The 120,062-nt window shown below is 46.2% G+C and overlaps 2 protein-coding genes and 1 non-coding gene across 6 annotated transcripts; all 3 read right to left on the reverse strand.

The window, feature by feature from the left end:
• Positions 1 to 9,996: 9,996 nt before the first annotated feature.
• On the reverse strand, positions 9,997 to 10,069 carry Trnav-cac (transfer RNA valine (anticodon CAC)). Its single transcript has one exon. It is a non-coding gene; the product is annotated as a tRNA-Val (tRNA).
• A 1,517-nt stretch (positions 10,070 to 11,586) lies between these two features.
• LOC119455674 (histone acetyltransferase KAT7-like) lies at positions 11,587 to 93,366 on the reverse strand. Of its 4 annotated transcripts, none has more exons than XM_049668942.1 (20): positions 93,066 to 93,366; positions 91,784 to 91,844; positions 90,502 to 90,745; positions 85,204 to 85,347; positions 82,310 to 82,425; positions 80,023 to 80,107; positions 72,074 to 72,237; positions 69,425 to 69,575; positions 64,114 to 64,326; positions 57,436 to 57,518; positions 50,452 to 50,529; positions 48,736 to 48,827; positions 45,461 to 45,554; positions 42,188 to 42,442; positions 41,696 to 41,785; positions 35,372 to 35,512; positions 29,127 to 29,220; positions 26,334 to 26,480; positions 18,652 to 18,767; positions 11,587 to 16,584 (listed from the first exon to the last, which is right to left on the reverse strand). In XM_049668942.1, the coding sequence occupies exons 2-20, from the start codon at positions 91,796 to 91,798 to the stop codon at positions 16,480 to 16,482; spliced, it is 2,427 nt and encodes an 808-aa protein (XP_049524899.1). In that variant the 5' UTR covers positions 91,799 to 91,844; positions 93,066 to 93,366; the 3' UTR covers positions 11,587 to 16,479. The 4 variants fall into 4 exon arrangements, with proteins under 4 accessions (XP_049524899.1, XP_049524898.1, XP_037573024.1 ...); XM_049668941.1 differs by having other exon boundaries at positions 85,204 to 85,350; XM_037717096.2 differs by having other exon boundaries at positions 11,587 to 16,581; positions 85,204 to 85,350; positions 93,066 to 93,365.
• A 5,080-nt stretch (positions 93,367 to 98,446) lies between these two features.
• LOC119455676 (major facilitator superfamily domain-containing protein 6-like) lies at positions 98,447 to 111,757 on the reverse strand. Its single transcript, XM_037717101.2, has 4 exons — positions 110,884 to 111,757; positions 107,433 to 108,782; positions 102,485 to 102,663; positions 98,447 to 99,793 (listed from the first exon to the last, which is right to left on the reverse strand). Exons 1-4 carry the CDS (start codon positions 110,942 to 110,944, stop codon positions 99,671 to 99,673), a joined length of 1,713 nt encoding a protein of 570 aa, XP_037573029.1. The 5' UTR covers positions 110,945 to 111,757; the 3' UTR covers positions 98,447 to 99,670.
• Positions 111,758 to 120,062: the final 8,305 nt, after the last annotated feature.

Here is a 120,062-nt window from a genome sequence, read left to right on the forward strand (position 1 = left end):
GTTTGGGTCCCCTATTTTTAAATCTCCTTAGTGACGGTAGCGCCTGGTATAAAACAGTATTCGGATACATGAGTATATCTCATCAGTGTACAGTGGTGGCGCAAAATTAAAACTATGCAAAACGCCTCCCCACCTCCGTCCCCCTCCCAACATGTTCTTTTTTTTTTTATTGTCCTGTTTCAGCTTCGAACGGATACTCGACGACGGCAGTAGATGAAGGCAATGAGACGGCAAGCGACGAGCTCGAGATGAAGGTGCCCACGATTGTCCGGAAGATGTTCACGACGCCACCCTAGGAGTTAGACGGGACACTCGCTAGCGTGCCTTTGTGCAGCAACACCCACGAGCGTCGACGCGCTGACACACTAATTTCTTTCGTTATTCTTTCTTCTTATGCTCTGATTTCACTTGAAATGTCTCACCGTGTCCTTGTAGTCCTTTGTTTGCCGTGCAGTCATCTGGTCTCGATTTCTTGTAACCTACTTGCAAGACCCGCGAGCGTCAATACATGCCCGAGCTAGTTTCTCTCGCTTTATTATTGCGATACCAATTATATGGACATTCCAGGCACATTTCTGCGTCGGCGTCGCTGCGAGGTTCCGCCGCATGTTCTATATGCTAGTGAACACTTGCGAGGGTGAGCCGGGGATCGCGGCTGTCTCCCGCACGCAAGCCAACGAAGCGGGAAGCAAGCGTGCCGTCTTCCATGTCGCGTGCTGCGAAAGAAGAAAGGGGGGGGTTCCCGCGCGCCGCCCGAGCTCCTCGGTGCCTAGGGACATAACCGCTTAGGGACTTTTGAGGTACATGTCTGCGCGGCAGCGCGTCGGCTGCTAGTTGCTGAGCGTTGCTTTCTTATCTCCGGGACGCGTATTTCCATTTGCTATAGTCGGGTACAACTTATAGTAGGTACAGCGTTTGACCGCTGGCGCCACACTGCGCCGCTCGCGCGTACCATGTTTCGAGCCGCCGCCGTTGGAACGGAGGAGGCGTTGACGGAGAAAACGCTGGGCTGGTGGTGACTTAGCCTGCTGTTGGGATCGGTGGTATTATAAACGCATCACTGTTTTGATGATCCAAATATAATCTCACTATCAGGGAGGGAGCAGTCTACCTGACTGGAGCAGTATTTTTTTATTTGGGGTGTTGCTACGCTGCGCTCCGCAACACCCCAACGACCGCCGCTTCGCGTCGGCGCCCGGCACCACGGCTGCCGCCGTGGCGCCGGGGTTCAAGCGACCGCGCTGGCAAACAGTGAGAGAAAAAAAAGGGAAAAGCGTAATATTAAAAAAAAGTTGCCAGAGCGGGTTCGAACCCATGTACGCAAGATCCCGAGGCGATCGCCATAACCACTCAGCCATACAGCCACACTTCCAAGGGTTGCATTCGTGCAAACCATATCATTGCGTTCGAGCGCTCTCGGTGAACGGAACCACCTAGAAACGCGGTACGTGCGAGCGGCGCAGCGTGGCGCCAGCGGTCAAACGCTGTACCTACTAGCAAATGTAGTGTTGCCTCCGGGGGACCGGGCGCAGCGACCTTCCCAAGCGCAACTCCTACGTGCGTAGGGAGCGGTGCATTCACACGACCGGACGGAGGAGGAATTTTCGCAGCGGATGGCGTATCACGTGACGCGCGCGTCATCAAAACGTGCCGCCCTCGCCTAGTCCGGCCTCCTACGCTCGCGGTCGCGATTGGAAATGCTCGCCGGTATTTCCATCCGTCCGTTTGGTGGTCGTCTGACGTTAATTTAGCGTATGTCAGCGTCAAATCTGTCAACATTGGACAGATTGGCGTGGGTAGGATGGCGTGTTGTCGGCTTGAAGTCACGTGTGCTGTTGTGCAGCAGTGACCGCACGTGCTTTCACTTTGGTGCAGCGAGAAAGGCGAGTCATGGTTGCGCGCGCATTTCTATTTACTCAGACCGCGCAGCCTGCGTGACCTCAACATGAGTGAGGTGCGCAAGAAAGCGCTAAGTGACGAGGCAACCGTCACTTTTTTGGCGCTTGTTGAGGGATTCACAGCGCTATGGAATATAGAGCACGCCGAGTATGCAAACGCGCAGCTGCTAATAAGCATTGGAGTCGAGAGTAAGCACGCGGATTCCGCAAACGGCGCTCCGGCTGTGGGAATGCGACCTAACTCGGCTGCGCCGTATTCAAGTGATCACGTGACTGTTTGGCCCGCGGAGCAGGCGGGATTTTGCCCTCGCGTGTGTATCCACCTTTAGGGCGCGTTGAATGTCTGGCGGTGTCTGGCCCACGCCGGCCGCGCTTTATTATTGTAGCGTTTGTTCTACTGGCGGAAATCCTTGCAGTAGTGGTGGTGTGGTATGACGGCTTTTGATCTCGGTGAACTGTGGTGGTGCAAACAAGTGGATACTGCTCGCATTTGTGCCCCGGCACCGCGGCTTCCGCCGCGGTGTCGGGCGTCGACGCGAAGCGGCGGTCGTTGGAGTGTTGCGGAGCCCAGCGTAGCAGCACCCCAAATAAAAAAATACTGCTCTAGTCAGGTAGACTGCTCCCTCCCTGATGGTGATATTATATTTGGATCATCAAAACTTCTTCTTTCTGGGTTTTTACGTGCCAAAACCAGTTCTGATTATGAGGCACGCCGTAGTGGAGGGCTCCGGATTAATTTTGACCACCTGGGGTTCTTTAATGTGCACTACAACGCAAGCACACGGGCGTTTTTGCATTTCACCTCTATCGAAATGCGGCCGCCGGGGCCGGGATTCGATCCCGCGAATCAAAACAAATTTGGATCATCAAAACAGTGATGCGTTGATTAAGGAACACCATCGTTTCTCTCTCGCACCCGTTTGTCCTCGCAGAGAGAAACGATGGTATTCCTAAATAAACGCATCATTGTTTTGATGATCCAAATATAATCTCACTATCACGGAGGGAGCAGTCAACCTGACTGGAGCAGTATATTTTTTGGGGGGTGCTGCTACGATGCGCTCCGCAACACCCAAACGACCGCCGCTTCGCGTCGGGGCCCGGCACCGCGGCTTCCGCCGCGGCACCGGGATACAAACGCGAGCAGTATCCGCTTGCGCAAGAGCGGACGCAATTTTCTCTAGCACCCGCTTATCTTCGCACCTGGCGGTCCCTCCAACGACTGGCGGTCCCTCCAAAGACCGTCTCATGCCAGACCAGTGCCTCAAAAGTCTCTAAACGATTATGTCCCTAGACACCTAGAAGCTCCACGATTGCCATGACAACGCGTGTTAAGCGGAAGTCACGTGACCCGCAATGCCACGCCCCCGCTGTACCGTCGCCGCCGGGAAGCAAGACTCCGGGGAGAGGGTAAGGAGGGGCGCGGCCACGTGCTACGCCGCGCGCTCGAAGGCCATCCGCGGCAGGGGCTGAGCTTATCTTGCCCCAGAACACTCTAAATAAGTTTACACCCTATGGGTCGTATCTTGTCCTCAAACACTAATCGCCATCTGTCTTGTCCGCATTTCCTTTCTTTAACACTGCGAGCCCGGTACTTCCTAGTCACGAAATTAAGGCTTGCGCGTTATCAGCGTCACACAGCATCCTCGGCAGGAAAGTAGCGAGCGCTCAGTTTTCAAGGAAGAAAACGCAAGCAAGGCATATGTCGATTATTGTTTGGGGACAAGATACGACCCAAAGGGTGTAAACTTTTTTTAGAGTATCTGCCTTTCTTGCGCTTCCTTTCTTTAACGCTGCGAGCCCGCTACTTCCAGGTCACGAACGGCACGCGCGTTATGAGCGTGACATAGCATTCTCGACGGGAAAGTAGCGAGCGCAGATTTTTCAAGAAAGGAAACGCAAGCCAGGCAGATGACGATAATTGTTTGGGGACAAGATACGACCCAAAGAGTGTAAACTTTTTTTAGAGTATCTGCCTTGCTTGCGCTTCCTTTCTTTAACGCTGCGAGCCCGCTACTTCCAGGTCACGAACGGCACGCGCGTTATCAGCGTGACATAGCATTCTCGACGGGTAAGTACTGAGCGCAGATTTTTCAAGAAAGGAAACGCAAGCCAGGCAGATGACGATTATTGTTTGGGGACAAGATACGACCCAAAGGGTGTAAACTTTTTTTTAGAGTATCTGCCTTTCTTGCGCTTCCTTTCTTTAACGCTGCGAGCCCGCTACTTCCAGGTCACGAACGGCACGCGCGTTATGAGCGTGACATAGCATTCTCGACGGGAAAGTAGCGAGCGCAGATTTTTCAAGAAAGGAAACGCAAGCCAGGCAGATGACGATAATTGTTTGGGGACAAGATACGACCCAAAGAGTGTAAACTTTTTTTTAGAGTATCTGCCTTGCTTGCGCTTCCTTTCTTTAACGCTGCGAGCCCGCTACTTCCAGGTCACGAACGGCACGCGCGTTATCAGCGTGACATAGCATTCTCGACGGGTAAGTACTGAGCGCAGATTTTTCAAGAAAGGAAACGCAAGCCAGGCAGATGACGATTATTGTTTGGGGACAAGATACGACCCAAAGGGTGTAAACTTTTTTTTAGAGTATCTGCCTTTCTTGCGCTTCCTTTCTTTAACGCTGCGAGCCCGCTACTTCCAGGTCACGAACGGCACGCGCGTTATGAGCGTGACATAGCATTCTCGACGGGAAAGTAGCGAGCGCAGATTTTTCAAGAAAGGAAACGCAAGCCAGGCAGATGACGATAATTGTTTGGGGACAAGATACGACCCAAAGAGTGTAAACTTTTTTTAGAGTATCTGCCTTGCTTGCGCTTCCTTTCTTTAACGCTGCGAGCCCGCTACTTCCAGGTCACGAACGGCACGCGCGTTATCAGCGTGACATAGCATTCTCGACGGGTAAGTACTGAGCGCAGATTTTTCAAGAAAGGAAACGCAAGCCAGGCAGATGACGATTATTGTTTGGGGACAAGATACGACCCAAAGGGTGTAAACTTTTTTTTAGAGTATCTGCCTTGCTTGCGCTTCCTTACTTTAACGCTGCGAGCCCGCTACTTCCAGGTCACGAACGGCACGCGCGTTATCAGCGTGACATAGCATTCTCGACGGGAAAGTAGCGAGCGCAGATTTTTCAAGAAAGGAAACGCAAGCCAGGCAGATGACGAATATCGTTGTGCGACAAGGTAAGAAAATGTGCAAATAACTTTTTCAAGAGTCAACAGTGAAAGTACAGCTGCGCAACATTGAGTAGGACACAGGAGTAGGTTGGCTAACCGGGTAATTGATATGGAAACTCCTCTCCCCTCGAATTTTTTCTCAAGCACACAGTGGCCTATCAATTATTTCATGATCGGGGAAGGGGGGGGGGGAGGGCAAAGCACAAACGATCTGACTCTCTCTCTCTTTCTTTCTCTCTCTACACACACACACACACACACACACACACACACACACACACACACACACACACACATATATATATATATATATATATATATATATATATAATGCGTCTGTCATTTACTTTCTCTCAATCAATCCCACATGGTCCAGGGCGACCTAACCATGGGGGCCCTAAAAATTATTTGAGTTTGCATTTATTTATTTCAACTGTATAAAATATCATGATGATGCAGGGACAAAAGGCAATGCGTGCCTGACAGAGGTCCCTGATCCCGCCCAGTAGCACCAGTACAGCACGCATAAAAAATGCATGTCTGCTAGCTACCAACTAGTGCGAGGCATATCTATCAAATAAACACACCTTGTGGAAGTGCCCTGCCAACTCCATCTTCAGAAAGAGAATAATTTCTAAACTAGTACACAGCCAGCGTCCCAGCAGCTGGGAGGAGTGCGCCACTCCCCCATGAAAATGTGAATAACTACACTTCTAGTGCAGCACGTTGTTGTGTCTGGCGGTCCTTCGGGACAAAGGAGGCCGGCGCCGACTCAGATGCGCCAATGTGGCGCCCCTTTCTCGCGGCCGAGAATTGTCACCTGGGACTGAGGGATTAGCGATTGGTCTCCAGGCTATCTCATGCGTCGCTAAACGGCAGCGTCGCCCCTAAGGTGCGGTTCCGTGAATTACCAGCGCCGCCCGAACCACGAAGAGGTCCGGCGCCGATTGCGACGCGCCAAACTGGCGCCCTTTCGAGACAGCCACCGCCCTCCCTGGTTCCGCGAACTGACCGCTATGGAGAGGCGAATCTTGAAAGGGGCCAGTGTCTGGCAATCCCGGGGGAACAATATCAACGTTCGGTTCCCAAGGTGTCAACCGCTGCCTGTGTTCGGGGGCGACCTAGCAAGATTGGAGGCGGAGCCCGGCGGGAAACGACGACACATCACGTGCGGGATATGGCCACCTGATCAAAGACTGTCATTGGCTAAGAAGAAAAAGTGCATTCCCTCGTAGTGTGAAAGAGGGAAACAAAAGGGATAAAAGAGCGGGACTTGAGTGTTTGGGGGACGCTTGAGGCTTGACCATGTAGAGACGCTCGACCATGAAGAACGCTCGGAGATGTAAACGCTACTACTTGCAAAGATGTTAGAGCGTAGACGGCTCCAACCACATGGAGCCTTTCTTGTAAAATACCACCATGTACAGTGTATATAAAACAGTTTTCTAATCTCCCTGGATATCTCCTCCTCTCGGCACCTGTCACGGCACCATACATGGAACCTTCATGACCGCTCGGACATCGACATTCGCAACAGTGGATGGACCCTCGGACTTCGAGCTTTCGCAACAACGTCAAATTTCACGCGCTATAGAGGCACGAGCCTACCAGGAGGCCTGGACTAGGGCCTTAGTTCCTTTCAGGGGCAGATTCAGGGCAGGCTCCATGGGGGGAAGCGCTCATCAAAACATCCAGGAAAAAATGAGGGGGGGGGGGGGGGGGGCTAGGGCCCCCTCTCTGGATCCGCCAGTGGTTCCTTGGGGACTGTTATATGTCATTTCTCTCTCTATCTCTATTTCAATAATTAAAAAAATAATTGTACTTGCTGTATAAGTGTACAGCACATCGCTATATGGTTTAGGTTGTCGAGGTTATAGGTTTAGTATTGTCGTGGTTATACGCAACTAAGTAAAATCAACATAAATTACTAGCAATATTAACAAGAAGAAAAGACAGCAGATGTACGTGTGCGATCTTGGAGAATTAAAACCCAATTTCCAGCGAAGCTGTTTCTTTCGAACAGTTGCAATAAAAGTTTCAGTTTCCTGTAATTATATCGCATAATTTAAGAAGTTGCCCGTATATGACTGTACCTTTTGAAACCTTACCCGCGTGTAATGCTTTGGAGCATTTCTTGTTGGGAATTTTTTAAACGCCAGTAATTCATCAACACACATGTTACTTAGCCATAATATTTACCATGGTGTAAGGCTGCAAACAAAGCTGCATTTACAAAGCTGCGTTTGATCAACATGCATTTACCATGCATTCCATATAAAGTATGCGTGTAGTTCCCCCTTTGTTCGCAAAATTCGACCTCAGTTGTAGTTGTTATTATGCTAGCACAGCCGTCTAAGTTTTACACCGCTCGTAAAACAGGCTAATAACGCTATGGACCACTTGCGTACGTACTCTACTGAAAAAGGCGCATTTCACCCACCCATTTGGAACATTGCCTACACAGTACCCCTATCATGATCTTTATATTCCCCAGATATAAACAATATGCCTTGTTTAGTTCACCAAGGACACCGAAGAAACCAACTACGAATCTCGTAAGATGCAGGAAAACACGTGGGAAAACGAGGGTTTAGTAATTATCCGCGACACTTGCAATTAAAGCAGGAAAATGAAAGTTTTGCAATGACATTGCGCGTAAAACTTCTCCCGTTTTCACGGAATTCCAAAATCCCGCGCGTCGTCAGTTACGAGGAGGCACAAAAGACAATTCTCGCTGCCGAAGCAGGGGATACGTAGTGAAGATCTGTATTACTTACGTGGCCACTCTATTAAGAAAGTCCAGCTTCAGCTCTAGTTTTGTTGGACTTTTCAGCGTGCAGCTGAAAGTGCCCGCTTTCAACAATGTGTGTGTGTGTGTGTGGGGGGGGGGGGGGGGGGGGGGGGGAGTAGAATATGCCATTTGCCACACACACACACCTGATTGGGGGGGGGGGGGGGGCAGTTCTCTTACGTTACTGTTTTTATAAATTGCATACAGCTAGGCCCGCGCTAGGCATCGATCACGGTGGAAGTGGCATTGATACGTTGGATCAACAGTGTGGGTACCTGTTAGACCGCATCCCTCCCCGAGTAATTATTAAATGCGAAGCATTTCTGACTCTCTCATGGCCACTCCCTCATCCCGGGCATGGAATAATATCCTCGCCGGGACCAGCCTGGAGGATCAGCTCCGGGCCGTGGACAGAGCCGGGGAGGTGGCTGTCAGGCATGACCTGACAGACTACCTCCCCCCTTGAACGACACTTATTGTCGAATAAAGTTTTACCTACCTACCTTGGCGAACATTTGCTACTTTGACAGTATCTATCTATCTATCTATCTATCTATCTATCTATCTATCTATCTATCTATCTATCTATCTATCTATCTATCTATCTATCTATCTATCTATCTATCTATCTATCTATCTAGCCGCCTACGTATTTATGCTCTCATGGTCGTTTCGTTGACTTAGTATGTACCAAAATTGGCATACTATGACAAGAGTATATGACGAACATAAATGATATGTCATGACATGAATATCATGACATGCGTGTCATGTAGGTCATGAAACAGCCGTCTACGTCTTGGAGCTCTCATGGTCGTTTCGTTAACTTTGTAGGTACCAAAACTGGCATAGTATGACAGGAGTGTATAACGATCATAAGTGATAGGTCATGACATGTGTGTCATGTAGGTCATGATAATGACCCAGCGAAAAAGATTAATACTCAAAAACCACTGAAATGGTTTCGGACGTGGGTACTAAGTGAAGGAAATGCTGGTAGAAGTCATAGTAATGAGCATGACTCAGCAAAAATTACAATGACTTTGCGAAAGAAAATCAACACTCATAAACCACTGAAATCGGTTACTAAGTGAAGGAAACACTAAAGGATGGTGGTAGAAGTCATGGTCAGGAGCATGACTCAGCAAAAACGTCAATGACTCAGAAAAAAAGTTTAACACTCAAAAGCCACTGAAATGGGTTACTAAGTGAAGGAAACACTAAATGATGATGGTAGAAGTCATAGTCATGAGCATGACTGAAAAAAGTGACAATGACTCTACGAAAAAAAATAGCACTTAAAAATCAGTGAAACTGGTTCGGACGTGGCTACTAAGTGAAGGAAACACTAAAGAATGATGGTAGAAGTCACAATCATGACCATATGACTCAGCAAAAAATGAGAATGAATCGGCGAAAAAAGATTGACACTCATAAACCAATGGAATGGGTTCGGATGTGGTACTAAGTGAAGGAAAAAGCTAAAGGTTGATGGTCGAAGTCATAGTCATGAGCATGACTAAGGCTTTCGCCTTAAGGTCTCTTAGGTGTAGGTAGCTAAAGGGGCTCCTGAGGACGCATGACATGAATGTCATGACATGCGTGTCATGTAGGTCATGAAAGAGCCGCCTACGTCTTGGTGCTCTTATGGTCGTTTCGTTAACCTAGTATAGCTCTTCCCACACTGCTTCGCATAACATCGATTCCCAAAGGGCATGGGATCTGCCGGCTTTTGTGTGTGTTTCCCTTTGGCACAGCTTTTAACAGCTGTGCTGGCTGTAAAAAGACGATCACAGCCAGTCGATCATTTTTACCCATTTCATGTTCCCAATGCAGCGCACACGCTACGTTCGTTAATTCTGTCTAGATTTTTGTTTTTGCTCTTACTACCTGAATTGTGCAAACATTTGACAGCAGGTGCTTACTTCTCAGAGTCGAAACGGTGTGGCAACGCGCGTGTCATAGAAAAAAGGAAGTGCTTGATTTTTTTAGGTGCGCAAAAAGGGCTTCACTGATTACGTTCCGCAAGCGTGCACGCGGAGAAGTTAACTAAATATGTAAACAGTGTATGAGAACTGCGAAAAAAAAGGGCAAAAAAAAAAAAAGAAAAAAAATATCCTGTTTCCGCCCGGGATCGAACCGGGGACCTTGCGCGTGTGAGGCGCACGTGATAACCACTACACCACGGAAACCGGGTTGTCATGGCGGTTGTCCAAGCTTATTTAAAGGATCTTCAAAACGGTAGCGTTAACATTTTCTTGTTAATCACTGTATCCTGAGGTCGTTTGCGCCGGACTGGCGTTATTTGGCTTTCGGAGTACTCAAGCTGCGGGGTAGAACTGCGGCTAGAGAATAATAGATACTGCGGTGCCGCCAAAACGGTCCCGCGCCAGCAGAACTAGCCGGAACGCCGGAACCACAACCTGCCCTGAGATAGGCTTCGACTCCGATATTTGCCGAGTCTGGAAACCCACAAGCTGGCAAGCTGGTTAGCACCTGCAGATATAACTTTGGCGAAAGGTTATCGACCGGTTTCTGCCGTTTTGCAGGAAACATCGTTGTTAATGCTCGTTTTGTTCGGTTCTCGTGGCCCGCGCGTTCGTCTGGTATGTCGGTATAGCAGAGAAATTACGGATTCTTTGGCCTATGCTTCAGCCAATGCACCTAAAAAAACTATGCCTGGGACGCGAGCCGGAGAACCGCTCGCTGCCCTACTACAGAAGACACCCCACCATTTCCGTTTTCATACTCTCCACTTGGTACAATCACTAGAGCCTCTCGCGGCGAACGCTTGCAACACACCTGCGGCGGCGGCGGCGACGCGTCACCGCACCATGGTAACTCGAGCAGACGACGCACGCCCGCCCTTGCCTGCCGTGACCTTTGCTTCACCACGCGACATTCATGCTACATATTTTCGCGTTGAAGTGACGATCTTTGTCAGCAGGCAAAGAGAGGAGGTGACTTGGGAAAACAGTAGCCTTTATTTGGACGAACTTGTGCCCATGAGCGAGCTTCTGAACTATTCGGCAGCGGCGAACACACCATGCGCGGTTGATCGTCGGCATGCAGGAAGAATGCCAGCGTTCTTCAAACGCATCTCCAACGCACTAGCGACGCGACGATGTACACGAGTTAAAGACGAGTTAAATTTTGAGCGTAGCTCTCTTCGCCATGCATTTTTTTTTTTTTTACCACAAGCTAATCCTAACAAAATTTTAACTCTTCTTCAAAAATCCGCCAAGCGACTGTAATGCTCAAAACTTCAAAACTCGTTACACGGCATTGTCGAAAGACGGTCGAACGCGTATAAAAAAGCTAGTACTTGAACTCGGGTGGCATCTTCGGCCGAACGGCCCAGAGCTTCTTCCTTCGAAGAAAAACTTTGTCATGCAGCAGGCGCGCGCTCTACGCCGAACCTCCAATGCATGCCACGAGCGCGCAAGCAACCGCCTGCACAACGCGTAGTTACAGTAGGCACTGTAGCGTAGTCAGCTGCGTCGACACAGCGTTGCCGACAGCGTCACTCCGGCCGTCGGGCGAGGACGAAAGAGCGCGCGACGAGACTTTCCTCCTTTCTGGCTCGCACAAGCCAGAAAGGAGGAAAGGCTCGTCGAATAGGGGCCCCAAACTTTTGGGGGCCCTATTCTAAAACTGTCTATTAATCTGCAGGTTTTTACCATTTAAGAGCTGGACATACAATTAAGAGTCTGACTTAAAAACTTTCTTTATTCCGATACATAAATCTCATTAAAACATTTCATCTCTAAAACAACACATTCAGGAATGAATAAAACCTTCCTCTTCTTAGGTGGCCACCTCATCAATTTCTTTAAAACAGCCTTGGCACACGAACACAAGAGCGACTAAACTCATCAAACCAGTGATGATACAACAAGGTACTGTTTTGCAGTCAGTCAACAATCACACAAACACAAACAATACCCAAGAAAAGGTATCTGCTACAAACAAAGAAATAGGAGGGCGGGAATGAATTGCACTGGGCTACTTGAACAATGGTCATCTTCCCGAACAGCACTGCTATGTCCATATTCAGTTCGTTCATCTTTCTAAGCAGTACTGCTACGTCCATGTTCAGTTCATTCAGGCCAGTAGGTTGCATGTCGTAACTGCTGCTTCGGGTGGTCGACTCCACATGGTTCCATGTCAGGAATTGAGTGAACCAAGGTAGTTCAACATTTGCGTTACTGTAACCACAAATACTCAGCAAAAACCTTCAATTATACCACCAAAGGGTGCCTGCCTAGCGTTTCATTTGCAGTATTCAAACTTGCACTTTTATGAAGAGCTCCAAAACTACAGCATCTGGGCACAGTTAAAGGCCAACTGCAACAAAATTTTGGACCACATTTTTTAAAAAGCCTAGTTTAAGGTAATGTAGATGTAGAGGAGCATCGGTACAAAATTTCATGTTCGAAATACGTGCGAAAGTGTCACGAAAGGTTGCAAAAATAGCCGTTTTCATTGATGAAACTGAAGAAAAAACACCACCATTACTGCTTGTCGGAAGTGAAAAATGACTTAACGCACAGTTCCTCAGCACCGCCTCTGAGATTGCAACCCGTGCAATCTCGGAGGCCACGCTGCTGCACAGCGTAGATACTGCGGCTGCCGCGGGGTGCCGCGATGAGCATTCTCGCTGTGACGACACTCTGACTAGCACGTGATTCGAGTGGACACCGTGGTTCTTGAGGTATCGCGACGCATGCCAGCTCAAGCGTCCGGCGCCCGCGGCACGCTGAAGTATCTAGGACGTGGTGTCCTGGGATTTATGTCGTAGTGACACCACCAGGTGCATGCATCATCTGCTTAGGTGCTGTTTAAAGGCTGCTAAGAAAAAACTATAAAATTACCAGCTCTGTGACTTTGCCGACATTGGTTCAGTGGTACATACTACTAATTTATAACAAATTTAGCCAAGGCAAAATTCCGTTGCAGGTGCCCTTTAAACCTTCACAATATGTATGCTCCAGTCCACACATAGTCATCAATTTAAAGCACACACCTCAGCCACGCAGAGATACCATATAAAAGAGGAGGAAGCTATGGCAGTGTGTGAACAAAAGAAAGGTAAACAGATTAGCAGCGATGCCAAGTGAATCTAACAGGATGAATTCTGAATAACACCTGAGGCCCACTAAAGGCATATCTCGCATACAAAGACAGGGCAATAGTAAGCACTGAAATCAGCTGGGTTCTGCAAGGTGTGCTTATAGTCAAATATATGCAGAGGCCTCTGTAGCGCATTCAATATGCAATTCTCATTGCAAATGCACCAAAGAAAACATGACCATTGCTCTTGCAAGCAACTAGATCAACGATACTAAAATGGACCTTGCAAGTAGTACATCTGAGCGAAAAATACAACATAGACTTCACATTCAACTCGTGGAACTTTGCCACAGAACCCAAGTAAGACACAAACGCATAAAGAGAACTGCCCCTTTGCAGACTTGCTGATATGAGAGTTAAAAAAAAAAAAAAAAGTCATGAAAGCAGTATTTGATCACATGAAGAAGAGCTGCAAGAGGACTACAGACAATCACTGTGCACCAGTTTGGCCACTACTAAAATCATACCATTACAAATGCCATGAGAAATGCCTATTAATTTTGTGGGCTTAAAAACCATTTGATATGTGCAGCTGGTTTCATGTGCTGAATTCCGCATCGCCAGATCAATCAAGGCATGCCATCCATGCTGCTATTCACGCACACTTTTTTCTGTCCTTATATACACAAATTCACCAGGAATGCCTTAGTTTTGCTGTTAATGCTGACACTTCAGATTGGCATGAGAATGAGAAGACGTAGTTGGCAAATGAACACAAAATCAGCACGGCTAGCAACTTAACAGGTACATTTTCTTAGAAAGTGCTAGGCACCAACTAAGTGGAGCATTCTCCCTTTCTTTTATGTGCCAAACTTGCATTGAATCACATAGCAATGCACTAGCCAGTCTGAACTGGCAACTGCAATGAGATGGAGCACACAAACGTTTGCCGTTTATCAAGTGACGGTGATACGGGAGGACCAACCACAAAAAGGATTAGCAATCAGCTGTGTGGAAAAGCTGAGAGATATGATGCCAGGTTGAATGAAGTGCTCCACAAAGTTGGACCTCAGCATGCATATAAAAATTAATAAAGATAGGCTTGCTTCACGTCTTAGAATTGCAAAACAAACACTGGCTAGGACTGAATGGTAGGCGCACACCTGAGATAAAGTCCTCAACAGCACAACACAAACAAGCGAGTCTACAGTAAAGCAGCTGTTTCACACTCTTTCGTGGCTGCCAGAGAAGTTTACTTTTGTGGCATGTGAAAAGATATCTTAATATACCTTTACTGCCCTTCTGCCATCAGAACCTCTGGTAGGTGTGAAATGCACATGAAAATCAGATTGGCTACTAGTGTGCCACAAAGGTGGGTATCTTGCATAGGCAGCCGCAGTAGGTGGTAAAACATATTTAACATGGTAACATGTTAAAACATGTACTTATTTTACAAGATGCTGGAGAACTACACCCACTCTTGTGCTCAGGAACTTCGTTAGGGCATTCAGTCAGAAGACACATTCACAAGGGAACATTTTTCACAAAGCAACACATACGCAAATGCAGTGAACCCCCTTACAAGGTAGCTTTCTTACAGCACAGATGACATATGGACAGGAATACCGAAATAGATAACACTTATTATCTGTTTCTTTTCCTTGCCTGTGTGTCATGTTCAGTGTAGAAACCAGTTACGAATTACAAGAAACCTGTTTTCACAACGGAGACCACCTTTAGTGCCGAACTTTGTAAAGTTAAATTTCCTGATAAGATGAACAGTCTGCGGACAATTTTGCGCTTCGTTAGGTGCTACTGCAGTTCTGTTCAGCTGAATTTCACAGGATGATGAACATTTTCCCTTTAAGGTCTCTTAAAGGGCCCTGAAACACTTTTCTAACTAATCATAGAATGGCCTCACTATTAAAGTATGTTGTCTCACAAATCTCATGGCGCAAACATTTTGTGAACCCTTCAAGTATAAGTGGAGTTATCGCACCGATACTGGGCTTTCTCTCTCTTTTCATCTCCACTAGCGTGCTGGAAGCTACACAATGGAGAAGCCAAGAGGGCAAAGCTCCGGCCAAAAGTTGAGTGTTGTGGCGGTGTAAGGGCTTGTTACGGCAGTGGCGGCCACGGTAGACTATGCTACGCTGCATGCTGCTCCCCTCTCAGAGGCCACACGAAGCAGACGCTGCTAGGCGCAGTTCAAAGACGAAAGTATCTGTCTTTTTTAGATCGCAAACATATATATTTTTCATTTATTTAACCCAAAATTCGCAATTATGTATCATTGAGAATGTTCTCGCGATCACGAAGTCAGCCAATAAAGTTGGTCAGCCAACTGCTTTCGATCAGCTTTCGATGACGACATTGCGGATGCGAGAGCAAGAGTCTGTACATTGCTTTTGAAAAGAGACAGTAAATTCACTGCTCCATGCAGTGTAATAATATTTCGCTCACATGTTCAACGAAGACTCATTAACAGATCGGCAACATTTTTTTAAAAATTATGTTAAAAAAGTGTTTCTGGGCCCCTTTAATGTTCATCTAAAAGAGAGTCCACCGCAAAATTTTATTTTCGATACTTTTCTTTCCACTCCCTAAGCACATAAATCTGCACTTCGTTGAGGAAAATGACTAATTTCTTCAAACACGTTCATATACACACACACACACATACTGGCACATATATCTGTGAAACAAAAAAATCTGCAGGTAGCACTGTCCACTGTGCTGCAAGCAGCTGATGGTATTGGTAAACTAACAACAAATAACAAGCAGTAGCACAGCCCAGCTAGCGCTCAGTGACTGTTAAACAGAAAAGAGCATCAACTGACTAATACTTAGTTACCCACTGATACCTGGCCACCTATGGTCCTCCATCGATAATTTGCTCTCCGAATGATAACAACTAGCCTTGGGCACCATAGCTCTTAGTAACTTTAACTTCAAGACTCCTCACTTGTGTGCAGCAAACTGCACGTAACTGCTACTGTGTATGCCTGCGGAACACAAGCATGGGCATTTGACTTTCTTGAAGATGTGCTGAACTTATGCTAGTGCTTGCAATACCAGCCCAAACCAGCAGTTTGCGCAGCGCACTACTTACTGGCTTTACCTGTGCATTTCAACATCCACAGCTGAATCCCCTGCTTGGTCTTGGGCACCACATTGGTTGGTTTTAGCCTCAGACATTCTCATTCTTTGCAACACTATGCACATTTTGAGGTGTGCTTTGTGGGATACTTGCTGTGAATTGCATGCAACTACCACATGTCGGTGCAGAGCACAGGCACGAGAACCCGAATGTCCCAAAGACACAGTTACACATGAAACAGTGACGATCGCAGCCTGAGCAGGCAGGCAACTTGTGTGGTGAACTACCACTGCACCCGTCCGATTTTCATTGCCATATCCTCTGCCTTGTGCTGCTTTCCGTCCACACACCAGTGCATGCCATCCAGCTTGGCTGGCTTGCTTTTTTGTTTTTGCTTTTGGCCTATGCTTGGTACCAGTTGGCAAAGCACTATCGATTGGGCATCGTGTATGGCTTCCACCGGAGGCACTCGGGGTCCAAGGTGCGGTCGTGCCGAACCTTTTTGACTTTGGAGGAACTCTCGGGTGTCTCCTGCTTTTGAGAAAGTGCAAGGAAGAAGAAAGAAAGAAAAGCAGCTTCACTTTTGCTGTCTAACAAGTTCCAGCGCATAGCACATTTTATGTCTAACCAGCGATACGAAGATTTCAATTAACTTGGGGATGTTTCTATCAAAGAAGACCCGAAGCGGCTTTTGTTACAGGGACACTAAAGGCAAATATTATGTCAACATGGCCTGTTAAAACACCCTTACAGAAACGCCTCAGCACATGTCTCGTGCTAACAAAACACTTACTTTAAGACAAAATTGTGTCTGAAGGGTCCGCATTCCTCTGGTGCAATTCAAATCGCCCGCCACGAGCGAGGACGTGTGATGCTGCATACATCATCACCACCACCCTTTACTGACATCGGTGAGTAAAACAGCACCAGAAAGCCGGTGCTGCCATTTTTTGCGTAAAACGCAACATGGCCAGAAATCGAGTGAAGACACAGCTGACAGCATCCCAAGACATCACATGGCCGCGGCATTTGTTGTCAATTGCAGCAATTTTGTTTGCCGCCCGGAAGTCCGTGCAGCAGGCCGCCTGTTACAGCATTATTTCGTAACAAGACAGCAACCAGTGCACATGCTTCAATCCGAATTTGCCTTTGCTACTTGCTCTCTTTCGTGACGCAGCAAAAAAATTAATGATAAAATGAACCTTCGCTTCGTCTCATTTCACGCTAATAACAATGTATCCAAGATCAAGCACACACAATCTCAGATGCCATGGAGTCACAAAAGTGCTTTGATATCTAGCTATCAGATGGCGGCCACTGAATTTATTGCTGGCAGCACGGAATGCATCTTAACTGGCAATGACGGCATCTTATATCTAGATCTTGTACCCTCTTGGTTAAAACCTTCGCCTTCTGGCACGCTTGAGACTTTTTTATAGGCGTACAATTGTATTGATCAGACAACAATGAAAGTTTGTTACAACTTTTTTTTTTTTTAGAAGTTGTACCCATGTATATAGTTATCCCACAACGAGACGTGACAGGGACTGGTCAATTGCAGCTGTTGGAGTCAATTGGAGCTGTTGCGTCATTATCACGTGCATGCAGTTAAGTGCCTCTTAGCATGAGCTTTGCGAGCCAGCAACACAAGTGCAGCCCTACGTTATGCAGGAACTACCAAAAGATCAAGGTGCGGGGCTGAGCGAAAGCATAACCTTTTGACCACCCGATGCGTCATTGTCAAGGGCAACGTGAACGAGTTCTTTTTTCGAAGAATCGAATAAAACAGGACAAGCAGCATTTTCTTCCGTCTTTTAACGCAATGATCTTTTTAATATCAACAATTGAGTACTAGTGAAACAATTAAAATGAGGAGTTATGACGTCATCGGGATAGTACTAGAATATCTCAGTTGAGTATCAAATCCTGTCCTACATTTACCTCAATTTCTCGCTTACTGAAGCTCTGTTCCCAATAATATTGACGCTTTAGATGTTTACGAGTGTTAATCTATCCCTTTAGCTTATATTTTCTTTTAGTGTCCCTTTAAAGTTACTGTTGCTTTACCTCAATCATTCTCACTCACTTTGTCACTGCGAGACACCTGAAGGTTTGAGGTGAGCCAATATACAAGAGAATGCTCAATCAGTAATGAGCAGCAATTACAGCTGATGTGCAAGTTGAAGCCTGTTGCTTGATGAGGACTGGCAAGGACTAGAGCAGATTTATATTTAATACCTTCAAAACAGAATAACGTCTTAGAGAACAAGCACTTTTGTTTTTCTATTTCAGAAGATGAAAGGTACAGGAAAAGAGTGTAGTGAGTGACATCCAGTCATTACAAAGGCCATAACCAGAATATGTTGGCTTAACTTTTCGATTTTGCAGGGCTTATGACCACATATTCAACTAGCATTAACTAAGCTTCACCAGAAAAACATTAAAGAATTTTAAGGTAAACATCATAATATTTTAGTTGACTCAAAGTATTAAAAACTAAACTTCGATTTTAGAGGGTTCTGAAGAATTTCAGGGACTGTCACAGACCATGCAATAGAGCAAATAAAAGGAGGAATAAACACAAAGGTCATGGGCACTCACAGTGTTGACGTAATTTCTAAGCACGAGGTGTTTTCCTTTCCAGTACTTTAGCATTCCCAAGGACTGCAATGTGCTGACAATGTCGTATGCGCTTACGGCTGTTTCCTGGCTCAGGTCTGGAACAAAAGGAATGGTGAAGAGAAGTTAGCACGGATAAGTGAAGCAGGCGACATTGCCCCGCTCCGAATGATTAATGAAAAAAGATGACACAGATGCAAAAGCCACAAAGCAAATGAGCATCGCAATACAAAAACCACAACATTTAAAAAAGAATCCTTCCCTGCATATCCCAGCATACCATATTTGCACATAAATAAGGCAACCACGAATATAATGTGAGGGGGGAGTTCCAGTTTCTTAAAAAAATTAAAAAATAAAATATATATCATGCTTATAACACGAAGTGATGTTGCAAAGAAACAGGAAATGACGCATAAAATGGATGCCATTGTTACTGCAAACTGCCATCGCAAAATACAGTGAAAGGATGAGTGCATGCATAATTTATTCGTCACTGCTGGTGAGAACCACGTTGTCCTCCACGCCAACAAGGTTATTGGACAGGCCTCACTTCAGAAGTGCCCGTGGAACAACCGGACACGGCAAAGTTGTGTTCGATTGAGTGCGTTCAAACTCGGCTCTGTATGCCGTAGTGATCGCGGTGGTGCCTAGCAGTGTAGCTCACTGCAGTTAGAAGCACCAGAGAGGGGTAAAAAAAAAGTGCTTTATTTTTTAGTCACAAACCAGAATATAATGTGAGGCGCGTTTCGAGGCCAGATATTATAAATCTATATAGTAGGTGAGCTCCAAATCATCATTACTTACATGCAGAAGCATGTCTTCCAGAATTCCTGCCTCAATACACTCACCACCGTGTGGAGTGTTTGAGTGAATGTTTACAATAGACTATATACAGTAGGCTCCTCTTAATTCGACCCTGATAAGACTGCCAAAACCGATTTATTTATCCAGCGGGTAAAATTAACCATTTCAGATGCTGTGTACACAATTGTGTACACAAAGATAGTGCATCAACAGCAAAAGCATTGACAAAAGTAATATTTAAAATGTGACGCATATATCTTGAAGCATTATGATTGGAATTGTGCTGCGATTTTGGATCATATCATCATCATCAGCCTATATTTTATGTCCATTGCAGGACGAAGGCCTCTACCTGCGATCTCCAATTAACCCTGTCTTGCGCTGGCGTATTCCAACTTGCGCCTGCAAATTTCCTAACTTCATCGCCCCATCTGGTTTTCTGCCGACCTCGACTGCGCTTCCCTTCTCTTGGTATCCATTCTGTAACCCTAATGGTCCACCGGTTATCCATCCTACGCATTACATGGCCTGCCCAGCTCCATTTTTTTGGCTATCCCCGTTCTCTCATTCACACCGCTCTCATCCTGTCTCTTAACGTTAGTCCTAAGATTTTCCGTTCCATCGCTCTTTGTGCGGTCCTTAACTTGAACTCGAGCTTCTTTGTTAACCTCCAAGTTTCTGCCCCATACGTTAGCACCAGTAGAATGCAATGATTGTGCACTTTTCTTTTCAATGACAGCGGTTTCAACGACAAAGATTTTGGATAATGTATGCAAAATGTTTTAGTAGAATCAGTGGGAAGGTAGACGGTTGGGTGTTTTTGGTTGGTGTCAGTATGTTGTTGTATGAAGCGGGTTCATTTCTTTCACTGTTTTCCATAATGTCATGCACCAGGCGTAATTTTCAAGCGGCTGGGGATAAGTGCTTGTCAAGCTTTTCAATACACGAAATAGTTGGTGTTCTCATGTTTGATGTTCCTGCAGTCAGTTTTCGTGTGGAGTCCACATTCTGTAAACTTGACAGAACTCCTTAAAGAATTGAAAATTCTTAATCTTTTCTGCAGCTATACACTTTTTACGATTCTGAAGACGCAAGAAATGTGGTGAAAGTAGGTTTTCAATCAACAGGATAAAGTGGCGTCTGAAAGGGTTAAGCAAGAGGCAGAAGAACAGCCGGAACACACCACTCATTTGGGTAGTATTTGCCCAATTCTAACATTTGCCTGAACCGAATTTGCACCCACATTTTATAGATTCAGAGTACAAAATTAACACAGAAATGACATAAGAGCTCCTAAACAAAGTATAAATCAAACGTACACCCCATTTTTTAGCAAGAGAAATGCAGCATGCGTCCAATTCTGGCTATTAGCGAAAGATGAAACCAGTGAACTTTACCTTCACAAGATGTCAATTTATTAACACTTAACATCCGTCGTCTTCACTCTGAGACAGTAATTTGTAGTTTTCCATGGATGACAACATGTTGTTTTCTGTACGATCCAATGCATGTTTGATATTCTCCATTTATCAAACGACCTCACAACAATTGCAAATGGTGCGAACTGGGTTTTGGTTTCCCATTATATTGCACTACACACAGGCAATTTTCGAACTAAGTTTCTTGGAAGAAGAAGAAAAAAGAAAGTACATTATAATCGGGTAAGTACTGTTGTAAAGATCGGGAGCTACTGTTCTCGCTTGGAGATGTTCTTAGGGCAGGCCTAAAATAGGAGTTTTCGGCAGGAGATTTTTTTATGTATGTCACTTCTTTACTGCCCCTTAACCCTTTGAGGGTCAATTCTAATTTCAATAAATGCGACCCCCCCCCCCCCCCCCCAGGGTCAAACTTATTTATTGTAGATTTAAAATCCTCAGAGTAACCTATTTCGGGGGGGGGGGACACATTTCTTAGGCACAGCTTATTCTTGAATACGGATGGGCTTGCATAACTACTATTAAGAATTAAAAAGTAGATCCACTAGATATATTCCGATTCAGCGTTGGGGAGTAGTCCACATGGAAGGAATCACCACTCGACTCACTTGCTGAAGAGTAACCGGCATGCACATCCATAGTGCAATCGAAGTGTGTATGTGAGCGCACGCAAGAAAACTGTATGGTTGCGTGCCCATTAGCAAAACCAAACAAGTCAGAAACTTGCAGTAATCCTTTGTCCCATCACGGACGAGAGGCAATCAGTTTTCATGAGTCTCAAGAAAAGAAACGCAGGCATGGCAGCATTGTTCGTATACGGTGACATTGTTTGTATATGCGAGTGCCCACCTGTGAACAAATGTAATCGCACCCCATGTGAGCAATCAACGAGCGAGCACCTAGCACTGTCCCTTTGAGAGATTAGGACCCAGAGTATCAGTTTTTAGGAGCGCAACCAATGCAAACAGCCCGCAAGATGAAACCGAAACTGCCACACGCCTGCGCGAGCGGTTGCTAGAACGCCGGCGTAAAGAAGCTGTGGAACGAGAACCAAGCGACTATGGAGTACAAAAACAAATTCTTTGTATCCACACAGGGTGGCAGCACTTGCTGTGCAACAGAATTGATAAACTAGCACGTTTTTCAAACATACAGATGATGTTGTAAATATACGGCATTGACCATTTGGGACTTGTTCGTGGCACCCCATATTTACATCTTTGACCCTCAAAGAGTAAGCACCACCAAGACAGACACAGCTGCTACTGGGTTCAGTCAGGCATGAGCATGCTGACCAGTCAAGCTCGAATTATACGGCAAAGGCCAATTTTAGGATTGAAATTACAAATGTTTGGAGCTCAGAGAAATGTATGGGTGCCAGCCGGGTCTTCCAATAGGGACTGAATTAACCAAAAAATTCAGTTAACCTGAGTAAAATTAACCCATTAAATGTTTTGGACGAGCTCAGCTCGTTCACGCGATCCTAGTTCATTTTGCTTTGGATGAGCTCAGCTCGTCTACAGCAATAAACATGATTTTCAAACTACCATATATTGCCGGTTTTAAGTTGACGTTTTTTTCATAAAATGACCATCCAAAGTTCGGGGGTCAACCTATAATCAGAGTCGACCTATATGAGGAATCGTAAAGTCGACTTATCTGTGGGGTCGAAAGTAGTTTAAATCCAGTTGCGGGTAGTGTCACACGTCGTGCCCGCATAATTTCGCAACAGCCATCAGACACAGTGCGAAAGAGGGCTGCTTTAAAATGAGGAATGTATCTTACGATACGCCCTAAAGTTTTGTTTTCATACAACAGAAACGATTTGTTGACAAAACTATGGGCGTTCCACGGAAAAGCTGGCAGTGCCGTGTGGGCTGGCAACACTTCGCAGGGAATCATGTGACCAGTCACATGCGCCCACAAGCATCCTTGCGTGTTTTTGCTTTGCTTGCAAACAGTGGTGTGCACAATTTGTGTTGATGCCCGACGGACGCCAAGATGCCGCCACCACCCTGGCAACAATGCAGCGCTGCTTTCAAGCGGCAAGTGATCCTCTATGCAGTCTGTAAACAACGTTGCAGCAGGATGGAAGTTCGATGTTTTGGAAAAGTGCGTGAGGGAATGGAGAAAACAAAGAAGCAAGATCTGTGCGTGCGCTGCACGCTGTTCCTTTCGTGGACCGAAGTCGAGACAATACCTTGCTGTTGAGGATGTGGTTTGAGATTGGGCTCACGACCAGAGAAGCAAGAGCCTGAGTGTTTGCTACACTGATATTGAAGCAAAAGCACGTACTGTCACGGAGGATATGTGCATTTCGTGAACCGAGTTCAAAGTATCCAAGAAATGGGTCACGAACTTCATGAAATGGAATGGCCCAAGTCTAAGATGACGCACGACCATATGGCAAAGGTTGCACGAAGCATCCGAAGAAAAACAGTGTGCGTTTCTTCGCGACGTGAGTGACCTGAGGGCAAAACATTCATTTCTGCTGGGTTAAATCTCAACGCTGACCAGACTCCTGTCTAGTTCGCCATGCTTAGCAAGAGGACCGTGTCTGGAAAAGGGGAGCGCCAGGTTCGCCTGCCGACAACAGGCAACACGCACAACTGTTTCACTGTGATGTTGTGCTGTATGGCCCACGGGCACAAGCTACCACCATTTCTTCGGTCCGAAAGGAAAATGATCCCAACGAAAGAAAAGTTTCGCCGAAAGTTATCGTGCGGGTGAACGACAGGGGGTTTTTTTAATGATGAAACTGTCCTCGAATGGTTTCGTCTCGTGTGGTGCAGGCGTTCGGGTGCACTGCTGAAGCACCGCAGAGTGCTCACCCTGGACTCCTTCCACGGCCACATCAGGGATCGAGTGAAGAAAGCGGTAGCAGACTCTGGATGCGAGCTGGTCATCATTTTGGGTGGACTGATACCTATTCTTCAGCTGCTGGATGTGGGACTGAATAAGCCATTCAACGACTGCATTGGCGAGTTCTACAATGAATGGCTCCAGCAGGAAAACCCGAACACACTGATCGGGCAGCTGAAGCACGCTTCTTTGAACGAAGTGGCGCAATGGGTCAATGATGCCTGGTATGGACTGCCAAATGACACGGTCCATGCGGCGTTTTCCATGTGCGGCATCGTGGTACTGCTGGCACCGCCTCAGACGGCGAGCAGCAGCAATGGTTCACACGATGGCAATGACCGCGATTGCGTCCTTCTCTCAAGTGATGATGATGTGTAGTGTTTAATGGCGCAAGGACCAGCTATGGCCAAAGAGCGCTATGACATATTGTGATGGGTTATTATGGATGGAGTGGACAGTGGGTAGCAAATGGTAGATAAAAGGTGGCTGTAAAGAGGCCTAAAACAAGTCACTGCAAATTGCGTAAAATATATGAGCATTAAAATAATGACGAAAACAAATGATGTGAGCTATGAGCATAAAAGTTCTGTTACGAAGTGGTGACACAATAAAACTTTCTCTCAAGCGCCGACGAGTCATAAGCGATGTCTTATGGACAAATAAATGTTTCTTCGCATGACTCGCTCTTCTGAAAAACTTATTAGTGAGCTAGGGCCGCACCTTGAGGCTGTGTTTGGAGTCATCTTTTTTTTTGCCTAGGAGGGGTTGCATGTTGGGGGTCGACTTATAATGGGCAATATACGGTATTTAGAAGAACTCGGCACGTTCACTTAAGTTTTTCTTCTAGTAGATAGACAGCTGCAGTGCCAGCGTTTGAAATCCGTGGTTATTTAGGTCTTTCTTGTTTTACTACACAGATGCCAGCACATTTTCAGCGCCTCGAAGGCCGCATTGATTCTCCGTGTTGTACAACACAGACGACAGCCATTTCTTCAGCATTGGAGGGGCATGTTGATTGCAGTCTTTGTTTTCTACTTCACTTATGGCAGCATTTTGTCAGCACTCAAAAACAGCATTTTATTGCGATGGCAATTATATGGACACCCTAGGCGAATTTCTGCCGTCGCCTTCGCCATAAGGTTTCGTATCAAATCCATGGGCGATAAAATCATCGCCGTGCGAGTGAAAGCATGCGACAGTGAGCCGGCAATCGTGGCTCGCGCACACAAGGGCGTGAAGGAAGCGCACAGGCTTCCAGTCGCCCACAATGCTCCGGAGGGAGGGTAAGGAAGTGGAGGCCCGCGCTGGCCACACGCTCCCGCCGGGCCGGAAGACTCCCGGGGGGAGGGTGGGCAGATGGAGGGGCCGTTCTTTACTGCGGCCGCGCACTCCCGCAGGGCCGGAAGGCTCGGGTGGGAGGGTGGGGTGGAGGAGGGGCATTCTGCGCCGCGTGCGCCTGCCTGCGCTGTTCTATATTGAAGCCATCTGCGGCAGGGTCACAGACTGCCCTCCCTGTGTTTTCAAGGCCAAGATCGCGTTGATGCGAGCGCTGGCACGAAGCTCAATTCGCTTGCTGCTGCTGCTGCGCTGACACACTCCAGCGGCCTTTTTGACACCGAGTTTCCGCAGTCATCGAGTGAGATGCGTTCATGTTGGCTTGTGTGCAAGTGATACCATGCTTCTTAGTTTAGTTAGCGTGCCTTTGTTTACAAGTTTACACGGCCGATAAAATTACTATCATTACTTTGTATAGCTGTCCACTAATTTGCTATTGGAATCGATGCTTCGCCTTTCGGGTGGAACTGAGACTTCTTGTAATTACTTGCTTTTCAAGCCTTTTGGCAGATTTGAGGCAGCAATGAGGATGATGATAGTCTTCTCATCACTTCTACCGAAAGTGATTATTTGGAAAGCAAACACAATATTGACTTGGCCAGACAGCGGTGCAGCGTGGACGTTGATAGCACCCCCTCCATGTCCGGAGATGGGCTGTCGTGCAAGAATGAACGAAAAACTTTCTTTGGTGAAGCACATTGCTTCGCAGAATAGTTGCTTTTGAAACAGGGTAAAATAAATAATTTTTCCTCGTTTCTAACTGTACCTTTTGTGACAATGACATGCACATATATATTACATAGTGAAGAGGTCAAATGAGGTTTAGAAGCGTAGACTGTTGGGGCAGTTGATGCATCATGTATTCAAATGAAGTCAAATGAAGTTTTCACGCTTAAATCATAAAGCAAATTGGTTGAAAAAGCTTTGTGTTTTCAATGAAGGTTTAAAAAAAAAAGAAATAAAGTAAAAGCAACTAAGGCCACTTTTATTGAAAATAATAAATCACTCCCCGACATTTGCCTTGTGCTAGGCATGAAAATAAGCTTAGTTAACAAAGGCTAGCTACAGATCACCATGAGTCTACTGTACTACAATGAGCACATTCAGGAGGTGGCGTGTGTATTTAGGAGTTTAGTCTTTCCCAAAACACCTAGTATAATGTCTTATAGATCATTGGAAGGTGGTATGCATGCAAATGGAAATAAAGCAGGTCGTCATACTGACCCTTGATGGAAATCTCTTTGCCCTGAAAGCGCCGGAGGTAGTCGAGCACGACACTCTTCCAGTAACTCCGGTATGAGATCAGCCCCAGGTCTGACAGAGGCTTTTCTGGGGAGCCCACCTTGCCTTCCACTTTGCTGAGCAGGTAGCCTGGAGAGGCAGAGAGCGTACAGTTGCTTTTACAAGCAACATTGTGCTAGGGCTTGTGCAAATAATTATAGTGTTGCATAATTTTGAAGCAGCTAGTTTGAATCCTTGGATTTGCATAATACCTTGGCACAACAGCCACAACAACCACAAACAAATATAAAGAACAAGGGGGGATGGTGGGGGAGGGGGGAATTCACTTGCAAAGATGGAAACAGTTCATTTTGAAAGTACTATTATTCAGATATTATCACGCAAAAACATAAGTTCACCATTTTTACATTTTTGCACCACTAGGAGTACAGAAAGTTTGTTTACAGACTATGAATGTGTTGTGTTGTGCCTACCAGAAATCCTGCGATGGTCAAGGTCACACGAGTGCTTCACGTGCGCCCATAGCATGGCCTAAGGTGCACTGCACATTTTCACGATGCTGTAAAGTGCGATGTCACACGCAACCTTGACAGCACAATGCCGGCAGTTTAGGCTGTGTTGTGCAAATTCAGCATGGTGCTTTCTGCCTACATGCATGCTTAAGGGGGGACGCGGCTTTCGGTACCAACTTTCTTGTTTCTTGGTGGATGCCAATGAAAATTGGTACATAGAATAAGAATGGCTCTATGATGCTTTCATAAAAATTTCAAAGCGGTACCATGAAAACTTTTTGCTAGACAAATTATTTCTTTCTTGAACCTCGTGGAGGGACTGGAGGATTTACAAAATCAAGTGAAAAGTTTGTTAAATACTGTATGCACAGCCAAATGTATGCAGAAGGGGATAGCGTTCTCGAAATAATTTTTTTTCAACACTAAAATTTGTAGTTTATGTTTTCTCCAGTCCCACTGCAGTGAGCACGCTTACACTGCAAACAAGGAACCCTACTACGAATTCTTAAAACACTAGGATAAAAAAAGAGCGCTATCCCCTAAAGTACAGTTCAGTGAGTCTGACAAAACAAACGCAATCAAAATGTGTAAAGTAGTTACCAAGATATCTGCTCCACGAGCTGAGCAACATGCCAAAAAAACTGTACTGAGAAAACAAGGTTCAAAGTTGTCAAAATTTAATAGGCACCAGGGTTATAGTCCTTTGTGTCCTTTGTGATGCGGCATCGCTTGACCATCTGACCTGATGGTCTGATGAGCTTTTGCACCTTTCTTTTCCGCATTGCATCTTTTTCGGCTGGGTTCCTGAACAGTTTCGCCAATACGCACGGACGATGTTCCATCCGTGCTTGAGGTGCTCAGCTGCACGTCCGCGTCGCGCTGCATGCCACCGTCATTGATCCGAAGCGCGGTGTGCCGTGTGCAGAGCCTGTGCGTGCCAAGTGCACGGGCGAGATCGCGGCACTCGGAGCAAAATGACGGCGTGTGCGGTGCCTGTGGCGCCTGTTATCGTGCTTTTAGCGAGCCTCCATGATAGACAGCGACAACCTCGACGTCGACAAGACGCCTTTGAGATGACAGACGAGGGATTCCGGCGACAATTCAGATTCTCAAAAGAGACAGCGCTCCGACTGTGCGAGGAACTTGAGTGTGTATTTTGGCTGCAACGCGAAGTTAGCGTACGATGTCCCACCTAGCGGCATAAATGGGTCAACCGAAGTAAACAAAATTCGTTAAGTCACTCACCGCCAGTACAACTCACACACGTTTCATGATGAAAAACGTAAACCTCATCAATACCATGAACAAATTACTTTTATTTACCAAGAAGCGCTCGTAAATTGCTATATTTTTACTCGGTTTGTGACGTTCACTGCCACAAAAAGAAACCTTTGCGCTGATTGGTCTCTGTCCTTTCACTTGTTTTCATTACGTCAACGGACCGCCCCAATGTGACGCCACCGCCAAACCGAATCCTTCGAAAACCGAAGCGTTACAGAATACGGCCCCAGGTGTCAGCGACCAAAGTTATATTTTGGTGTCGAGCTCACACATCTATTTCGCAGTGGCCAATGACTCTCAGGAAGCCAGGAAACCAGCTTGCCAACAAAAGCGACAGTATGAGGGAGGGCCTGAATGGCGCAGACTTTTTCACAGTCGTCATTTCTACGACATCGCACATGTGGATCACATCTGAAAAATCAAGCAAGGCACTGTATGGCATCCGAAACTTTGATCGCAGTTATACATTGGATCAATAGAGAAGGTGGTAGTGCTGTGCGGATGTTCAAATAATTTATCAGGCGAGAAAAATCTGTTGGCAAATATAAACCGATTCTTCGACATTGCCTTGTTTCGGCTGTGAGTCACATCAAACACCAATGCAACTTGTTCACCGAAACTGATGATAATACATGTGTTTGAATTTATATTTGTCCATTCTGATATCTTTGAAAATTCAAATCAGTGAAATTCAAACTATGTGAATACTAATTAGCATAACATTTGATTAAATATTAGAAACTATTTAATATTCATACGACCCAAGAACGGAAGCAGTGCAGACTTCAACTTTTGTATGCTGGAGTGCTCGTGGTAGGCAGTTGCGTGAATACTTAAAATTTCAAATAGATTCAAGATTAATATACACATACATATACATAAAATATATATTGAACACTTCGATATGCGAATTGATTTCAGAAAGCAAGTGTGGGTGCTTCACTGCCGCAACCATGCTGTGAGCAACTTGAGCAGGACTCACTGAAATCAATGAGCATCCTTCCATAACCTTGTCTTTGATATGGTGGCAATGTCAGGATGCAGGACACGTTGTAGTTGAGGAACGAGTTCTTCTCCTGATCCAGGAAAGAGACAGCGAACAAAAGACACAAAAGTTAAGAGTGAAAAACACATGTACAGTTAAACCTCAATATAACGAAACTCTTGATATAACGATCTACGTATTCACCTTTTTATAACATCTTTTCAATAGAACTTCATGTATACTGAAACTCAATGTAATGAAGTGAGTTTAACATGATTTCAATATAACGAAATTTAACTGCTGCTGTGAAGCAATACAGAGGCAATACAGTCGAATACACTTATAACAATATTCAAGAGCCACAAAAACTCCTTTGTTATAACCGGGTTGCATGAAAAAAATCAAAACGAGGGTGGTAGAGCTGTTGTGGGAAAACTACAGTCGAATCTCGTTAATTCGAACACGCTTAATTCGAACTGCCGGTTTATTCGAACTGACGCTGTGGTCCCGTCAAAGTTATGTGTATTTCAATGGGCGAAAACGCTCGGTAATTCGAAAGCAAAAACACTTGCGACGGTTAATTCGAACATACTGACAATGCTCTCAGCAGCGCGCCAAATAACGCGGCGGCGCCTCCGACTGGCATTGCTCCGACACCGCCATAGAGTAAAAGCTTAGGAGAGACCCCTTAATGCAGTGGCGGTGGCCCAGTCGGGTCGAAGAAACTGCCCACGCTGGCAAACGCTGGCTTCCCGATAACGGCAGAAAACGAAACTTCAGGGAGCCCGAAACTCGAAGGGGCCCGAAAATTTGTTTGAATTAAAAGAAGTTCGAATTTAGGAAGAACGTATATTTGAAGTATTCGAGCACCATAGCACGATGCACGAACGGTGCGAGTCGTGAAATATCGTGGCACGCAAGCGCATAGCAAGCGCAACCGCCCACAACAGGCAACGCTGGGTTCCCGATAACGGCAGAAAACGAAACTTCAGGGTGCCGGCGATGGGCAGGCACGCGCGGAGACCGTTGAAGGTGAAGGAGGAGGGCGGCAGGGAAGCGGATTTGGCCTCGGCTACTCCGCCGCTTTGGTGGCACTGGCCTCGGTGGCCTCTCTCCCAACTCCCTCGTAGCTCCCTCACCTACGACTGTATCCGCGTGCGCCTGCCCGTCGCCGGCACCCTGAAGTTTCGTTTTCTGCCGTTATCGGAAACCGAGCGTTGGCCAGCGTGGACGGTTGCGCTCGCTCTGCGCTTACGCGCCGCGATATTTCACGACTTGCACCGTTCGTGCAGCGTGCTATGGTGCTCGAATACTTCAAAAATACGTCCTTCCTTTAATTCGAACAAATTTTCGGGCCCCTTCGAGTTCGAATTATCGAGATTCTACTGTATAATGGCGGGGAGGTCAGTGCCCCTCTCCACCACCTTCCTCCACCCTGGCTGCTGATAGTGTTGACTCATTTAACTCTTTAACTCTGCTTCCTGCGCTCTCCGTCGCGTGTAGCAAGCCGTGGCTGTCGGCATTCAAGAATGGTAGTGCTACAGTAAAACCTCGTTAATTCGGATTTCATGGGACTGAAAAATGACGGAATTAACCGAATGTCAAATTATCGCGGGTATGAAGAAAACAATAAACAAATGCTTTCTACGTCAACACGCTTTTATTTACTGAATATTCGAATCAGCAGAATCCTGTTTCTATTTTGCACAAAGGCAGCGCAGAAGCTGCAATTCTCGTCATCTCGTGACTGTTAGCACTCACAGCGGTGAAGGCCTCGCGACTTCTTTCATAGCCCAGCCGCGGCGCGTCTTCATCTGAGACACGCTTTTCACTATGGCGTGCACAACCAGAATAGTATTTTTTTGCCAGTGTCGCCAGGTCACCACCCATCGCGATGTAGACAGTACTTTTCATCCTCGACAGCTCTGCACTGAGTAAAAACGAAACTACTGTTTGCTGTAACCGTGGCCACTGTTGACGTAATCATAGACAGTGACCTTGCGGTTCTGAAGGCGCGCGGCCGACGTACGTACTGAGTCATAACCAAACTACTGTTTACCGCAACCACTGTGGATGAAATCGTGGCCACTATCGACATGATCATGGATGGCGACTACGCAGTCATGAAGGCACACGGCCAACGCGGTGCTGTGCGGCGGTGAACGCAAGAATAAAGGCTTTAAAGACACAAATAGCCACGAAGTGTAGGCACGGAGCGTTCCGGCGTTGCTGTCATTCCAGTACGATCATAGAGAAAGGATAGTACGATTATCACTTCGTTTTGGTAGACGCTAACGCCGTTTTGGCTAACTTTACTGGTTTTGGCTGCGTCGCATATTTTCTGCGTTTCGCCAGCCCAGCCACAGTGCTATCAGCTATCAGTGCAGTTGGCGCGGCGTACAGCTATGGGCGCAGCCCATTCGTGTTCGAAGGGGCGGAAAGGCGATGGGAGAGAGGAGCGTGAGGCTGGCGAAGCGGAGAAGGATGGAAAACAGCGCGCGACGGCGTGCAACGGCTTGAATTTCTTTCTTGCTTTTTTCTTTTCAAGGAGTTCAAATTCCATTCCCTTGCAAGGTCAACACGTGACTAGAAAGTAGAGGAAGCATAAAGGAGAAAGAAGGGTTCACTGCCATTTTCTAAGCGTGGCTGAGACGTCGGCACATACACGTATGTTCCGGCGCAACGCAGAATCGGCAACCTTGCCGTTTGAGAGAGGGTGAAATTTCCGCCGCGTTTTCTTTTTCTTTCTTTTTTTCTTTTGGTTCGCACGCGACGTCGAGGGGTCTCTCCTAAGCTTTTACTTTATGGCGGTGCCGGAGCAATGCCGGTCGGAGGCACCGCCGCTTGGTTTGGTTCGAATTAACGAGATTCGACTGTAAATTAAATGAAAACGTTCTAGCTGCATTCCTCGACTGTCGCATACGTGTGGCGGCTTGGTGCACATGTTTTGCATATGTGCGGGCCTTGAAAATTGTTGCTTTGGTTATAGTGCGGTACCGCTTATAGTGCGGATATTCGCGACTCCGGGGACATACGTTATAAGCGGTCTACACTGTAATTGATAGCGCAATAATAATAATAAAAATAAAAAAATGAAAGTCTAGATCACATTTTTGCAAAGCAAATGCAATTGGTGATGCCTTTGACAGCCTCCTGTAAATGTTTATCGCCCATCAGCGGCATGCTTGCAGGCACAGGAACAAAAATAAATTGCCCACACCTTGCACTGTCACTCATATGCAACTGTGCTTTGGTGTGATTGCATGGAACTGGAACGATGGCTTGCTGGCTGCGGCCAAGTCAAGGCGCTACCTAAAACCAATCACATCCGCATCCAGAATGTGTAAAGTTGCTTGACAGGCGATTTTACGGACACAAGAGGGGCCCCCGCAGGTGGTCAAGAGCTTGCCACCTATGGCCATCAGTCTAGCCTATAGATATCACTCTAAATCGCTGATGAGGTAAGAACATATTAACAGCAAGCTTCCCATGATGACTTGTCACCAGCCACCTTGCTGGCCGATGGCAAATTTTCATTACAGTTGTACTGCCTAGGACACTAGGCCACATCAACGCGAATGTCTCGTTGGGAAGTGGCAACCGAAGCTGAGGTTTGGTGCCGAGTCTATACGGCAGCAACTTTGTTCACGGTCGCCATGCTTGCAGCATTATGCATGCAGATATTGCAGAAAATGGGCAGCAGGACGCGGGGCATCCAAAATATCAGTTGTCGTTACATGATTGGTTTCAGGGGTAGGTGGCAGCATTTCAGGGAAATCGGCATACAGTTAAACCTGCTTATAACGAACCTCCATATAACGAATTCCTGGATATAACGAAGTTTTTCTATTCCCCGCCGTTACTCCATAGAATCACATGTATTTGATACCTCTACGTAACGAAGTGGCAGCGGGAGACCCCCTCGAAATAATGAATTTTCCCCGCCGACAACCTAGAGATTTCGGCCCAAATTCTGTCATTTTTGCGCGAGCAGCAACCGGAAGCACCTTCTCCGCCGCGACAGAATGCGAAGCGAGCGCACGTGAGCGTGCGTGCAAGCGTGTGCGAGGCGGGCCTGCATCCCTCGACCTGGCGATCTTGCTGCCGCAGGCGTGACCTTTCCCCCTCCCTGCATTCAAACCTGATCCTGTCGCTTGCTGCAGCTGGCCTAGCCCGCCAAGCCGGCACTCTCCTTTTCCAGTTGATGTTGCCGACGCGCAGGCAGACGCTGTGACACATCACACTCGATGAGCGCGGACACGCGCTGTCAAACGCTGGTGGCGTGTGCAAGTGCCGCTGCAGAAGCGAGCAAAGTGACCTTCGTGCTGTTGTCTATCACTTCAACGCAAATTGTGCGCCGAGAACACACAGCACGCACAAAGCTACGAGCACCCGATGCACCTACGCTGCCTAGACTCTGCCCCAACGCAGATCGTTTTCAAGATACGGCCCGCGCGACCGCGCGCCGCTGCGCAGTACGCAGTTGATGCAAGAGTACAGTACAACACCCCCAGCTATCCCTGCCCCCTCACTTCCTCGCCGGTGCCTCGAGCGCAACGGAAGAAGGCGCGCTTCCTCCCTGCTTTTCTTTCTTGCGCGTGCGAGATTTAGACGCGGTCGTTGGCTCCCCTCGCACGTTTTCACTCGCACATACAGCATACGGCGTGCGGCGACTGCATTATCGCCCTTGGACTTTATACAGAACATCTATGAGCCAAAACCAATTTTAGGACGACAACGCGTCATAGACACCATCTTTAGATAGCAAATACAGATCTCAAAGGCCATACTTTTGCTGGCGGAAACCGAAAATACGTCCTAGCTGTTGCCCCCAGCACTTTGGGTGGCCAATGCCATCATTAAGCCACCAAGCCAAGCGACATTAAATGTCAAAATGGCCGCTCGCGCCGGTGCGGGATAGCAGTTCGCAACGTATGATGCGGGAACAGTCCCACAGTTGCGACGCAACAGCGGGGTTATCAATGCATTGGGTTCTATGGAAGCTGTGCCAGGACCGTCCGAAAACGCCGTAATAGCCGGGAAAACGCAGCACCCGGGAACGTAACTACTGCAACACTATACGACGCTATGACGCCATCGTGACGTTCGCTCTTCGTTTCCGATGCCTCGCGCTTGTGCGAAACGACACGCATCCACGCATCCAGTACCTGGTGTGACATTCCAAGGACGAGTGCTTCGACGAAAACGGAAAACAGGTAAGCGTTAGAATCGAGTAAATACGGTAAGCGTTTTTTTCTGTCGAAATTTCATGCCGAACCTGCATATAACGAAACCCTCTTTATAATGAAGTTTTTCGGGAATTTGACAATTTCGTTATATTCAGGCTTAACTGTAATCGCACAGGTCCGAATAATCTGGTGCCTCAAAAACCATCATGACTGTATTAACCACTTTCGCTACCAGAAGATATTCTGAGCCACGTGGAAACAAAATTTTGCTTCGTTATAACTGACATCTTGTTGGATTACGCAGTTTTGGTTTGGCTGATGATGATGACTCTACTGAAATAAAGCACAACCAACTAAACTCTATATTTACTTTGTTATAATGAATAATTCGTTATAACCGTGTTTGTTATACTGTATCAAGGTTTAATTACACAATGAAAGCCCCAACGAAAATGCTTTTTCATTAATTTTTTTCCCCCTTTACTCCACTTGTGTTAATATGTTCTATATACAATTTTGCTTCGTCTGTCGAGAAAATAACAGTGTGCAATTCAGCAAGAACCTTGTTACAATTGTTATTAAGCAACTATACATCTTGTCTAACCATAGGCTCTTCTGCACTGGGTCCTGGTCTTGAAACTCGCATCTGCTCAGGCTACACCTTTGAAGCTTTTAACTCTTCACATTGCTGAGGCTGTATGCACAGTCAATGTGTGCAACAATTCAGGTTCATTAACTAGACAACTGCACTGTATGCTAAATGTCAACAGGCAGCATTACTACAGGCTGTAATTCTTGTGTCAGCCACACTTCACAACAAACAGCGTATCACGCACCTCCCCGAGAAGTCCAGGTTTTCCAGTAACTTTATCATTAAGTCAGCAAGAACACAAGGTTAGCACAATGTGTTTCCAGTAATAACAGTTAAAGAAAAGGAAAGAGAGAAAGACGGCAACAACTTAGCTGTAACAGTGCTAATGCGAAGACAAGAACTGTTTCATATAAAAATGCACATGACGAGAGATACCAATGCAATAATAATGCAATGCTTGCCTTGGAGAAGTATCCAACGACGTGGCATCCTTCAGCGTCAGCATCAGTCATCACATAGAAAAGGAAAGGCTCAACATCAAAGTAGAGGGTCTTGTGGTCGAGAAAGAGCTTTGCAAGCAGGCACAGGTTCTGGCAGTAAGCCTAGATGATGAGAAGCAGGCAGGATATCAGGAAAACACGACAGACAAGACACACCTCACTTGTAGCTATTTAACAATATTTTTAACCGACATTTTTCTAATTAATCATAGAATGGCTTCAATATTAAATGTCGTCCTATGAATCTCATGCCGCACACATTTTTTGAATCATGCAACTATAAGTGCAGTTATCGCTTCGATACCCGGCTTTCTCTTTTTTTTTTGTCTCCGCTAGCATGCTGGAAGCTGCACAGCGGAGAAGACCAGGGGGCAAAGCTCAGGCTAAAAGTTGAGTGTCGTGATGGCTGTGGTAGACTACGCTATGCAGCATGCCGCTTGACCATGTTCAAAAAGTGCCTTAGGGCCCCTTTTATATTTGTCAAAGCAGCCAAGCTGCATGCACCACCAAGCAAAATTACAAGCTTACAATAAACATCAAGCTGGCTGCACTCACCGTCCCTGAAACTACTTCACATGAAATCACAAGAGTGTTTCAATGCAAATTTCTGTATTTCTACCGTGTTTGACAGCCAATGTGCGCTCATCCTGTATCTCTTTCAGACCTGTATTGCACGACATAACTGTATGGGAGGAAACGCTGCATCAGCCTTCGCGTGCGAAGCCTAAAGCGCAAATCATGAGACAATATAGTTGCTTGCAAGAAGATTGTTACAGTAGAACCCCGCTGTTACGTTTTTTACGGGACCGTAAAAAAAAAACGTAAGAGCCGGGAAACGCAAGAGCCAGGAAACAGGAAAAATTGAGAAATGGGAGTAGTGTTGAACTGCACACAATATTATTTTAATTCTTACGTCGACAAAAAGTAGTTTCGCCCGACAGCCGAAGTATCGATTGCGATGAGCTGTACAAAGTAAGAATAGTAGTTTTATAGTCTGTATAAACTTATAAACATTCGGTTATTAACTAATTAACAAACATGGTGTCAGCGCCCACAGGCAAACTTGAACACATCACACTCGATGAGAGCGGACACGCGCATTTAAGCGCCGCTGCAGAAGCGAGCGAAGTGAACTTCGTGCTGTTGTCTATCGCTTCAACCCAAACTGAGCGCCGAGAACACGCAGCACGCACAAAGCCACGAGCCGCAGACGCACCTACACTGCGTAGAATCTGCCCCCACGCAGATCGCTTTCAAGACACGGCCTGCGGGACCGCGCGCCGCCGCGCAGTATGATGCCAGAGCACAACGCTACCCGCTATCCCCCCCCCCCCCCTCGCTGGTGCCTCAAGCGCAACGGAAGGAGGCGCGCTTCCTCCCTGCTTTTCTTTCGCGCGCGAGACGCGGTCGTCGGCTCCCCTCGCACGCTTTCACTCACACATACAGCATACTGACACGTACACATGTTTATCTTTCACCGGTGGCCGCTTTCAACATTGGCTGACAAATGTTAAACGTTATCGCTCGGCGCAGGACGCGCCTGCATTGGAAGCTTCTCGGACGTTATCAATGCTTCTATCCGTCGTCTGTGGTCACCGACGCCCATGTAATCTGATTGTATGAGCGACGCGAATTGTCTAGAACTTTCTGGAAGACACGCGGACATCAGGGATTAATCTGGAACCTTCGATGACTCAGGTATAAAAGCCGACGCGTTTCGCCGCTGATCAGATTTCGACGATCGCCGACTGTGTTCGCCGCTATCGTTGTGCTTCAAGTGTAACTTGCTTTTGTGGGCACAGGTTCGCCCAATAAAGAATCAGTTTCGTCATTCCCAGTTTGACGACTGTTTGCTTCATCGTCACTACTACGTGACATCTGGTGGAGGTGCTTTTATGTCCTTGTACCGGACCCCCCCGTCCAGCCGTGAGCCAAGCCCACACCGTCTAGAAGACGTCGACGCCTACCCCGACCAGCGAGCTAGTCGCAGGCTACTGAACCTGCCACCGGAGTACGAACCCCTACCTGAGAAGACCAAGAGGACAAAAGTCATGACCTCGGCAGCAGCTACCATGACCGCCCCTGTGCCAACATCTGCGGTGGTGATGCAACAATCCAGGGAGCCGCCGACTTTCCGCGGTTCGCCATGTGAAGACGCCGAAAGCTGGCTGGAGGCGTACGACTGGGTCGCTACGTTCAACAAGTGGGACTGCGACGAAAAGCTGCGCCATGTTTACTTCTCTCTTGAAGATGGCGCCAGAACCTGGTTCGAGAATAGGGAACGTTCACTAACAACCTGGGACCTCTTCCGAGCCGCCTTCCTGGACACCTTCACGAGCGTCGTCCGTAAAGAAAGAGCTGCAGCCTTGCTGGAAAACCGTGTACAGCTCCCGAATGAGGGCATCGGTATGTACACTGAAGAAATGACTCGGTTGTTCCGGCACGCCGATCCAGCTATGCCCGATGACAAGAAAGTTCGCTTGCTCATGCGGGGAGTTAAGCAGGAGCTATTCGCCGGACTGGTACGGAATCCACCAACAACAGTCCAAGACTTTCTCTCGGAGGCTACGACGATCGAGAAAGCACTGGAAATGCGCAACCGGCAATACAATCGCCGTTCGACGCCACACTACGCCGAAGTCCAAGGACTTTCCGACGACCTGCGAGACACCATCAGGGCGATAGTACGCGAAGAGCTGCGGAAGTTGCTACCGTCGTCGCAGCCTCAAGTTGCTTCCATCGCCGATATCGTGCGGGAGGAAATCCAGCAATCGCTAGGACTTCCCGAATCGCCGCAACCCCAGCCGGAAGCGATGACATACGCCGCCGTCGCCCGTCGTCAAGGCCCCCCTCCGCGCTCGCGCCAGGGCCTCGTAACGCCGCAATTCCGTCGCCCAGCACCGCCGCCGCAGCCAGCGTACGTCCTTCTTCGTGATCTTGTTGAAGCGACGCCTACAATCGCCGCCCATCCTTGCGCATTTCGACGAAAACGCTGATACCGAAGTCCACACCGACGCAAGCAGCGTAGGACTCGGCGCCGTGCTTGTGCAGAGGACTGACGGACTAGAAAGGGTTGTAAGTTACGCTAGCCGGTCGCTATCGAAAGCGGAATCAAATTATTCCACAACAGAAAAGGAGTGCCTCGCCATCATCTGGGCTACATCAAAGTTTCGCCCCTACCTTTATGGCAGGCCCTTCAAAGTTGTGAGCGACCACCACGCCTTGTGTTGGCTAGCTAACTTGAAGGATCCTTCAGGTCGCCTCGCACGATGGAGTCTGAGACTTCAAGCATTCGACATCACCGTCGTTTACAAGTCCGGGCGAAAGCACTCTGACGCCGACTGCTTGTCTCGCGCCCCCGTCGAACCGCCGCCACAGGATGACCAGGATGACGACACTTTCTTGGGACCCATCAGTGCCGACGAATTCGCCGAACAACAGCGAGCCGACCCGGAACTAAGGAACCTTGTAGATTACCTGGAAGGCAAGACCGTCACTGTACCGAAGGTGTTCAGGCGAGGATTGGCGTCGTTTTTCTTGCAAAACGACATTCTCCTAAAGAAGAACTTCTCGCCTCTCCGAGCCAACTACCTCCTCGTGGTACCCTCAGCATTGCGTCCAGAGGTTCTGCAAGCTCTCCATGACGACCCAACGGCTGGACACCTCGGTTTTTCCCGCACGCTCGCGAGGATACAAGAAAAATACTACTGGCCTCGCCTCTCTGCCGACGTCGCCCATTACGTAAGGACATGCCGAGACTGTCAGCGACGCAAAACACCGCCGACAAGGCCAGCCGGACTTCTACAGCCGATCGAGCCACCTCGCCGACCGTTCCAGCAGATTGGGATGGACTTACTGGGGCCTTTTCCGACGTCGACGTCCGGGAATAAATGGATCGTCGTAGCGACGGACTACCTCACCCGCTACGCCGAAACAAAAGCCTTGCCCAAAAGCAGTGCTGCCGAGGTAGCCCGATTCTTCGTTGAGAACATCCTCCTGCGTCACGGTGCCCCAGAAGTCCTCATCACCGACAGAGGTACTGCCTTTACGGCAGAACTAACTCAAGCCATCCTGCGATACAGCCACACAAGCCATCGCCGGACCACCGCCTACCACCCGCAGACGAATGGCCTCACCGAGCGCCTAAATAAGACCATCGCCGACATGCTGGCAATGTACGTCGACGTCGAACACAAGACGTGGGATGCCATCCTTCCGTACGTGACCTTCGCATACAACACGGCCGTGCAAGAAACGACGCACATGGCGCCGTTCAACCTGGTCTACGGAAGGAACCCGGCAACGACGCTTGACGCCATGCTACCGGACGTCACCGACGAAGAAAATCTCGACGTTGCCACCTATTTGCAGCGTGCCGAAGAAGGTCGACAGCTCGCCCGACTGCGCATCAAGAACCAGCAGAGGACCGACAGCCGACACTACAACCTTCGACGACGCTACGTCGAGTACCAGCCCGGTGACCGTGTTTGGGTCTGGACTCCGATACGCCGACGAGGACTTAGCGAGAAGCTGTTACGTCGCTATTTCGGACCATATAAGATCACCCGACGTATTGGCGCACTGGACTATGAGGTCGTGCCAGACGGCATTTCGCAATCACAGCGGCGCCGGCCACGACCTGAAGTCATCCACGTGGTGCGTCTTAAGCCTTTCTACGCCCGCTGACAAACTTAGGTACTTTGTTACTTTGTTATTGTTTTTTGTTATTTTGTTTATTACGCATGGTTTTGTTTTCGCTTTCGTGTTTGTTTGTAGCATCGGGACGATGCTTTTTAAGGGGAGGGTATTGACACGTACACATGTTTATCTTTCACCGGTGGCCGCTTTCAACATTGGCTGACAAATGTTAAACGTTATCGCTCGGCGCAGGACGCGCCTGCATTGGAAGCTTCTCGGACGTTATCAATGCTTCTATCCGTCGTCTGTGGTCACCGACGCCCATGTAATCTGATTGTATGAGCGACGCGAATTGTCTAGAACTTTCTGGAAGACACGCGGGCATCAGGGATTAATCTGGAACCTTCGATGACTCAGGTATAAAAGCCGACGCGTTTCGCCGCTGATCAGATTTCGACGATCGCCGACTGTGTTCGCCGCTATCGTTGTGCTTCAAGTGTAACTTGCTTTTGTGGGCACAGGTTCGCCCAATAAAGAATCAGTTTCGTCATTCCCAGTTTGACGACTGTTTGCTTCATCGTCACTACTACGTGACAATACGGCGCGCGGCGACGTATGCTGTATGTGCGAGTGAAAGCGTGCGAGGGGAGCCGACGACTGGGTCTCGCGCATGAAAGAAAGCATACGGCGCGCGGCGACGGCGTTATCGCCCTTGGACTTTATACGGAACACATCTATGAGCCAAAACCAATTTTAGGGCCGCAACGCGTCATAGACATCATCTTTAGATAGCAAAAGCGGATATCAAAGGCCATACTTTTGCTGGCGGAAACCGAAAATACGTAATAAATGTCACCCCCAGCACTTTGGGTGGCCAATGCCATCGTCAAGCAACCCAGCCAAGCGACATGAAAAGTCAAAATGGCCGCTCGGGCCGGCGCGGTGTGGCAGTTCGCAACGTATGATGCGGGAACAGTCCCACAGTTGCGACGTAACAGCGGGGTTACCAATGCATTGGGTTCTATGGGAGCTGTGCCGGGACCGGCCGAAAACGACGTAACAGCCGGGAAAACGCAGCACCCGGGAACGTAACAGCGGGGTTCTACTGTACTTGGCACATTACTACAGCAGCGTCTATTGCATTACCACAGACAAAAGCGGCAGTTTCAGTCGGCACTGCGTGGCACACAAGCTAGTGTCAACGGTGGCATGAATCAGTGCAGTGGACAATCTGGCCACTTAACGACCACTTTATGTGGAATTGTCAAGTTTGTTGTACGTATGGGTTTCCAACAACACAAATATTTTGCCTTCAGGTGCAGCATCACAGCTATTCAATCTGTACTGCAGTAAAGCTGCAAAAGAAGGCAGAATTCACACATGAATGTTGCTGCACTTCACTTCAACAGAGAGCAGTAGCAGAAGCAGTGACGTCTAAACACACAAAACAATATTACATTCGGTGCTTTTCTCTGAGCCACCAATGATGCTGCCGTGATTTTATAACGATCTGAACATTGGTGTGTGTGGCCTTATGCTCAGGTAAGTTACACGTGCACATTAAAAAAAAAGTTTCCCCAGGGTCTGATTGTGGATATAGGCTGCATGCAAAACAGGTTATAAGCAGTGTACGAAATGAAAACACACCTTGTTCTTGACACCGTCCACCTCAAAAAAAGAAATGTTGCCCTTGCGGTAGATTTCATCACCTGGTGGGTGCCGCCACACACATTTTGCCTGAAAGAAATCAATAAATAAAAAGAGATGCAACGGAAAAGCAAGCTAAGCCATCATATTTAAAGCAGTCAATAATGCAGACAGGTACATTGCTTAAAAGACAAAAGCAATATGAGCAGCAATTTATGCAGCTCAAAGTGCTGGTAGCAACATAGAGATAACCCCATACTTCACGTGTCACAGTCACATAACACCTAGTGTTTTAATGACACATTTTGGTTTTGAAAATTGACAACTGAAATTTGACACAAGAAGAGACACTTCATTTTTTCTTAGGTGGCACCACAGTTTTTAAGGCAATTGAGATCAGTGCTCAATGTTGCATTTCTTGTAGCCCAGATGCAATCTTTGCTGCTAAAAGGTTGATCAACTTAAGCCCAAAGGGAAAGTGCAGGCACTCACAGTGTGCCGTCGCAGGATGGTGGGGCTGCCCATGTACTTGAGGCAGAACTGGCACAGGTACAGTTTGGGTAGCGCTTGGTACTCCTCCGGGTAAGGGGAGCTGTACCAGACGTCCATCTCATACCGGCCCATCTCCAGCACGCGAATACCCTGCTGCTGGTGGTGGTGGTTGTGGTGCCTATGGTTGCCGCCGTGGCCGCCAGCGGATGAACGCGAGGGAGGGCGTGACACCAGCGATGCCACTCGCTGGTGCTCCTGTGAGTCAAACATACACAGCTGCTGCAGCCCTTTCCAATGTCTAGCTTTCTTTCAACCACAACAAACATACATCCTGTGCATTGAGCTCCTTTTCAAAGGCCATCGACATTCGCGAACTATGCTAGCCATCCTGTGACATTGCATGGCCTGTTGAGTTTAGCAGTACCTAGGAATATTCAGGCTTGCCATAACAGTGCCATACAGAAATTGTGTATGAGACATGCATGCTTATCATATTTAGCCCGTGCAGCAGCAATTTTCTGAGCTTATACAGTTAAACCTCGATATAAAAAAGTTGCTAAAATCAGAAATTTGCTCCGTTATATCGAAATTCAATCTTTTATGCAAGTAAGTACAGTCGACAATAGATTTTTCTGACGCAGAAGGGGCAATAAAATTTTTTTAATTATTGGGCAATCAAAGAAAGCATAATAGAATGAGAAAAATCATTTTGTTGCATTTTAGAGTCGGCGCCTAAAGATGCAGTTTGATTATTTGTCGACAATATCTTGACATCAACGGTACGAAGCGAAGCCAGTCACGATTTCGAGTCCACTCCGCCCCCACGGCTGATTGTGTTGCCCGCAGTGGGATGACATTATCATAAAAAGCACCGGCAGTGGGGAGCAAATGCTTTGTTTGCCTCTCCCTTCAACATGTTGCCGAAATTAGAAATTATGCTACCTCCAGTGCTAAACATGCAGGATGATTGCGCACATGATGCCACACCATCCAGGCATGCCCCCTCTTTGCACATGTAGTAGATTACCTCTAAAACAGGGTGCGCAAGCAGCATATGCACTCAGCTGTGCTGACAGCTACTTGCAGCCACTGCCGCGCTAGAAAAGAATACGCCTGCCGCGGATAAAGAGATGTACTGCTTTACGACCTACCACAAATTATGTGCCGACAATGCTATATTTCCTGGCCTCGCTAAGATCCCTTTTGTGCACATTAGCTGACTTCTCTACTTGGTATTATACCAAAGAAAATTCCAAGGGGAAAGAACAGATGACTGAAGTTGTTGAGAACAGACACAGGCTACAGATGAAGCCTGTTATAATAAAGTCTCATTAGACACGAAAATTTCTTCGTTATATCTGATTTTCATTATAAGTATACACGAAAAAAAAAAAAAAGAGTTATTGGGTCTATGTGAAAGCATGTGTGATGCTTCCGATAAGCAAGCAAAGGGTCTCTTATCAATTTTGACATCACTCTGACAGCTTTTCGTGCCAACATGTGACACATGAACAAAGCTAAGCTAAACTACAAACATCCTTTGCACTATCAATATGCAACCATGTGATTGGTGTTACCACATGAGATTGGCACGTTGGCTAGCTGGCTGCAAGCCAGCCAAACTAAGCCATTGGCCAGCATGCACACGCGCATCCAGAAAGTGCTGTATTAAGCTGCTCTTGTTGAGTGCTTGACATGTTTGCTACTCGAATATACGTACAGTAAAACATTCCTAATTCGACCCTCGTTAATTTGGACAATTTGGACTCGTCCTCCGATCCCGGCAGGCGTATGCATTATTTAGTGTAATCAAACTCTCGTTAATTCAGACCGTATTCAGCTAATTCAGACAACTTTCGGAGCTCGGTGAATGCGGAGCAACATAAATGTGTGAAGCAAAAGAGCAAGAAGGCGCTAGCGTCCAACTTAACTGAAGCGGCAGAGACTGCATCGCTATAGTCATCAGCGGAAATTGTACATGAAAACAGCAATGCTGGAACGCTTTGTCCCTATTTGTGCCTTTAAGGCATTTATTTTTGCGTTTACCACTGTGCATAACAGTACGTTGGCCATGTGTGTTCATAACTGCATAGTCACCATGCATGATTACGTCGATAGCGACCGCGGTGTTGTCTGCAGTTCCAGCAAACAGTAGTTTCGTTTTGACTCGGTGTGTGCATCGGCCGCGTGCCTGCGTGCAAGGTCGCCGTCCACGATCGCGTCAATAGCGGCCACGGTTTTGTCCTCAGCGGTTGCGGCAAACAGTAACTTCATTTTAATTCAGTGCAAAGCTGTCAAGGATGAAGAGGACCGGCTAAATCGTGATGAACGGAAGATCTGCTCTGGAGACCAGTTCACTGGCTAAAATATAATAGAGATGTGCACGCGGTGTGAAAGGCATGTCTCAGATGAAGACGCAAGCCATGGCTGTGCTGCTAAGGAAGTCGCAAGGCCTTCGCCGCTGCAAGCAATAATCAGTCACGAGATGACGAGAACTGCAGCTTCCGCACTTCTTTTGTGCAAAGTAGAAACAGGATTGGCTGATTGATTCAGTAAATAAAAGCGTGTTGATGTAGCAAGCATTTGCTTAGTTTTATTTATACCCTCGATAATTCAACATTCGGTTAATCTGGACATTTTTTGCGGTTCTGTGAAATCGGAATTAACGAGGTTTTCTGTACTTTGAGCTGTCTAACGAACAAATAGATTCGCTTTACAATAACTGATATTGTCTTGAATCTTGCATTTTTGGTTTTCTTATAGCAGTAAAGCACTAAGTGAAATAGAGCATAATAAACCAAATTCTATATTTGCCTCGGTATATCCATGCTCATTCCATTGAGGTTTGACTGCGTTGCCCACACCTTAGGCAGTTGCTCGTTTACGGTATCAATCAACTCCCCAAGATAAAAATGCGGCCAGCGTGCTGTCTATGCAAGAAGATATTTAATAAACTGTCAAACAAGCCTTGACTTAGCCTGTCAAGAAAGAGAACTGTCGTTGTTGTAACTTCTGTGAAAAAGAGGACGCTAGAAACTTTCTCTCGCAACATGATCAAGAAAATCTCTCGCATATTAGAATAATGTACAATGTTTAGCTGTACTCTGCACACGGGGGCCAGATTTGAGTTACTCTGCAAAAGGCAATAATTCGGAGAGGTCGTTTCTGCTAGCTCTGTATAAAGTAAAACATTGAGCACTCTCAAACTGCTGTAGGCTCTGCGCGCACGGCAATCCATGACAATCCATGGAAACCTTTGCTGTATGTGCTCACCATTTCCTCTGCTGCTTTGGCTTGGGCTTCCCGAAACATCTCCAGGTCATACACGGGAGCCAAGCTGCTCAGGTCTGGTTCACGGTCGGAATCGCTAAGCCAATCAAAAAGAGGCACCAACAACTTTTAGGATGGAACAAGAAAAAAATGTTCGATCAGCATTCTAAAATTAAATGGTTACTAAAAGAAAACAGCAACACAAGCTAGGACAACAGCTTTCATTTTTAAAATGTTAAAGAGAGTTGCTTTTTTGACAGTAAAGAGCGAATTTATTAAAGCAAAGCTTTTTGTGCTTCTTCCTTCCTCTTTATGGGCACTGGCTGCTGCATTCTTACCAAGTGGACAACTGGTCATATAATACTATATATGTACCCAATAATCAACTTGGGTCACTGAGCATGTGCCTAACTTGATGTATAGCGCAAAAGGGCACAGTGGATGACAGAGAAGACAAAGACATAGTGCTACTAACAACTGACCTTTTGCACTATTACCTGACATTATGCAGTACCAACTAGCCCACCAGTCTGTCCTTTTGAGTATGTGCCTATCCTTAGCCAATTGCCCACTGTGACACTAAGGGTATAAAGTATACTATAGAAGCCTGAGGTGTATTTAGATATGTCGTACTTTTCTGTGCATACACATTTCAGCACCATTCTTCTATTGACAAGCATTATACATCTCCTCCATTCTCCTGACACAAGCAGATAGCAGCTAGGCGATATGGCTGTCCTTGTGTGATCCGCTACTGCTGTTACCTCGCTAGCTCACACAAGCTTCGCATTATTTAGATTTCAACATTGCGTTGGAGCTGCGTGGTTTTTTCAGCTGTATTCGTAAATGACTTTTCTACAATACTCAAGAAATCACTTATATCATGAGAAGAAGGTTGGTAAGACCGAAAAGATATAAAAAAGAAAAATGAGTGGTGATGCCTTCTTGAAGTTCCTTCAACAGCTTGTCATAACGTCATGGATATTGACGGCAATTGGTTGGGCCTAGTTAATATTTTATCCTTAAATATAGACTAAATTGTGTTCCAAGAGAGCCAAAGACTGAACTTGACAAATATCAAGAACTTTTGCTGCGACACGTCAGGCCAAATCCGAGAAGATACTTTGAAATCCATAACATCACACTGATGTACCCGTGATGGTAGTTTGAGGTGAAATTAAAAAGAAAAAGAAAACGAAGAAGAAAAAAAGAAAGACACCGTGACTTTCATTTTTGCTTCTAATAATCAAATAATTACCATGAAATAAACAAAAATAGAGTTTCGAAAGGATACGTCATTAGTCGAAACTGATTTGGTATTCTTCCTTAACGCCCCTCTTAGGAGCTTGGCATTCCAGATAATGATGGAAATGTGAACGATACTGTACGATGTTGACATGACATCCAAAATTTCCGATGAACAGATTGTGGCAAAGACAAAGCTAGTAAAGTTATGATTATTAGAGGGTGACAAGAACGTGCTAAAAGAGAAAGTTCAACATGGCAGCATTTGTAAGCTTTTGCTGCAGATGAGTAGCCATACTTTTCAACCAGCTTGCAAAATCTGGAAGCTGTGTTGCGCTCTCACATTATCACTACCATGGTTGGGGTATCAGACACACATTGAGAAAGAACATTGCAGCTTTTAAAGTGTGATTTTATTCACTCCTCTAAAATCAAATAAATGCTTACGCGTTTTTCACTGGTCGATCTGGAGCAGGATTTTTTGCTCCATGGCTACGAATCCGAATTTCACTGGTCAAGCTGGAGCGGGTTCGCGCTTTCCACTGGTCGTTTCGGATCAACTCGCTCCGCGCCGGATCACTCTCACTTGCTCCTCTGCCGAGGCGCAGATTCGGGCAGAAATAGCACGAGAAGCATACGTCACTTCCGCTCGCTGGGGGACGGTGATCTTGGTGGCCATGGAAACATGCAGAGCGGAAGTCGATTTTTGTGACGCCTGTGCGCAGACTTCCGGTACGATTTAGCGCGGATCATTTTCGCTCTCCGCTGGCAGATTAGGGTTGGTGAATTGCGAGCACTCGCTCCAGGATTTCTGCGGCCGCTCCAGATCGACCAGTGAAAAACGCCATTAGAGAGATACAAAAGAATAATTGACTACTCCAGACTGATTTAACGTTTCCCTTAAGCGTTCCTTTGAAGATACCAAATGAGGGACTAGAGAAACCTATGAAATTGATTAATCCCACATAGGAAACATGCTCTTCCTACACAGGTGTAAAAATAAGGTGATAAAGCCCTGATACAGGTCTCATAAAAAGTGTAATTTGTTAATGAAAGTAAATAAACAGGTTTTACATCACACATAGCTACACATGGGCATATGAAAGATAATGTAGCAAAATGCCTAAATTAATTTGGTCACCCGAGTTCAAATAAGGTGCACCTTACTCAAGCTACAAGGACATTTCTGCATTATGTCCTTATCAGGATGAGTAATTTGTTCCTATGCTGTCCTCACTCATAAGCTGTTCATATCACCTGTGACGACTGGCCATGTAGACCTCTCCACCTGTTTGTGTTCAAGGAACACTAAAGAGAAGAATTAGTTCAGGTGTGTTAGTAAATTACCCTTCTAACGAATTACAAAAAAAGCCACTCTTACTGCGACTTGGTAGGCCAGAAAAAGATGCAAGAATGAAAGATGGGTGGCAACGCTGCCGCGAAGTTCCCACATCGTCACATCATGAATTTTGACAGCATCTGCTTTTATCGGCAAAGATGGATTACATTGCATACCAAAGAAGCCAAGACTAAACTTGGATGGTTGCAAGAACTTTAACTTAGTCACCAGTGGGCCAAATATGAAAAATACCTTGAAATCCGTGACGTCAGACACACGGGCTTTGGCCCGAAATTTATAAAATTGAAACTTTTACCTTCATTTTCTCTTATAAGACCAACCTATTACCATGACGTTAACGAAAATGGTGTTTTGAACGTACACCTTATCAGTTTAAACTGATTTCATGTTTCTCTTTAGTGTCCCTTTAAACTAAGCCAAAAAGACTATTGTAGGAGTCTTACACCGGTGGTTTTAGCTCCAATGAAATGAAACCTGCACCAAAGTGCACATAAAAATAAAAGCGACATATGGCATTGAAATTTCGATGACAACATTTCGTGTCTAGCGACTGCAAACAAGCATGCAAATAAAATGCAAATGGAGGCTTGACTCTTTTCGTGCTTTGGACAGGACATGCGCATTCAAAACACGCAGAGGGTCAGGTTTCCATTTACACTGATATTTCACTTACAGCATGCCTTTGGACCGCGTTCTTGGGGATAGCTTCTCTCTACGCTGGTCCAACATTTTTTGGTAGCGTTCCTTCTGCTCGGGAGTCTGCACCTGCCAAGCAATTCGCACAGCTAAACGTCTTCTGCTCAGTTGGCAAAAAAAAGGCTACAAATGCTATCATAACCACCAGATTATTGCCGCGTCAGAGGTATGTATAGAGAAAATATAGTTGGCACTTGTTAATTCAAACTCTGGAGGCAGAAAGAACCCGCTGGGTCAGTGGATACAATAGCCAAATATTATAAGTCAAGCTAAAGTGTTAGATTAGCATTTCAAAATGTCTAAAACATTCATTTTACCGAGGACAGAGCTCTCATAAGCAAGGATCATGATGTAAATGTAAGGACACAATGGCTGTTGCCACTGTGAAGATATGGTACCTAATCCTAACACAGTCTATCCACTGGTAATAAAGAATAGTTTATTTTGCACTTGAGAATTAAACAAATTGTAGTTTCTTCACTTTTAATAATTCTTCCAATCGAAGAACTAACTGGTGCTAACTCTTCAGACCACTCTGTCAGTATTATTTATGGGAGTGGGTGCAGCTAAGACATATCTTGGTAAATACCAGGTTCTCCGAGATTTCTAGAAAAGCAATTATAACAGTACATGTTCAATTCAACATTTGCCTTTCGTACTTTTTTAGCCCATTAGGTAATCTTGACGAACCAAGTTTGCAATGAGCAATCATCACTTTTCGGTTTATGACAAGTGCGTGTGCCTCTGGTGGTAGACATTCGATCATCATCAAGTTTTATTAAATTAGACCTTACACACTATTTCCACACATATTTCTGCATCGTTAACATGTTATTAAAGCATCATGTGTCAAAAAGTGAATCATTACGGTAATTTATTCAGGACAAAATGAGCCCCTAAGGGGGCTAAAGTTTGGGAAGCAAGTGCCGCCTGTAATGTTGCACGCTCCCTGGTCACTTTATAGTTTCTAGTTCAGAGCTTCCAATTTGGTGATGCCCGAGAACTTCTATAGTGAAGCTGCTAAGAGGAGTTCCGTAACAGTTCTTGTGCAGCAGCATGCAACAGCATGGTCAATATCAAATGCCTATGCAACGCAAGTCGGAGCCCCAAATTTGCTTTCAAACGTAATCATGAATAATTATAAAATAAAAGTTACTTTGCCTATAGCTCATAAGAATAGACAACAACTTATATGCACAGCTTTCTTAATCAGTAATCTGTAGCTGTTTCTCAAAACCTCGATATAACAACTCCACGTTGGAGGTCAGCTAGGAGTTTACAGTGGAACCTCGCTGATCCGATACTGCATAATACGTTTTTCGGGATAATATGTCCCCCCCCCCATATACAATTTGGTTGGATAATATGTTGGATGATACGATTTCTGGATGACACGCTTTATTTTCCGGTTCCCGTGAAGTTCGTATCAACGATATTCCGCTGTATATGGCTGCAGCAGAGAAAGCTGATGCTGTGGTGCTGCAATGCCACCTGCGCAGCACAGGGGCCATCACAAAGAACAGCCAGCCACAACTGCACTCTAACGCAGCAGCAACTGTAGCTGTGTTCAAGCAATACCATGAGTCAGCAAACAAATGCCTTGAACTTAGGAAGGGTGTGAGAACTCGCTTATACAGCTTATACAGTTAGTCACATTGGCACACATGTGTGAAGGAATTTATTTTATACTTACGGGCTTTTTGAAGCTGATCTGCCGGTTAATCTGCTGCTGCCGTTCCACCTTCTTCTTGGTACGCGCCCTGTACTGCTCCTGCATGAAACAAAAAGCGACACAAACATGTTAGGTACAACTTTTCACTTCTGACGTAACGTATTGTAACGTAACTGTTACAAACATGTTACGTACAACTGCTACATAAAACAAAGAAAGCTCTTAAATACTACAGCTATGAAACAATACAATGAGTGGCCTTGCGAGTTCTTTTGCACAAGATCATCTTAATTAACTGCATGGCATGGACATACCAGACAGAACTTCATCAAACGAAAAAGGACACAGAGCTGTAACAGTGACTGATTGTGTAAGTACGCTTGTCATGGTTCACCATGCCGCTGCTCATCAGAGCATACTTTATTAGTTACTTCCATGCAGTGCAGGTAAAGATTATTACAATGCAAATACAGTAGACTTCAATTATTTAGACTCCTATAATTAGATTTTTTTTGTTAATTCGATCCCGACCCAACGTCCCGGCCAACGCCCATACATTTCTATGGGCTTAAACTTCCATTATTTCGATCTCAATATTGGCCTTCACCGGGTAATTCGAACTTGACTGGTCAACTTTGCCGCAATACAGCCATGTTATGCGGTGAAGCAGATCAAGAATGGAAAGGGGCAATTCTCACGGCACATAGTATTTGTTTCTTAATTATACAGGTGTGTATGCACAACCTCCGTTCACAGTACGAGCACCTACACCCCAATACGCATACTGGCAGTCATTCAGAGCTGTTTCTGACGTAGCTGTGACAGTTTGAGCCCTCGTTTTGCCTGCCATGCATGTCTCATATCAAGAAGTGGAAAAAAAAAAAAAAAAAACATCCGTGTTTTGGGAAAGTTAGTGAAAAGGAAGGCGGTAAGATAAAAAAACTCAAAAAGCCGAGGGGGACCCAGCTGTTACGTTCCCGGGTGCTGCGTTTTCCCGGCTGTTACGTCGTTTTCGGCAGGTCCCGGCATTGGTAACCCTGCTGTTACGTCGCAACTGTGGGACCGTTCCCACATCATACGTGGCGAACTGCCACCCCGCGCCGGACCGAGCAGCCATTTTGACTTTTCATGTCGCTTGGCTTGGTTGCTTGACGATGGCATTGGCCACCCAAAGTGCCGGGGGCGACACTTCTGACGCATTTTCGGTTTCCGCCAGCAAAAGTATGGCCCTTGAGATCTGTATTTGCTATCTAAAATGGTGTCTATGACGCGTTGCGGCACTAAAATTGGTTTTGGCTCATAGATGTTCCGTATAAAGTCCAAGGGCAATAACGCCGTCGCCTGCGAGCAGTATGCTGATGTGCGAGTGAAAGCGTGCGAGGGGAGCCGACGACCGCATCTAAATCTCGTGCGCGAAAGAATAAGCAGGGAGGAAGCGTGCCTTCTTCCACTGCACTCGAGGCACCGGCGAGGGAGCAAGAGGGGAAGGATAGCAGGCAGCGTTGTGCTCTGACATCAACTGCGTACTGCGCGGCGGCGCCGTATCTTGAAAGCGATCTTCGTTGGGGGCAGAGTCTATGTAGTGTAGGTGCGTCAGCGGCTCTTAGCTTTGTGCGTGCTGTGTGTTCTCAGCACTCAGTTTGCGTTGAAGTGATAGACAACAGCACAAAGGTCATTTCGCTCACTTCTGCAGCGGCGCTTAAATTCCTCACGCCAGCGTTTGACAGCACGTCTCCGCGCTCATCGAGTGTGATGTGTTCATGTTTGCCTGTGGGCGCTGATACCATGCTTGTTAATATAGTTAATAAGCGAATGTTTACAAGTTTATACGGACGATATACTATTCTTACTTTGCATAGCTGTCTACCAATTTGCTATCGCAATCGATACTTCGGCTGTCGGGCGAAACTACGACTTTTTTTCACATGTAAGAATTAAAATAATATTGTGTGCAGTTCAACACTACTCCCATTTCTCAATTTTTCCTGTTTCCCGGCTCCTACGTTTTTTTTTTTACGGTCCCGTGAAAAACATATCAGTGCGGTTCTACTGTATCTTTGTGCTCGTACTGTGATTGGAGACGTGCAAGTCTGTGAATAAACTAAGAAACACGTGTTATGTCCCACAACAGCGACACCTTACCCACTTGGTATGCTTCGCCTCATGTCACGGCTGCATGGTGGTGAAGATGACTTTAAAAGCAAATACTATTGCCAAGTGAATAAACGGCATGTTTCATCATTTTTTTTCTGCCTTTTGTTTAATTTGACCTACCAGATAATATGAACAGTTTCATCAGTCCCGTCAGGATTGAATTATCAGATGTCGACTGCACTCACAATGATGTACTGTTTCTTGCCGTCGCAAGTACTCATTAAGCAGTCACATAGAATGTCTACAAATGCGCGTCTTTTTTTTCACTGTATTGAACCAGTGGATTGTAAGCAGAACCTTGCATGATGTGCAACACACCCAAAAGATGGCTGCTCTGGGTGTCACAACCCGATGGAACCTGTTGAGACTTTGTTAGATGTTATGACTGGTCATATGCCGTATTGGGTGCCAAGTCATACCATGTGTCTCCAGCTCAACAACCCAAGGCTACATGTCAGCAATGAGGAATGTCGTAGTGGGAGGCTGCAGATAAATAATTTTGACCTTGTGAGGCTAGCAACAGATGCGAAAACATTTTCTTAACCCAGTTAACACTGCAACCTAACTCCTTATGCTGTCCTAATATTTTCCCCATTACCTTGCTCCACTAGTCAAGGCAGCAACTCAAGGAATGAGAGTAAAGAGTGGATAAAATATTGTGCTTCCAATGACGGCTCTCTTCTCATGTACTACGGACAACCCTTACTGGTGTCTTTTGCAGCAGTGCTGGCATAGTGGAACAAAACATCAAATTGGTCGATGAAATTTGTGGGGATGCGCAGACTCTCACACATCACTTGATGTTGTTTTCCCTGCGTGGGTTTACGGTCGGTGTGGTTGCGGCGTATTGTGGGAGATGGCGCTAGTGTTGCGCGGCTGACACCACCTAACGGCGGGGTTATTTGGGCGCAAAAGGGAGAAGGAGCTTCCTCTTCGGGTGGGGTCGGCGAGCAGCACGCATGGACGCTTCGAGCGTGTGCAGGCCCGCTTCGTGAGACTGTCTCGCGAGGCAAGGGGCAGGACACCGGAATGGACAAACTCGGATCGTTCGAACCCGCTACCGTTCACGTGACCGTACACGTGAACGGATAGGCGTTGGTGTCTAGCATGGGGCGAACATATTCGCTCGCTATCCGGTCACGGTGAGTCGGCGTAGTAATTCGGCTAGCATGCATCAGCGTATGAAAGCTGCAATAAATGCCCTTGTGATTGTTTGCACTACTGTGTTGCCGTTCCTTTGTCCCAAGAGCATGTGCGAGACCCCACAAATTTGAACATGGGTACACACTTCCCTGTCTTATCAACCAAGTCCCAAGTACGTCTTTTCACAGGTTTCTCTATCTCGCGACCAACCCTCTCGCTTCCCTTGTTCCTCAATGGTCACTTGCTGCTAAGGGGTTTTAGGCTATACTGATCAGTGAATGCCCAGAAGACCAGCTCTCAGCTGTCCAGCTGGCGGAGGACGTTTACGGGACTAGCCTCCCGGCCCCTCCGTTGCCCTTTCGAACCCAACAGGGACTTTTCAATAAACATGTATTATCTCTCTCCTTCTCTTACTTGGTAGCTCGAATCCTCTTCTCATTGTTTAAGCATCATAAGCATTCTTTTCCCTACTAACAGACTTGGGGGTAAACAAGCGTCACCTTGCAGATGCCATTTCATCCTGGTATGCGCAAACAGTGCGGTCCTAAGAGCAGAGGTTGGCACCAAATTGCCTATATAGTGCACTGGCCATAAAATCTGCTTGATTTGAAAACATGCAAAGCAATAGCCAGCTTTAAAAAGATCTTCGGCAAAACGCTCCTAAACCATTGAAAGCTTCAGTTTTAAGCACCACACTTACGGCAACATCACGTGGCTTCTAGGAATGCTGAAAGTGCGAAAGGAAAAGGTTATTGTTTCATTAGCTACTTAAGTACTATATTTATGTGATTATAATGCGCATCCAACTTTTGCGGGCTTACAGTGAGAAAAAAGAAAAAAAGTGCACCTGAACGTAACATGCACTTGAATGAACAGTGGAATCTCGTTGATACGATTTTTCCTGATATGTTTTTCGATATGCTGTTGATACGATATGCCTGAATGTAATAAGTTTTGTTTTTTTTCCCGGCTAGTGTCTTATAGGAGCAATGTATTTCGGATAATATGAGTTTCAGATTAACGTTTTATTTTCCGATTCCCGTGAAGATCATATGAACGAGATTTCACTGTATTATAAGCACAATTTATAGAAGGGGACAGGGTCAACCAAGTGTTGACGCTAAAGAAGACAAAGTCGACGTACATTGTTGTTCAACTGATTTGATGACTACCGTATTTATTCGCATAATGAACGCACTTTTTCCCGAAAATTATGCCCAAAGTTGGGGGTTGCGTTTATTACGCGGGGTAAAATTTTGAGCGATTTTTTTTCTGCAGCCACCTCTCAAAAAGTTGCAGTTTCGCCTGAAAGGCAAACCATCGATTCCGATAGCAAATGCGTAGACAGCTATACGAAGTAAGGATAGTAGTTTTATCGGCCGTATAAACTTGCAAAGTAATTTAACCAGCATGGAGCCAGCACCCACAGGCAAACATGAACACATCAGACTCGATGACCGCGGACACTCGCTGTCAAAACGCTGATGTGAGGAAGCGCGGAAGTAACAGCGAGCGAAGTGACCTTCGTGCCGCGTATCGCATCAACGCAAACTGGGCAGCGATAACGGAGCATGCACAAAGGTATAAGCCCCCGTCGCATCTAGGCTCAGCCCACGACGCAGATCGCTTTCAAGATAGGGCACGCGTGGCCGTGCAATGCGCAGTTGCTACGCCGCCTCCCTCCCTCTCCTCCCCCCGGCATTACGCGCGCGACGGAATACAGCGCGTTTTCTCCCCACTTTCCTCCCTCGAACGCGGGGGGCAGAGCCACAATTGTTGGCGCCAGCGGCAAAAATGCGCCTGGAGTGTCCATATGATTGCTATCGCAATAAGTGTAGGAGCCACATAGTACAATTCGGCGTCCGATACCACGTCCGATACAATCGTACCCGCTGGACGCATATTGGATGCTGAATCGTACAGTGTCTGCTACTTTAGGGCAGCAAGTTCAGGGTGCGTTTATTACACGGGAGGAAAAAAATAGAAATTTTGACGACAAAAGTTGGGGGTGCGTTCACTATGCGAGTGAGTTCATTACGCGAGTAAATACAGTAACTGTGATTACATGTCTCTATTCTGTTTCTTTTTCATGTTTATTGTTCTTAATTCATATGTAAATGTATCGCATTTCACATGCAATTATAATGATGCCCATTAGGAGGCTCCTTGGCTGTTCTGCAACGTAGAAGACACTCATAGCACTTTTCAGAAGTTTCAGCAGCCACGCGTCACTGACGAATAATTTGGACATGCTCGATTATTCGGATTCCTTCACAACACTGCCACTAGCCCCACAGGACATAATGAAGAAGGACAACTGAAATTTCAGACACCTTACAGTGTGCTGTACAATAATTCGGACTCCACCTGTGGGACTGCACGTTCATTTGACAATTGAGTCGAGCAAAAATAGCAATGTTTTGGCTCTGATACATCGCCGGCATCGCTACTGGCTACGTTGCTGGTGCCTTCCGAAAACTAAAATTAGTGAAGCCTAGTTGATCCAGCACCGAGCATGGCCAAACCACAAGACAAGCCAAGCCAATCCTGTCAAGTTGCAGTAAAGCTGCATTTTTATGCTATGCATCAGCTGCCTTTTTGTGCAAGGGTACGAGTTCCGCCAGAATTGGTTCTCTGCGTCCAGTGTTAGTGTGAGCCTAAATGGATGGTGACTTGATGAGCACCATCTTCCTACGCGAGCAAGGGGAAAAGGCAGGAAGTGATCGAGCTCGTGGTGACGCGATAAAGTGCTCGCGAGGGGAAGGGGAGAGGAAGTGGGGGAGGGGGCAGGATGGCCTCCCCTTTTTTCTTAAAAGCGCAGCTCTCGCTGTGCATGGCTGTCAGCGCGGCTCAGTGCATACACAGCCTGCGCAGCCTGTTTTAGAGGTAATCTGCCGCGTGTGCAAAGAGTAGGCATGCCGAGATGGTTTGGCATCATATGCGCTGCCTTCCCGTGCGTTTACTACTGGAGGTTGCGTAATCTCAAGTTTTGGAGATGCATTGAAGGAAGAGGCAGACGAAGAAGCATTCACTTCTCGCCACCACTGCTTTTCACGATAGCGTTGTTCCACCGCCGGCGACACTATCAGCCGCGGGCAGATTTTTGTTGCCCGAAATGAATAAATACTGCATGTCTCTTGCCCTTTCATTGCACTATCTCCGAGTCTTCACAGGTAAGTGGGCAATCTCGTACTATTTTGGTTAAGCAGTACTACCGTTTAGTACGTACTTTTTCCGAGCTCCAGCCAACTACAGTTTAAAGAGGTTTCACTGTACTAGCTTTACATCACGCATGTGATACTACTGCATCAAGAGCTGTTGCATCAGTCTTCTCCCCTGACCCAAGTTTTCAAAACAAAGCGAGTTACATGCTAAACCTCTCCTTCTTTGTCCTCTGTTTCTGCTCTTAACAAACATAATCGCTCGTGTTTGTTCACTCGGTTTTATGTCCTTGTTTCGAAGTGCGCTGCCACAGTCCATCATGATTAACCAACTAGCCCACCAGTACGTCTTAAGCGACAAACGACGCTTTCTGCCTGTCATTTAGTGTTGGCCGAAGACATTTAGCAAGAAACTTTAGCAAAAAACTCGGCAAAATAAAAATCTTTACCGTATGTTGCCTGTCGGCAACACTTGTCAATAAAGGGTTAAAAAGCCGGCACAACACTTGTCCTGTGCCAAACAGACATACAAAAAGGGGGTACGTACCTCACAGTCAGCCGCCGTGGTGTTGTGATACAGTGGACAGCACTCAATTGTGGCATGGGATGGAAACCTGCCACTCAGATGGCCTGCAAAAATAAAGGAAGTGATGCACATGCTGAGTGGCACATGTGAGAATGCCAAGCCATAATTGTGGTGCAAAGAAGGGTCACTGTCCCACACAGAGGAGCAGATACCACCAGAATTTTACTTTGTTCTGACAAAACTTTGGTCCTGTGGAAATAAGAACTCCTATTATTTATTCCATAAAGGGTTTTTGGACTGACAAACTGACAGATAAGTGACTGATTGAATGACTGAATTGGCGCCAGTCAAAATTCTGAGGATGCACATGGATTATTTCTGAAATGATTGACAGGAAACTGATTAGGTGATTGAATTGACAGGACTTTACCCTCTCAGTGTTGGCATGTTACAGAGGTGACGAATGCCTTGCGTCGGGCTTTTTCTTGCGGATGTTATAAAATGAACAGAACGGCTTACTTTTGGTTATGCAGAAGGGAGAAAATAACACAGATAATGGCAAATGCTCTCTCGGTATGATCCTCACATTCCTATCTGATAGAAGGAATAAAACACATTGCAGACTCAAAAACACCATCGTTCTCAACACTTTTTCGTGGTGTCAAGGTCAGAATCCGACGTGATGGAACTTGCATCATCCTCGGACGATAAGTCGTCATCTTTGGAGCCCAAACTCGGCTTGTATTGGGAGTCGGAAGAGCTGCCACTCCAATCAACAGTTGAAGGTGGTGCATGAGCAGCCATCTCAAAGCTATCACGCAGCCATGATCAAGGAAGGAGCGCTTTCGTTTATTCGAACTCGACATGACAATGCAGAGATAGCAACAGATGAAAGAGATACGACAGAGGGTAAAGCCATCCTGGAGAAAGCACACCAATGAAAAGAGCACTGTCATTGCTGGAAAGAAGGGGTGCCAAGCACCTAAAAATAATAACAGAAGTCATCAAAAAAAAAAAAAAATAAAACAAGAAAATAAAAACATATGACAGATAACAGAAACACGCAACAGTGGTGACCTTGCGCTACGGCATTAATATTTCAATTAAGAATCGCCGTTGTAGCAGTGTACAAAGTCCGGGAGCCACCCCTCCCGTCGGCAGAAGCACATGCCACAACCACGCTGACGAATGGGTGCGTTCCACAGCTGCTAACAAAAACCCAGACTGAGCAAACATAGAGAGAAGTGAAAACATGCTTCTAGAAGTATACAACAGATGGCAGAACCACCTTAGAGCTTGCCAACTTTGTGTTACGGTGCACATGTGAGTGGAGAAAGTGGAAAACGTACGGGTACGTCAGTGATACTGAAAGGGTTAATGTTCTGAGGCTGCACAAGAACTATGGGAACTGTCACAGCAGAGGGCTTCAGAATATACAGTAGACTCCCTTTAAGACGAACTCGAAGGGACCATGAAAATTTGTTTATCTTAACAGACGAACTTCATCTTACTTCAAACGGTAAATGAAGTAGACTTACGAGAAAAAAATGACATAATAAGCATTTATTTAGCTAAACTTAAGGGGGGACGCGGCTTTCGGGACCAACTTTCTTGTTTCTTGGTGGATGTCAATGAAAATTGGTACATAGAATAAGAATGGCTCTATGATGCTTTCATAAAAATTTCAAAGCGGTACCACGAAAACTTTTTGCTAGACAAATTATTTCTTTCTTGAACCTCGTGGAGGGACTGGAGGATTTACGAAATCAAGTGAAAAGTTTGTTAAATACTGTATGCACAGCCAAATGTATGCAGAAGGGGATAGCGTTCTCGAAATAATTTTTTTTCAACACTAAAATTTGTAGTTTATGTTTTCTCCAGTCCCACTGCAGTGAGCACGCTTACACTGCAAACAAGGAACCCTACTACGAATTCTTAAAACACTAGGATAAAAAAAGAAGAGCGCTATCCCCTAAAGTACAGTTCAATGAGTCTGACAAAACAAACGCAATCAAAATGTGTAAAGTAGTTACCAAGATAACTGCTCCACGAGCTGAGCAACATGCCAAAAAAACTGTACTGAGAAAACAAGGTTCAAAGTTGTCAAAATTTAATAGGCACCAGGGTTATAGTCCTTTGTGTCCTTTGCGATGCGGCATCGCTTGACCATCTGACCTGATGGTCTGATGAGCTTTTGCAGCTTTCTTTTTCCGCATTGCATCTTTTTCGGCTGGGTTCCTGAACAGTTTCGCCAATACACGCGGACGATGTTCCATCCGTGCTTGAGGTGCTCAGCTGCACGTCCGCGTCGCGCTGCATGCCACCGTCATTGTCACTGCTGAAGTCGCCGGAGCAAACTTTGTTTTAGAGATCGGTGGCTTCGACTTACGAGCACCAAATTGATGCGCAGTCTTGTGTTTCTTCTTGAACAATCGCCGGCCCATGATAACAGACGAGAGCCGTTCTCCAAGCTAAGAAGGGCCGAGCTTGACAACGTTTTTCGTTTCTCTAACAAGTGAGCGCCGGTCCGTTATCATGAGTGAGATACGATCTCTAAACCACGCCGCGACGAGTTGAAAAGACGCGAAATCGGCTCCTCAGCGCCGTCAGCGCGGCGAGCAGACGACCTTTCCGCCGGTTGCTAAGGGCAACCGCCCGGGAGACCAATCCGGAGCCGCGTACAGTCACGTGGCGCGCGCTGCCGATCAGAAACCGCCGCGAGACCTTGAAACTTTTGCTTGCTGTGCGCTTGCTCTTACCTGGTGCAGCTGGCCGAGGCGCCAGATTTGAAGACGGAGAATCGCGCTATCCATAGAGACAAAGATGGCGGCGCTAGGTTACGCGGTTGCGGAGATATCGCGGCTTGAAAAATGCCGTTTTTTCGCTATTTTCGAGAAACTCCTCGCCACCTTAGCTTCGATAAACAATTTTTACATCATTTCCGCGCGATTTTCCGTGACGAAATTTTGAAATAAAATAGAAAAGAAGTCATACAAACTGAAAATGTGATTTTCAAAAAATCGTTTTTTTGACCAAATATCGCGATGCGAAAGCCGCGTCCCCCCTTAATAGACAACTGTCTATAAGCGGTACTCTTGCTTGATTTCATCCAGCCTGTGATGGATATTTGTCACTTCTGTGCAAATCAGCGAGCCGCCACAAACGACATCATCTCACCTAATGACGTTAAAAATCATTCTGTGCCTTCCTGCTGTTGGAAAAAGTTCACTAGAGAGTTCAAGCAGGCATCTGCCGCATCACAGATCATCGGTGCAGGCTCCGAGCTGGCATCCTCGTTGGAATTATCCTCTAAAGGCACCTCAAGGGCCTCTTCAATGAAAGTATGTATCGTGTCCTCTCTGCACGTTGGCACATCTTTGTCAACACTGACGTAGGTATGTCTTTTACTGCCCAGCGTAGATAGCAAGCTTGCCTCATCCGCGTCGTCATCGCAGTGATCTTGTGCCGAGCTGTCAGGCATGACAAATCCCGCATGGCGAAACAAATTGATGATCGTTGCTTCAGTTACTTGGTTCCATGCATTAGTCAACAGGTGCAGAGCAGCCAAGGGATCCCCCATGTATCGGTAGCAGTGGTGGTCACTCCGAATGTTCGCATTAAGGGGGGACGTGGCTTTGAAAATCAACTTCCCGATTTCTTCATGGATTTTGATGAAAATTGGCATAAATGTTTAGAATGTCTCCTGATACTTCAATAAAGTTTCAGAGTGATACCTTGAGAAACATTTTATTGAGCAGAATTTTTCCTCTTGAACTTCTGGAGGGCCTGGGGAGCTTAAAACATGATGGAAGGCTCGTTGAGTATTGGAATGCATAGCTCAATGTCGTGCTGGAGGTCGTGACAGTCTTAACTTTTTTTTTTTCGCAACACAAATTTTTTACAAGTCATTTTTGAAGTTACCTTCGCACCAGCACACTTTCGGAGTGAACGAATAGCCACACCATAAATTTATAAAAAGTCAAGATAAAAATGCGAGACTGTCTCGACCTGCACTGTAGTCCAAGGAACGTGACAAAACAAACAGAATCAAAATAGGCCAAACGGTAACGAAGAAATCAGCTCCAGAAACTGAGAGAAAGGCGAAAAAACAGTTTTGAGAAAACGGCTCTCAAAGTTTCCCCCTTCTCTTCAGTCTCTAAAACGCACCAAATTTGTAATCTTTGATGTGTTTTGTGCTGTGGGGCTTCTTGGACATGTGGCCTCTGGTCTGCTGTGCCTTTGTTCTGTGTTTTTCATGTTTGTACGCATTCTTTACTGCTGCTTACAACGAGCATGGTGCCTGGGTTTCAAACCAAGTGCGGTGCAGAACTAGTGGGCATAAATATACAGTATTCTAGTGTTGTACCTGCAGACTGCCTCATTGATAGCAGTCTCTAGTACAGTCAGTGAGGCATTGTTTTCTTTGGTAGAATCGACCATGTTACTGAATTTTTGGATCATCTTCCATTGACAATGGCTATGGATGTTAGGAGAGCCACTGATAGATAGGTAGCAATGCAGCTGCTAGGTGCTTTCCAGCCTGTACTTTTGTATGATGCCTCACTTCTGCAGCCAGGTGTCTGTGCCAGCCCAAGTGGCCTAGTGAACAGAGCTCATGATGAGGTTCTTTTTATGAAAGGGTGGTATGATAGGTATTGGTACGAGATATCGTGGCAATACGATAATAGAGTCGGCGCCCGATGTGCTAAGTCGCGGGTCTGAGGTGCCGATGTGCGAAATGCCTGATCGCGGGTCCAAAGAATAGACGCTCGGTGAGCTCAATCGCGCAGTCCGAGGCGCCGACTCGCGAAATGCCTGGCCGCGGGCTCGAGGAGTCGACGCTCGAGGTGCCGATGCGCTAAGTGCCTAGCCGCGGGTCCGAGGAGTCGACACTCGATGAGCGATGTGCCGACGCGCGAAATGCCTAGCCGCGGGCTCGAGGAGTCGACGCTCGATTAGATTAGCCGCGCAGTCCGAGGTGCCGACACGCGAAATGCCTGGCCGCGGGCTCGGGGAGTCGACGCTCGCGATGCTGACGCGCGAAGTGCCTAGCCGCGGGTCCGAGGTGTCGACTCTCAATGAGCGATGTGCCGACGCGCGAAATGCGTAGCCGCGGGCTCGAGGAGTCGACCCTCGATGTGCTTAGTTGCGCAGTCGGAGGCGCCGATGCACGAAATGCTTAGGCAAGGATCCGAGAAGTCCGCGCGCGATGTGCTTGATCGCCGAGTCGGAGGCGCCTACGCGCGAAAGGCTTAGCATCGTGTCCGAGGATTTCGTGTCCAAGGATTTCGTGCCCGAAGCTTGTTCGCGAAGTCCGCGTCGCCGATGCTCGGAATGCCTAGCCGCGGGTCTGAGACGTCCACAAAAAACGGGATCGGCCACGCTATTGCGATGTCCGCATACCGCCCGCCACTCGTCGAGATTACGGAAACTGTCCGGAGCTCGCGAGGAGACCGCAACAAGCGGAGCAGACGACGCCGTCACGGAGCGAGCACCGGACCAATGGCGAACCGCGCTGGAGTCACGTGGCGGGCGCGGCCAATCGGTGGCTCCGGCAAGACCTTCAATCATTGGCTTTTTGTGTGCTCGTTTCTGTATGGAGGAGATAGCTGAAGCGGCAAATTTGAAGACGGAGAAATGCGCTTTCCACGAGACCAAGATGGCGGCGCTCGGCTGCGCCGTTCCGGAGATATCGTGGCTTGAAAAACGCCGTTCTTTCGCGATTTCCGCGAAATTTTTCGGCACCTTGGCTGATACAACAATTTGTTTAGAGCACTTCTACTTGGTTTTCAGTGATGATATTTCGGAATCAGATAGAATAAGAGTTATAGAAACTGAAAATTTGATTTTCAAAAAATCGATTTTTTAGCCATTTTTCGCGATGCGAAAGCCGCGTCCCCCCTTAACCGAAGAGTACGTCTGAGGTGGTTTGTCTTAAGTGGATTCATCGAGTCTAGGTAAACGAAACGATGTTCCCATGTTGTTCGTTACCGTATAGACTCGTGTAAGGGCCGCACTTTTTTTTTTTACAATTTTGACGAGGTGCGGTTACAAGGGACCAAACCTTTCGGTCAAAATGGTGCCGGCGCAGCCGGCGGCGACTGCATACGCCGGATTTACAGATGTACGATTGCATAAGAGGTCAATGCGCAGCTATCATCATCTAGTAGAGGCATGCAGAAGTACGCAACGCGTGAAAATTCGCCGATGCGCGCGCGCAGCATCGGGGCACCGAGTGTGATTGCTTCTCCATTGGAAACTTTTTCTACAAATTTTGGGCTGCCAAGTTGGGGGTGCAGCCCTTACACGGGTGCGGCCCTTACACGAGTCTATACAGTATATGTGAGAATTCGGCTTAGCCGAGTTTGTCTTAACGAGGGTTTACTGTAGTTGAAACTGACTTTAACATCGCATCCAACACAAAAACACTTTCATTATAAGCATAAATTTATTACATGATGGTATTGGCAAGAAGCATTGTAGACTTACTTTGTTATGTTCATGTTCATTACATCAAGGTTAGGCTGTAATATCAACACTTTCAAGTTCTGTAATGTGCACCTATATTGCAGTGCATGGGTGTTCTTGCATCCTGCCTCAGCTGGAAATTAGGCAGTAGTAATGACAAGGAACTTTAAAAATATGCTGTAGGGTGCAAAACTGTGGCTGCAACTGCTCTCTGCGAAATGCACCACTCACCCTTAGAATCGCAGCCAGCCACAGTACAGTGAGGCTCATCTCCTTCCCGTGGGGACTGGCCGTTAGCAGCAGGCATCTCACGAAGGATGCTGCGCGCACCCCCACGACCATTCTTGGCTGGCAGGCGGCCTTTGGCAGCGCGGCGCCGCGGGCTGCCTTCAGGGCTGGCGACTGGCGACAGCTCGGCAGCGGAGTCCTTGCTGCCTGTTTTGCCTGCAAGAAACAGTCCCATTCACAATGTGAGCTTCTTAACAGCTCTGCATATTTTCCTCCATTAATCGGCCAATGAAAAAGGCACAACATTTTTTTTACATATGATGGCCTTTCAATTATACAGAATACAAAAGAAGCAGACTCTTACAAATACAAATGAAGCAGACGCATTCCCGCCAGCAAGTTACAAAGGTCGCGCTGGCTAAGTTAGCTGCAAATGGTCATTGGTTGAAAAGTGCCCTTTCCTGCTCAGTCACTTGCTGCTGAACCAATCAGCAGTGCAGGAGCAGGATACAGTAAAAGCTTGTTAGTTCGAATTCCGCGGGGATGCTATGAAAATTCGAATTATACAAAATTCGAACTAATGAAAGTCAAGAGAAATAAATGTAGTGCGAACTTAGCTAGTCATTTGGAGTGCACTGTGCGACCGCTTTCGTGCTCCTCTCTGCCACTAATTAATAATTAACTGGAGAATCGTAACATCCTGAAGCTACGCAAGGGTTATGAGATTGAGATGCCTAGCTTATACTGGGTGATTCTGGGTTAATTTTAACCTCCTGAGGGCTGAAGAACGGCACAGGAGCGCATTCGTTTGAAATCCGTCCCTCGTGGGATGCGACTAGCCGTGGTCGGGAATCGACCCCGCGACCCCATGCGCAAGAATCGCAGAACACCGTAGCGCACTGAGCCATTGTGGCGAGTTCTTCGTTCAACACAAACGGCCGTTGTCCGCGGACAGCGCTATCTCTCTGTGTCCTTCAAAGCGAATTTTGCAGCTGTAACCTCCGGCAACCTACCTCGTTGCGTGCTGTCGACAAATGCATTTTGTGCCTATGGTAACGCTGGCCTCGTGAAAAAAAATTGTATTCCGGCTTGATGATGTCTTTTACCATGAAGTATTAGCGAAACCATCATTGTTTTCTTTAACTCCCTCAGCAATTTGGCCATTATGGACGCCTTTCTTAATGTTTTAGTTTTTATTAGTCATTACAGTTAGCACGAGTTAAGACGTAGGCTTGGTTTGAGCGGTGAATTTAAAATTTTATGCGTAAGTGTCAAATGACTCATTGAGCGAAATGCAGCTCCACTAACGTGAAACCTGGGGAGGTGCGAAGCATGTAGTGATGCACCGCTAATGGGCTCATGCTGCCTTAAGCAACGGCTCATAATCCCGTAAACGCAGCCTCCTCATTACGATGACAGAAGACAAATGAAATTCTACGCTGGAATGATGAGTTGCGCAGCCAGCTGTGGAAGACGACGACGACGAACGCGGGAGCAGTGGCACGAGCCACTTGCTTTACCGTGACTACAACGACGACAGGAGATGCCGACAGCCCGAGCACATAAAGTGCTTTGCACCTAAAAATCGCTCGGTGAAAGGGCGTATATAGTTGGACATCGTACGAGCGCAAACGCTACGTCATGTTGGCGAGAACAGCAGCGTCTATAGTTTCTTCTTCTTTCTGGGGTTTTACGTGCCAAAACCAGTCCTCATTATGAGGCACGCCGTAGTGGAGGGCTCCGGATTAATTTTGATCACGCGTCTATAGTTTGACACACTGGCGCAGCCAACGTAACCAGATGCGGCCAACGCGGTCCAACGTGCCCAACATCGAGATGGCTCTTGCTCCATCTGCACGTTCTTCGTGCCAACTGTGCCGACCCACAACGCATTGCATGAAGATTAAAGGTGCCCGCACCACTTCATCGACGGTCGCAGACAGCTGACAGGTGTTCAAAGCGGCGCGAGGGTTGGGGATCGTTCTGCTCATGCTCCTAACCAGCGCCTCCTCTATTTTTTCAATGCCAGCCAGATGCGACTGATCCAACCATTCACCACCCTCTCCGATCGCACTTTCCTACTCTCCCCGTGTTGGCTAGCGTTCCCGCCTATGTTACGGTAGTGAGGGAGAGTACCCTCTGGGCGGCGCCTCACGACGGAAGACGGAGGAAGTGATCCTGATAGACGCGTGAAGCGTCTACCGTATTTCCTCTGGAACAGCAGCGACGCAAGTGTGACGAAAGCAGTCGTACCCTCTGGGTAGCGTCACATCGCAGTCACTCACTGAACTAAGGCGCACCAACGGCTCCCATTGCGGAGCGAGCCATTGCACTGGCATTGAAAAAAGAGGAGGCACTGTCCTAAAAAAGCAGCCAACGGCGCGTGCGTCAAAGTTAAAGAGGGCATGGCATTTCAGCTGGCACAGCACAAGAGGCGTAGCGTGACTGGCCGCAAGCGACGCTCGCCCACGTGCCGAGAACGTCGGACTGTAAACACGCCTTTATAGAGGGAAAGAGCAAAGCTGCACGGCCCGCGCGGCGACACCAGCGTGGCCAACGTGCTCCCGCGCTCTAGCACTCTCGCCATCCACAATGACGCGGAGTTCGAATTATCGGTGGCAGTGCGCATTTCAGTGTGAATTAGTGGGATACGTTACATATTGCTTTCAATACATTGTTGGACGGACTGCGGTGACTATTTCGAATCATCCAAAATTTCGAATAAACGAGTTGTGAATTAACGAGCTTTTACTGCATCAGAATATGCTGACGGCCATTTGACATGCGATGGTTGTGCTAGCGGACGTGAATGGCATGAATTGCGAGACATTTCAGTGCTGTGACGGGCAGTTCGCACTTGCCCATGTGAACATTGGTTCCCAGTTGGTCAGTTGTGTGACATCTGTGAATTGCAGAGGTGAATGTGACCTTATGGTAGGTGGTGGCTTGGTAAAGCAGAAAGAGAACAAAAACAAAAGATGGGTGGCAATGCCACTTTAAAATTCTTGCACCAGCTTCCCATGACATTATGAATTCTGATAGTGTCTGCTCAGGGCTAGTGAAGTGTTTAACGATAAAGAGGAATTTAAATGTATTCAAAATTAAGCCGCAACTTAAAATGGTAACTTCTGTCAGTGTTCCCTACACAGAAAACGGGCAAAATATGTGACAACGTTGTAAAATCTGTGTTGGCACAGACATCACTGGCATTAAAATTTCTGCATGAGAACCAAAAAAGAAAAGTTTAGCCTCCATCTTCTCCACTAGTAATAAACCTTTGTGCACTAAAGAAATGCAAATGGAGATTTGAAGGTGTACTCTTCCTCTCTATGCTGGTTTAGAGGCTCCCGAGCCACTTTTAAAACAAAATTGTGTTTTGACTTCAGATGAACAAGTTACATATATCCGACACGAAAATACTGTTCAGAACACTTATAACTGCTTATAGTGCAGGACCGAATATAATGCAGTTTTTTCTGACTCCTGTTTCCCTTCCCATACAACACAATGTATACCCATACCACGTACTTGTAGAACAGCAGCGTAAGACGAGGTACTGGTTATAATGCAGCTGTCGGAAAATACAGCAGACAACTAAGGCAATGAATACACTCCTCAACAAGGTGCATTAGCCAAAGGGAGAGCGACAAGGACAATGCTTTATTGAAATAATACCGGCAGGTGATACCTGCATTTCGCTGTGAAATGCAGGTTATCATGCGTGTGACCTTGACTTTGTGATGTTGTCTGTTAGGCTGTGTTCCACAAACTTAGTTTGGAGTTTTATTTTATGCTCACACGTGAGCTTTCACCGTTCCTACAAATGCAAATTAGGCATTTGTGGTAGTTGCCAGCCGATTGCCCGCAAGCCCAAACTCTACTTCAAGAGTGCTGCCCTCAGTATAAGCCAATGTGTGTGATCTAATGCCTGATGTTCATTTAATTGTCTACGGGTACAGACATATTAAGAGTGAGCTTCCTGCGACAGGATGCTGCTCGACAATGCCGCTAGCCAGGCCTAACCAATGCGTCCTCGTTGGGAGTTGGGTGACCAAAGTTGCAGGTTGGTGCCAAGTAAATGAAATGCTTCGCAGTGGCTGTGCAGTGGAATCTCGTTGATCGATCTACACGGGAACCGGAAAATAAAGTGTATAATCCAAAAATTGTATCATACAATGTATTATCCAACTAAATCGTATTATTGAAAAAAAAAAAAAGTATCATCCTGAAATACGTATTACGCAGAATTGTATCAACGAGGTTTTGCTGCATACGGCACCTGGTAAGGGGAGGAAACATCAAGAGAGCAAAAGTGAGGGCACTGGTGGCATCGGCAACTAAATGGTAGCAACTTGGTTTGTGGTCACCATGTTTCCGACATAGCGCATGCAGATCTGTCTGAAAAAAATAGATGAAACACTAATCGGCGTCCAAAATTTCACTCACTGTTCTACACTGGCTCTGTACAGTTGGTTGTGGTGATGTGGGGAAGTCCACATAACCGAACAGGTCCGAAAAATCTGTCAGCAATTTGCTTTCCTCTATACCATTTTTTTTTTCCTGTGTTACTTTGTCTGCTTCATGCAAAGACTATGGGACCTGAAACATTAACTCTTTCAACATTAAAAAATTTTAACGAATGTGGTTGCATGCTTCCATTTTCTGATATGCGCGGCTGCTTAGTCAACATGTTTTGTATTCGTCCAGACTATGAAAAAAAAATTTTCTATTACAGTGCAGTACCGCTTTTAGTGCAGATATTTGCGACTTTGGTGGCTTATGTTATGCATGGTACACACTGCACCTTTGTTATATCTGATATTCCTTGTGAGCATATATTTATTACATGCTGATACCAGCAATAAGCTTTTTAGGGTTACTTCGTTATACAGCCAACGCCAGATTTTTTGGACATGCCCATTTCGGATGATTTTGTGGCACCACCATATACCCCTTAGAGCCACTGAATTAGGACGGCAGAAATTTTGGACACTGAAACCTTTCGCCGTCCGATTTTCCCGACTTTTTGTCGTGACCGCAGGTCCGAAACGGCATTAATCGAAGCCACCACCGCCGCCATTTTGATTACCTCGCTGCCTCAAACCAGCACTCTCACACGCTAATCCGCTGCCAGCCGTGGACACTGTGGCAACGCTAGGCCTAGCCAGTTTGACGTTCGCTACCAAGCTTCTTGCTCTTCGGTGCCATGTTTTTCATTAAAAGAATTCACCGTGGTCACCAATGACGCCGACTCCACCTTTGTCATCTTCGCAAGCATCTTCCATCTTTGTCATCTTCCACAAGCAGCCCTTACCCTTTGGTCGGCCACGCTTCGGGGGTGCCACATCACTATCGCTGTTGGCCTCAGGTGCCTTGATGACAGGGCTGCGTGGACTAGAGGTCTTCTGAGGTGTGCACGGAGCCACTACTTCCTCGTGCATTGGTTCATTCTGGCACTGGTTCTGCTGCAAAGGAACATATAAGAAGCAGTTCAATTAGGCTAGCCGTAGTGGTACATTGTGGTTACAGCAGATTTCCAACAATTAAACGTCGTTGGTAACTACAGTGGAACCCTGATTATACAGCTTTCTTAAAACTGCTTGAAACCGTTTAATTCGAGAATTGCTAATCCGACCAACAAGAACTATGTCTAAAATACACCGTTTCACGCGACACGAGTTGTAAAGAGCTTCAATTTAACCTATAGGCTGATACTCTAAAGGACTTAGAAACCTAAACTGCCCAAAAAGTAAAGGCCTGCGCAAATGAATCTCTGAATGTCATTAATGCTGAGTAGTACATCCGTGAACGTAGGCACAGGCACGGTAGCATCTGTGGCATTGTCCTCATCCGAGGCCAGCAGTGTTGGCATGAGGCAATGTCTCCTTGCATGCCCAGTCTCATATTACAACCAGCATGAAACCGGGAACCCAACTACGGATGCGCGAGAAGTTTTGTGTGCTCGCATGTAGACAAAACTCCCTACAAACTGCGTGCATGAATGTGCATATCCAATACAATTTGTGTGCCTTCCAGTGGATAATGGGTTTGAGCTTTGCAAATGCTTTTGTGCTTCTCATACGTGCTTTGGTGGTACAGTCGAACCTACTTGTAATGATACAAGTTTTAACAATACAGTCGCCGACCGATTTTCCGGACTTTGCGGGGACCGAAAAATAGTCCGAAAAATCAAACAGTCCGAAAAACTCGTTCACCTTAAAAAAAGAAAATTTATTAGGCTTAGAGTGGCAAAAAAAAATCTTTAATGCCCTGCCTCATACTACGCGTTGAGGCTATCAGATTTGCTTGCATTTGCGCAAGACTGATGTCGTCTCCCCATACAGTCGACAAGAGTGCCACCGCGTTAACAATCTTCGTTAGCGGAGATCGCCATGGAGATCATATAAACGAGTCCCGTTACTTCGCACGTGGCCTCCACGATCGCTCCAGTCGTCCCATTCGGCGTGTAGCACAGCGGAGAAGTGTAATCTTGCTAACACCGTAACGGCTCAGCAACGGCGCACTGCCGAAGCTGATCGCGGAGACCACGCTTCGCACCCCTTGGCTCTTGCGAAGGGACAGGAGGTGGCGCTGATCACACAAATGCGTCCCCGGAGAGCTTGGAATGTTTGTGAGCAAAAAAAAATAGGACAACTTCTGTGCCTTCGATACAGCCTTTGAGTAGCAAATCGGTAAGTTCCAACTTTTCACAATCTCTGGAAACTGCCCTGAGACGTGCAAGATCCAAGATAAGCTTCAGATAGGCTAACTTTATATTTCGAATTATTGACATATTGAACTATTTCACGATCCCCTTCGAGATCGATATATCCGGGATAGACTGCACTGCTCGAGCACCAATTAGGTGTACCTTTTCATACTGGCAAGTGCACACACAAAGGAACAATTGTATATGCAAAAGGTAGACTTAATGTTACGCGGAGTGCTGTGTGTGCGGCTCATGAGTAATTACGACATTGACTCTCCCGACTGCATGTGTCATGTGGGAAAGCCCAACTGTTGGAAGCCATGAGAGCTGTGCAGTGAAGATGAACATCAGGGGGAATGAGAGAGAGATGCATTTCCACATTGTTGCAGCCATACAGGCAACCATAGGCCATCATGAACAAGTTGTTGCACATTGGATGACATAGTGTTACACCTGCATCAAATATTATCAGCAATGTTGTATGTTTCAAGGCCTAAGCACTAAGGCACCAGTTCTTGGTAGCTTTGACATGACCACGGTAGTTTTCAGTGCTTCCTCTTACAAATCTTTTTACAGCAGAATCTTGTTAATTCGAATAAAACAGAGCTCCTAACTAGGGAGAACCTCTAAATATAACACCTGATTAATTTTGCGGTACAGCACACAAGACCAAAACTGTCACTGGACCTCGCATTAAAAAAGTCATCTTTCCTCCGTGCGCAGCAATGGGATCAAGTGCACTAGGGAGGCTCTTTTTTGCTCCTTTTAAGTCGGGTGGGAAAGGAGGGCACATGTCGCTCTGCTCACTCCAGTTTGGTCTCGGCTCCTCGCGTGTCTTCTTCTTTACGGCCTGTGACAGTACGGTAGCTAGCGACGATTGACAAATTTTCACCTTTGGCTTGGGTTTATCCGAAAAGCCGTCTATGAGAGCGAGAAGTCTTGTTCTAAATAACTGTTGCACCTTGTTGGAACTATAATTCGAGGAGGTTGTTTTCTATTCAAACACATAGAATTTTTTTGCCAGGACCAACAGAGCAGTTTGAATTATCCGTCAATTCCAAATAGATCGGGATTTTACTGTATAAATGCTAGCGTAATGTCTGCTGAATATTACATACGAAGCTTTTCAGCTCCTTGTGGTGTTCCAATGTTGTACAATTATTTAGACTGACATCTTTCATGAACGTGGACACATGCAAACGCGTGCTCACACTCGGCACACACACACAAACACACAGAGTTGCGTTGGCTTACATTTTGGGGGTTGCCACGATATGTGTGCCTTGTCATCCTCGGCCGCTTGGGTGTGGATGGCGGTGAGCTACTGATGCCATTCCTTTCTTCCTCCGAAACCTGTGTCGTTGCACCATTGGTTGCTGGCGCCTCAGTGCTGGTTTCAGTGCAGCGTCCACACTTTTCTGGGAATAAAACACACCAGGCCAAATGTGATGATCATTTGTCTTTTTGCTTTGACCAGTGCAAACAAAGGACTACAAATAGAGCGCAATGCAATGTCTATCACATGAAAAGTGCAATGCTACGAAAAATTTGAGTGACATTGCGCTTCAGCAACCTCACGCTAGGAGCCTGTGGCAGTTTTATGTCTCCAAACGTTACCAGCCATCAATATAAACCTGAAAGATAAGACTTGCTTTTTATTCTTGCATTTTATCTGTATGATTAGTGCTTACAAGGCCACTATCATGTTCCCATTTCAGAGTCTTTATTAAAAATAAAGGTCTCACTCATTTGCTGATGCACTGTGCTGAATTACTGACTGCTGTTTTACAAGATTAAAATACACTATACTTCCGTTAATTCGACTCCGGTTAATAGGATTTTTTGGCTAATTCGATCCCCATCGAAGGTCTGGCCAGTGCCAACACATTTCTATGGGCCAAAACTATCAATACTTCCGATTCCAAAATTGGCCTTCACCAGATCATTCGAACTTCGCCAGTCAGTATGCACATGCGTGACCATTATGATGGCTCCCAACAGCGAACCCTTTAGTGGCAGTGTCTGTCTCGGCAGAGCTTAGGGCACAGCAAATGTATTGAACACGCGTCGTCTAATATTGCCATTAGGTGCATGTATAGTCTCGTCACAGGATCTGGAATGCACCAACACGAACCCACGCACGCATGAGAGGCACGCACGAGGGGCACGGGAATAGGCATCGGCACATCGTCTGCGGGCCTCCGAAGTAAAACTACTTGCGAGGACAAAGGGCAACACTTGGCTTTGCTGTTGCATTATTGCCGATACGGTACGAGATTGCACACGCAGTGACTTATCTGCACCGCGATCTTATCATCAGCTTCACAGACAGCATATGCTTCGGTTTCCGCAGACGCATGTCACTTCTTTCTTTTTAGAGAGGGTCGATTTCCCGCTCATGTTCGCAATGGGATCAAAGAAGAAACAGTCTACCAACAGTTTTCAAAGTAGGCCCACTGGCAAGCATAGCAGACGAGCGCCACGCTGGCAGCGTCAGGGCACTAGTTGCCATAGCAACAGCCAATTGGAAGGCGCCTCTCAGCGTGCCGATGCACTGATCCAATAGGAGGGCCGCGTGCATTGCGAGCTTCGTTAGACCGGCCCCTGACTTTTCCTATGCGACCATCATCGGCAAGGATGTGAAGAACTGAAAGGCGGAACCATAGAGGTTCATACAATAATTAAAAATTATGGGGTTTTACGTGCCAAAACCAGTTCTGATTATGAGGCACGCCGTAGTGGGGGACTCTGGAAATTTGGACCACCTGGGGTTCTTTAACGTGCACCTAAATCTAAGTACACGGGTGTTTTCGCATTTCGCCCCCATCGAAATGCGGCCGCCGTGGCCGGGATTCGATCCCGCGACCTCGTGCTCAGCAGCCCAACACCATAGCCACTGAGCAACCACGGCGGGTGTTCATACAATAATTACTCAAGGGAACTCTGGCGCTAGTGTCTACGGGAGCTGCAATCGGGGCGGTTCAGCCAGGATGGGAATTATGGGAATTACATGGATTTGCCTAAACTTCATCCTTCTGGCTTCAAACGGCTCCACGACTTTGTAAATTTGTCATTTTCACAAAGTACTGTGTAATAAATAATTAAGCAAACTTTAGGGATGGGCGAATAGTGATTTTGAGGTTCGAAGCGAATAGTGATTTGGTCGAATAATTTAGAATCGAATAGTTCGAATAGTACATATTGCCACGGTAATAACAGCACACGCAACAACCGGTCACACAGCAGAACAGCTCCGATCGAGCAGCACGTCTTCGTCGTCTTCGTCTCTCCCCACCGAATCCTCTGCAGCGCGCAAAATAAAGCGCAAGCAAACTGGAACTGCACAACACACGAAAATGTACTGAATTGACGTGTCATTATTCCCCCCCTTGAAAAGCATCGGCTTGATGCTTTTCAAGTAGGAAAGGTAGGTGGTCAGCGTGCGTAATATGGCTTCATCCTAGCCACGTGGACGATGTCCGGTTGTGGTGTACAGCGGGAGTTTCGCGTGGTGCCCTCTGGAACAACTGTGTAGTTGACGTCATTGAGGCGTTGAAGAACTCGGTAAGGCCTGAAATAACGCTAGAGAAGTTTCTCCGACCTCTCGCGCTGGCGGACGGGACTCCAGATCCATACTTTGTCTCCGGGGTGGTAGGTAACTTCTCTGTGGCGGAGATTGTACCTGTGAGCATTGTAGTGTTGCTGAGAGTGAATGCGCAGGCGAGCTAGCTGACGAGCTTCCTCAGCACACTGAGCATATTGGGCAGCATTCACTGTGGTAGATGCGAAGGTGTCGGGCAGGAGCATTACGTCTAACATTGTGGTAACCTGGCGGCCGTGAAAAGCAAGCGGAAAGGAGTAAATCCTGTGGTTCTTGAACGGCGGTATTATAGGCGAAGGTTACGAAAGGAAGGACGCTGTCCCAGTTCTTGTGATCCATGTAGACATACATTGAAAGAATGTCAGCTGATGGTCTTGTTGAGCCGTTCAGGTTAGGCCGTTCGTCTGTGGACTGACAAGCTGTTGCCCGACGAACAGTGCCGCTGAGGGTCATCACTTCTTCCAGGAGTTGGGCTGTGAAAGCGGTCCCTCTGTCGGTAATAACCACTGCTGGTGCACCATGGCGGAGGACGATAGCATGCATGAAGAAATTGGCGATGTCGTTAGCAGTAGCTCGTTGAAGTGGTCTTGTTTCACAGTAACGCGTGAGATAATCTGTCGCAACTTCGATCTGTCAAGCTGGCAACCAATATCCATCGGTTGCCAGCCGAAGATTTAGGAAATGGTCCAAGCAAGTCCATTCCGACTTGTTGAAAGGGTGCCCGAAGTGGTTCGACAGGTTGTGACAAGCCAGCTGGTTTTATGGGCAGCGTCTTGCGCCGCTGGCAGTCTCGGCAAGTCTTCACGTAGTGCTTACCAATACGGGACAGTTTAGGCCAGTAGTACTTGTGGCGGATACGTGCGAGAGTAACCCCAAACGGCCAGAAGACGGTTCGTCGTGACAATCATGCAGGATCTCTCCTCGCATCACAGATGGCACTACCAGAAGATCGGCTTGAGAGTTGGAGTCAAAGCTTTGCTTGTACAAGACGTTGTTGCGGTGAAAAAACTACAAAATTATGCATTGGAATGTACGTGGCAGTTGCGTAAGTTGGCCCTCAAGGTAGTCGATGAGCGGGCGAAGCTCCAGGTCATCACGCTGTTGCTGAGCCAAGTCAGACGCTGTGACGGCGCAGAGGAAACTGTCATCTTCAGTTAGCTCAGGCGTAGTCATTTCTACAGCAGCGCGGGACAGACAGTCGGCATCTGTGTGCTTGCATCCCGACTTATAAACAACCGTAAAGTCGAACTCCTGAAGGCGAAGACTCCATCGAGCAAGGCGGCCTAAGGGGTCTTTGAGACCGGCAAGCCAACACAACGAATGGTGGTCACTGACTACTTTGAAAGGTCTTCCGTACAAATATGGTCGGAACTTCGTTATCGCCCAAACAACAGCTAGACATTCTTTTTCTGTAGTCAAGTAGTTCGATTCGGCCGATGACAAGGTACGACTAGCGTAGGCGATCACTCTTTCTATATCTTCTTGCCGCTGCACAAGGACGGCGCCGAGACTGACATTGCTTGCGTCTGTGTGTACTTCAATGTCGGCGTCTTCGTCGAAGTGACCTAGGATTGGAGGAGTTTGAAATCCACAGCTACGATTTTGTGACCTACGAGAGTTGTAGGTCACAAAAAGCGCGATGTTGCTCGGGGTTCCAAACGAAAGCGACATTGTCTCTTGTGGGATAATGCAAGGGCTCAGCTATTTTCGAAAATTTTGGTACGAAGCGACGGTAATACGCGCAAAGTCCCAAAAAACGGCGAACCTTGCATTTGTTTGTAGGCGTTGAGAAGGCTGCAACAGCTTGCGTTTTTTCAGGATCCGGGCGAATTCCATCGCAGCTTATTACATGACCAAGGAATTTCAGCTCCTCGTAACCGAAGTGGCATTTTTTGGGCTTGAGAGACAGGCTTGCAGTTCGGAGCGAATCAAGCAATGCATGAAGACGCTCAAGATGCTGCTCGAAAGTCTCCGAAAAAAACGACGTCGTCGTCCAAACAAACAAGACCTGTTTGCCACTTAAGACCGGACAAAACAGTGTCCATCATTCTTTGAAAAGTCGCAGGAGCTGAGCACAGGCCAAAAGGAGCACAGGTCCTGATTTTGTCACGAATGATGTCACCAAGCGCTGTAACAGTCGGCTGACAAGCAGTTTTGCGAACTTCCTCAAGCTCTTCGCGCACAACGCTTCGCACAAGCTCTCGGAGTGCTGCTAAATCATGTCCACAGGTGAAACATTACACGGAGGCGACGGTGCTTTGGCGATCGTACTGTTGGGATCGTTGCTGCAATGCTCGCTCTGTTGTCATCGCTTCAACTATGAACTCAGCGACGGTAGCTGGAGGGTTGCGCATGAGTCCAGCGAAGAGTTGTTCTTTCACCCCTCGCATTAAGAGGCGAACTTTCTTTGTCTCGGCCCCCATACCTGGATCAGCACGTCGGAACAAGCGGGACATGTCCTCGACAAACATGGCCATGCTTTCATTTGGCTTCTGAAACCGACTCTGCAGAGCCTGTTTGGCCTTTTCTTTCCTTTCGAGACTGCTATATGTCTCACGAAGCTGTTGTCGAAATTCTTGCCAGCTAGTGATGGAGGCCTCATGATTCTCGAACCACGTGCGAGCGTCGTCTTCAAGGGCAAAGTATACGTAGCGCGGTTTCTTAGCGTCGTCCCATTCATTGACTGCAGCGACTCGGTCGAAGTGTTCAAGCCAATCCTCCCCGTCCTCGAACACATCACCATGAAATGACTTCGGAATGCGCGCTGCATAGATGACTTGGGGTAGAAGTGGATTGGACTGTGTCGCTCTCTTGCGTCTGACTCGTACTTGCCCCTGTGGTTGACATTCTTACTGGGCCCAATGGGCCGTATTCAGGAGGTAGTCCTTGCAAGCGGCGGCTGTGGCGAAGTGCCCGGTTTTCCTCCGGAATCGTGGGAATGGTGGTAGGGACTTGAAGCGTCGGGAAGTCATTAGGGCATAGGATGATACCCAGCACCTCCACCAATTTGTCACGGTAATAACAGCACACGCAACAACCGGTCACACAGCAGAACAGCTCCGATCGAGCAGCACGTCTTCTTCATCGTCTTCGTCTCTCCCCACCGAATCCTCCGCGGCATGCAAAATAAAGCACAAGCAAACTGGAACTGCACAACACACGAAAATGTACTGAATTGACGTGTCAATATCACATATCACAGTAAAACCTAATTAATTCAAATTTCACGGGACGGAAAAAAAATGTTCGAATTAACCGAATGCCGAATTATCAGGGTATCCAGAAAACAATAAGCAAATGCTTACTACGTTAACACGCTTTTATTAGTAGAATGAATGAGCAAATCCTTTTGCTATTTTGCACAAAAGCAGTGCGGCAGCTGCAATTTTCGTCATCTCGTGACTGGTTGGCTCTCGCAGCGGCGATTCGAAGCCTCCAGACTTCCTTCGCAGCATGGCTGCGGCGCGCGCCATCATTTGCGACCCGCTTTGCACTACCGCACGCACATCCCGATTATTTTTTCGCCGGTAAGCTGATTGCCAACAGATCGCACGTCCATCGCGATGTAGCCGGTGCTCTTCATCCTCGACAGCTTTTCACCGAGTCGAACCGAAGCAACTGTTTGTCGCAACCGCTGCAGAGGAAGCCGTGGCCGCTATAGATGCGGTTATGAACAACGACTTCGTTATTTCTTATAAGAACTTTGTTATTTCTTGATCGAATCTGATAAAACTGCATATGCTCATTCAGTTTATTGTGTCGATTTTAAAATCAAATTATATTTTGCATATACATAGTAGTTGCCATGATAATTAATAATCACCTTCTATTGTTTCAAAAAATTAAAATGTTCTGCTAAAGAAAAAGTTGTAAAAAACATATAGTTGGATTCTACAATGTATAAGGATAGCAACGCTGGAAGCAGGTTCAAAATTGAACAATAATTCGTAATTTCAAAGCCCATTGAAGTTATGTGTTCACTGTGTCAATAATAAGAGCAAATGTAGATGTAAATAAAAACTTTTGGAGTTGAAAATTAAAAATCTGCTCTCAGCATTTCCTTCCCAACAAATTTAGCTTTGTGCTGCAAACAAAAAAATAATAGCTCTAGCTGTCCCGGGTCCAAAGATATCGATGCAGCAAACAAGCAAAGGGACCAAAAACCATGTTTTGAGAAAAATAAGAAAAAAGAAACTTTACTCAGTGCTATACAGTAAGAGCTATTTGCATGTTTACATTCAGAATTGACTAGTAAGCCCCGTAGTAATCTGCATGCAGCACTTCACGCATAATGCATTTAGTGACATATATATAGCAAAATAAAAAAAATTTAAATAAAAAGGTGTCATTTGTTGATTACCGGTCACCTCATTTCGTACGCAGCGAGATTGTTCACGAGGGATCGGTTGCACGTTTGGTCGACGTGGCATCAGCGTAGATCGCGCACGAGATGAATAGCTTTAATCGCAAAAAAATGTCATTGTCGTTTGCCAACTACCGGTGCTCCGCGTGTCGTGCACAGCGAGATAGTTCACGAGGAACGGCGTGCACATTTGGCCGCTGCTCACGCGCGGCTAACTCCATGCCGACACGGCATCGCCACAGATTGCACATGAGATGACTATCTCTAAGGCAAGACCACTGTCCCATTCACCTTTGCCCACTGTGGCACCGCAACCTGCGCTTTACACAAGACAGCAGATCATTTATAGAATCGAGGCTTACGATAATGAAGCGCATCTCCAGCTAGCGCATCCGAGCCAGCCCCGGCGGTATCAGCATGGCAGCATCAGCATGAGCGAGAATATACGATTTTCGCTTGGTAGCCGGAGTAGAAGCAGCCTTGCAGTTTTTCTTGAATCTTCTTCACCTGCTTCAAATCGTCAGGCTGCAGTAATTGTGCTGGAATGCTGCATGAACACAGGCTGCTGCCAGAACCACTTTCATCTTCTAAGCCTATTTTGCAGTCGCAGGGGGGGAGGCTTCGGCGGCGCTCGGCACGGCTGGCCGCCTTGCCTAGCGCATCTTCCAAAGCTACTGCGCACTTTGGAAAGTTTAACACCCCTCGTGTCTTTTTTTGCAGCTTCTAGCAAACCGAATTTGACATCGTTTCATGCCACGTTTCGCACGCCTGAGCAGCCCGAGCAGACAGCGAAAATCCGCCAATGGCATGGCGTGCTTACGATCACGTGTCTCAGTCGACGAATGGAACTGCGCATCCGGACAACTTTTTTGCCAGCTTTTTTTTTGTAGCCATTCAGCGCACAGAGTAGCGGTGGCGCGAAGACTAAATGAGAAGAGTGGCTTTTTCAAACAAGACCAAGATGGCTGCGATCGGAAACTTATAACGGCAACTGGGGATCACGGAAAAAGGCCCTTTTTTGTGCGTTCATCAATAAAAATGCAGCTCGCCGACGTGATACAAGACGTCATTACGACGAAAATATTGGTCCAAGACGTGTGAAAATTTCTGAGATAATGCATCAGAGACTGTAGAATCCAAAAATAATGTTTTCAAGAAAAGTGAGTTTTGCGCAATTTTTCGGTCTCGAAGACCCGTGTTCCCCCTTAAACTTGTTCAACATTGAGGCACACAACTCACCTAAGCAGGACCTGCTGAGTGCATGAGGAGGGAGGCAGTTCTGGTGGAAGCACCGATCACAATTCTTGCACAGCACGAAAAGGGCCTAACAAAGAAATGAATAGAAAAAATGTTCAAATGTTTTTCAAGTAAGAGAATCACACAGGAAATGGTGTACAATGGTATTGAGGTAATGTTTGTGTGTTGTAAGCAAACATTATAATTAGAGCAAATCAGCAAATAGTGTTTCTTGATCTTGCTCATTCATCATATCAGTAAGGCACAGCATGAAATTTAATGTTCTACTCACAGCTTGCATTTGTTGGAAAGGGCCTTCATACAGCAGAAAAGCAATCAGATTAAACGCAGGCAGCACCTCTGGACAGTATGCAGACCCTTGACAGTAAAATAAGCTTGTGCGATTAACACTTTTTTGGTTCGAAGTGAAGTCGAAGCGAATAGTTCTAATAGTTGAGAAATTTGCATGAAACCATGACATATAAGCCAGATGTTGACAAATCTAAAAAAGTTAGTTCTTTACTAGACAAGAAGGAAGGACACAGGTTTATCTCTGGGGTAAATTGATTTATTAAGTGCCATTTCTTACAACTCCAGCAACCCAGAAAATTTGTTTACGGGCTCTTCCTTAATGCTGTGCTTCAGTCGATTTAAACATTTTTGGTTTTGGTTTTACGCTTCGGTCTTACGCTTCGGTCTTTGGTCTTACGCTTCGCGTTCACCCGTAGTGCGTCGTCACGATGCTGTGAAGTGCGACCTTGACTGCATGACACCGGCAGTTTATTATGTGTTGCATAAATTCAGCATGATGCATTCAGACTACACAAAATTTAACCCATTTCATTTTGTAAGCAAACATATGAACAGATGAACTGTCAGCGCACAGATAAACAGACTATTTTGTAAGCGCACAGGTGCATTTGCTGTTTCTGCGGTCCTTAGTCTAGCCGACGCCCCTTATCTGTGACGCGACCGCTCCTGTCCTTGACTACTACTGGCAAGGCACCTTGTGACCTAATCATAGATAAATGGCAAACTTCCAGCAGCCGTTCGCCAGCCACCGTCACACCTGCCTTGGCTGTCAGGCCTAACTAGCGCTGTTTCACTGGGTGCCGGGAACTAATGTTACGGTTTTGTGCCGGGTCGACGCAAATCTATTCACAGCAGCCGTATGGCTCTCGGGTAGCCGCACGGCTGCCCGCCACAAATTAAATGTTTTAATTTTTGGATAATAGCAGATGCCGATTTTTGATGCACATATAACAAACATAAAAAAAAATTTAAAACTTCAGCAGTGAAATTGGCGTGAGATTTATATGCGAATTTCGACTTGAGGTGTGACTTCACGGCAGCGCGGTCCGTAGCTGCTGTTGCATCCCGATTTGGCAGGGCGCACTCTTTGGCTGTTTCCATCGAGGCAGGCTCTTTCATCAGCGTCGCCCAGATGGTGACAGTGCCCGACACCGATGCTGATGGGCAAACAAGCACCCCAAATCGGCAGTGCGCATCCTTTGGGTGCTTCCCCGATGCCACCCCCTTCATCAGCGGCCGCCTACCTGGCGACAGTGCCCGACACCGACTATGACAAGCTGACCGTCGCGGAGATGCCACTGATTGATGTGAGGGGCCAACTTCGTGGAATTACTACCGTGGGAACGGCGACGATCTCGGTATCCCAAATGGCCACGCAGTTGAGGCAAATGCGAGGTTGCAACATTAGAGGCAGAGTTTTGTGAACAATAAGACCTCTCTGATTGGCCGCACCAAGTTCGTTAGATTCCCCAGTTGAAGACGACTGTTTTATAAGCAGACACCTTGGGTGCACCAGTGGTGTGTCCTGACGTGTTCTGATTTGTGCTCAGACATGTAGTGAGCTGAGACTTTCAAAGTGCTCTTCCATGGAGTGGGCTTCCATATTTGGAACCACTGTAAATATGTAGAATAAACCCTTTTTTCTCTCGCTCTTACTCCCGGACGTACTCATCCCTTTGGCTGAAGGATCACCGGCCCAAACGCTACCCCGAGTCCCAACACCGTACGGCTGCCCACCGCCGATAATATGTTTTAATGTTTGGATAATTGAGCAGATGCCGATTTTTGATGCACATTTAACACACATAAAAAAAATTAAAAACTTTAGCAGTGAAATTGGGGTGCAATTTATATGCGAATTTTGACTCGAGGTGTGGCTTCACAGCAGCGTGGACCGCGCTGCCGTGAAGCCACACCTATAAGCCCCATGAAGCATATAATCAAAGTGTTTTGCATCAAGCAGTTTGGTGCAACTCACACTGGGCGATTCTGGCTGGTGGCATGTCTCACATACTCGACACCGGTGGCACTTCCAGTCGTAGGTTGTGACCACTTTAGCCGCTTGCTCTGAGAGACCCAAGCAGAAGGGGTGAGCTGAAATGAAAAACGGACAAGTGCTTAACCATTTTTAATGACGGCATATATAAATAACAGAAAAAGAATTTTATTTTCTATCTAAATGTGCAAAGCACATCTAGAATAAGCATAATCAATGAAAAGAGAAAATATGTTGCGGAAGCTTTTCTAGCAATAGGAGGCAAGCACCAAGCAGAAAACTGGAAGTGGTCTTCACAACAAGACACCTCTGGTTTCATTTGGAATTTCGTAGACAGCTCTTGCCATATGTGAATCATATGTGTACTTTTCATTTCCTTTACATCACGTGTGACACCACTGCAGCCGGAGATCTTGCATCGGTCTATCTCCTCTGACAGTGCTTTCCAAAGAAAGCGAGTTGTGTGCCAAACTTTTTTTTTTCTTGTCCCGTGTTCCTGCTCTAAACCAAAAAATTATGCTTGATGCTTGTCATTCAGTGTTGGCCAAAGAGATTTAGCCAGAAAATGTTGTACTCAGTACCGAAACTCAGCAAGAAAAAAATGTTTTTTTTTTTGGTATGTTGCCTGTAGGCAACATTCGTCAGTTGTAAAGGGTTAACTGCTTAGACTAGTTCCTACATACAAAGTGCAGCTAACAAATTAAGGAAACTTTGTTATGAAAAGCAACAACGCGTTTCCTTCAGTTTTTCAATGTGAAACAGTCCTGAGCATAAGTTTCATATCTTCAGGTCTTCGTGCTAAAGGGGTGAAGACTTCCCAAAGGAAGATAACCAGAAATTTCTTTCACTATACCATGTATGTATATACTGTGACTAAATCCTGATGTCGTGTTCTTGCACTGTTAAGACCATCTAAGACAAAAAACTAAAAAATATTTATCAAAATGGGATTTCATCCTTACAGAACTGTTAAAAGCACCGTGACGCACAAGAATGCTCTCTTCGTAGCGCTGATGCCGGGGAATGTACATCACTGGCCAAAATGCATGTGGCCATCTTGAGGCAACATTTTGACAAATGTTTCTGCTCACTAAAGAGACGTGAAATGAGCTTTTGCTCACAGAAACTACAAAGTGGATAACACTTCTCAGATTCAACAGCATTTATTCACACTGCTGAGCTAACCTTGTAAATGCCGTGAATTTCCAAGCAGAATCAAGAACTGCATCTACCAGCAGAGGCAGGTTCAAGAAAAATGTCTCCCAGGTCTAGATCAAGCCACAACCATTGTCCTGTGATGGAGGACAACGGTGTGATGGATGACCAGCTATGCCATGGCTGTTTAGTGCATTCAAGGGCTTAGAAAAACTAGGCATGGCTGTAGAGCAAAAGCAGCCCGTTAGACAATGCCCCAAGAAGTTTTACATAAATTACAGTGCAGTCGATAGCTGTGGTACCTTAAAGGAGTACTGAGATGACATTTTCAACTTATCACTTTTTTTTGCCATAAATGAAGGTCCTGGGCCTTGAAACCCTAGCAAAGCGTACTACCAGGCCACAGAGCAACCTAAACAATTTATTCTAATAGATTTTTGACGAACCAGTTTTAATTTCTTACATGAGAAGGCTTTTGTGTCATGACGTCGTGAAGCTGATGGGAGCAGCACATCACCACGTACTGACACTCACTCCGGCTTGCACAGTAGTATGCTATATTGCTACTCATTGCACCGCCCCATGTAGCAGCAAATCAAATCACTAAAGAAACTGGAGCGAGTGCGAAAGCATTGTGATGTCACGACACATACAGCTGCTGGTAAATGAAACCGAGACTAGCTTATAAGAAAGCTATTAGCATATAATAAATTATTCAGGGTGCTGTAAGGCTTGCCAGTATCTTTTTTAGTGTTCAAGGTGCACAAATGTCACTTAACATAAGAAAGTTAAAAGTTGCATGCATGAGCTCACATCTCTTTTAAGACACCCCTGAATTTGTGTGTCAATATGGGTGGCGCGTCTGCATACCAGTCATGTAGGTCCACAGCGCGAAACTTTATTTTCAAGCATTTGACAACACTGATGAAAATTGTCAAAAACATCACGATTCTCAATAAGAGAGAAGAGTCCAGGACAGCCATCGCTGCAAGATGCTTGTGAGGTGTTCTTACCGCATCTGTATTATACAGATGCTATGTCGCTGGCTCAACCGTTGTAGTAGTAAAAAAGTGTACCAGGTGTTCATAAAATCAAAGATCCCCGTTAGGCAATCCACACCAAGCTGATGGCCCCAAGAACACACTGTGCCATAATCCCAGAGACCTGCATGTTTCAAAAGCCACAACGATAATTGTGCTGTCTACTTGCCTCCAGAAAAGCAAACTGGTTAGGCCCTTGCTTTGGACGAGGATGAATTTCTTTTTGTTGTACATCAATAGAGCAGAAACTCGTAGATCAACAACCACAGCCGTTGCCCTAAAATTGTTGTGTAATGTGCCTTTAGCTATATTGCAGACACCTCCAGAATGCACTTTACAGCGAGAGCTGTCATTGCAGATTGAGCATTGCCAGTCGAGGGTATTATCTATCGTGTTTCCTTGGCAGAAGTTGCCAGGAAAGAAAAACCCATGTCACCACCCCCGAACTTTTATTTAATGTATGCAAATGATCAGCTGTCGATCCCCCACTGATATTAACTCGTCACCACCATTGTGCTGTTGTCATCCTTGTGTTCGAGCCACCGTTTTGGGCATCACTCAAGGCATTTGTCGGAGAACCTTTTTAGTCTTTTCTGATATGTTTCCATACATACGAGAAACTGAACGAGAAAGACTCGTTGGCTCGAGCATGGCGAGTGGAGGATGGGCGCCCACACTCACCGCACGTCTCGCATTGGGAGCAGGATATTAGCTGCGCGGGCGGGCTGCGACGGCTCTCGAGCAGTGCCTGGGAGCATACGCTGCACAGAGGCTCTGAGGACAGGCGCGACCGCACCTGTCGCAGCCGCTTGTTCGGTACTTCCCCTGCTTCCAGTGGAAGAAAGCGGGACGGGATACAAACGGAAAAAGCTACAGCCACTCCCACAGGTTCTTTTGACCTCCGATTATGAAAAAAACTGCTATTTACTTACGTTTAAGGCCGATACTATGTGCTTTTTAATATCTTGAGTACAGAGAACTGTAGAGTCCTGTAAGAACCGAGCTGTGGAGAACTGTGAGGAGTGAACTGTAGAGTCGGCCTGTATTCAGGGATACCATTTTGGTGAGCTATTGCATACTTAACCCTACTTGAACGACACAAGCATCGGGAGCTTTCTGACATCGAGTTTCTTACAGCCAATGAAAGAGGATGTGTAATGAGAGAGCGTTCTATGTCACAAAATCATACAAGTAGCTCACTAGAGAGAATACGATCACGTTCATTTTACCCCTGTTGATGCTTTTTTAGCCTACATTTCATTTTTCTTTTTTTTTTAACCATCCGTTTTGTTATCTACATGCATTTGAAACCAGCCCACTTTAGTAAATACTATATTTGAGCCAATGTCATGCTGTGGCTACCATGAATACATTCTAACTTCCACAGTTCCACGCTGTTTCTTGTTCGTGACTTATTTGTATGGTGGAAATCGAAGTGCAAGAGCCGCTTCAACACATAGTATGTTACCTAAGCATTCCTGCGCACTTTAGAAATGCACCCACAGCAGGTCACTCTCAGTACACTGGCAGCAAATTATTTCTTCACTTGTCAGCACACATTCTCCTGTTTAGGAGATCCATGCCAAGCACACACTGTGCGGTCATACAACTTCAGCCATTTTTCTGACCTGCGACTGTGTAGCACTTGGCACGAATGATAATTTAAGAGCATCTGAGACCTCTTACAGGATTCCACCGATATAAAATGAACGAGGGAGAGATTAATATACAAAAACATTTCTTTGTTTTTTCTCTCAGTTTATATCGGAAACCAGCAAGTCAATTTTTATGGCTGTTATATGTGTGTTTTCCCCAACAAAAGAACGGTAGCTCATTGCGCTCGATGAAAATCAAAGTTTCACACGAGAAAATGTGCTAATTTCTCCTCAAGTTTGAGACTCGTGTTTGCATTTTCTAAATTAATTCAAAGCAAAGTTTCCACTTCAACTGAGCTAGCTATACAGTGTGCCAAGTGTGCAGGAAGCAGCAATTTATTCATTCTGGTATGTCCCCGCCTATACATCTAAGTTGCTTTAGCAACTTTTGGGCCTATCTGCTACAGATTTTCTGCTGACATGAAAGCACTGGTTGATTCTAGAGTTTGAAAGCTTCGAAAATTTTGCTTTTTGCAACAAATGGTATAGTACAGCTTTATTAAAAGAGGCATGGCTCATCGGCCTAATGGAGCTGGGGAATCGGGAGATGAGGACAAATAAAGTAAAAGGCATTAGTGAGTGGTGAAAGTTTCATGAAAACCTCATCAATAACGTTTATCTCTATCATAAAACATTGTTTAAAAGGTTAAGGAAAGAAAAGTAAAAAGCAAAAACATCCTTCTTTGCCACCTTCAGAATGGTCATTGAAGTGAGTTATACCTTGATCACAAAATACTGTTGAGAGACAAAACCATGTGAACTCTTCACTTTTGGAATGATCCTAAAGGCAGTTGTGTCAACCACAGAACATTGTATGAATCAGCAATGTCAACTGTTCAACATTGGATGACTTTTACCAAATTCAAAAGAGCAGAACAAGTAAGTACTGCTGCAAAATGTTTTTTTAAACACTACAAAACAAAAATGGTCATTGTACCCTATTTTGCACTTTTTTAAAAACTGTTTCTATCAAAATGGTCCATTTTTGGAACATTGGTGCTTGGAGGTTTCGGCCATAATGCATCCTCTCTACTGTGCAATCCTATTTTTCTGTCTGACTGGTAGTTCGACCTAATAAATACAGAAATGAACAAGTCTTGTTTGCCCGCCGGCACAGGGTATTTGCCTGCCAAGAACACGTTGTTACATGACGGACAGAAGATGCAGTTGTTCTGAATGACTCGTACGGCTTGCAGCGGCACAGTTTTCTGGATCAGACCTTTTGCACACGTGAGTAGAAAAGCGGCAAAATATTGATACATTTTTTCTAAGCAAATATTAGTACTAGTGCCTGCACTTTTTTTCTTTTTTAGGTTATGACGAAGTGCTTTCTAACTCTCAACGAGGCTTTTGATTTGTTCTGCAGTCTCGCCCAATGAAAAACAAGCGAATACTTCAATCTGTTAACACCTGACGAATATAGGAACATTACAGATGAGGAACACATAAATGAAAATAATTTGGGTGAGGCAATTCTTGCAGATGTTTGCGGTCACGTTGAACTCTTCCAGAGCAAATACAGTGAAACTGCTTAAGAACAAAAGGCATGTGCTGACAGAAAGCCCGAAACGCGAAAAGAAGGCTTTAGCCACAGTCACAAGAAAATAGCAAGCCGGAGCTTCCTACACTTAACTGTAGTATGCAGGGCCCAAACATAAAGATGTACAGAGTAAGGCATTCAGCTTCTTCTGCAGGCAGAATCGTGGAGGAAATCTGCTCATTTTGACAAAACACTTTCTAAGGAACGCCCAAGTATCCTACTGAAAGAATTTCTCGAGTTTCCACACACAAGTACGTTTTCCCTGTTCTGTAAGCTACTGATGCCCAAATACCAGACGCCTCTAGCTGAAATAACGAGAAGGTACACACATGAAAAAGACATGCTATTGAACGTAACTCCATTAGATATCGGTCAGCTTTTTGGCCTTATGCTACTCAGCTGTTATCATTCAGTGCCATCAGAAGACGCATACTGGAGCACTGCCGAAGACCTCGCTGTTCCCTTTGTAGCTACAGTTATGCATCAGAAGCAATTTCATGACTCCCAAGAGATTTTTTCATGTCGTAGGCAGCAGCCCTTTGAAACAATATGATAGGAAGGATGAGAAATGTCGCTCCTAGTTATGATGATCTGTTGAAGAAGCTGAGACAGCTTGGTAGAGTATTTCACAAACACCTCAGCATTGATGAATCAATGCTGAGGTGCTGAGCTCTATGGGTATTATTCACGCAAACTACTAATTCGCGGAAAGCCCATTCATTTCGGGCACAAAATACGGATGCTGTGCTTGTCAGATGGATATCCTTATGGAATGAAAATCTACACTGGAAAAAAAAAAAAAAAGACGAAAGTGAACCCACCACCTGGTTTCAGAGTCGTGAACAAAATGGTGACGGTTTAGCAACGTCCTGAGCAACATGAAGTATACTTTGACAACTTTTTTTACATTGCAGTCTCTTACAGGCACTTTCTGAATCCAGAGTCATGACAACAGGAGCTGTCTGTGAAGTAAGAATGGGCGGCTGCCCTTTGAAAAATTCAAAAAAACCTCGCAAAGGAGAAGATCGGATCATTTCACTAAAGGTTCCATGTAGTTGTATATTTTTATAGGTCGAACGACAGTGTCATTGCGATAGTTGCGTCTACCTACCTAAGCCATCAATCACTTGGTAATGCAAAGCATTACTCATGGTCAAAGAAAAAGAAAGACGTTCCTCAGCCCCATCTTGTACGGAGGTATAATGAAAGAATGCACAGCATTAACGTGCTAAATCGGCTTCTAAGCAGCTACAGCCCCAAGCTACGAAGCAAAAAGTGGTGGTGGAATCTTTTCAGCAATGCTCTCAACATGGCGGTCGCCACCACTTCACTGCGACCTCCACAAAGGCACTGAAGCTGGAATGATGCACTTGAACTTCAGATAGGAAATCCTAATTTCTCTTCTTCGCCCGAAAATGGAGCTCACCATCCAACGTTTGCCACAAGCACACAAAGCCGTGCGCAGGATCGGATGCTGGACCGTAAGAAGCGCTTCCTGCTTTTTCATTTTTTGTTTTCTGCCGGCAGTTTGGCAGTCGTCCCAACCCGCCAGTGGGGCTCGGTGGCCAAAAACCTGCTCCACCGGCAAACCTGCTCCACCGGCAAGTGCAAAAACCAGAAACTGACTCCACCAATTCCTACAATTTGTAGGGTACCGCAGGTGGTGCTAGCATTTCCAAAGAGGTATATGACAACTGTTTATCTCGTGAACCTTCAAAAGGCTTCTTAAAACAGGTTATCTCAACTGAAGACCTGCCAACATTAAAACCAACAAAGTAGTAAGCCCAAAGGCAGCAATTACTAAAAATTGGTGAGAAATGGATACTAAAACCTGCATTATCACCAGAAATGTAACATTTTCTTTTTCTTGCTTGCACAAAAAGGCATTACCAGTTTAAATAACAACATTGTGAGCAGACAGCTCTAGTACCGGAATGATCTGCCAAAAGGAAAAGACAATCTTGATTCATGACTCTCTCAATCGCTGTCCAAAACAGCAGCCCTGTACTAACATTTTTTGATGTTCAGTGCAACATGTTGCACCAACTGGCGTGGAAAACATTGACAACAATGTGGCACTAATATGCATACTTGTCCCCTTCACGACACTTCTCAGTGCATGAAAAATGTATGGACCAATTGGAAATAAACGCTTAAAGTACTTCTGTTCCCCCATAGCATCACTGCAATGCATCAACAATGCAAAGAATGCACTCAATGGGAACCTATGCTAGCTACTCCACCCGTGATGGACAGGAAGCTTATGTACTGCGCAGACATAAAAACGAGCACACTGCAATTGGTCACCATGAAGTTAACATTTGTAGTTTCTTAAAAATTAAACTTGATTATATCTAGAACAAGGCACACGTACAAAATTTTGAAATTATTAGCATAAATACAGTTATACTAGTTAACAGACCTTAAAATAAAAATTCTGCAATTCAGAGTAAAACTTATGGTTCCAGAAGGATATAGAATTGCAGTAGTTGGTGTGCACTCATGACTGAAACAGCACGACAACGACCAAGAAGTGTAGAAAAGACATCTTCGCATGTACCGAGGTGGTTGAAACCCTGTGGCACTTATTCCTTATATATTGTTTCTATTTCCTCCAATAAATTTAAGCTGATAATATACACCACACGGTGTCCTCTCGTTTGCTGGGATCTTGTCCTACTCACTCTGTTGCATTCATGATTGTTATGGCTCACCTTCAGTGACCACGATGTTCAATGCTGGCAGAAAAAAAAAAAAAAAGGTGAAACACGGCGTGTTCCTCACCTTCGGAGGGCTCCTTAGAAGGGGTCTGGGGAGGTGTGACAGGTGTCACGGGCACAGCACCATTACTAGTAGCAGTGGCGCCACCTGATGAAACAGCAGGGGCAGAGGTACCGGCTTTAACGGCAGAGACAGTCGTGCTGGTGACTGAAGACTTGCGCGATTGGCCCCGCGTCACAACATGGGGCGGCTCCATCTCGCTCTCGTCCGAGCGTGACCCCTCCGAGCTCGTGCTCTTCAGCTGGCGCTGAAGAAAATTGGACTGTCAGCTACAGTGTACACAAGTACACATGTACACTTGTGATTAAAGGTATATTTATTTCACACCAGGGGTGCTAAAAAAGAATCTCAGTTCCTTGGCATGTACCCTGAAGCTGAAGCTGGTGTCCAGACTTATCATTGCAAACATTGCAGCTCATTTGTCAGTTTCAGGGGCTATCGGTACGTGTTGCCAAGAATTTTTTTTTTTTTTTTTGCAGTACGCCTGGTCCGCATACTTTTGATTATGTGTGTTCAAGCATGCGCGTGGACGCACACACATGCCTATGCACTATAGCAATGCTTTAGAAAATGTCTCCAAGAATAATTATTAATTGGCAGAGACATCAAACAAACATACAAGTCGGCTGCCAAAGTGAGCTTTTTGGTATGGCTTTATGATAAAAAACAGCATGGTAAAGAAGGGTCAAGAGAAGACAGGACAGTGTACTGGCTAACAGTAGAAGTGTTTATTGTGTAACAACAATAGATAGGCTCAAGGAAAGGGAAAGAACCGAAAACACAAGAAAACATCAACAAAGAAAAGCTCATGCATGCGCAAGAAAGACCTTGAGGAAAACAACAAAATCATCCTATAACTAAGTCACGGAGGTGGTTAATTCATTTTCCAGTCAGGGGCTGCTAGCGAGTTGACACATAATGGCACTCTACAATGCATGGTGAAAGCCTCATAGATTTCTGAGAGCATATCCCAATACCTGACAATACACTTCTGGTAAAAGAACACTTCATACTCACAATTGGTGCAATGAATGAGCAAACTGTTGCCTGTTTTCAACTTGATGTTGTCAGCAAATTCTTGCAAGTGTTCATTAGAACACAAGCTGTTTGTCCAATATAGAAATTTCCTTGTCCTGTAACGGCTTCTAAAAGCTTAAGTTTTACGAGCTTAATGCTAACGAATACAACCACCAAATAGAGAGCAAATATTCACAGGTACCATGATAATGACATGTGCCAGAGCAGTGTGCATCACACTCAACATATGCAAGCACAGTATACTTACCCTTCTCTTTGGCATGGTGTGTTTTGATGCAGATGCGTGTCCTTGAAGCTACATGCGAGATCTGCACATAATGAAAGGCGATACGAATACCAATGAATATTTGAAAATAGCTATACAAAGTGAAGACTAATCCAATTCTGCAGATATATGTCTTAGCAGCTTTAGCGCTGTGGGATGGCAGCTTTATGCATTTGCACTTCTTTTACCATTAGATGTTGCTGGGGTGTCATCATTATTTGTTGTAGGGCAGGAATGTTTATAGTGTGCTTCAAGGCGATCTGAACGTCAAAAGAACTGCAGCAATGCGTTCCATGCAGCCTTATATGTGTGTGTGTGTGTATGTATGCATGTATGTATTATGTATATATATATATATATATATATATATATATATATATATATATATATATATAGTTTTTTTTTTGCAACAACAAGTATTGAAATTATAATCTCCAGGAGGGAAATGTGTACTGAATTAAAGTTTGCTATCATCATTACATACACTACATTTGCAAATGGAAACTCGAACTCATTTCACAGACGATGTTCACAGCGGCGCATGTTCTCAGAACGAACGTAAAATTCAACCGCTACCTACACAGCAATGCACGACAAAGCATAGTTTCACACTTCCGCCGCGAAACGGCTACTCTGCCGAGCGCGCAAGCTCAACGATGCGATGTCGCTAGAGCATTAAAAGTAAATGGCATTCATGCGCCAATACATAACCGATTATCACGCGAGCCAGTGCATTAGGCCGATGTTTAGCGCAGCAACAAACAAGGTGAACGCTGCTCTTGGCAAAACTGGGCGTGACGTAACGGTTGTTTACAAACTGCACAAGTAGGTTTTCGCCCGTTAACTCCGAGGTTCTCGTAACAGTCTTTGAAGAACAGTTTGCGCTGCGTTCACAACGAACAAGCGTTGCTTTTAGAAATGGCTAAGTGATACACGCAACTGATCTAACGAGAATGCAGCGCGTGCGCAATTAAACATAGGCTATCGGCGACTCGGTATGCGCGACTGACGTGCACGAGATCATAAACTTGCGGAAGCAAACCTGCTCAAGCTACGATTACCGCCAACTAGCCCAACTTTAGAACGCTTACTAGACGATATACGACACACTTGGTTATTACAAGCAATCGGCGACTACATACACAGCTTCAACAAAACCTCGGCCACGAAGACCGTTTTCGCTGTTTACTCCAAGAGTTATCATAAATCACAGGCGAACGAGCATACCACGGCACGATCATGTCCGCAGATACCGCACACTTACCGTAAAATTATCCAGGCTTCATCTACTTGTTCATAAGTTTAAAAAGCTACAATATTAGCCTGATTTGATCGGTTTGATGCATCACGAACGCTCATCGCCGTTGCGTGAAGCTCAGATAGGCTTAAGTGGGTCTATGACTATGCGGCACAGCAACGGCGGTGGCCAGAAAACACCTAAAACGACGCCTAAATGTGTAAAAACATTAAAAGAGTCCTTGTTGCTCAATCTAATTTCTACAAAACGGCTTCAACAAGGGTTACAATATAGTATTTGTTGTTAAAACATCATTCGTTTTAATTCATCACAAAATTGCAGGTAGCGACCTCTGCTGCGTGTTGAAACACAAAAACAACGTTGCACAAAAGCACAACCGAAACATTTGTGTGAAATAAACAGCAGCGGCTCGCGACAAAATCACTGCATTGCACACTAAAACAACAGTATACCCTAACATATTCAATATATTTCGCCGTAAAATTAGTAATTAAACTTCAAGATTACTTGCCAGCGCACATTCAGTACATTTTTCAAGGACTATGGCAAGTTGCCTGAAAACAATTTGCTAATTGTTATAATATAACAGTTTATTCTTGGTTCTTGCTTTTCTAAAATGTTGTTTTATTGTAGGACACTGTCTTATGGTCTTGTGTCTGTCCGCTTTAACAAAGTTATTACTATCATCATTATCGTTGCATTAGACAACTTTATTGGCTGCAGGAGGATACAGATTCGCGCGCCAAATTTGTATGTCAGCTAAGCAAGCTTCCGTGGTTGCCGACTTGTGAAGTATTAATAGGGTGGTACTTAAATAATTCCTTTAATAGCGAACTTAACTGAGGTAAGTGCAGATATATAGCAGCTGTGCACCCCATCGCCGACACCAGTGGCTGCTTTTTAGGTGAGAGCCAAAACCAATTGAGCTCAGTACAAGATGTTACAATTATGATATCGTATATATTTTTTAGGTTACTTTCTTAGCATTTCACTCGACGGTCCGTCTCCCAAAACTGATTGCAGTGGCACTCATGCTACCGTGCTTCAGAGACTTGCATTCAAGTGGTCATGGCAGGTAAGCAGGGTGTCTTCGGACGTTTGGAATCGCTCATCGCGGAGCTTTGATCGTTACATATTCGCCAACACGAAGAAACGTACTGCATCGTCCGCGTGGTTCGAGGTGCGTAGTAGTAGAGTAAGCGCAAAGGGGGCTTTTTGGTATAGTTCACTGCTTGATATGTGAAGAGTGCATGTTTGAACAGCGCTCAATGGATTGTCTTGTCTCATGTCTGTGTGGTGGCATTGCGCTGCTTAAAGTTGTCTTGTTTTCAGCTCAGATCAGTGTGCTGTCGTTGCGCATGAACAAACCCTGGACTACGCTTGCTACTGTTTGACGAGATAATCTTGCAAAGACAAGAATGTCTTCAATCTTCCCGTGGCAACTGACACAACAAAAATCATTGTTTTGCAGCAGTGTTACTGGTACTCGGGCACATTGTACAACGCATTTCCCTATGGGCATACTCCGCAGCGAAGCCTGCGAGAGCAGCTGGTACTTATCGCTTCTCAGCAGTGACGGGGGGAGGCAATTCATTCCACCCTGAATTTGACAGTGCGTACCACATGATTTTGGAATGGAAGACAGCTTTGGTATAGAGTTATGGATGCTTGCGTCGACACGTGCTAAACGACTCGGTACTCGTCACACACACGTCCTCTGGGATGATATTAGAAGCGCTGGTAGAGCGTTCGACACTCTACGGCCAATGCTGATGACGATGGTCTTTACAGGGCATCCTCTTTGAAATGGGGCGGGGACGAATAGTCACCTAGCCTGCTCGATTTTAATGAGGTTTCTCTACATATATTGCTATCTAGCATTTTGCCTATACCTGATCTCGATCTCAAGTTTCGTATTTAAAACGTCTATCACTATACAATATGTACAATTACCCATAGAGTTTCCTACAATTACTAGAGGGAACTTTGGCGCTGCGATCGCTCAGTCACCATGGCAATGATGGTTAGTATTATAGTGTACTATAGTTAGTATACACGGATTGGTCTATCTTTGTGCTTAGGGCTTCAGACGTTCCTGTGGCTTCGCTTATTACACTTTTTATCTGTGCCTAAATTGGACTAAATTTCAAAGCAATTTATACTTTCCTAATGCAGAAGATAATAATTAATACTCTGCAAGCAAGCACGCATCATCATCATCATCCTATTTTTACGTCCACTGCAGACGAAGGCGATCCGCAGTTACCGCTGTCTTGCGTTAGCTGATTCTAACCTGCGCCGGCAAATTTCCTAATTTCACCACCCCACCTAGTTTTCTGCCGTCCTCGACTGCGCTATCCCTTCCCTTGGCACCCATTCTGTAACAATAATGTAACGCATAATGGCTGCCGATTACAGCGGTTCAGCTAGTCAATGTGCCCGTGGCGTTATGTTTCAATATCGGGCCTCTGTGCTAGAGGTACTGTGTTCGGATACTGCCGTCGGGCAATTGTAATAATGTTTCTTTAATTGTTTACCTAATTTAATTACTTTGTTAAAAAAGACGGCCACTCTACAAAGTCACAAAGCCAATAGAATCGAGTGATAAAGCAGATTTTATATTATAGTTCTTGAACACGATGAAGGGGCAAGTAACAAGGAAAAATTAGTGTGGATTGCAACATTGAAATAAAGTTTTTGCATCTTTCTTTCTTTGAAGAGACAGGTAGGGCAAAGAAAAGGTTCGTTTCTTACGCTGGTATGATCCATAGCAGTGTCACAATTGATGTCACGAACGCTGCTGTTTCTAGATGCACCCGCCGCTATTTGGCGTATGCGGGCTAAAATCGTGGCCGCTGGGTGAAAACAAGAAGCCTGTTTATGCAGCGGCCGCGCTGCAATACTTCAATGCTGTTTTAATGCGATTTTCATTCTTGGGGAACACCCCCATTGCGGCATGTATGTATGTATGTATGTATGTATGTATGTATGTATGTATGTATGTATGTATGTATGTATGTATGTATGTATGTATGTATGTATGTATGTATGTATGTATGTATGTATGTATGTATGTATGTATGTATGTATGTATGTATGTATGTATGTATGTATGTATGTAGTCTGTATGTATGTATGTATGTATGTATGTATGTATGTATGTATGTACTACAGGGTCCTGCATATTTCGCTGCGCCTGTCCGAAAAAAGGTTTTGCGCTCACCGCGGCACTATTCTTGCTGAAGTTTTGCAGAACGATCGCATTTTAGAGTCGACTTTGTTTATTATAACACTTACCACAGTTAATTGCCTGGTTTTTAAGAAAAAAGTGAAAAGTTGCATTCACTTATGGGGATGCTAGCTGCTGCAGCGACGGCGCTGGATGGATGGATGGATGGATGGATGAGGCTGAACCCTTTAAACCGGGCGGTGGCATACGCCACCTAGCCATGACTATTATCATATTTTGTACTTTGTGGTGGGTGAAATTTCACCCCTGCCTTGATTTTATCCACCAATTAGATAACCTCTGTTTGGTTATTTCTACCCGCTTAAAGTCTATTTTGCCTTCACTGTCCCTAAACCCCAATGCTTTGAAAAACTCAGCCCCGTTGCTTTGCACTGTAGGGTTAAGCCCTTTACAGAAAAGTATGAGGTGTTCAGCCGTTTCCTCTTCTTCTCCACACGCACAGCACAACTTGTCTATACCTTGGTACTTGACTCGGTACATCTTAGTCCGCAATACTCCCGTCCTGGCTTCAAACAACAAAGAGCTTCCCCTAGAATTATCGTAGATATTTTCTTTGGCAATTTCTTACTTGAAAGTTCGGTATGTTCCCAGTGCTGATTTCGTCTGCATCCCTGTTTTCCACAGACCCCTCTCTGTTTCCTTAACCTTTTTCTTAACCGCTGTTTCCTGGTTTGCACCCCTCCGGCAGTCCAAATATTTGATTGACAGTTGTCTGGTCAGCTTCCTCCATTTTGTATCAACATTCCTCATGTACAAATAACTGAAAACTCTCCTTGCCCGCCGCTTTTCTACCATTTCTCTCAATCGCTCCTCAAATTCTATCTTGCTGCTGGCTTCCCTGCCCTCGAATGACGTCCATCCCATGTCACCCTGTACCCCCTGATTTGGTGTATTTCCGTGTGCTCCCAGAGCCAGTCTACCTACCCCTCGCTGCTTAACTTCCAACCTTGCTCGAACCTCTGATCTCATGCACAGGACCGCATTGCCGAAAGTCAAACTAGGGACCATCACCCCTTTCCAAATCCCTCTCACCACTTCGTACCTATTGTAATTCCACAGTGCCCTATTTTTCATCACAGCTGCATTTCTGCTACCTTTAGCCGTCACTTACACCGTGGCCGTCACATATTTTTCATGTTCCGTTAGGTACTCAGCCCCATTGTTTATCCACACTCCTAGCATAAACTTGTGTCGCCGCCTACCGGCAGCTGGAGGGAGCAGCCGGTCAGGGAGGTTTGCCGCTTGTTGCCCGCTCCTGGCACAGCTCGTGCTCTTAATTTCAGCTGCACGTTAATAGGCAACAAATTCGCTTATCGATTGCCTAGAAGTGGAGAATTCTTATAGAATGACTGGAAATTATTGAGCAGGAGTTATCTGGTCCGTGCGTTCACTCAGGAACTGGTGCCCCTGTGCAGCAACCGCAGCACCGGCCTCTGCAGCAGAATCATTCGTTCTATCCCCTTTGAGACTCCAATACGGGTTGCCATTCCTTAAATATTCGAGAAAGAGAAAACGAGTATTCAACAATATCGAATACATAATTATCGAATACCAATCGAACAGGAAAATCGATTCTCTTTCTCCGAATATTCGCACATCCGACATTTTTTTGTTTGTTTGTTTCTATCACGGATAATGGTGTTGCCTACCGCACGCCGCTGAAAAGTGCTGTCTCGTTCGAAGTGTTGGCGGCGCCACACGGAATACGCGAAGAGCGCCCGAAAAGCTTGGGCTGTCGACAATTTTCGGACGCAGCTGAAATCGGAGCGGTGCTACAATGCGCTGGTATCGTATTGTTTCTGTCGATTTCATGACTAAATTGAGAGAAGGGGTTCGTCTTGAGGAGCTTCGCAGCACTTGTCACTTAGCTAGCACCTTTATGGTGAAACATCGGCTAAAGCCTATAGGGAAAAACGTGTCAACACAAAGAAAAATAAGACATATATACGTTTATTAAAGTAAAACCTTTCATTTTCGTGGACATGAACAGACACTGCAAATGAATGACAGGCGTGCTTTTACTTTGTACTCATGACATCAGTTGCGCATCCTCGTTAGCCGTGTGATAATGTTACCACTGTCGTGACCGGCGCGCGAATACCTTTTTTTTTTTTGATTTAGAAAGTATAGTGGCGGTCTCTGAAGACCCAACATGTGGATAAAAACAATGTTTGCGGTTGAGCACACATTAAATACAAATATTTTGTGATCAGTTTTAAACGAAAGGAAACAAAATAGTTACAAAAATAGAATAAGAAAGGACACAAAAGATGTTAAGCGGGATCGAAAAATAATCGCCCAACTTCTGCGATCTGCACGCTGAGTAAGGTGACTGAGCAGATACTACTGCTGTCTCCAGAACTAGATAGGTTCTCATGCTGTGCAAAGATCGATTACGACCAGACGACCTCGTCTCAAGCTGCTAATAGTTGGCACATGCATGGGAGAAATGCTAGCCAGCGAGTTACGTTCCTCTTCTCTGCACAACAACCGAACACCTAGCTGGTCCGCTTATCTATTTTTATGATCCTATCTATAATAAAGCTGCAAATAAATATTGCCGCGGCAGGGCTTACCTTAAGTACTCTCAAGATAAGCTTTTTCTCGGGTTGCTGGCATTTTCTGCACCTGCCGTGACGAACAAGGTGGCGAAGCATTGCTCCCTTTCAAGGTTGTCTATCGCGGGCGGCCTAGGACAGCCCGCGAATATACAGTTGATGTTGATTCCCTCACACATCAATATATTTGTCGGTACTAGTTGCATGTTTCTTTCTCTCTCTGACTTTTTTTTTTTTTTTTTTAGAGAGGTGTGGAATCGTCGCCTGTGAAGATGGTGTTACTTCGTAACGTGGTGTGGCTTAATTGAAGGCACATACAGATAGAGCAAACAGGGCCGTACTGCATAATTGAGCTGAAAGTGACGGTATATGTCCATCCAATATACAGCACACCCAGTTGCATACGGTTCAGTGTGAATGAAGGAATTTTGATTGAAACTGAGATTCGCAGAGTACGACGTGGCATATCTCCCAAGTTCACAGAGTTTGCGAGTTTCCGCAATTCCAAAACTGTGCCTCGTTTACCCATCGTCGTTGTTATAGCTGTGTAAAAAAAAAAAAAAAAAATCCAGCAGCCTGTAGACCTGCAAGATCGCCACAGGGATTTTGTCCAACAGGGCCATGATGGGCGGGGGGTGGCGCATTGCCCTTGTCTGGCTCTAACCATTGATCAAGAATATGGGCAATGCCGTCTATGCCTGCGCCATAGCACACATCGTCGTTCGTCGACGACATGGGAACGCTACGGCTCTTTCTTTTTGTGCATGGGGCATGTATATCGCCCTTTGCAAAACGATCGCCGATCATTCCGAGCATTTGGCGTCAGTGTCAGAGGTTCGTTTGGACGGAAGTGTAGACGTATGTTCTCTTTTGCGCTGACACAGCACCACTGCTGGAATCGAGTTCCGACGGAGGGGCAGCAGCTCCTGCGAAAAAAGAAGAAAAAAAAATTTTGCAGTTACAAGCGTGAACATCCAACCTGTGAACATGCATGTTGGTTGGCTTGTCTGTTGAAGTTTCTCCTGTTCCGTTGCGGCTTCGTTCCACTAGATCGCCGCGCTTTGTTAAGTAACCATGTTTTATCATAATATCAGGATGGCTATGCAGGAACGCGTACGAGGAACAGAGCGAAAACTGTAATAACTGCAAAATTTCTGCATGTGGTGACTGTAGTTGTCCCCACAGCAAACGTCTCACCCTTTCTTAGCGGCCATTATAATCAAGATATCAGCACAAAAAATTACATCCGTTGGCTATAACTTAGTTTCATTTCGTTCAACTTAGTTGTTATGGGGGTCGGCAGCTGGTCGAAGGTCGCTGGTTCGATTGCCTGCTGCAGGTCGCTGCTTTCCGATGGAACCCGTAACTCCCGCACGAAAACTTCCATGTCCTCAGGTCTCAGTGTTAAGAACCGCGCGCGGTCGCAGTGTAGATGCAAAGCCATATCGACAATGCATAACATCGCTCATAGCCCATCTCTAGCTCTAAGACGGTGAAATCCGATCAGTAACTCCCCCACACAATCAAAATCAATCAATCAATCAATCAATCAATCAATCAATCAATCACAATGCACAGTCTAAGCTGTCGCGCCTAGTTTTTGCTTATGAGGGCGAGAAGTAATGAACAATAACAACTTATGAGCAAGAACCCACCGCGATAGCTCAAGTTGCTATGGTGTCGCGCTGCTGAGCTCGAGGTCGCAGGTTCGATCCATGTCGCGCGGCGGCCGCATTTCGACGGGGCCGAAATACATAAATGATCGTGTACTTAGATTTAGGTGCACGTTAAAGAACCTCATTTGGTCAAAATTAACCAGGAGCCTCCACTACGGCGTGCCTCATAATCAGGTCGTGGTTTCGGCCCGCAAAGGCCTAGAAATTATTTTTTCTTTAACTAACTTGCAAGTGACTTCTGATGAATGCTGGGATGTGGAGATGGCACTCACAAAATAAAAGTTAGCCAAACATACAATAACGGAAGAATTCTGCAGCAGGTACGGGCGCCGTCTCCCGGAAACATATGCTTTAGTAGTTGAAAAATTTGTCCTGGTTTGGGATTTGAACCTGAGATCCTCTCCCAACCAAGACGTTCGTTGCATCGACAGGGTGCTACCAAGACCACAATCATTTCCTCTTCAGTTACGAAACTCGATGTTCAAAGCGTCCCCATGGATTGCTTTTGCAGCATTATGGTGCCACGTTAATGGTAAGTTTATCTTCCAATGATCATTGATGAGGCCTAGCATCCCAAAGCGGCATATTTGCTATGAGGCACGCAATGCTGGAGCGTTCCAAATCTCCGACCGCCTAGAATTTGCTAAGTCGCCAACACAGTTTTTTTTTATTCGGTCGCTACCATAGCGCGGCAGGAAGCAGTATCCAGGGGCTTTATAGATGATTTTATATTGGATTCATGGGCGCCGCCATCTTAGGCTGTTACACAAATAGTTTCTAAGTTTTATGAGAAGTGATGTAACGCAAAATGGTCATAAAACGCTGAACGCATTTATAGAACTATTTTCATGCTTGCGAATCGACCGTAGTAACGTACACTTTGTTGTTAAAGACAGAAAACAGCAGCGTTAACAGCCCAAGATGGCGGCACCTAAACGCTTCCGTGAAATAGTCTATAACGTAAAAATATTCCAATCTGTTTTTATTCCGATCTTCTGACGTCAGATTTACGTAACCACCGACTCAAGAATCGGGCGGTTACCCGCAGCGTTGTCTGAACCACTCTATCAAACGCGCTCTTCGTTTACAGCAGGTCACTTTTGCTTGCTTTCAAAGTGAATATGATTGCCTACCTTGGCAGGTTTTTCTTATCTAATTGGCTGACAATAGGCGAGGAGCACGCAGAAGTGGAGAATGTTTCGGCGCGGCTGAGCTGGCGCAGTTAAACCGGATGAGGAGGGTGGTGCCAGCATCTGGGATTCGCCCGTTTCCCATTGCCTAGCTTGCGGTCGCTGGTAGAAAATCGCTTGCAGCGACGTGCAACGGAAGGTTAAACTGCCGCTAAAACGGATCCTCAGCGAAGAAGAGTTGGCAGAGCGATGTCGTATACGTGCCGAAAAGGCTCGAAAACTTTATACTGCCACGCAAAATTTTTATTATACGCAAATAAATCCGTTCTCCCCGGATAGTAGCCAGTGCCAGAGCGATCGGTGGGGTGACCTCTTCTATTCCTTTCAGAGCGGGGCAGTCTCCGGCTATTCCGAAAAAAAAGTTCAGTCTTCTGCGTATTGAGGCATCGTTAATGCGTACACGTCACTTTGACATGGTCAGTTTTCGCGGTTTTGTGATTTCGCGTGACAGAAAGGCGAAGTGGGCGCAGCCTGAAAAATGTTTGACCAATCTTGGAAGGCTGATTGCAGAAATGGAATAGAAACGGTTAGGAAAAGCTTTACTTTCTAGCACGCCAGGAATCGAAGTCGCAATTTCGCGCTCGGCAAAAGCACACCATAGCCGCCGAGCCTCCGAGGCGGGTGAAAGCGAGACGGCATATATTGGGCCTCATTTTCCAAGGGTCCTCAACATAAATGTCCTGTCAATCATACTTTTGTAAGTATACTGCGGTCGCATCGCCAACATGTTGGTAGGAGTGGGTCAACTCACTTCTCCTGGCTGTTGCTGGGGGCCGCGCCTGCCTGCTCCGGCGAGGTAGGCGAACGAAGCGTCCAGAGCGTATGCCAGCACGCACCAGGCGAAGCCGGCCACCGCTACCAGCTGGAATGTGGAAGCACTGCCCAACCACTCGAAGCCAGCACCACCCACCATGCCACCTAGCGCAGTCCCTGCACATGCGACGCCAAGGGAGGGAAGGAGAGAGGGAATAGCTTTATTTTCAGGCAGCTGTCAAGGTCAAGAGAGATTGCAGCCCGACAAAACAGGCATGTCCTTCGAGATTAGGCGGGAAGACAGCGCGCGCCGCCCGGTGTTGGAGGCCATGTTGCATTGATTTTGGTATGTTAAAAAAAAACGACGAAAACGCTTCGTCATTAACATGAAGTCGATGGGAAAGAGTTCACTCAGAAATAGGGCTGACTCAAGGCGACCCGACCGCGTTTATATGTGTTTTGCTAGACAGGTCGAGCTAGCTAGCCCACCCTTCCACGTGGCCTACCTGCTATTGACCCTTTTCGCGGCGATCCCGTGGGCGCTGCCATGTTTGATCACGTGGTGACGCGTCCATTGCTTGCCTCAACTGCCTCCGTTGCCTCCGTGTTTACAATGAATGTGTATGACGCCGGTGCGGCTTAGGAAACCTCTGTTTCGGGAGATGTCGTAGACGGTGACTGGGCGGACGACACGAAGCTTTGGCCGCAGCTTCAGAGAACATGCAAAAGCGCTTTCGGAGCTGATTAAGATATGTCCAAACGGCGCGCGAGCAGCGTATATGGTGCTTGCTCTAAAAGCGGGGCTAAATATGTATTCGAAGCTATCCAAACTTTGCGCTCATGAATTGAATCAGGATTATGGCGTTTTGGTATTCGTTCTCTATTTGACAAACATCTTGAAGCAGCGGCTTGTCACGTTTCTGACTCATGGGTGCGGTCACTATCTGATCATTTTCTGTCTAATCGGTCGTGGGTGTGGTCAGTTCCGTTAGATTTGTTCTTGTTGCGCACAAGGCTTGAAACGTAGCAGTTCTGCAGATTGTAATACATTATAGCAAATGCGTATTATCGCTAGTAACTCTCTTACTCTTGTGGATCGTCACGAAACGTTCAGCTTCGACCATTCGTGCTCTATCGGTGTAGTACCGTCACTTAATGTGCGTATATAGTGTGCATATATATTCAAGTGTGCGCCCATTCACTTATTCTTGACACGTTGGCGAAAAAGTGGGTGTAAGTTTCCGTGTTGGTTGGGGTAGATGTGTGTAGATACTGTGCGCGAAACCTATGACAGGAAGCGGCGCTACTCCCGTTATCATTGTTTAACGAGCAGCACTCACTCTTGCCGACGTACCGGGGTTGAAGCCCTTTCTTTGAAGGTTAACGATACAACTCTGGTATATAAGCAAATTTGTGTATCCTTGAGGAAAGCCGTACATCTCGAAGTGGCGGAAACATCTACGGACAGTTGCAGCAGACGTCTGCGAACTTGGCCCCAGATATTCATTACATTCCTTAATATGCCAGTCACTATTTTTGCAGCCAACTACTGCACATGTCTTCAATCCACATGATTCAAACGAGCATGAATGAAGCACAGTGCGTTAGCGAAAACTCAGTTGCATTTCCGACAGCTGACCGCATAGAAGCAAGACAGAAGCGGTAATGGCTTCGTATTCGTACGCGGTCACTGAGGAGACGTATGGCGCGCCGCCGTAAGCGCCATCTCGTTTCTCTAGAACAAACTGCTCCGCGAAACGTAGTGATTAAGTCCAACGACCGAATTTCAAACCGACGAGCCGACTGACTCCGACTTCGCATTGAGTTTACATAAACGTAGCAATTGATCACTGAGATTAAAAAAAGGAATCACTGACGATTACGATACTCCCTAACGCGAAATTTGAGCGCAGCTCCATACGTGTTTTCATTTCGAGATATGTTGGCTTGCGTGGACAATCTGTCTCGTGAGGCACGTTGCAAACGGAGCAAAGTGTGGTGCGACTGCCTCGCTTATCGGCAGATCGCGATAGGCAGCGCGTGGGCGACGCGTGGGCGCGATTCACAGCAGCCGCCACTGACATATCTCCGCTCATGCTGCGCTTTGTTTCTATACAGACGTGGCGCGCTACTCTGGCGCCACCTCGTAGCCATCCTCGCCGCAGAGCCCGTCTTGCGCGGCACTACGCTTTTATTTTTACGCTTTCGCCATACCCTCCTTCTCCGCTTTCCGCCTCATGGTTCCGCTGCACCCTCCTCCTCCGCTTTCCTCTTCGCGCTTTCTTCGCTATCACTGTCTTTCATCACCTGCTGCGCTCCACGTTCGCTCTTTCACCTTCCCCGTGCTCGTTTGCTCGGCTACGAGGGACGCCGACGCTCGCCAGAGTAACGGGCGCCTAAGAGCTGCGCTCTAAAATGTGTTCGTCAAGAGCCCAGTTGATAGCTTTCCCGTCGTCTTTTTCCTTCTACCACTTGCGCGTATAGTGGTGCAGTATAACTCGAGACAAATTGATCAGCTCGTCCAGTACTTTGTAATGCTAATGAGATAAGGTTATGCAGTTTATTGCAACAACTGCGCGTCCAAGCCCGCGGTGTCCATGTTGAATACGTGTTATGTCACCACGACTTCTGAGGAGGAGTGCGTGCAAGTTACACTATCAGCTATCCACTATACGGAAAAAGGTCTCGGTAAATGATCGTCTAACCTCCCTAATAACCGAATAATGCTTTAATATCTCAGTAAATGCCTTTGTTATCATAGACCATTGAAGTCATATGTGAGCGGAACAAAATACCGCGAGCTGATCAAGTACAGGCTTTGAAAAGTGTGGGTGCTTTTGTATGGCGTCTGCGCACTTAAAGAGAAACGGGTGCTGACTACTCCATTATGGGACATGAAGTGCCTGTCCCATTATCATCATCGTCATCATCATCATCAGCTTATTCATGTCCACTGCAGGACGAAGGCCTCTCCCTGTGATCTCAACTTACCCCTGTCTAGCGCTAGATGATTCCCGCTATAGCGCCTGCAAATTTCCTAACTTCATCACCCCGCCTAGTTTTCTGCCGTCCTCGACTGCGCTACCCTTCTCTTGGTATCCATTCTGTGACTGTAATGGTCTACCGGTTATCCATCCTACGCATTAATGACCTGCCCAGCTGCATTTCTTCCGCTTAATGTCAAGAAATGGAGCTGGGCAGGTCATGTAATGCGTAGGATGGATAACCGGTGGACGATTAGAGTCACAGAATGGATGCCAAGAGATACCAAGTCCCATATTTAACTCAATATTCGACAATTGTCATACTTTACGATGAAGTCGTTTACTGAGCTTGTGAGCATCCCTGTGAACGTATTTCATTAAAACCTAGGAGAATCAGGGTGTGGAAGTGTACACCATATAAAAAAGTTAAAGGCTAGCCGGCCCTTGCTGGCGATGACCGGTTGGCCTTTTCTTTTTTGCGATAACGTCTACATGCTTTGTCTACAAATGGCTTGCCTTCTATCGCAACACGATGTCAAGTGCACACACCTGTGCTCGGCAGACGCACTCTGAGAGAGTGTAATGATGACAACCTAAAGCTTAGCAAACAGAGACCACGAATGTCGTCTGGCGAAAGATACCGTCTCCCCAATGTCATTCACATTTTGACTCCACGGTGTCAATAACCTGACACCTAAACAGCAGTCCTATATGTATAGTTTTGCTCACTGCTTTTAGATTTTAGTCGTATGAGTCAAGATAAACCACTAATCCGCGAATTTTTGCATTAGCCTCGGCTTTACTGCAGAGATATCTTTCTTACTTTTAACAAGGCATCGGAAGCAGGTTCCGGCTTCAACTTTAATTAGGCGCATTCATGAAAGACAGCTTGGAGCAAGAATCACAGGGAATATAAAACAAGAGTCTAGTGCGGCACATGAACGTGATTTAGGTTGGTAGTGAGCAATTAAGGACGCGTACGTGCGATAACAGTGCTTTGGTGATTTTGCTAGAGCATACGATTTTTCCATCTGCGTCTGTCTCTTCACTTGTTTCAATTTTAAATTTAGCTTTGCCTCGAAGGCGAGGTCAGAATCCTTTGAGCAAGGCTTCCGTGCGTACGGCCAGCATGTTTTTGGCTGTCCACGGCATGGAATGGCTTCAACAGATGCTGAGCCGCTGCCGAGCAACACAAGGGCTGCTCCGAAGACTCACCAGTCGTAAGGGGAACCTAGTTACCGCTACTCTCAGCCCCTGTGTCCTTCTCCGTTTATGACATTTTTTTCCCTTCTTGTTCTTCCCCTTTTTTCACTGGCCTCTTTGCCCTACATATACGGGACTCCTCCCTCCTCTTGCTCCCCCCTCTTGCTCTGCATCGTGGCTGTAAATCTGTCAAAGCGCCTAGAAAGAGTCAAGTCCACCGGTCGAAACTGTTCAAATTAAACACTTGTTCTGTTTACCTTGTAGCATCGCTCAAGTTCTTTACGTTTGAAAGGTAGCCTGGAGAATTTCTGTTTGCTTATATATATATATATATATATATATATATATATATATATATATATATATATATATATATATATTATGTGTTCTCTTAAAAGTGTCTCTCTAAATATAACCTACGGTGATATACAGTTTCGCTTGTCAACCACCTTCACAGAGTGGAATGACCGACGAAGTTTCTTCAGAAGACCACATATAGCCTTGTCTTCTAAGATGGTGCATTTGGGCCGTTTTCTTGAAATAGTACTCTGTTATTACTAGGCTTCCTCACCAAGTTTCTTTGCATCTTGAACAGCATTTAAGATTATGGTCGGAATGAGGAATAACACAGGCAACTCAGAGCTGGGCTGGGAGTAGAGGAACTACGTCGTAATTGCTCATATTAACAATGGTTAAAAGATAAATTCTGAAATCCAGCGGCTGCTTGATCAGCTGTGGCTTTCCCACGCCCCCTCTTACCGATGCCTTCGAAGAAGCCCATAACGAGTCCCATGGTTGTGGCCTCGGTTCCAGGCGGCGCCACTTCTTCGGCGTAAGAAGGAATGGCCGTGAAGAAGGCTCCCAGCGCCAGGCCGAGCAGTAGCTCCACGGGAAGGGTCACCCAAGGGTTAATGATAATCGAGTACAGTGCGAAGGAGACCGCCATCGAGACAAGAGCAGCGCGCAGAATGAACACGTGTCCTGTCTTTCCAATGGCCCAACCTGCGCACACAAAGACCGGAAGTTCGGCCAAGCTCCGCACCGCCACAGAAGCACCCATCAGCGCCGAGGAGGCACCAAGGTTGTCCAGGTACCAGAAGTGGTACTGCCACACGATGCCCACAAACACTCCGCCGATGGTGGCGTCCAGAAGGAGAAACCATACGCGGCTGTCCTTGTAGATAAGCCGGAACACATCCTTGGCAATGTTTTCGGTGCTCTTACTTTTCCTGATGTCGCAGATGCAGACGCACATGGCATCAACTAACATCAGTGCGGCAGCCAAGTAGAAGCCTGCCGAATAGTCCGTGGGCGACGATGCGCCGCTGATTCCCTTGAGGCCATCGATGAGGTATCCGCTTCCGGCGGCGAATATGCCCCATCCCACTGTACCCCACAACCTGTGCAAGCCGAATCGACTTTTGGAGTCAACGCCTTCGCTTTCGAGGAGCTCGAAGCAGCCGGTGTCCGTAAGAGAGTTTGCGCAGCCGATGGCCGCGTAGTTGACCGTCACGAAGATGCAGTACAACCAGAACACCGCCGTCGCGAACACAGACCCTGAAACAGCTTTTGAATCGCGGTCCGTCAAAGGACAAAAAATGGTACAAGCTCCAGAGACATTTTCAATTTCCTTGAGAGGGAAGCTTAGTGTGATGTTTGTTTCGCTGTCGTTCGCATGTACTCGTACATTTTCGGGCTGCACGCTGTTCGCAGATTGATTACCTTCATGGACGCAGGACGAGTTACAAGAGAGGTCTTGTTGAACTGGCCGCGTCAAATTTAGCTCTGGCAGGGATATTACACGAGATCTACTCGTAATGTCTTCGGTTGGGACAGATATTGACAGGTTGTGAGTGGAACCTTCGCCTTCTGTAATCCTGTCAGCGAGGGCCGGGAGGAAGTTTATCGCGGCGAACGTTGCCAATATGCAGAGAAGGAAGGAGAGGATGACGACCTTGATCTGCTTCGAGTGGTCGACGATAGCGCCGAAGATTGGTTTTGAAGCCGCAGAGAAGAAGGGTGCCACGGTGAAGATAAGGCCCACTTCGACGGCAGACACTCCACGGTCCTTGATCAGGACGCCGATAAAGGGCAGGAAGCCAGAAAGGGCTGCGTAAAGAAGAAATGGGCGTGGTAAGCAAACAAGGTACGTTCTTATTTCAGCAGATTTCATTACATGGGAGCCGCGCTTGTAATTTACACTGATCAACCTCTCGTCGCTATTGTTCTTATACTCAGCTTCACACTTAACAACAACATGGTTTTCTGTGGGGCATGGAGATAATGCAAAACAACTTGAACTGGGCAAAGCCGAGTGCAAGTTGACAAATACAAGCTGAGACTGGACAGTACGGGCGCTCTAAGCATGTGTGATATAGCCATCCGTGTCTTGCCTACCAGGGAGGTGTTTGCTTATGAACCATCTGGATGTCTCAGAGTGGACCGAGAAAATTGTATATGGTGTGTTTATTTGTGCTTGTCCTAACCGCACGTGCACACTGCAGATGGATTTCCTGGAGAAAGGGAAGTTGACCCCTCGTCGATCGGAATAAAGAGCGGAGAAGTTCACCTAGGTGAACTTTGCCATCGGTGAACTTCGCCATCGGTGACTGACGGAAGAGCAGCGCGTCGCTCCTGTGGTGTTCACATCTTGGAGGTGATGACAAATTTCGTCGACGGAAGGGGACAGCGAATGCGCGCGTGCGCGCGTGTGTGTATAGTGCGTATGTGTGCGTGTGCGTGCGTGTGCGTGCGTGTGTTCGTGTGTTTCACATACTAGCACCACATACAGTTACACCATACTAGCCATGTACAGATCCAACTGGATGCCCTTATTTAGCCTGCGTATGATGTTTGTTTGATAATCGTATGCACACAGGCATGGTATGTATGCCTAGCCTTGGGCTCCTCTAATTATAGTTCTTAGAATATTTAAACACATCCTGTTTAAGGCTTGCGCCAGTACCCGTACGAAGTCTGCTTGGTCCCGGAAAAGTTTCTTCTAAGATATAATTTTCCTTCGTCCTGTAGCAATCATTTGAAGATCGCCCGCACGCGCGAGAAAGTAACGGACTCGCATTGTCTTGTAGAGTGCAACAAAATAACAATATGGTAAAGGACAATGAGGATTACAACCACCAACTCGCCCAAGCTATCAGGCTACTCATGTAGCACACCCTGGCCGAGGAGGACGGGTTAATCGAAAAAACTGCGTAACGTGCCGTTTTTCTTATAGTGACAGTTCAAAAAAGTTTTCAAAAATAATTTATGGCCGGAGCGACTTAACATAATATCATGTTACCATCCTGTAATAATTGAACAATTTCACGCAAGCAACTAACAGCATACGTGACACCAATGGCGCGTCTTGTTTCAACAAGGCGCGCATGTTGCAAATCGTGGCTGTTGTCGGGCACGTGTCCCATCTCGACTTGGTCACAAGTGCGCGTTTCATATTTATTCCCGTCTGCATGATGTGGAACTATAGTACGTGTCTTATATTATCATTTCATGTAGTCTTGAAGCGGTCATGAACGGTCAGCTTAAAGCTCTATAGAAGCAGCGTGAGGTACAGTGTCAATAAATAGAATACCAAGAATTCAGCAGCACCTTCGAGCATTTCATGACATCAAGCGATGCACTATATATTACATATAGATACGTATGTGGCCCACAGATGCATCTTGACCTCTAAAACACCAAGATGCATCTGTGGGCGACAGTTCTGACACGGAAGTGACCAAATTTTATTCGTCTAAATGATGATAATGATCACGTCAGCATCCGTGTTTGAACAGAGTGGTGGTTCATGCCATCAAATTCTTTCTTTGTACAATGCCGCACAGCTGTTGCTTCACAGTGAATGTTTTGTTTAAGCGTTGTTTCCTTGAGCTCGTATTCTTAAATAATGCAATTAGCACGTCGTCTTGTGCTCCGTAATCAACCTTGCGATGATGAACTATATTACCGTCGTTTGAATTTACGTTAAGCGCAACAACATCTGCACAAATGGGTTGACAAAGCCGGTGCATCATTCATTTAAGAGAGAATGTGTGGCAAAAAAGAAATATTGAAAAGAAAACGATGTTCTTTTACATGTACTCGACCATGTGCGTGCGAAGCACTACTGTCTTGACAATAGAGAGATCTACAATGCGTGCAGCGAAGCGGTTAAAGTGAACATAGTAGGAGAAAATGCCGGGGCACTTACCGCCGTAGTAAAAGAAGTAGTGCGCCTTCATTGGCAACTCCCGCAGGTTAATTTTCGCCATCGTGTGAAACTTCGTGACTTTCGCTGCTCGCAAGTCTTGCGTTTCAGGCTGTCGGCTGTAGTAACTTCTCTGTTTCGTTTTTTTTTCTTCTTTTCCTTATTTTCTCACGACGTACTCCAAGACGCAGTCATTTCACCTTCTGATCTTCGCAAAGGAGTATCGCGCAATCACCTCGGCCGTTGTTGAAGGCTGCAACGAACGACGGAGTGGTGAAGCCCAGATAAAAAGGCCGTCACAGGTCGACGAGCCCGGCTGACGCTCCATACAGGAGGAAAAAAAAAAAAAAAGGCGTATAGAAGCCGTCGTCGAGACGTATAGTTCAGTCGGATTCAGTCGTTCTTTTCTGGCTTGCTTCGCACTGTAGCATCTCCTCTGGTGCCTTCGTGCATCTTTGGTGGTGCCGGTTAGCTTATCGTTCTTCCTTGGTGCATTGGCTGCTGATGCTGCTTCTACCGCTGTTATAGCTTCTCCTCGCCGCGCGCGTGCCGTTATCTGTCAAGACCGCCGCCGTCCGCGCTTGTTTCGCACTCCCTTCTTTTGCTGTTCGTCCTCTCCTCGTTATTTCTTTCCCGAGACACGGAGTCTTCTCTCTTTCGCCCTCTGCTTGCGTGCCCGAAGAACGATCCTTCGTTGCCAGGCGGTCTCCCGCCGCGTGAGTGCCGTCCGAGCACACCGGGCCCCTCGGGCTGATTCACCGAGAGGAACGCGTCGCTCGCGAGCTTTCGCTTTTTCTCGCGCGGGCCGCTCAGCTGACGGCGGTGCACTTACGCAGTAGCGGAAGGTCCCAAGTATACAAGAGCACAACATCCTGCCGTAAGCGCGCCGGTACCAACGAACTCGCATCTCCTGCCAGCTGTGTGCAAACGCGCACGCTCGGGCTGGCGCATCGGCCGAGAGCTAGCGCTTGTGCATTGAACCCGTTATTGGGGTGTACGCTTTGCCCTGTTAACCCTCAAAGATGGTTTATTTTGGAATTTGTGAAGCGAGAAAAAAGTGGTAGTGGTGGTGCGGTGTCGTTTGTACGATGTGAAGAGGGAGTTTTTTTTTTTTTTTTTTCAGGGTCCGCTGAGAAGGGTGATCAGAGGTGCTGGAGTTGTACTGGTTCTGTCAACGTAAGGACGGGCACGGGAAAGAGGTCCTGCAATGCTCTTGTTCGTCCTTTACTGTGTATTTTGCTAGCCTTCTCGCGCACATGTGCACTTCGCGAGGAGGCACACGATTGCGACATTAAAGCTCAAAGCTGCCGTTGACCGATTTTCTTGAGCGGTGGAGCGAGAACACTTTCACAGAATCACTAGATGGCTGTAGCATAGACTACTGCTTATGGTTACCTGCACTGGCGCCGGTCATCCGTCTAACCAGGTGCATGCGCGGCTCATGTAAGTGCGCGCGATGGCTCGATCGTCTGTCTGAAAAGGTATAGCGGTAATGGTAAGCGTTAAAGGGTCGTAATAAAATTGTGTCTCGTTAAATTGAAAAGAGAAGCTGCACGGTTGCGTCGGTTCACGCCGAACAGAACTTAACATAATTACGTGAGGCGAGGAGGGTGAAATTAAACGGCTGTGTTTGGTAGAGGTGTTTTAAGACTCTTTTACAATCAATAAACATAAAAGTATATATATATATATATATATATATATATACGAATCCCACTGACTGGAATTGATGTTATGCGAAGCATTTTGATAGTAACTGGCTATCTAGCATCGTTTGAAGTTCTGCAAAGCATTACCAAACGGGCCAAGATATCTGTGTAAGGCGACGAATCGTGCATGTGTGTGATGTGATCGTGCGTGTAACGACAGCAGCAAGGACAACGGTTATGGCATGGCGGCCACTGCATGGCCACTTATTTATTATACTCCGCAAAGTTCGACAATTATTATCTCGAAACTGGTGTCATCCTGAGAATTCGTTCGAAGTGGATCCGCTTACGAACTCCATGGCTAGAATTTGTAAATTGCAATACGGCCCCATATATAAAGTAATTAGTTCCAAAACCAATTAGTGAATTTTTGTTAATTATTCGATTATGCAATTAATTTTTTTTTGCGCAAGTAATGTCCCTCTCTTCGAGTAGACCAGCTCATGAACTAGAATTGTGCTATCTGCCCCAGGGAACCTTTGAAAAATTTTGAAAGTGTTCGCTGAAACACCCCGTATGTAGACAACTTGGGTCACTCATTATGTGCTGCCTGCTATCTTGCTCAGCACATAACTTGGCTCACTCGGTATGTGCCGCTGAGTATGTGAACATTCTTCGCCAATCTCCCAGACTGGATGTGCTCTTGCGACACAAGGGGTATGAAGCCGTGAATGTATTACTGCGATTAGGATTCTTTGGAAACTTCACGCATTGCTAGAGGAGCTATCTTTCTGCCTATCTGTCGGGCTGGGACTTATCCGTTTGCCCACCAATTTGAGTCACTGGGTAGTCCATGGTCTATATATTCAGACAATCTTGCCTGAAGATATACTCACGCACGCGCCGCGCGCTGACTTCACGGCGACACCACTAGATGGCGCAGCGGGTCCAGAGTGAAACGCGAGAGAGGAGCCTAGCCGCATACACGCCTCACGCATGGCGCCTTTCTGCGTTGATACGGTGTGTCTCTACATTGTTTCAATGCTAATCGCATTAACGTCGACTTTCACCGTGAGATGGGTTCTGTCAAAATTTTTAATGCTTTAGCATTCTTAGGGTACTTCGCGCACTTTCCGGGGGCTATGTATGTATGTATGTATGTATGTATGTATGTATGTATGTATGTATGTATGTATGTATGTATGTATGTATGTATGTAGTATGTATGTATGTATGTATGTATGTATGTATGTATGTATGTATGTATGTATGTATGTATGTATGTATGTATGTATGTATGTATGTATGTATGTATGTATGTATGATGTATGTATGTATGTATGTATGTATGTATGTATGTATGTATGTATGTATGTATGTATGTATGTATGTATGTAACCGTTTTCCCGTCTACCTGGGTCAGTGCATAGTCCGTGGTCGAATGGTTAGCCGATCGCGCTACTGTGCTGAGGTAACATAGTTCGAAACCAGCCATCACTGAGTACGCGCCAATGTGTACATATGTGCCTCTCTTCAACGAAGCTCTTTCACGCCGACATGGGTCACTGTAAGTGCGGGACTGCGAAGGCACCGCTGTTCGAAGGAACTCCTTGGCGCTGACTTAGAGCACTGGATATGTGCCACTCGGTCAGCGCTGGGGAGGTATTCTGTAAGAGTCCACCTAGTGGACTGTCCATTTCGGCGGTTCCCGATTGGCTCCAAGTGCACAAGCGAGAAGGAGACTGGCTGGCTCCTTCTCGCTTGTGCAGCAGGAGCCAATCGGGAACCGCCGAAATGGACAGTCCACTAGGTGGACTCTTACAGAATATCTCCCCTGGTCGTCAATGAACGTCTTTGATGCCAACTTTGGTCACTGGGTACGTGCCAGTAGTTGTGTGTCGCTCTTCAATGAACGTCTTTGACGCCAACTTGGGAGTCAAGGTATGTGCCACGGCTGCTGAGCACGAGGTCGCGGGATCGAATCCCGGCCACGACGGCCGCATTTCAATGGGGCCGAAATGCGAAAACACCCGTGTACTTAGATTTAGGTGCACGTTAAAGAACCAACCCCAGGTGGTCCAAATTTCCGGAGTCCCCCACTACGGCGTGCCTCATAATCAGATCGTGGTTTTGGCACGTAAAACGCCACAATCTAATCTAGGTATCTGCCGCTGGGAATGTGCCGCTCTACAACGGCGAAAAAAGTTTTCTTAAGTTTAACCAATGCTGAGCGGAATCGAAACCACGTCATAAGGGTTCCTCAATTAAGGACAGCAACCCGACTGTTTGGCAGGCTGCGCCACAACTGCGCGGGACATGTGCCCCTTCTTGGTGAACGTCTTTCACGCCAACGCTTCAGCGAGCTGCTCCATGAATGCACTGGACATGTGCCGCTCTTCAATGACCCTCTCACCAACTTGGGTTACCGAGTACGTATGGGCCACTGGGTTTGCGGCAAGCGAGGGAACAATCTTCAGCGTTCGCAGGCACTGGCGCGCCACGCTCCTTGTCTCGGAGCCCACGCGCGGACTTCTCGGCAGCGCCACTAGATGCCGCACCGTGTGCGGAAAGAAGCGCGAGAGAGAAGCCCGGTTGCCACGCGACGTGTTTCTCAGCGTTCGATCGCACTTGTGCGGCAAGCGTTTCGGATGCCTCCCCAGCAGGTTTCGCGGCGGCGGCTCCAGATGTCGCCGAGTGTTCTTAGAAAAGTGCGAAAAGGAGTCCCGCTGCAGTACACGCCTCATACATGACTCGTTTCGACGGGGACGATACGCTATCTGGCTATATTGATTCAATGCTAATGCGTACTACCGTCGGTAGGCATCGTGAGATGGGTTTTGCCGCATGTCTTTAGATATGTGTCGTACTTCTCTGCACATACACCTCTCAGTTCACCTGTCACACACATTCTTCCATCGACAAGCATCATACATCGCCTTCGTCCTTGTGACACAGAGAGCTAACTACAGCCAACGAGACTACGCTCGTGTCTTTCTCTACTGCTGCTACCTCGCTAACTCAAACTAGCTTCGCGTCATTTAGATTCCAACGTCGTGTGGATATGCTTGTTTTTCACGTCTCAGAGCTATGTCTCATACGTAATGGACGTCGGGAGTCCTTGAGCGAATGAACATGCTGTTCTTTAATCCAGTTAGTGCAATTATGTGGTCCTTTCTTGCGTTGTGAGCGAACACCAATACCAGGAATCTGGGACATCGCCGAACAGCGCCTCTAGCGGCCGCCTCTGAAAACATGCGCATTTTCTATGGGAGAGCGTCGTTTTTCCCAAATAACTAATCATAGAAGCCATCTTTCAAAATATTACTGTGGAAATAGGCTCTAGGAGCTTAGCCCGACATTTCATGCAAGCGGTAGCATTACTTACGACAGAAAACCCGTTCCAAATTGCGGGCGAAGTTCGAAGTATGGGAGTCTATGGAAAAGGCCAAATTTTGGAGGCTTTTTTGGCCAGTAAGAAGCAATTTGCGATGAGCCTATTGCATCGATCGACGTATTATTGGGGATTGATCAACTTCAATGACTCGGCTTTCAGCTAGTTGCAGCAGCAACTCTTGAAAGGCCAAAAAAGTCGTTCCAAAATCGCAGTTTTCATAACAAGGTCGCAGAATTTATTGTGGTACGTATATATACCTAGTTTTTGCCTCTGGCAGCAGTCAAGCCGATAGCCGAGCGTTCTGCGCGACCACCGATTAGGTTCGCTGATACCACGATTGGCAGCTCGCAGGTTCGAAGCCAGCGGCGCCGCTATTTTTTTTATCACTTTGTCGCTGCTTAGTTTGGCCGTTTCCCGCCAGATGGCATATTCCGAAACGCAGGTCATTTAGTGGCGGTTCTTGTTTCGTTTCTTTCTACTGTACCAACGTCTTCCTAAAAAAAAAATAGCTGGCTGGTTTCGTGAACATGCGAACGTGCTTCCAAACTTCTTTTGCACTTTAGGTGTAATGTATTTTAGACAATAAACCCAACTTTGTGTTTTCAAAGTTGATTTCTTTCTTAAGGCAAACATTTATGAAGACATTACTAAGAAATATTTTTGCCTATTCAGCTATGTCATGGAAAGGCGTGTTTGTGAGACTGTTGTTCAGCCTGAAACGTACCACAAAAATAAATAGCTTCCCGTGAGTGCAATTAAAAGACGCAGAAGTAGAAAACTTGGCTGCAGCCCCAGACGTAGTATTCTTACAAAGGAATACAGAAGCTATTTGACTGAGTATATTTGCATTATATCAAAGCAGAATTTTTGCGTACCAGATCTTCGGTGCAAATGAAGGCTGTCCGAATTATTTCACAAGCTTTTTTGCTTAGTACAAACCAATACCTCGAAACATAAACATTCTATCCTCAATATGCAGCGCACGTGTCTTATCATTTGAACCATTCCCATATACCTTCACGAAATTCCCGAAATACTAAAGGTCTTCATATCCTTTTACCACGACGTATTGTAAATAATGCGAAAAGACACCGGGGCGTGTCAATGTAGTTTGTCGTGTAAACATAGAGAACTATTCCAATCACAGACCACACCCTTCTTGAGTTATGCCCACAAAGCGTTGCAAGAAGACATTTTTTTCGGCTAGAATCACCAAAGTTACTATGGCATTCTGCTGTTCTGTTCTTAACTAACTCTATTGCTGAATCAGATCCCAGCACCATGATATAATTACTGGTACAATTCTTCAGTAATTCTGTAAGAATTTTCTCCTACGCTAAATTTAACGTGTTTGGACAATTGAAGAAACATGAGAAAGGACCGTGAGGCTTGCAGAATTGTTCCCTTATTAGAATCGTTTATCACCCATATCGGTACGGTGGTATTGTCATGATCACTCCAGCGTCCACGGACACCATTTATCACTTTACTGCCTGTAAAAAAAATACAAAAGTGTCGTTCCTTGTGCGTGAGTAGCACAATCGCAACTGATCTTTTCATATGGGCCCACTAAGCTACACCTTCCCTTTTCTGCCATGGTGCCACAAGAGATGTCAATTTCACCCTTGAATTTCTCCCTTTCAGTTTGCTAGAAAGTATAGGGACGTACACAAGACGAACAGGCAAAGTTTTGAAGTAGTCCTGAGATTTTAGTAAAATTTCATAGGCAATGTTATTATCCTTTATTTGTTTACATATTTATTACACCTGATTGGTGATAATAATGACGTGCTACATAATAGTTCAGTTCTTCTACTTAATAAGTCATGTCTGAGTCTGCTGTCCTGAAAATTAACCAGGTGTAAGCACTGCATGACGTTGGCTGGAAGGCCATTCATTAAAAAAAATTGTGTGCAGAATAAAGAAAATGCAGGTGTTCAATCGCACAGTCGCCGCCAAAAGTTTACGCGGCCGAGGTTCTGCGAATAAGTTCATTTTCAACGCAGCTACCCCGCAGCCAGTAAAACTATGCAAAACTTTTGTTTTGTTTACTCTAGACCAGTATACGCTGTAAATCCGAATACTACGATGCGTGACTAAGGCGTAGAAATATAAATATTTTTTCACCTTCTGGGGTACGAAAGCTTGTGACGCTGACTATACGTTCTGAAGGCGAGGTTGCTTTTTAGCTTATTCGTGATGACAAGCGCCGAGCTCTTGGTGATGGGATATTGGAGCGTAGAATTGTAGAACTTGTGCAAGCGCAGGCGACTTCACGACGCAAACCTAGCGATCGAAGCTCAGAAGGAGGAATAAACATTTATTGTAGAGCCAGCACTTTATGATGGCCGGGCCTGAGCCTCCCATGAGGGGACGTCGAGGGCTTGCCTCGCCGCCGCCTCACGGGCGTGCTGGGTCGGCCAGGTTTGGTCGTCGAGGGCGGAGCTCCGCAGAGCCTCACGCAACCTCGAAGAGGGGGTCGTGGTGTTAATGTGAGTGTACTGTGCTGGGCACTCCCACAGCACATGCGGAAGCGTAGCCGGGTGAGTGCCACACTCCGGCAGTTGGGTGTACTGTAGACTTCAGGGAATATAAGGTGGAGGCGGGCGAGTGAAGGGTACGTATTTGTAGCAGACGCAGGGTGGTATATAGCCTGCGCCCAGCTGAATTTGGGGTGAGGTGGGGGGAAAGATCGGCACAGTATGCGTTTAGTTTATTAACACTGATGATAGATGAATAGTCAGAGTAAATGAATGTTACTGTCTAATTCTGGACAGACTCGAGTGTAATGCATACGTTCTAGATCACAGTAGGTTCCATACTGATTCCATACTACGCATTCCTATTCGAATTTTGGCCTGTCTTAAGCCTACCGAGTCTTAAGTAATCAAAATAGGTAGGAAATTGCTTCTTGGGATGTAGCCGAGGCCATGGTAGATGTGATTAGTTATGCGCTATATGTGAGTAGGCTGACTGGGATTATTACATGAAGTGCGCCAACGTACCTACGTAAAGCCATGGTGGAAATTATGGAGCCCTTTATTGTAAATATATTGAAGTCATCTGAGAGTGCCTCTGGTAAAAAGTTTTAAGTTTATTAATATGAGGACTGATTAGCCTTCTGTTAAGCTGTTAGGAAAAATGCCATGTACGAAGTGCTATTGTGGTTAAAATTACAACGTTATCAGCGCTTCCAAAAGAAAGTGACTGTACAAGTCCATTTTTGTCGGGCGTTCATGTCACCTAGGTACCACCGCCTGACCCAAGACCTTTATGTTTTAAAATCTGCCCCGATGACGTAAGTTACGATGCGGAAAAAAACAAATACCCTTTCTAAAGAATGAACCATAACAGCTTCCCGACAAAGCGCAGTACGTTGCCGCAAGTCGTCATTTGTGATAACGATAAGAGCGACAGCCCGTCGTTAAAAATGACTTGTCACTCCCCGGTTTTTCTTTTTTGCTCAAGGATGCAACTAACCCGTATAAGGGTAATCCCTCCCTTCGCATGATGCTTGCGACCTTTCTGGTTCTGGACAAGCGCGTTGTTTGTGTATATTTCAGGCGCTTGGCATCGAAAGGCTTAAACCTTTAAACAGCGAAAGGCTGTCGCAGTCGCTTCGGTAGCTGCACGGAAAGCGCGGACAATCAGTCTACTTTCAGCACACGCGCTCTCAACCAAGACATATTTGCGAGAAAAGGGCTTCTATATTACCCATAGCGAGAAATGTATCCACAGATTACACCTCATTATCCCGATGTGTTTATGAGCCGCGCTCTGGGCCTGTATTCCGTGCTATGACAAAAAATATAGTTTGTGCAGTGTCAGTAGCCTAAACATAAAACAGGAAATTGAAGTCATCAGATCAACTATCATATATCATACATTGAAAGAAATAAAACTGAAACTGTACTTCATAATACTAGCACTGCAAACTTTTATGCATGTGATTCATTTCAATTTCCTATCTGTTCCAGGGTAGAAATATGCTGTTCAGTTGGTAAATACAGATTATTTTGCAAAATTTGCTAAGAATATTTGCCTCCAACATATTTTCCTATTGGTCATGCACATTTCTGTCTATCAAATATATGGTCGAAACATCACAAAGTCGAATTGTGAATCATTGAAAAGTTAAA

This window comes from Dermacentor silvarum, chromosome 6 (genome assembly GCF_013339745.2).
Source record: "Dermacentor silvarum isolate Dsil-2018 chromosome 6, BIME_Dsil_1.4, whole genome shotgun sequence".
Classification (NCBI taxonomy): Eukaryota; Metazoa; Arthropoda; class Arachnida; order Ixodida; family Ixodidae; genus Dermacentor; species Dermacentor silvarum.

What these genes read in the sequence shown, in the direction of transcription:
- LOC119455674 (XM_049668941.1), bottom strand. An exon ending in AGATCAGCTTCAAAAAGCCC is followed by an intron (nt 48,828 to 50,451) that starts GTAAGTATAAAA and finishes ATTGCTTGGCAG; the next exon opens with GTGCAGACTCCCGAGCAGAA. An exon ending in CAAAGAGATTTCCATCAAGG is followed by an intron (nt 18,768 to 26,333) that starts GTCAGTATGACG and finishes CTTTTGTTCCAG; the next exon opens with ACCTGAGCCAGGAAACAGCC.
- LOC119455676 (XM_037717101.2), bottom strand. Translation starts at nt 110,944, where the DNA reads ATGGCGAAAATTAACCTGCGGGAGTTGCCAATGAAGGCGCACTACTTC. An exon ending in CTACTTCTTTTACTACGGCG is followed by an intron (nt 108,783 to 110,883) that starts GTAAGTGCCCCG and finishes TTCTTTACGCAG; the next exon opens with CCCTTTCTGGCTTCCTGCCC. An exon ending in GGGCTTCTTCGAAGGCATCG is followed by an intron (nt 102,664 to 107,432) that starts GTAAGAGGGGGC and finishes TCGCATGTGCAG; the next exon opens with GGACTGCGCTAGGTGGCATG.